Source organism: Heterodontus francisci, chromosome 8 (assembly GCF_036365525.1).
Source record: "Heterodontus francisci isolate sHetFra1 chromosome 8, sHetFra1.hap1, whole genome shotgun sequence".
Lineage (NCBI taxonomy): Eukaryota > Metazoa > Chordata > Chondrichthyes > Heterodontiformes > Heterodontidae > Heterodontus > Heterodontus francisci.
Window position 1 is genome coordinate 19,431,720 of NC_090378.1, and position 144,179 is coordinate 19,575,898.

Genomic DNA, 144,179 nt, shown 5'->3' on the forward strand with positions numbered 1-144,179 from the left:
CTGTTGTTTGAAATACAGCAGCCAATTTGCACACAGCAAGCTCCCACAAACAGCAATGATTAAGGGATAAATATTGGCCAGAACACTGGGGAGATCTCCCCTGCTTTGGGATAATGCTAGGGGATCTTTCACTTCCACCTGAGAGAGAGTTTAACATCACAGCCAATGAATAGCATCTCGCAACAGCGTACCACTGGAATAATAGACTAGATTTTTGTGTTCAAGTCTTGGCGTGGAACCCACAACCTTCTGACTCAGAGGCAAGAGTGCTGCCAACTGAGTCACAACTCTCAACAATAATAAATGAAATTAGTGTTTTACTTCCTGAAAGGGGCAGCTAACTGTTCTCAGCCAGGAATCAAATTGCTACAGCAACACAAGGGGCCTTGGGGTGAGCAGGGAGAGTAACATGACATCCAGAAAGAAGTGCAGAGATAGGAGCTACAATATTAATGGGACAAGGAATAAGGATGCTTCACACTTATCTCTACCAAAGCTACCTGTTCACACTTCTTCAGGCCAATTTCTACTCCTTTGTCTGCAGCATTTGACATGGTCGATCATTTTATAACATCACCTTTCTTTGTTGTCCAGTTCTGTACCCCTTGTAGTTCTATTTCCGAGCTGTTGTTCAGTTGGTAGCACTCTTGTGCTTGAGAAGGTGTATGTTCATGATCTCATGCCAGGACAGGAGTAGAAAATCTATGCTTACACTCCAGTGCTGCACTGTCAGAGGTGCTACTGACTTTCAGATGAGATGTCTGCTCTTTCAGGTGGATGTAAAAGATCCCATGGCACTATTTTGAAAAAGAGCAGGGGAGTTCTCACTGATGTCCTGGCCAATAATTATCCCTCAATCCACATCACAAAAAACAGATTATCTGTTCATTGTCACATTTCTGTTTGTGAGAGCTTGCTGAGGACAAATTGGCTGCTGTGTTAACTACATTACAACAGGGACTATAGCTTCAAAAGTACTTCATTGACTATAAAGCATTTTGGGATGTCCTGAGGTCATAAAAGGCGCAATATAAATGCAATTTTTTTTTTGTTTGATTACAGACATTGAAACTCCAGCAATAGCTTCTCATAGCCATCTCTGGAGTTCCTCAAGGATCTATGCTCAGCTCCCCCCTCTTCCTCATCTAAATACTGCCACTCAGTGACAACATCCACAAGCATAGCATCAACTTATATGTACGCTACTGATATTCAGCTTTATCTCTTTCCACTTCCCTGACCCCCATGACCACTTCCATACTGTCAGATTGCTGTCTAATATTGTTATGGGTGAGTCAAAATGTATTTCAGCAGAATACCTGGTACATAGAAACAGGACTAGGCTAGAATATAGAAGGTGAAGGGATGATTGAGGATTTTGAAACAAAAAGGTAGGGTAGATGAGGGACAGTAGCATAGTGGTAATGTTACTAGCATGGCAATCTGAACTAATGCTCTTGCAGCAAGAGTTTGAATCCGACCATGGTAGCTGAGGGAATTTAAATATAATAATGAATCTGGAATAAAACGCTAGTCTATTAATAATAATCATGAAACTACCATCAGCTTCAGTCATGTCCTTCGGGGGAGAAAATGTGCCATCCTCACCCAGTCTGGCCTACATGTGGCTGCATGTTGACTCTTGCCTACCCTCTGAAGTCTCCTAGCAAGCCACTCAGTTCAAGGGAAATTAGGGATGGGCAATAAATGCTGGCCTTGCCAGTGATGCTTACATCCCAAGAACAAATTTTTTAAAAGATAGAAACTTTTTCTGTTGGTGGGAAAGTCTAGGACAAGAGGACATAACCATAAAATCAGAGCCAGGCTATTCAGGAGTGAAGCTAGGAAACACTTTTTCTTGCAAAGGTTGGTAAAGTGTACCACTCTAACCCGCAAAAAGCAGTAGATGCTAGTCAATAATTTTAAATCTGAGATCGACTGAGTTTTGCTAGCAAAGGATATTAAGGAATTATGGAGCCAAGGCGAGAGGATGCAATTAGGATACAGATTAGCCATCATCCCATTGTAAGGCAGAATAGCCTCGAGGGGCGGAATGGCCAAATTCTGTTCCTGCTCTGTGGTCTTATCTAGCCCTTCAACGTCGTTCCAACATTCTATTAGATTATGGCTGATTGGTATCTCAACTCCAATTGGGAGCAAGGTGGAGATTTAAAATGACAAATGACTGGGAGCACTTGCAGACTAACGGAGGTGTTCCACAAAGTGTTTACCCAGTCTGCCTTTGGTCTCCCCAATGTAGAGGAGACCACATCATGAACAGTGAATACAGTATACTAAATTGAAAGAAGTACAATAAAATCGTTGTTTCACTTGAAAGAAGTGTCCGAGGCCTTGGATGGTGAGAAGGGAGGAGTCATGGAGTCATAGAGTTATACAGCACAGAAACAAGCCCTTCGACCCACTGTATCCGTCCCGGCCATCAAGCCTATCTATTCTAATCCCACTTTCCAGCACTTGACCCGTAGCCTTGTATTCTATGGCATTTCAAGTGCACATTTAAATACTTCTTAAATGTTGTAAGGGTTCCTGCCTCTACCACTCCTTCAGGCAGTGTGTTCCAGATTCCAACCACCCTCAGGGTGAAAAAATGTTTCCTCAAATCCCCTCCTGCTCGTTACCTTATATCTATGCCCCCTGGTTATTGACACCTCCGCTAAGGGAAAAAAGTATTTTTTCCTATCTACTCTATCTACGCCCCTCATAATTTTGTATACCTCAATCACGTCCCCCCTCAGCCTTCTCTGCTCTAAGGAAAACAACCCTAGCTTATCCAGTCTCTCTTCATAGCTGAAATGCTCCAGCCCAGGCAACATCCTGGTGAATCTCCTCTGCAATCACATCCTTCCTATAGTGTGGCACCAGAACTGTACACAGTACTCCTGCTGTGGCCTAACTAGCGTTTTATACAGCTCCATCATAACCTCCCTGCTCTTATGATTAGATTAGATTAGATTAGAGATACAGCACTGAAACAGGCCCTTCGGCCCACCGAGTCTGTGCCGAACATCAACCACCCATTTATACTAATCCTACACTAATCCCATATTCCTACCAAACATCCCCACCTGTCCCTATATTTCCCTACCACCTACCTATACCAGTGACAATTTATAATGGCCAATTTACCTATCAACCTGCAAGTCTTTTGGCTTGTGGGAGGAAACCGGAGCACCCGGAGAAAACCCACGCAGACACAGGGAGAACTTGCAAACTCCACACAGGCAGTACCTGGAATCGAACCCTGGTCCCTGGAGCTGTGAGGCTGCGGTGCTAACCACTGCGCCACTGTGCCTTGGCTAATAAAGGCAAGTATCCCATATGCCTTCCTAACCACCTTATCTACCTGTGCTTCTGCCTTCAGTGATCTATGGACAAGTACACCAAGGTCCCTCTGACCCTCTGTACTTCCTAGGGTCCTACCATCCATTGTATATTCCCTTACCTTGTTTGTCCTCCCAAAATGCATCACCTCACACTTCTCAGGATTAAATTCCATTTGCCACTGCTCTGCCCATCTTACCAGCCCATCTATATCAACCTGTAATCTAAGACTATCCTCCTCACTATCTACGACACCACCAATTTTCGTGTCATCTGCGAACTTACTGATCATACCTCCTATATTCACGTCTAAATCATTAATGTACACTACAAACAGCAAGGGTCCTAGCACCGATCCCTGCGGTACACCACTGGTCACAGACTTCCAATCGCAAAATCAACCCTCGACCATCACCCTCTGCCTCCTACCAGTAAACCAAGTTTGGATCCAATTTGCCAAATTGCCCTGGATCCCATGGGCTCTTACCTTCTTCACCAATCTCCCATGCGGGACCTTATCAAAAGCCTTACTGAAGTCCACATAGACTACATCAACTGCTTTACCATCATCCATACACCTAGTCACCTCCTCAAAAAATTCAATCAAATTTGTTAGACATGATCTCCCCCTGACAAAGCCACACTGACTATCCTTGATTAATCCCTACCACTTCAAGTGGAGATTAATCCTGTCCCTCAGAATTTTTTCCCTACCACTGATGTTAGACTCTGGCCTGTAATTACCTGGTTTATCCCTACTACCTTTCTTGAATAATGGTACCACATTCACTGTCCTCCAGTCCTCTGGCACTTCTCCTGTGGCCAGAGAGGCTACCTCACACCCCTAGGTAGCTGCGATCATAATATGATTGAATTTTACATTCAGTTTGAGGGAGAGAAGTGTGGGTCCAAGACTAGTATTTTAAACTTAAATAAGGGCAATTATGAAGGCATGAAAGCTGAGCTAGCTAAAGTGAACTGGCAAATTAGGTTAAGGGATAGGTCAATAGAGATGCAGTGGCAGACATTTAAGGGGAATTTTAGAATACACAGAATAGATACATTTCAACAAGAAAGAAAAATTCCAAGGGTGGGACCTGCCATCCGTGGTTAAATAAAACAGTTAAAGATAGTATCAAACTTAAAGAAAAAGCCTATAATTGCACAAAGATGGGAGGCAGGTCAGAAGATTGAACAGAATATAAAAAACAGCAAAGAAGGACTAAAAGATTGATAAGGAAGGTAAAATTAGAGTACGAGAGAAAACTAGCTAGACATATAAAGACAGATAATAAGAATTTCTATAGATATTTTAAAAAGAAAAGAGTTAACAAAGTAAGCGTTGGTCCTATAAAAAGTGAGTCTGGGGAATTAATAATGGTTGGAATCTGGAATGCACTGCCTGAAGAGGTGTTAGAGGCAGGAACCCTCACAACATTTAAGAGGTATTTAGATGAGCACTTGAAATGCCATAGCATACAAGGCTAGGGACTAAATGCTGGAAAATGGGATTACAATAGTTAGGTGCTTGATGGCCGGCACAGACACGATGGGCCGAAGGGTCTGTTTCTGTCCCGTATAACTCTATGACAGTATGATAGGTTAGAGTGAGTCAGGCAAGAATCAATGCTGGATCTTGTCATGGACCAGATCAGGTAGGAGAAGTAAGTGTAGGAGAGCATCTTAGTAGTAATGATCACAACATAGTAAGGTTCAAGATTAGCATCAAGAGTGGAATACGTAGGACAAAGACTAGGGTGATAGCTTAGAAAAGAGCAAATTATGAGGATCTAAAAAAAAGAAATACTAAAGGAGAGGACAAAAGAAAATATGAAGAGTTTGAGAGAAGTTATAAAAAGACCATCGGGAAGATAAAGAGAAATTACAATATAAAATTATCAAGGAATATAAAAAGGTAGAAATTCACGGCACAGAAGGAGACCATTAGGCCTATTGTGTCTGTGGCAGCTGAGAAAGAGCTATCCAGCCTAATCCCACTATCCGGCTATTGGTCCGTAGCCTTCTAGGTTATTGCACTTCAGGTGCATATCCAAGTATTTTTTAAATGCACTGCATGTTTCTGCCTCTACCACCCTTTCAGACAGTGAGTTCCAGACCCCCACCACCCTCTGGGTGAAAACAATTCTTCTCAACTCCATTCAGCTCCAAAGGTTGTAGGACTGGAGCAAGTTACAGAGCCAGGGAGAGGTGAGGCCATGAAGGGATTTAAAAGGATAAATTTGAGGCATTGGGTGAACAGGAAGCAATGTAGGTCTGTAAGGACGGGATGCTGGGTGAACGGGACTTGGTGCAGGATAGGCTATGGGCAGCAGAGTTTCAGATAGGTTGGTGTTTATGGAAGTTGGAAGATGGGAGGTCGGCCAGGAAAGCATTGGAATAGCAGAATAAGAAAGGGGTATTAATATATAAATGACTTCTATCACGTAGGAGCTCCCTTCTGTTGATTTTACATTTGTTGCTTCTGTAGTACATATTCCAGGTTAGGATCTTTATGGCAACTCCCTTTGAAATTTGAAAAACTGACTTTTTGTGGGTCTACGATTGCCATCACACTGAGGCCAGGAATTTAGACAGAATTTTAACATTTAGACCTGCTTGCAGGGGGGGGGGGGGGAAGCTGGCAGCAGTTCAGGAATCTGAAATTTGCTGGAGCAGGCTTTGTCATGGCTTTTGAACTAAGCCACGGTATTAGCATCCCACTTCCGGGTTTCCCAACCAATCGGAGAGGGTGGGCTTAATGATGGCCCACACCTGACAGTTAGAGGCTCTCTATTTAAAGGGACTCCTGCAGGGTTCAGAATGGAGAACTGTCAGTATAGAGAGAGCAAGCACAATGATGGAGGCTGAACATAGGAAGGCTGCCCCCCCACCCTCCACCTTCCCCACCCCCCGCGCACCCCCCCCCCCCCCCAGTTCTCTGAGGCATCCCTGGAGGTCACACTGCAGGGTGTATGGGCTTGCAGAGAAACACAGTTCCCAGTGGATGGGAGGAAGAGGCCAGTCTCTGAAGCCAAGCAGGCATGACCCTAAAGTGGCTCAGGAGGTCAGCAGCAGGTCACCTTGCACATGGATACATTGCTGAAAGGTTCAGTGACTTTGCTAGGGCAGGAAAGGTGAGTGGTATCCGATATTCAAATACCCCACACTCTGCCTTCCCTAGCCTTCTCCTGCACAGCAATCCTCAGACCAACACACTTTGCAGCTCCACCCATTCCTCTCTCTCAAGGCACCTCCTCACATCTCCATCTAAAGAGCCACCACTGGCACACACCTTCATCTTATTGCCATCTCACACCAATTCCTCACAGTCACCCTCCACAAATGTTATCCTTCCATCCTCTCAAAACAATCCTTTTCTAATTCTCATAATTCTCTGCTTTCTCTCCTTGCAGGAGAGGCAAGTGCAGAACTCCAGGGAGAGGCCGAAAACTGGGGAAGGGGCTGACCCTCCAGTAACTGTGGAAGTTGAGGCACTTGAAATCAGACTGTCGGAGTGCATGACCATTGGAAATGGAGACATGGGGTGTCTCCCAGATACCTGGTGACAGAATTAGATATCACACAGCCACATGGTACACAACACTCACTCATGTTGAACTGATGTCACCAGTAACTGAAATATGATCATCTGCACAATGATAACTTTGAACCCTTTACCCTTGACAGTTCTAATTCATGTCTTTCATCTCCCACAGGTCCTTCCAGCATAACTTGGGAGCTAGTGTGGGAGGAGGCTGAGGAGTCCTCAGAGGAGGTTGCACACTCTGAGGAGCACCATCACAAGACTCATTGTGCACCTTCCACCAACTCAGATACACACATGGTGCCATTCCCATCGCCTACCCCCCACCGCTGCCATTTTACCAGCAGTGGGGGAGGTTGAAAACGGCCCTCCCACCTCAGGCCAATTGAGACTCTTAAGTGGCTAATTAATTGCCACTTAAGGGCCTCCTCCTGCCACCACTGGTATCTTACCAGCGGCGGCGGGGCACTTCGCCACGTGGGGAGGCCATCCATAAGACCTGGCGGCCTCCTTGCGGGTTGGGTGGGACCCCTCCTGATCGGGCATCCTGTGCTCCACGGAGGGCACCCCATGGCACAAACTGCCCCCGCTGGAGCACCTCGCCCCGCTCTCCTAATCAACCCCCATCCCCCTCACTGGGGCCCAGCCGATTTTCCCTGGCGAGGCCCGAAACCCCATTCACCTTTCGGTGCCAGCGTCCATGGTCCTCGGTGCTGTCCCAGCAGTGGTCACCGCTCCCGCTGGCGCTGCTGGAGTGAGGAGCTGCCGGCCCTCTGATTGTCCAGCAGCTCTTTGAAGTGGGACGTCCACCCCTCTGAGGCAGGGGCCAATTAAGGCCTGGGCCACGCAAAATTGCTGCATGGCTTTCAGGCCCGGCAGCTGGTGGGCAGGGCCTCCGCCGCAACATAAAATTCTGGCTATTGAGTATGTTACATCAAAGTGCCTCTGAATTTAATATGAGCAATGTGCCTACCAACACTACCAAATTAAGGAATACTGTTTCTTTGTTTCTGTTTCTCATGGGAGCGCTAGCTGCCTAAATTACTGTCTGCCTGAAAATCATTCCTCTCGACATGGTGTAAACAAGTTGAAAATCAGCCCCACAGGATTTGATTCCCAAATTGACAGTTTCCTACTGAAGCTGTAAGTATTTTCCCATAAAGGGGAGGAGAGATCTTGACATTCAATCTGATCATGCTTTAGAAACTTTATAGCTTTCAGTTGCAAAGCTTGAAACACAATTTGTTTGCTTTGCCTTATAGAAGCATTTACAATATACATAAATGCTTCACAATTAATTATCCCCCAGCCAGTAGTGTGAGAACCTGCTAGAACATGTTCTCTTATTTCTAATTCATTGAATATGAATAAAGCCACATTTATTCGATAGTGAAAAGCTTCCCGAAACAGGATATGATAAAAGCAGAGAGTTGTACAGCTAAATTTAAAATGCTTCATTCATGTCTTCAAATCTCCTTATGACCTCCACCCACTCTACCACTGCAACATTCTTCAGCCCGACATTCCCTTTTTGCAGCCTTTGGTCTTCCAACTCTGGCTTTTTTGTACATCTCCTTTCCCCATTGTCCCACCATTGGTAGCAGAACCTTCCTCTTCAGCCTCTATGGCCGATTGTCCAGAGCTTCCTTCCTAAACATCTTGACCTCTCCAGCTTGAAAAATCATCTCAAAACCCATCTTTTCATTGAGTTCTAAGCCACCTCGCCTAATTCTCAAATCATGGTTTAGTGAAGGCTCCATTACTGCTTTTAACTATTCTTCTTCCGCATCCACCCATGTGGATATTTTATACATTAAAGGACCCTTTTAATTGTAACTTGTTACTATTGTACTGTGACAATCTTCTGTGACAAATTGGTACTGGTAGACATTTCAGTACAAGACATCTGTCACCCTCTTGGCTGTCCTATGCAAATGAGGCACAGAGATGCAATAGAATACAGAATTACTGAGGTTGGTCCTGTTATGGTTTCTGAACAAAAACAGTGAATGTCTGAAGTCCAATCTATCAGCGTCTTTCATAACTGAGGACACAACACAGAAACAGTGTGCTCTCATTCAGAAAAGTAAAACACAAAATCAGGAGTCAAGCACTTAAGTACCATTTCTCCGTGCAAGAACACCGTCAAGAAGTTGAGAAAGAAAATCTGCATTTTTTGTATACTGCCTCTCTGCTGCTTTCTTTGTTGAGGAGGTGTAAATAAAGTTCAACTATGGCTGCTCACTGTAAGACCTCATGTTAGACCTACTCTGTGAATACACAAAGAAAGATGGTGACGAGATCAGGTTGAAATTTTTTTTAACATTTCATTCGAGCGATTCCAGTCTGAAGAACATTGTGACACTTTTTGGAACTTCCAGAGTCGATTTTGAGGACTTTTAGGCGATTTGAAAGATTGCTGCAGGTGTGTCTGCACATCTTGTTTGAGTACAACTCTGTGAGTCAGCACACTACATTATTTTAAAATATGGCACTGAAGACATATTTTGGGCCAATGGGGGAATTCAACCCTAACAAAGAGGACTGGTGTAATTATGAATGAAGGTTACGTATTTGGCTGCAAGCTAATAAAATAGGGGATGAGGATAAAGTGAATGTTTTTCCTCATCATGATGGGGCCAGATGCTTTTGAGGTGGTGTTTAACCAACGTTGCCCATGAGACCCCAGTACTTTGGACTGTTCTGAAATTAATGAGATTCTGGACTCATATTATGGCATGACTAAGAATGAAATTGCACTACGAGTTGCATTCCCTTGGAAGTAAGCAGTTACCAAGTGAGTCTATTGCAGATTATATTCTTGAATTAAAGAAACTCTCTCATCACTGTGGGTATGGTGTGAACTTAGAAGTCAACCTTAGAGACACGTTCGTTGGAGGTCTAAAGAACAGTAAAATCCAGGCCAAGCTTTTGAGTAAGCTTTTTATGTTGAAGGAGGCCTGCGGTGAGGCCACAGACATGGAAATGGCAGGAAAAAATAGCTGCAGATTGCAAAGAAGTTTGTTTCCTTAGCCGGCAAGGGAGCTCCACTGGATTTCAGCGTGAAACAGGCCATGGCAGCCAGGTTCACAGACTCAGAGTCAGAAATTTAGATGCTACTGTTGCCAGGGTTGCCACCAACTATCTAAATGCTACGCCTGAGGAAAAGTCGGTCATATCCAGATGGCATGCAGAACCACAGTAAAGCTCCAGGTCGCAGAAATGCACAAGGTCATAATGGGTGGTTGATGGTCGGCGCAGACCTGGTGGGCCGAAGGGCCTGTTTCAGTGCTGTATCTCTCTATGCCTCTAGATCTAAAGCTAGTTCAGGAGCCTTGGAGTTCTCGAATGCGCACATGATAGATATGGAAACAGAAGTTGATGTTATCCAGCAGGAAGATCAAGAGTTGTACTCAGAGAGCAAGAGAAACAGCACATGGGAGATGAGAGTAAAAGGGCTGTAGATATAATTCCAGCACCCACAGTAAAAATGAAAGTTGAAGATTCACAACTTACTTTCATCGTTGATACAGCTGCAGCAGTGTCTGTTATTTCAAAAGGAGAGCACAAAGTGGTCTTTGAGCAAGGAGGAACAAATGATAAAATCAGGCATTACGAGGCTGAAGTCAAGATCAAGGACCATATACAGTCAACATTTTGCAAAGCTAGACCAGTGCCTGATGCACAGTTAGAAGCAGTAAGTAAAGAGCTGGATAGATTAGAAAGAACAGGAGCAATTAAAAAGGTGAAGAGCAGTGAACAGGCCACACCCATCGTGGTAGTTCAAAAAGCAGACAGATCTGTTCGGATTTGTGGAGATAATAAACAAACGGTAAATAAGATGATTGAAAATGATACTTACCCACTGCCTACTAGTAATGATTTGTTTTCTAATTTAGCAAACAGGAAGATAGATCTGTCAAATGCTTATTGCAATTAGAATTAACTGACAAGAGCAAGGAATTGCTTATCATTCGTGCGCACAAAGGGTTGTACCAGTACGAAAGGTCATGGATCAGGTACTAAGTAGGATAAAACGAGTATGCTGCTTCTTGGATGAAATTCTAATAAGCAGATAAGACAAAGGAAGAGCACATTGCATGGTTGAACAAAGTCCTAGATTGACTTCAAGAGTATGGCATCAAAGCTAAAAAGCACAAGTGTTGCTTCATGGTGTCAAGTGTAACATACCTAGGTCACCGAATAGATCGTGAAGGTATTCACCCAATGCAAGAGAAAGTTGAGGGGATTTTGAAAGCAAAGAGACCAGAGAACACAGAAGAACTTAGAACATTCATTGGAATTGCTGTGTATTATTTTAAGTTCACCCCAGACTTAGCTAATATATTTGCTCCATTGTATCACTTGCTCAAAGATGGAATAGATTGGGAGTGGTCTGTGGAGTGTCGGAAAGCATTTGAAGAAGTGAAAAAAGTACTGACTAGTGATGCTGTTTTGACCCACTATGATCTCAAGGAACAATTGGTTTTAGCGTGCGATGCCTCACCACAGGGGTTAGGTGTGGTGTTATTTCACATATGGAAGACGCTATGGAGAAGCCCGTAGCATATGCTTCACGTACTTTATCAAAGTCAGAGCAAAGCTACTCACAAGTTGAGAAAGTGGTCATATATGGTGTTATAAAGTTCCATAAATAATTGTATGGTTACTGTTAACTGACCACCAAACCCTTATGATCATATTTGGTTCAAAGAAGGGAATACCATCTCTAGCAGCAGCACGACTTCCAAGATGAGTGCTGATTTTGATGGCCCATCAGTACGATATTAAATATTGTAAGTCAGCAGATCATGCAAATGTGGATGTTCTTTCATGATTTCCCATGAAGACTGATTCATTTTTAGCAAGAGTTACCTGTGAATTACTTTACATACACAAATGACATGCCAGTGTCTGCCAGAGAAATTTCTGAAGAAAGTTGCAAGGATGTGGTGCTCAGTAAAGTACTCAATTATGTCATGAATGCTGGCCTAGACTGTGAGGATGAGAAATTGCAGGAGTATTTCACACATAGAAATGAACTGAGTGTAGATCAGGGCTGTCTCCTATGGGTTTTAAGAGTCATTATTCCACCAAGGTTTAGAGAGAGATTGTTAGAGGAACCTCATCAAGAGCACACAGGGATAGTCCATATGAAAGCAGTAGCAAGAAACTATTTTTGGTATCCAAAGGTCGATATAGATATTGAAGAGTTGGTGAAACATTGTGAAGTGTGTCTCAGAATGAGAAATGATCCAACCAAGGTTCCTTTCATTCCATGGTCAAACACAAGAAAACCATGGGAACAAGTACATGTGGATTTCTTTGCAGTGGAAGGTAAAGAGTATTTTGTTTTGGTCGATAGCTATAGCAAGTGGATAAATGTTGAGTTTATGCCCTATACCACAAGTGCCAAAACTATTGAGGTTTTGAGAAGTTGGTTTGCAATTTATGGGTCGCCAGAAGTGTTGTTGTCAGATTATGGTCCACAGATGACGTCAGAAGAGTTTGAAATATTTCTGAGTAAGAACAGAGTCAAACACACTCTAATACCATCATATCACCCAGCAACGAATGGTGTTGCAGAAGGAAGTGTACAAATTGTGAAGAGGTCTTTGCAGAGGTATTTGCTAGGTGACAAGCTAGGCAGTAATTTGCACATTTCCCTTCGACCCAGGCTAGACAATTTTCTGTTCTCTTACAGAATAAACCCCACAGTCTACAACAGGTTGCTTATCTTACGAGTTAGTGTTTAAAGACGCTGCTCGGACAAGGTTTAGTCAATAGAAAAGTAATACAAAAGCAAGACAGAGTGAAGATGAGTCATGATACTCAAGGCATGAAACTTAGAGAGTTCAGTGCTGGTCAGAAGGTCATGGTGAAAAACCACTGAGGTAATTAGGAGAAGTTCGGAGTTGTTGTAAAAAGACATTCACATATCTAGTGAAGATTTGAGAGAGACTCTGTCAGTGTCATGTAGATCATTTGCGTGAGAGGAAATCTGACAAAGGGAGAGCATGAGAAACTTCCTATAGTCCGAAATCATACAGTCCCAAGTGAAAATCAAAAAGAAAGTGCGAATCACAAAGAAACTGGAAGTTTGCCAGTATCACTGGTAGAGCAAAATGAGTCAAGATCTTTGATTAAGACTAAACAATCAATTTCACAGTCCCGACCATTAAGTGGAGTTGGTAGTCAAAGTCCGAGTTCTGGATTGGCACAGTCTGAGATGTTGGGAGAGCAGAGTCAAGTTAACGGAAATGGAAGAAGATACCCAGAGAGAGAAAGAAGCCAGATAAGTTAATTGAAAGTATGTAGGAAGGAAGAAATAAGTTGTTCTTTTCATTACTTTTTTGTCTAAATAATATTTTTGTTAAAGACATACTAGTGTTATGGAAAAACAATTTTTTTAACGTATAAATTAGTCTGAAAATATTGGTTATATATGTTTTAGTTGTGATTACAGTAAGAACAAGCATGCAACCCAACCAGTTAAATTTCAGGTATTTTTATTATATATTCTGGGAAATTATGTACATGTACCATTTTACATTTAATGTATAAGTTGTTTTATTAAGTGGGGAGGGAGTGTAGTGTATTGAAATAGCTGAGCATTTTGTATACTGCCTCTCTGCTGCCCTCTCTGTTGAGGAGGTGTAACTAAAGTTCAACAATGGCTGCTCACAGTAAGACCTCATGTTAGACTAAATCATTGAATACACAACAGTCAAGTAGTTACAAAATCCAAGATCATATTATATGCACTTTATTTCTCCTACCCAATGTCAGCCCTTCCCTCAGAATAAACATCTATATTGCCCCCTTAGTAATGCTGTAATTGTAAGATTGTCCTGGCCAATATTTCTGCCCCCCCCCCCTCCCCCACTCCACCAAAACCATCTAACAGAGATTATCTGGTCATTTATCTCATTGCTATTTTTGGGACCTTGTGTGTAGATTGGCTGCTGTGTTTTCATACATAACAACAGTGACTATACTTCAAAAGTCATTCATTGGCTGTGAAGCACTGTGGGACATTCTTGGAATGTGAAAGGTGCTATATAAATGCAAGTTCATTGTTTCTTCATTTCAGAGCAAGATGATATGGTCCAGCATGTAGATATTCAGAGACCCCATCAATTGCTCTTGGTTAGTCCACCAGAAACCATGCTTGAATGGAAGAGGAGTGATTCCTTCCTTAGTCAACATTTTTGGTTTTTCCCTGAGACATGGCTGAAGCAGACTACCTTGGTCCTTAACATAGGTTCAAACATCCATTAGTCTGGGGGTTTGAAATTGGGACTCTAATTGAGTGTGCAAAACCTCTGGAATTGTAGCTTTCTGCAGTATTTTCATAGTCCTACACAATTGTTTGCCATATTTTCTGATATTTTGCCTCATCTTCAAAAGAATGGCATCTCCAAAATGGCATAAGAGTCTGTAGTTTTTCTACAAAAATCATTTAGGAAGGCTTTACATAATTATGTAATCTGTTACAGACTTCATGTATCTTAGGAGGGTATTAAAACACTTGGCCTTGCCTGTAACATCCACTTAAGGCATATTATTGTGGGAGCTTGCTGTGCACAAATTAGCTGCCATATTTCCCTATGTTATAACAGTGACTATATCTTAAAAGTACTTCATGGACTCTAAATCACACAGGAATATACAGATGTCATGAAAGGTGCTATATAAATGTAAGTCTTTGTTTCTTGTAATATAACTTTCTATTTTGTTCATTCACAACAACAGGTTGTTACAGTCAACTGAGGAGGGGTCAAAGGGCTTCCCTCTTTTCCCTCTCCTTGTTTGACCACAACAGGTTTAATTCTTTCTTAAAGTGGATGTACTGGCCAATTCAGTAGGTATTTGATTATTTACTTGCTATGATCATAACAAGAACCAATGGGACAGGTTTTCTTGAGTTTAACAAAGAAGTTAACTTTATTGTACCTAAACCGAACTAATAAAAATAATAAACAACGCGCCAACTTTCACTCATACACAACTGGAGGTTCACACACACACAAATAGGTTACAGAGTGGGGAAAGGTAGAGCTAGAGTCCATTAAAAAAAAAGGGATACAGTCTGTGTTGTTTAGTGATTTGGCTGGCTTCTAGCTGAATTCGGTGGTCCTGAGGCTTTTCCTCCAATGGGGTATCTGATTGTAGCCGGAGTATGCAAAGGTGCTCAGTCAACAGGCAGGATTTGAAAGCTTTAAAGCTGGAATGGAGAGAGAGAGACCGCCCCCCCACTCGGGTCTGCAAGTGTCAGAGTCCAGTTGGTTCTCCTCTCTCTGCTGTAGAAAGTCACAAGTTTAAAACCACAGTTGGGGAGAGGCTTGTCACATGACAGTCAGTCAGTGATTCAAACATAGCAGTTAGCAGTATTTCTTTTTCTTGCTGAAAGGAAGTGAACCAACCGTTCCCTTAAACTTCCTGGGTCTTGGTTCTTGCTGGGGAATTAGCAGGCATTTCGTCTCCCTCCTCACAGCATTGCAATGTAGGATACAGTGTTGCAGACTAGGTGATCATCTTAAGCTGCAGCAAAGTCATCCTTCCAGCTGGCCTTGTTAAAAATGTCTTTTAAAAAATATATAAATTCAGATCTCCAGTCAGTAGATTAAAGAAAATTATCATTCAACAAAGTGTATTGGCTTAATACCTCCCAACTACGCAAAATGCAATGTGACGACAGGAACTTTTCATTATGAGGTCACAAATTAAAAAAGAAACTGTACACGCACACACATCAGTCTTACTGTCATAGCCATGCTCGGGTTTAATTTTTCTTTTATCCACGATGGTTCTGTGCTGAGCTAAACCCTAGATAAAGCGCCAGCTATCATTGTTTTTTCCCTGGAATGTGGATAGTCTTTTGATGATAAGGTTGCAGGCTCCAATGAAAAAGCCTTGCATTATGGGTTTTGAATTTCTCTATAAAGGTCAAAGGATTGTGGTCGGTATAAGCTACGGTCTCTCGATATCCATTTTGGACATATACCTCAACATTTTTGAGAGCCAGCAACAGTCCCAGGGCTTCCTTCTTCACAGTAGAGTATCTCCAATGATATTTGTTTAATTTTTTTGGAGAAGTACCCAACTGGTCTCTCACTGCCTTACTCATCACCTTGGAGCAGGCAAATATCCCTAGGTCACTAGCATCCACTGCCACTTTAAATGGTTTGTTAAAGTTTGGAGCTGCCAGCACCAGTTCATTGGTTAAGATGACTTTCAGCCTCTCAAGCAATTTGGCACCTCCCTGACAACACTTTGCTTCTTTCTGTAATAAGTCTGTCAGTGGGGCGGCTATAGTGCTGAAGTTTGCAACAAACTTGCGGTAAAACCCACACATCCCCAAACATCGCTTTATTTCCTGTTTGGTCGTAGGGAGGGGAAAATCTATCAGTGCCTGTACCTTTGCTTCTCTGGGCAACACAATATGCCCTAGGTAGGTTACTTGACCCACAATATGCCCTAGGTAGGTTACTTGACCCACAATATGCCCTAGGTAGGTTACTTGAGCTTTAGCAAACTCGCTCTTTGCAAGATTTACCACGAGGTCAGCTGACTGTAATCTTCAGAAGAGGGCTTCTAACTGGTCTAGGTGTTCCCTCCAGGTGTCACTGTACACTAACAGATCATCCAGGTACACTACACAGTTGGGCAGGCCAGCCGCTACCTGGTTCAGCAGTCTTTGGAAGGTGGCTGGGGCATTTCTTAATCCAAAGGGAATCACCCAGCACTGGAATAAGCCATCTGGGGTGACAAAAGCCGAGATCTCTTTAGCTCAGGGAGTTAAGGGAACCTGCCAGTACCCTTTTAACAAGTCTATTTTGGTTATGTAGGTGGCGTTTCCTACTCTAGCTATACAGTCTTCCAGGAAAGGAATTGGGTAGGAATCAGCTCTGGTCTCTGCATTAATCTTTCTGTAATCAATGCAGAGCCATCGGGTTTGGGCACCAGCACAACTGGGGAACTCCAACTGCACTGACTGGGCTCAATCAGCTTGTGCTCCAGCGTATACTGAATTTGGCTCAGTTTCCTGGGACCTAGGCGATAGGGATTTTGTTTTATGGGAGGAATCTCTCCTGCATCCACATCATGTAGGGTTAGGGTTGTGCACCCTGGTTTGTCCCTGCAGGTCCCTTTAAATGCTGTGAGCAGCCTTGTTAGGTCTCCTTTCTGTTCTGCGTTTAAATAGGAGAGTAAGTGTCTAATTTCCCTAACATTTCAGTGTTAACTAACTGGACGGTAGGGAGCTCGGTTTGGGAATCCTCCAGGCCTCCCTCTAACTCGTCCTCAGTGTTCCTTTCACTCTCCTCTTTCCCGACTGCCTGACAGACTTTGCTTGTTTGTCCCCTTCCTGGATGTGATACCATTTTAACATATTGATGTGGCACAGCCTTTGCTTTTTCCTATGATCTGGGGTGTCAATTATATAATTCACCTGGGCTAATTCTCTTTACTACTCTGTACGGGCCACTGAGCCGGGCTTTCAATGGTTCTCCCTGTATTGGTAATAGCACTAATACATGGTCTCCAGGCTGAAATGTTCTGGCCTTGTCATGTTTATCCGCCTGCCTTTTCATAGTTGTCTGGGAGGTTGTTAGGTGTTCCTGAGCCACTGCGCAGGCTCTCGTGAGCCATTCTCAGAACATGGAGATGTAGTCCAACATGGAAGATTCATCCCTGTGTCCCAAAAACCTCTCCTTGATTAGTTTTAGAGGACCTCTCACCTCATGTCCATAAACTAATTCAAAGAGACTAAAGCCAGTGGACTCATTGGGTGAGTCCCTGGTAGCAAACAGAAGAAATCCCAGCCCTTTGTCCCAGTCATGGGGGTACTCATAGCAGTATGCCCTGATCATTGACTTTAGGGTCTGGTGGTCCCTTGTGACTGTGGGTGGTAGGCTCAGCACTTTAGCTAGGTTATGCCCAGATTACCCAAGACCTTTTGAAAAATACTGGACATAAAATTTGTGCCCTGATCTGACTGGATCTCAGCAGGCAGCACATATCTGGGGAAGAATTGGATTAGCCCCTTCAACACTACCTTGGCAAAGACAGTAATTAGAGGGATAGCCTCTGGAAATCGAGTAGCCACATCCAAATGGTGAGAAGATACTGGTAGCCCCCTTTTGTTTTCAGCAGGGGTCCCACACAATCTACCAGCACTCTGCTGAAAGGTTCCCCAAAAGCCGGTGTGGGAATTAGGGGTGCAGGTTTTATTCCAGGTTGAGGATTCCCCACAACCTGGCACATGTGGCAAGTCTTACAGAACTCCACCACATCCTTGTGGAATTGTGGCCAGTGAAAATGCTGTCTTATGTGGGCTTGGGTTTTTCTGATACCGACATGTCCAGCCATTGGAATCTCGTGGGCTATTCTCAATATTTCCCTACGGTACCTCAGTGGCACCACTACCTGGTCAACCACTGACCACTTTTCATCTGCAGGTCTGTGAGGAGGTCCCCACTTCCTCATCAGCACCTCATCCTTTAAACAGTAGCAATCTGGAACTCCCTGTGCTTCAGCTTCAGTTTGGGCAGTGTCCTAGGCCCAACCATCTTCAGCTGCTTCATCAATGACCTTCCTTCAATCATAAGGTCAGAAGTGGGGATGTTTGCTGATGATTGCACAATGTTCAGCACCATTTGCAACTCCTCAAACACTGAAGCAGTCCGTGTAGAAATGCAGCAAGACCTGGACAATATCCAGGCTTGGGCTGATAAGTGGCAAGTAACATTTGCGCCACATGAGACAGGCAATGACCATATCCAACAAGAGAGAATCTAACCATCTCCCTTTGACATTCAATGGCATTACCATTGCTGAATCCCCCATTATCAACATCCTAGGGGCTACCATTGACCAGAAACTGAACTGCAGTAGCCATATGAATACCGTGGCTACAAGAGCAGGTCAGAGGCTAGGAATCCTGCAGTGAGTAACTCACCTCCTGACTCCCCAAAGCCTGTCCACCATCTACAAGGCACAAGTCAGGAGTGTGATGGAATACTCTCCACTTGCCTGGATGGGTGCAGCTCCAACAACACTCAAGAAGATCGACACCATCCAGGACAAAGCAGCCCACTTGATTGGCATCCCATTCACAAACATTCACTCCCTGCACCACCGACGTACAGTGGCTGCAGTGTGTACCATCTACAAGATGCACTGCAGCAACGCACCAAGGCTCCTTAGACAGCATCTTCCAATCCCGTGACCTCTACCACCTAAAAGGACAAGAGCAGCAGATGCATGGGAACATCACCGCCTGCAAGTTCCCATCCAAGTCACACACCATCCTGACTTGGAACTATATCGCCGTTCCTTCACTGTTGCTGGGTCAAAATCCTGGAACTCCCTTCCAAACAGCACTGTGGGTGTACCTACCTCACATGGACTGCAGCAGTTCAAGAAGGCAGCTCACCATCTTCTCAAGGGCAATTAGGTATGGGCAATAAATGCTGGCATAGCCAACGATGCCCACATCCCATAAATGAATAAAAAAAGTCTGTTAACTTTTTTAGCCTTGGGTTGGCTTGCTGAGCTTCAACCAAGACCTGTTTAACCAATCCTTTGGGTCTTCTAAATTCCCAAAGAAGGTTTCAGATAATCAGACAGTAGGGTCATCGGTTTGCAGTGCCAGTTCAGCCTCCTCTGCCAGAGCTTGTTTGGCCATGGACCGGATCACCACACAGTCAGGAAAAATGCCAAGGACCTTTTCCTGTAACTGCTCTGTCTCCATGACCTCTTTCGGGCTATCTAAAGCCACTGAGGAAGCAACCACCTTCGCCCCCAACAGATCATCACCCAGGATCAGGTCAACCCTGTCCACAGGTAAACTAGCGACAATCCCCACAGTTACCAGTCCAAAAACAAGGTTGCACTCCAGGTGCATCGGTATAAAGGTATGGGCATATATTTTCCTCTGATACTGTTTATTAACATTCTAGCATTCAATGCTCTCTCTGGGGGAAAGGTCATGCCTTTTCCCAGCAGAAGGGATTGGGGAGCCCCTGTATCCCTAAGTACTTACTCACCTCACTCGAGGGGTATGGGGTCACTTTTCCTCTGGACACAAAATCCTGGTAAATCTCAGGGATTTTGTTAAGTTTTCCCGCACTCTCAGCGGTGGGTTTACTGGGTTTTATTGCCGCAGTTAAAGCCACAGCCTGCTGGTCTGCTGTGCTTTCCATCAGGGCCTCTTTTCCTGCACCGGTCTGGCGTACCCTGACTAAACCTAGGGGTTTTGCCCATAACTTCCAGCAATCAGCTCGAAGGTGATCTGCCTTGTTACAATGATAACATATAGGGTTTCGAACATCACTCCTGCCCTCAGCACCATCCTTTCTGGCCTGAGGAGGGCCTGCATTATCTTCTCTCCCATGGCTGTTCGTCCTCCTATCACCCTCCCACCTTTATCCTTTTCAGGTTTTTGGAGGTGACTAGAGATGGGTTTCCCTTGGGGAATGGGCTTGTGAATAAGTGTATAATGTATCAGCCAGGATTGCTGCTTGTCTGGCTCTTGGAACCTTTTGTTCCTTATGGAAAGGAGAAGCGTATTTATAAACACCTCGTGGAGCATCACCTCTCTGAGGTTTTCATAGGTGGACTCTATCTTAAATGCCCATATCCATTGATCAAAAGCGAGTTACTTAACTCTTTCGAACTTGATGTAAGTTTGTTCCGGCTGCTTTTGGAGAGTACAGAACTTTTGGCAGTACGTCTCTGATGCTAGCTCGTATGCACTCAGGATAGCATTTTTAGTCATCTCATATTCTTATGAACTCTCATCGGGCAACAGTAAATAAGCCTCATGGGCTTTTCCTGTTAGTTTGCTTTGCGATAATAGTGTCCAGCTGTCTACTGGCCACTTCAACTGTTTTGCAAGATTTTTAAAAGAGATGCAACAGGCTTCCACATCTCCCTCACTGAACTTTTTATCAACTGGGAGAGCTTTAAGAGCTCAGCACCTGGTCCTGAGCTGGGGTAACTCCTTCACAAGTGGTGCCTTCACTGGTTGTATTGAGTCTTCCCTTAGGTAGTTTGAGCCACCTTAACTCCCTTTCCTCCTTCTCCTTTTGAAAAGCTCTTTCTTTTTCCCTTTCCTGGAAAGCTCTTTCTTTCCTGGAAAATTCTTTTTTTCTCACTTTTCTGAAATTCTAATTCTAGTCTCCTCTGTTCTAGCTGTATCTTAGCGAATGTTACTTTGTCTGTTTCAGATTCTATGCCTGTCTACGGATCTTCAGTGTCAATTTTAAAGTGGTTGGCCACAAGTTTTAGGATGTTGAGCTTCTAGCTTTTGGATGGATAGTAATCTCTAACTGCCTAGCTACATTCCTCAACTCTTCAACAGATAGGGCTTTTAACCTGGCCCAAGTTACTTCACTCTGCTCTAGGAAGGTACTGGCTTCGAATGTGGAAATTTTTAGTAATCTAGCACTGAAAACTACATGAAAACCTGTATTGAAGTTTTTAAAATTATTGCAAGGGATCAATTTGGTTTCCCACTTTCAATTTCCCATTTGTCTTTGGGTTTGATCCAGGATGAGCCGCCAAATTTCTGTTACAGTCAAGTGAGGAGGGGTCGAAGGATTTCCCTCTTTTCCTTCTCCTTGTTTGACCACAACAGGTTTAATTCTTTCTTGAAGTGGATGTACTGGCCAATTCAGTAGGTGTTTGATTACTTACTTGCGATGATCATAACAAGGACAGGTTTTCTGAGTTTAACAAAGAAAGAGGTTAACTTTATTGTACTTAAACTCTGATTCAAACATAGCAGTTAGCAGTATATCTCCTTCTTGCTAAAAGGAAGAGAACAAACAGTTCCCTTAAACTTCCTGTGTCTTGGTTCTTGCTGGGGAATTAGCAGACATTTCATCTCCCTCCTCACAGCATTGCAGTGCAGGATACAGTGTTGCAAACTCTGAAGCTGCCAGAAAAGTCATCCTTTTAGCTTGTCTTTTTAAAAATGTCTTTTAAATTATATAAATTCAGATCTCCAGTCAGTAGATTAAAGAAAATTATCATTCAACAAAGTGTATTGATGTTAGAAGGCAAAATCTAGTCTCTGCTCAGGGCTGGTTATGTGGGACAAAAAGACAACAGTGCCCATTAGATCAGTAGTGTTCTCTGCAGAATGGTTTTCTTTTAGTTTAGAAAGCAGCTATATTTATTTACCCCAATGAATGATATGACTTAACTTTTTAATGTTGTGATCTTACCGAATGTTCCGTCATCTATTCGGTTAGTGAATGAAAACCGCAGGCACTACACAACAGCACCATCTGCAGCCTAGAAAGATAAACACTGAGGTATCTTCCACTTCCACTTAATTTCCCTCACCTCTGTTGTATAACTACTTGTCTTTATCTTCAATCTCAATCTTTGGCCTCCTTGTCTCGAGAGACAATGGGTAAGCGCCTGGAGGTGGTCAGTGGTTTCTGAAGCAGTGCCTGGAGTGGCTATAAAGGCCAATTCTAGAGTGGTAGACTCTTCCACAGATGCTGCAGATAAAATTGGTTGACAGGGCTGTTACGCAGTTGGCTCTCCCCTTGTTCTTCTGACTTTTTTCCTGCCAACTGCTAAGTCTCTTTGACTCGCCACGCTTTAGCCCCGCCTTTATGGTTGCCCGCCAGTTCTGGCAATCGCTGGCAACTGACTCCCACGACTTGTGATCAATGTCACAGGACTTCATGTCGCGTTTGCAGACGTCTTTAAAGCGGAGACAAGGACGGCCAGTGGGTCTGATACCAGTGATGAGCTCGCTGTACAATGTGTCCTTGGGGATCCTGCCATCTTCCATGCGGCTCACATGGCCAAGCCATCTCAAGCACCTCTGGCTTAGTAGGGTGTATATGCTGGGGATGTTGGCCGCCTCGACGACTTCTGTGTTAGAGATACGGTCCTGCCAGCTAATGCCAAGGATTCTCCGGAGGCAGCGAAGATGGAATAAATTGAGACGTCGCTCTTGGCTGACGTACGTTGTCCAGGCCTTGCTGCCGTAGAGCAAGGTACTGAGGACACAGGCTTGATACACTTGGACTTTTGTGTTCTGTGTCAGTGCGCCATTTTCCCACACTCTCTTGGCCAGTCTGGACATAGCAGTGGAAGCCTTTCCCATGCGCTTGTTGATTTCTGCATCGAGAGACAGGTTACTGGTAATAGTTGAGCCTAGGTAGGTGAACTCTTGAACCACTTCCAGAGTGTGGTCGCCGATATTTATGGATGGGGCATTTGTGACGTCCTGTCCCATGATGTTCGTTTTCTTCAGGCTGATGGTTAGGCCAAATTCAGTGCAGGCAGCCACAAACCTGTCGATGAGTCTCTGCAGACACTCTTCAGTGTGAGATGTTAATGCAGCATCGTCAGCAAAGAGGAGTTCCCTGATGAGGACTTTCCGTACTTTGGTCTTCGCTCTTAGACGGACAAGGTTGAACAACCTGCCACCTGATCTTGTGTGGAGGAAAATTCCTTCTTCTGAAGACTTGAACGCATGAGAGAGCAGCAGGGAGAAGAAGATCCCAAATAGTGTAGGTGCGCGAACACAGCCCTGTTTCACGGCACTCAGGATAGGAAAGGGGTCTGATGAGGTGCCGCTATGCTGAATTGTGCCTTTCATACTGTCATGGAATGAGGTGATGATACTTAGTAGCTTTGGTGGGCATCCAATCTTTTCTGGTAGTCTGAAGAGACCACGTCTGCGGACGAGGTCAAAGGCTTTGGTGAGATCAATGAAAGCAACGTAGAGGGGCATCTGTTGTTCACGGCATTTCTCCTGTAGCTGTCGAAGGGAGAACAGCATGTCAATGGTGGATCTCTCTGCTCAAAAGCCACACTGTGCCTCAGGGTAGACACGCTCAGTCAGCTTCTGGAGCCTGTTTAAAGCGACTCGAGCGAAGACTTTCCCCACTATGCTGAGCAGGGAGATTCCACGGTAGTTGTTGCAGTCACCACGGTTACCCTGTTCTTGTAGAGGGTGATGATATTGGCATCGTGCATGTCCTGTGGTACTGCTCCCTCATCCCAGCACAGGCAAAGCAGTTCGTACAGTGCTGAAAGTATAGTAGGCTTGGCCCTCTTGATGATTTCAGGGGTAATGCCGTCCTTCCCAGGGGCTTTTCCGCTGGCTAGAGAATCAATGGCATTACTGAGTTCCGATTTTGTTGGCTGTACATCCAGCTCATCCATGACTGGCATAGACTGGGCTGCATTGAGGGCGGTCTCAGTGACACCATTTTCCCTGGAGTACAGTTCTAGGTAGTGTTCCACCAAGCGGTCCATTTGCTTGCGTTGGTCAGTGATTGTGTCCCCTGATTTAGATTTGAAAGGGGCAATCTTCATGATGGTTGGCCCAAAAGCCCTCTTAATGCCATCGTACATTCCTCTGATATTTCCGGTGTCAGAGGCCAGCTGAATATGACTGCATAGGTGTTGCCAGTAGTCATTTGCGTAGCGCCTGGCTGTTCTTTGTGCAGTGCTTCTGGCTGCTTTAAGTGCTACGGATGTTAACTTGCTGGGGGCTTTCTTGTAGTTCAGCAGTGCAATGCGCTTAGCGGCTATGGCAGGTTCCAGCTCTTCAACGTGAGATTGAAATGCTGCATTCCGCTTCACACGTTTGCCATAGGTGGTCATTGCTGAGTCATAGATGGCGTCTCTGATGTGGGCCCACTTGGTCTCTGCATCCCCTGTGGGAGTGTTTTGAAGGGCTTTTTCGAGTAAATTTAGAAACTTAGGTAACAGCTGTGGATGAGAAATTCTGCTAGTGTTGATGCGCGGGCGGCCCTTCTGATTGGAGTGATGCAGCTTCTTTGGTTTGAGGCTAACCTTGCTGCACACCAGGGAGTGGTCGGTGTCCACACTGTGGAAGCTGCGTGTGATTTGAACGTTGTTTAGAGAGGCTCGCCTTGTGACAATGAGGTCCAGCTGGTGCCAACAACGTGATCTTGGGTGCCTCCAAGAAACCTGGTGACAGGGTTTAGTGTGAAAGAATGAGTTGGTGTTGCAGAGGTTATGATAGGTACACAACTCAAGCAGTCTCTGACCATTCTCATTCATCCTATCAGTGCCATAGCGCCCAAGGCAGGAGGGCCATGAGTCATAGTTGGCCCCAACCCTGGCGTTAAAGTCCCCCAGCAGGAACAGGTGTTCGGTGTTGGGGACGGTACTAATGATATTATGGAGTTCCTCGTAGACCTGGTCTTTAGCTTCAGGTGGGGAGCAGAGTGTTGGAGCATAGATGCTGAGTAGGTGTACTGGACCAGAGGCAGTGAGCAGACGGATGGACAGTATGCGTTCCGAGCCATTTGAGGGTGGCTCTATCATGCTGAGCAAAGAGTTTCTGATGGCGAAGCCCACTCCATGCGGTCTTGGTTCTTCAGGATCCCTACCCTGCCAGAAGAAGGTGTAGTCTTGCTCTCTTCGAGATCTTCCCTTCGCACCCCCTTCCCCTGCACCCCTCTCCCCTACCCCCTGCAGCCCCCTTCCTGGCTCCCCCTCGCACCATCTTCCCCTCGCGCCCCCTTCACCTGCACCCCTCTCCCCTACCCCCTTCCCAGCTCCCCCCTCGCACCATCTTCTCTCCACCCCTTCCCACCGCACCCCTCCTCCTCGCACCCCCTCCCTCCCACCTCTTCCCACCTACCCCTGTGTAGGGGCCCTAACAACCCCACTGCCTTGTGGGCGTCTCAGGAGACACCAAGGCTAAGGGAGTAAACACTACAGAAAACCGCCCGCCTCAAACCGGGCAGCCCCCGGTCAATAAGGCTCTGTCCCGCCACAGTCCACCTGCTTCAATGGGTGCTTGGAGCTCAGGATCATTGCCCGACAAATGGACTGCAACACCACACCAAACAGCATGACCAAAAAAGGAAAGAAGGTACCAGCCCTTCGTTTTGCAAACTGGAACGTCAGAACTATGTTTCCTGGCCTGTCGGAAGACCTTACACAAATCAACAATTCTCGGAAGACCGCCATCGTTAACAACGAGCTCAGTAGACTCAATGTAGACATTGCAGCACTTCAGGAGACACGCCTCCCTTGTCTTTATATAGCACCTTTAATATAGTAAAAATGTCCCAAGGCACTTCACAGAAGTGATATCAAATAAATTTGACACTGAGACACATAAGGTGATACTACTGCAGATGACCAGAAGCTTAGTCAAAGAGTAGGTTTTAAGGATCAAGCATCTTAAAGGAGGAGAGAGAGGCAGAAAAGTTTAGAAAGGGAATGCCAGAGCTTAGAGCATAGGCAGCTGAAGGCACACCGGCCAATGGCAGAGTGATGAAAATCGGGATGGGCAAAAGATCATAATTGGAGCAGTGCAAAGATCTTGGAGGGTGATAGGGCTGGAGGAGGTTACAGAGATAGGAAAGGCTAAGGCCATGGAGGGATTTGCAAACAAAGATGATGCCTGTTATGGATCAGTGTGTTGTACTAACTAAAATTAAATTTCTGTAAAAAATGAACTGTATAGAAACAGGTCAGATTCCCATCGCAGTTCCAATCTATGTGCTTGTGAAACAAGGACACTACTGAAGCAGTGGACTCCAATAAGATTATAACAAGGACACAACTGACAGAAAAGGCAAACTATCAGCTATATGATGTGTATACTGGAGAAAAGGTTGCGTTGATATACCAAACTGCCGAAAAATAACAAAGGACTGCTGACAAGGCAAGCGATCTTAAGGATGGTTCATTAAGAAGATCAGGAAGAATAACTGGATGTCACAGGTCTGACCTTGTGGTCCAAGTATGATAAATAAGCCATGCAAACTCTGTCCTAGCAAGTGGGTTATAAAAAGCCTGAAGAGGATAGATGAAATAGCTATTGTCAAACAAGAGGTGTCAGTGGCACTCGAACAGTAGGACCAAGCCCTTGCACAGGCCTATGGATCCAGACTGTTTGGGAGGACTGAATGTCAAAGGTCATGTAGAGGTGTGTTATGAGAGGTGGCATAGTGTAATGTCACTGAAATAGTAATTCAGAGACCCAGGCTAATGTCCTGGGGACACAGGTTCAAATCCCACCATGGCAGTTGGTGGAATTTAAAATCAATTAATTACTAAAAAAAACCCTGAAATTGAACGCTATTCTCAGTAATTGTGCCATGAAACTATCATTGATTGTCGGAAAAACCCATCTGGTTCACTAATGTCCTTTAGGGAAGTAGATCTGCTGTCCTCACTGGGTCTGACCTATATGTGACTCCAGATCCACAGCAACGTGGTTGACTCTTAACTACCCTTTGAAATGGCCTAGCAAGCCACTCAGTTGTCAAGGGCAATTTGGGATGGGCAACAAATGCTGGCCTTGATGGCAATGCCCACATGCCGTGTAAAAATAAAAAAAGGACAAATTTTCGGAAAAAAAATTAAGTAAAGATTTACAGAAAATAAATCTGGCTCTCGACTCCTTCTGCTGCCCATCTGAATAAAATTAGTGATCATTGATATGAGTAACAGTTGCAATTGCTTCTGTACAAGGAAATCTTGGGCGATAGAGAAACACACCTCCCCAGATTTTAAGGGTAAGGTAAAAGGTCTCTATAGTCTTGGGGGTCCAGGTACATAGATCATTAACAAAAACAGAAAATGCTGAAAATACTCAGCAGGTCAGGCAGCGTCTGTGGAGAGAAAAGCAGAGTTAACATTTCAGGTCGATGACCTTTCATCAGAACATTAACTTGTCATGAATAGGTACAGAAAATAATCAAAAAGGCTAATGGAATGCTGGCCTTTATATCTAGAGGGCCAGAATGCAAGGGGGTAGAATTCATGCTTCAGCTATAAAAAACCCTAGTTAGACCATACCTGAAGTACTGTGAGCAGTTCTGGGCATCTCACACTACATTGGCCTTGGACAAAGTGCACTGTAGATTTATGAGAATGATGCCTAGACTCTAAGGATTAAATTATGAGGCGAGAGTACACAAACTAGGGTTGTATTCCCTGGAATTTAAAAGGTTAAGGGGTGATTAGATCAAAGTTTTCAAGATATTAAGGGAAACAGATAGGAGATCAGTAGATAGGAGAAATTATTTCTGCTGATTGGGGAGTCTAGGAGTAGGGGGCATTGTCTAAAAATTAGAGCCAGACCTTTTGGGAGTGAAATAAAAACAGAAAATGCTGAAAATATTCAGCAGGTCAGGCAGCATCTGTGGAGAGAGAAACAATGTTAATGGGGGGGATTTTCTGCTCTTCCCCGTGGCGGGTTTGGAGGCAGAGAGAGCAGAAAATCAGATGGGATGGTGGCTGGGGGAGGGGTTCCTGCCACCATCCCGCCTCCGGCAAAATTTAGTCTGGCGCGGGAGGGCCTGTGAATGGCCTTCCTGCCTCCCTCGCCAATTGAGGCCATGAACTGAGGAATTAACCCCCAATTAGCCGTGCGGTGGGCAGCCCTGTCGGTGCACGGGAAGCACGGCACGAAAAACTGCGCGGTCGGCTTCCCAGCTCTGGGGGCAAGGGCTCCCTCGTTAATAGGCACAGTACCTGAATGCGGGGCCCAGCATTGGGAAAGGGGGGGGCACTGAGGGCAACCCCCCCCTGCCCTTGCTGCTGACCCCCCTCCCCGCACCCCCCCACGACCCCTACCTGACGAGGCCCCTCCTGCCCTGATCTACCTGAGGCCTGGGACCAATGATGCTCCTTGGCCTCCAGTATGGTCACCTCCAGCAGCAGCCTCTGCCTCCGTGGTGGCGCTGCAGCTACCAGCCTCTGATTGGCCGGCAGCTCTCCAAGAGCAGGACTTCTGACAATGGGGTCCTAGATCCTATAGAAGTACTGTCCACGTAAGTGCCTGATTGGGCACTAAATTCGACAGGCCTTCCAGAAAAGAGGTGAAGCGGGGATCTCGGCATTGGTTTCTCCGGATGTCGAGAATCCCGCCTCCAGGAAAAAAGTTCTCCCAAATGTTTCAGGTCGATGACCTTTCATCAAAACTTGGAAAAGTTAGATATGTTATAGGTTTTAAGCAAGTGAAAGTGGGAGGAGGGTGAAAAAAGAACAAACGGAAGATGGGAGATATTAAATGACAAAAGAGTTGGTGCAGAGCCAAAGGGAGTGATAGCGGGTCAAGTAAAGAAACAAAAGATGTGTCTATAGGAGGTGTGAATGGCAGATTGATGAACAGCTGCTGTCCGAAAAAAAGGAGAAAAACAAGACTGATATCAAAACCCGCAAAGGAAAAGGAAACAAAATGGGGACTGAGATTACAGTTTGTCCTCGGCCTCTTGCAGTGTTCCAATGAAGCTTAATATAAGCTCAAGAAACTGCACCTCATCTTTCAATTAGGCATTTTACAGCCTTCCGGACTCAACATTGAGTTCAACAATTTCAGACCATAATCTCTGTCCCCATTTTGTTTCCTTTTCCTTTGCAGGTTTTGGTTTCAGTCTTGTTTTTCTCTTGTTTTTGGATGGCAGCTGTTCATCATTCTGCCATTCACATCCTACAGACACATCTTTTGTTTCTTTACTTATCCCATTACCACTCCTTTTGGTTCTGCACCACCAACTTTTTTGTCATTTAATCTCCCCTGTCTTCCACCAATCACAGACCTTCCCTTTTGCTCTTTTTCCTATGCTTACCCCTTTCACTTGCTTAAAACCTATTACATTTCTAACTTTTTCAAGTTCTGATGAAAGGTCATCACCCTGAAGGGTTAACTGTTTTTCTCTTCACAGACGCTGCCTGACCTGCTGAGTATTTCCAGCATCCACTGTAATTTGCTTTCTTTCAGGAATGAACTTTCGAAACAATCCTACACGCAAAGGGCAGTAGAAGTTTGGAACTCTCTTCCACAAATGGCAATTGGTGCTAGATCAATTGTTAATTTTAAATCTGAGATCAATGATTTTTTGTTATCTGAAGGTATTATGGTATATGGGGCAAAGGAGATATATGGAGTAAGGTCGCAGATCAACCATGGTCTTACTGAATGACTGAACAGGCACGAGAGGCTAGAGGGCCTACACCTGTTCCTATGTTCCTAAATCGATAACAATGGGACCTTGGAGTTATGACTTCTGTGATATGCAATGTGTGGAAACTATGATTAAGACCAAAATAAAAGGTTAACTAAAGGGTTAAAAAGTTCCAATGCCAGACGTAGAGGTTGAGTGTTGCATTGAGTTTTTGAGTTCAATGGTGGGAAGTTTGGAGATGCTTCCGATAGTTTTGGCAAGTTAGCCATAGCAAAAAATGAAGGACGTAGTCCTGTTAATAAAGTCACTGCAAATCAATCATTTTGCATAGGTTTTCTAAGTATCATGAAAAGCCTAAAATAATTGTTGGCCCACACTGTGCTAAAACATCTCAAACAGGTACCAGAAGCAGGGACACCCAGTCAAGTTTAGATATGACTGCAGTGTCAAACTGGTTTCTGTTTCTCTCTCCACAGATGCTGCCTGACTTGCTGAGTATTTTCCAGCATTTCTTGTTTCATTTCAGATTCTAGCATCAACAGTATTTTGCTTTTGTTCTCAAATGTGGGTTATGATCCAATGGAATAGTCAAGTCCAGTGTGTCTGGGTGTTATTCCCACCCACATACAATGGGTTGCAGGAACCCATAAAACCCTTTCACTGTTCTTTTCTTTTTTTTCTTTTGGGCCTCCTTATCTCGAGAGACAATGGATACGCGCCTGGAGGTGGTCAGTGGTTTGTGAAGCAGCGCCTGGAGTGGTTATAAAGGCCAATTCTAGAGTGACAGGCTCTTCCACAGGTGCTGCAGAGAAATTTGTTTGTCGGGGCTGTTGCACAGTTGGCTCTCCCTTTGCGCCTCTGTCTTTTTTCCTGCCAACTACTAAGTCTCTTCGACTTGCCACATTTTAGCCCTGTCTTTATGGCTGCCCGCCAGCTCTGGCGAACGCTGGCAACTGACTCCCACGACTTGTGATCAATGTCACAGGATTTCATGTCGCGTTTGCAGACGTCTTTAAAGCGGAGACGTGGACGGCCGGTGGGTCTGATACCAGTGGCGAGCTCGCTGTACAATGTGTCTTTGGGGATCCTGCCATGTTCCATGCGGCTCACATGGCCAAGCCATCTCAAGCGCCGCTGACTCAGTAGTGTGTACAAGCTGGGGATGTTGGCCGCCTCGAGGACTTCTGTGTTAGAGATACGGTCCTGCCACCTGATGCCAAGTATTCTCCAGAGGCAGCGAAGATGGAATGAATTGAGACGTCGCTCTTGGCTGGCATACGTTGTCCAGGCCTCGCTGCCATAGAGCAAGGTACTGAGGACACAGGCCTGATACACTCGGACTTTTGTGTTTTGTATAGGACGAATATCCCTATCAGCTGGTATAGAGACATTTTAGCTATGGAAGGAACGTCCACAAGCCAGCCTGTTGATGAGACTGCAAATCCTTCCACAAATTCATAGTATTCTCCAAGGGAAAAGTGTGAAAAGATGAAAAACAACTTGTAATATGGTGATGTGAATTGTATTATGTTGAATGTTGCTGAGACACAATATACAAGTGTTAAGTGAGTTTTTAATTTATTTGTTCATGGGATGTGGGCATCACTGGCAAGGCCAGCATTTATTGCCCATCCCTAATTGCCTTTGAGAAGATGGCAGTGAACCACTTTTTTGAACTGCTGCAATCCATGTTGTCCTGTGAGTCTCAGGATGAAGGAAGCACTATATATTTCTAAGTCAGGATGGTGTGTGACTTGGAGGGGATCTTGGGGATGATGGTGTTCCCATGCTCCTGCAGTCCTTGTCCTTTTGACAGTACAGGTCTCAAATTTTGGAAGTGCTGTTGAAGACGCCTTGGTGAATTGCTCCAGTGAATCTTGTAAATGGTATACAGTGTTGCCACTGTATGCTGATGGTGGAGGGAGTAAATGTTTAAGGTGCTGGATGGGATGGTCTGGATGGTGTACGGCTTCTTAAGTGTTGCTAGAGCTACATTCATCCAGACAAGTGTGGGTATTCCATCACACCCCTGCCTTGTGCCTTGTAGATGATGGAAAGGGTTTGGGGGGTCAGGTGAGACTCTCTGCAGAATTCCCAGCCTTTGACTGCTTTTGTAGCCACAGTATATATATATATATAAAATACAGCTGGTGCAGTTAAGTTTCTTGTCAATGGTGACCTAGGGTGTTGATGGTGGGGGAATTGGCAGTGGTAATGCTGTTGAATGTCATGGGGAGGTGCTTAGATTCTCTATTGTTGGAAATGGTGATTGTCTTACACTTATGTGGCGTGAATGTTACTTGCCAGCCTAAGCCTGAATGTTGTTCAGGTCTTGCTGAATGTGGGCACGGACTGCTTCATTATCTGAAGAGTTGCGAATGGAACTGAACACTGTGCAATCATCAGCAAACATCCCTACTTCTGACCTGATGATGGAGGGAACGTCATTGATGACGCAGCTGAAGATAGTTGGGCCCAGGACACTACCCGGAGGAACTCCTGCAGTGATGTTCTGGGGCTGAGATGATTGGCTGCCAACACCCACAACCATCTTCTTTTGTGCTAGGTATGACTGCAACCAGTAGGGAGTTTTTCCCTATTCCCATTGACTTCAATTTTGTTGGGGCCCCTTAATACCACACTCAATCAAATGCTGCCTTGATGTCAAGGGTAGTTAGTCGCACCTGCCCTCTCCTTTATCCATGTTTGGACCAAGGCTGTAATGAGCTCCGGAGCTGAGTGGTCTTGGCGGAACCCAGACTGAGCATCAGTGAGCAGGCTATTGGTGAGTCAGTGCCACTTGACAGGTATCGTCGACAACACCTTCCATCACTTTGCTGATGATTGAGAGTAGACCGATGGGGCAGTAATTGGCTGGATTGGATTTTTCCTGCTTTTTGCAGATAGGACAGAGCTGGGCAATTTTCCACATTGTCGGGTAGATGCCAGTGTTGTAGCTGGCTATGGCCGCAGCTGATTCCAGAGCACAAGTCTACAGCCAGATGTTGTCGGGGCCCATAGCCTTTGCTGTACCTAGTGCACTTAGCTATTTCTTGATATCATGTAGAGTGAATTGAATTGGCTGAATACTGGCTTCTATGATGGTGGCAGCCTCAGGAAGAGGCCAAGATGGATCATTGAGTCACCACTTCTGACTGCAGCTGGGTGAATGCCTCTGTCTTGTCTCTTGTACTCACATGTTCGGCCCTACCATCATTTGGATGGGGTATTCATGCACTAGATTGGTTCCTGGATGAGAGGGTTGTCGAATGATGACAGGCTGAAATTGAAATCAGGCCTATACTCTTTGGAGTTTAGAAGAATGAGAGGTGATCACATTGAAACATACAAGATTCTGAAGGGACTTGACAGAGTAGATATTTAGGGGGAGGCTGTGGTGTAGTGGTAGTGTCACTGGACTAGCAATCCAGACCCCCAGGCTAATGCTCTGGGGACATGGGTTCAAATCCCACCAAGGCAGATGGTGAAATTTGAACTCAATTAACAAATCTGGAGTTAAAAAGCATGTCTAATGGCATCCAAGAAACCATTGTCAATTGTTGTAAAAACCCATCTGGTTCACTAATGTCCTTCAGGGAAGGAAATCTGCCATCCTCACTTGGTCTGGCCTACATATGACTCCAGACTCACAGGAATGTTGTTGCCTCTTAAATGCCCTATGAAATGGCCTAGCAAGCCACTCAGTTCAAGGGCAATTAGGGATGGGTAACAAATGCTGTCCTAGCCAGCGATGCCCATGTCCCATGAATGAATAAAAAAAAAATTGAGAGGTTGTTTCCCCTGGCTGGGGAATCTAGAACAGGGGGGGCAGAACCTCAGAACTAGTGGTCACTCAATTCGGATTGAGATGAGCAGAAATTATTTTCAGAGGGTTATGAATCTTTGGAATTCTCTACCCCAGAGGGCAGTGGATGCTCCATTGTTGAGTATATTCAAGGCTGAGATAAGACAGGTTTTTGATCTCTCAGGGATATAGGAAGCGAGCGAAAAAGTGGAGTTAATGAAGGAAGTTAGCCATGATAGTACTCAATGGTGGAGCAGGCTCAATGGGCCATACAGTCTACTCCTGCTCTATTTCTTATGCTAGGTTCTTATGGAGCCTCCTCTTCCTGTTATTTATTTAATTGTCTACCACCATAATGACTGGATATGGGAGGACTGCAGAGCTTTGACCTGATCCATCAGTTGAATTTAACATGAGAGAAACAGTGCATCATTCATGTAGCATATTCCATTTAACACTACTGAATGCACTAAATTATAATGTATGCCCACCTTGTACACCACAACAATAACTTGTATTTATATAGTGCCTTTAACTTAGGAAAATGTCTCACGGTGCTTCACAGTTTTTTTTTAAACACCTTTTTGACATAGAGGATCTTAAAGGAGATGTCTGTGGAAAGGCAGAGGATTATAGGGAATGAATTCTAGAGCAAAGATACTAGGTGGCTGAAAATATAGCTGCCAATGGTGGATGAAAAGTGTGGGGGGGGGGGGGGGGGGGGGGGAACGAAGATGCATAAGAAGGCAAAGTCAGAGGAATGGTGAGTTCAGGGTAGTGGAGGGTTGCAGCATTAGAGGTTATAGAGATAGGGAGATGTGAGGGAGCCAACATATATCAGCAAGGACAGGATTGATGGCAAAGCAGGATTTGGTGTTAGATAAGACTCGAGCAGCCGAGTTTTGGATGAACTGATGAAGTCTATGGTGATTGGAGGATGCAAGGCTGACTTGAAGAGAAATGTAGTGTTTAGACATGCAGTTTAGACATGTCAATATATTCAAAACTGCATCATTGATAACTGGATACAATGACCAAGAAACCCAAGTTAATAGTCAAAGCCCACCTTTCATTTTCCCCATGTAGTGCATGCTACATTTTGAATATATTTGTCAGTAAAATCTTGCAAGCCAGGGTTTGATTTAAAACGAAAAATTCTGAAAAGTAATTTTTATAAATGAATGCCTGCAGCATTTAGAATCTTGAATTCTGGAGAATGAAATGTTTCTCACTGGTAACCAGAAAATGCAGTATCTCACCCAAAATGTTTGCAGCTCACGTGGAGTGAATAATTTTATCTTCAGTTCCTTGCTTTGCTGCTGCATTTTCAAGGAATATGCTCCAATGTGAGTAAAAACAAACATTATAGGGTAGATTTTCCAACTCCTTTGCTGTGGCGAGCAGTACTGTTGATTTGAACATCAAGTTCAGAGTGGCGGAAACACAATTTGATAAAGCATGTGAAGTACCTCACTCTGGATGAGAACTCGGGAAATCTACTTTTATTTTAACACTTTCCACTGCATGGAGACAAATCATGATGATTGCCAGGTATGTACGATATGGATTTCAGCACGGATATGTTCTACTGTACTGAGGAATCACACCAATCTCAAATCACTAACAGGTGAACATTCAAAGCCCAAATGATATTTAGCAGGGTGCCAGTTCCTATCATTTTTGACATGTTTATTCAGTGCTTTGAGGAAACAAAGAGTTGAAGACTACTTGTTTTACTCAAAAAGAAATCTGAGGCCAATACACATTGATAGAATATTGCTCCTTCAGTGAAGCAAGGGCTTTCATTTCCAGTTCCTTAGAATGGTCTCTGCTGAATCCAACGTACTGTCTTGCTGTTAAAAAAAAAGAGGGAACAGAAAGAATTTATATAATGCACAAACTGGAGATGTGCAAATACATGCTTTTAGTTTGTGCTTCATGAATTCTCAGCAGTGGGGTTGGTAAATAGGCCCTGCCACCACTCCAAATGTTTAAACCAGTAGACTAACCTTGATAAAGCAGAAGCGAATGTACTTCTCAAAGTGGCTCTTGGCCTGGTCACTGACAAATGAGGTCACAGGAATAGCTGCCAGTCGCTGAAAGAAAATGAAGGTTCTAACTTGCAAACTCTAGTGTAGTCTACAGGCATAAGCACAAATCAACGTTTAGTTTCAGGTAACTATTGTACATGATCACCACAGGTAAACAGTTTAATCAGCCCAAAAGCAACCTATTACAATGGTAAGGAAAAAAAACTATAATATATTTAAAATCTCAAGCCTGTGAGTATTTCCTATCAACTTTTCTTCCATTGTCTTTTTCTATGTCCGTATTACATGGAGTCTACAGCACAGAACAGGCTCTTCCACTTAACTGATCTATACTCGTGTTTATACCCTACACGAACCTCCTCCCATTCTAAATACCTTTCCCACTCTTCTCCCATACCTCCCTATTCCCTTCTTCCTTGTGTATGCATATTTATAAGAGTGCCTATGTAAACATGTCACATTGTAATTACACCTTTCCATTAGTGGTGGTGCTGTCACGTCCCGGTTTTGCATCTCCCAGTTCCTCTGCCTGTACTACAAAGAAACTCTTGCATTCAAACCAATTCTACAGTATTTTCATCGAAAGCATAAGCACTTATCTGCCTAATTTCAGCAAGGTTGAATAAACTGCTTTAGTTTGTAGCAAGAGAAGAACTTTGCAAAAAGATGCTTTTATGTGGATTCTTTTCTTGGTATAGTTAATAAATAATTTATTACACACAGTATATAGTCATTGAACTCAAATGCTCAGTTGCTCAGTAATGCGTCTCATATTGGGCTCAGCTTTCTAATATACCTTACCTCCTTCAGTCTGCAAGGCCATGGACATAAGTCTTCAAACTTTTTCTCTGTATTACTGGTCTACCTAGCTTCTTTTTTCCAAATACAAAATACCCTGAAGATACAACTCCATGTGCAATACAAAACGAGAACATGATTTATCTCAAAAACCTAATGCAGTCAAGATCAGCTGTAGAAAATAACATACACTCAGAAGATTTTAAGCGAGAAATTGCATGTCCAATCTTGGTGTTTGTGAGAAGAGAGTAAAAGAGAAATAAAAAGGGAAAGAGGGAAGGGAAAGTAAAAATCAAGGAAAAATGAGAGATGAAGGAAAGTGAAAGAAAGAATGAGGGGAGTGGCCTTGAGTAAATAAAAGGAAAGGGAAATGAAAGAGAGAGATATGAGAATGACACAAAAAAATTAAAGTGAGAAAAAAATCCTGATTTAAATTAAATAATTGGAAACAAGCATCAGTGTTGGATCAATATAGTGACATCACAAATCCCACACAGAACTGAGATATTTGATTAATTCCTGTGCCAATCACACCTAGAGACCGCAGTGCTGTAAGTGACTGGGATTGATTTTACGCACATAATTTGCATCATGTAACGGCCCTCTGTGCACTGTATTTTGCTGGAGAAATAAACCCGCTTTTAATTGGGAGACTGTGCTGCAGGTTCGGTCAGGAGTTATTTGTACTGTAGTTCATAGAGACTGTTTGAACAGATTTTGTTTGCTCTGAGTTTCACCTTGCCTCCAACTCATTTGCTGACAGTGGCGTCAATACTCGCTCAGTTTTTTTTTTAAAAGCCTTGATCACAGCTACGGGTTATCCACTGGGTATAACATTGTATTTGCAGTTCTTCTAGAGGGTCAGAGAAGCCATTCAAGGCAAAAGGTGTTTATACCTGAGATCATCTTTACTCAACGACATTTCTCATCGAACTGATTCCCAATGCCTAGAACGTTACTGATGACAAATCTGGCCATACATGTGCCTTATTCCCTATGCCACTCCAGTCATCAACAGAATCCAGGTCCACTCCATTACACTGCATGTTAATGCTTACTGCACAGGGAGCATGCCATGAAAGCCTTATTTTATGGCAATCGATGACGAGACTTCTTTCTGAGCCAGGTAGACTGGTAGTGAACCAGGGCTAAACATAGGAGCCTTGGCTCATGACTCTTTTGAAACATTCCTGGGCAAAATGGAGATATAATAAAGTGGAAACAGCTACTAGGGTCTTGATGAAACAAACCATCAGGATGTTTAAAGCAAATTCCAATCCATCAAAATAAAAGGGAAGAGGAATGTCTTGCAACACTACCCAAAGATATCCAACATTATTATAATCTCTAGTCTCGTAGTACTGGACTAGCAATCCAGACATTGGGGGACAGGATTTTCAGGCCCTGATGGAGGTGAACATGCAGGCAAGCGTTAAAATTGGCGCCACAAGCTGGCACGGTGGTTTGTCGGCACCATCCCACCTCCCCCACCACCACCCCCACTCCCACCCCCACCGCCACAGGCCTTTTTGGCAGAGGCAGGATCGGCGGCCATTGGTTGATACTTAATGGCCTATTAAGGTCTATTGTCAGAGGCCAACAGGAATTTTCCAGCCAGTCTCTAGGCCCCCCGAGGCATCGGGGACTAGGCCAGCTGCCTGGAGGCAGCCACCCAACCTGCCTGGTCTCAGCTGCGGCCACAGGCCGCCCTGTGGAGGGATTCCCCCTCCACAATGTTGGCCCGGCTGCTGAAGTCATTTATTTAATTTGGCCATCCAACTTTGAGGGCCCACCACCATCCTTAATTGGATGGTGAGCCTGTACTCTGGTGACTAATTGGCCAATTCAGGAAAAATCACTGCAAGGTGACAGTTTCCCCACACAGTGTGGGGTCGTGACCCACCTTGGACATCGACGCCAGGGTCCCAACCCAAAAGGTAAAATCCTGTCCATGGAGTTCAAATGCCACCATGGAAAATTGGGAAATTGAATTCAGTAAAATTTGGTAATTTGTGGGTTGTTAACCAGATAAATTAACATACTTGCATTTATATAGCACCTTTAATGTGGTAAAATATTATGAATGATTTGATAATAACAGGGTTAATAATGTGTTCTAGGCCCAACCATCTTCAGCTGCTTCATCAATGACCTTCCCTCCATCATAAGGTCAGAAGTGGGGTTATTCACTGATGATTGCACAATGTTCAGCGCCATGCGCGACTCCTCAGATACTGAAGCATCCTACAGATGCAGCAAGACCTGGACAACATCCAGGCTTGGCTGATAAGTGGCAAGTAACATTCGCGCCACACAAGTGGCAGGCAATGACCATCTCAAACAAGACAGAATCTAACTGTCTCCCCTTGATGTTCAATGGCAATACCATCACTGAATCCCCCGTATCACATCCTGGGGGTCACCATTGATCAGAAACTGAACTGGACCAGCCACATAAATGCCGTGGCTACAAGAGCAGGTCAGAGGCTGGGAACCTTGCGATGAGTAACTCACCTCCTGACTCCCCAATGCCTGTCCACCATCGACAAGGCACAAGTCAGGAGTGTGATGGAATACTCTCCACTTGCCTGGATGGGTGCAGCTCCAGCAACACTCAAGGAGCTCAACACCATCCTGGACAAAGCAGCCCACTTGATTGGCACCCCATTCACAAACATTCACTCCCTCCACCACTGACGCACAGTGGCAGCAGTGTGTACCATCGACAAGATGCACTGCAGCAACACACCAAAGCTCCTTAGACAGCACCTTCCAAACCCATGACCTCTACCACCTAGAAGGACAAGGGCAGCAGATGCATGGGAACACCACCACCTGCAAGCTGCCCTCCAAGCCACATACCATCCTGACTTGGAACTATATCACCGTTCCTTCACTGTTGCTGGGTCAAAATCCTGGAACTCCCTTCCTAACAGCACTGTTGGTGAACCTACACCCCAAGGACTGCAGCAGTTGAAGAAGGCAGCTCACTACTACCTTCTCAAGGGCAATTAGGGATGGGCAATAAATGCTGGCATAGCCAGTGATGCCCATATCCCCCAAACGAACAATAAAGGAAATTCTTTAGGGAGGGAAACCTACTACCCTACCCAACTCCAGTCCAACACTACATGATTAATGTCCTTAGAGCATCTAGGGATGGACAATAAATGTAGTCTTGCCAGCATCACCCACATCCCGCGAATGATATTAAAATAAATAGAAGACTTGCATTTCCAAAGTGCCTTTCATGATCTCAGGATGTCCCAAAGAGCTTTACAGCCAATTAAGTACTTCTGAAATGTAGTCATGGTTGCAATGTAGGAAATAATAATCTCCTGTGCCTTTAATAGTTGTGCATGCATAGGGACATTGCCATCGAGCAGGTCAAAGAACTTCAATAGCAGAATGGGGCCTTGAGCATGAGTAAGAACTGTTTGCAAAATCATTCACTCAACAAGGGTTTTAAAGGAGACACCAATAACAACTATTTACTTAAACATCAGCACCATGCAATGTAAAACAGTCATCTTCACATGTGCTCAATACATTGGCGAAAGATGGTGGGGCACAAAAGGAAAGTAAAAAATAAAACTACATTCTTGGGCCTCCTCTGACCATAGCTCCTCTTCCTGCTAGTTTGGCCAAGCAAGAAAGCCACAATGCCTTCACCACGCAAGGCTCTGGTTGAAATAGCAGCTGGGTCCCGATGACATCATTAGAGTCCTATATGCATATTCAAAGAAGGACCCCACTGGTTTCTCTGGGGTGTCTTTCCTACCTGTTCAGAAGAGTGAGTTAAAGTCCGAACCTGTGGGAACATCCCATGGGTGATCTTAACTGCCCGTCTGACCAATTTCTGTCGAGCAAGCCAGTTAAGATTGCCACCTAGAATGTTGTAAAGCTCATGATCTATACAGCCTCAGCATTTATTCTGAACTTAGGAAGGAGTCTTTGCTGTTGATGGTCCATGCTCTCTATGGTGGTGTGATGCTCAGTCTGATGGATGGGGACTGGGTGGAGGGAGGGAGGTCACATGGGTGTGGTTTTGTGGATGTTCATAAACTTTGAAAGCTGCTTAGCATTCTGATAATGACTGCATGAAATCCTTGCTAAGTCTTCAAACTACATGGGAACCTCGAAGCAGGGGAAGGCCATTCAGCCCGTCGAGCCTGCTCTGCCATCCAATTAGATCATGGCTGATCATCTACCTCAACGACACTTTCCCAAGTTATCCCCTTATCCCTTGATGTCATTAGTATCCAGATATCTATCGATTTCTGTCTTGACCATGCCCAATGATTGAGCTTCCACAGCCCTCTGGGGTAGAGAATTCCAAAGATTCACCACCGTCTGAGTGAAGAAATTCCTCCTCATCTCAATCTAAAATGGCCTACCCCTTATTCTGAGAGTATGTCCCCTGGTTCTAGACTCATCAGCCAGGAGTAGCATCCTATCTACATCCACCCTGTCACACCCTGTAAGAATTTTGTAAGTTTCAATGAGATCACCTCTCATTCTTTGAAATTCCAGAGAATACAGGTCAAGTTTCCTCAATCTCCCTCATAAGACAATCCTGCATTCCAGGGATTAGTCTAGTGAACCTCCATTGCACTGCCTATTTGGCAAATATATCCTTCCTTCGATGAGGAGACCAAAACTGTACACAATACTCCAGGTGTGATCTCACCAAGGCTCGATACAATTGCAGCAAAACTTCTTTACCCCTGCACTCAAAACCCCTTGTGATGAAGGCCAACATACCATTTGCCTTCCTAATTGCTTGCTGCACATGCATGATAGCTTTTAGTGATTCATGAACGAGGACACCCGGGTCCCTTTGGACATTAACCATTGAAGCTGAAGGAGCCCTTTAACAAGTCTTTCCAGCTCAAGGGGGGACGGTGGAAATATTAGATTTGGTCCCCACATCCAAATCATTTATATAGATTGTGAACAGCTATGGCCCCAGCACTGATCCTTGCGGTACCCCACTAGTAACCACCTGCCTTCCTGAGAATGACCCATATATTACTACTCTTTGTTTTCTGTCTGTTAACCAATTCTCAATCCATACCAGTATATTGTCGCCAACCCTCCAGGCCAATGAGGTCTGAATTTTTACACTTGGCAGCTGAAGGAGCCCTTTAACAGTCTTTCCAGCTCAAGGGGAGAAAGTGGCATAGCGGTAATTTCATTGAACTAGTAATCTAGAGGCCCAGGCTAATGCCCTGAGGGCATGGGTTCAAATCCCATCATGGCAGATGATGGAGTTTGAAATCAATTAATTCATTAAACAAATGTGGAATTGAAAGCTAGTGTCAATAATGGTGCCATCAAACAATCATAAATTGCCAAATAAACCCATCTGGTTCACTAATTTTCTTTAGGGAAGGAAATCTGCCGTCCTTACCTGGTCTGGCATCCATGTGATTCCAGACCCACAGCAATGTGGTTGACTCTTAACTGCCCTCAAGTCACTCAGTTGTCAAGGGCAATTAGCGATGGGTAACAAATGCTGGCCTTGCCAGTGACATCCATAAACCCTTCAAAGAATAAAAAAAAGCCAGCAGGCTGAATTTCGTGCAGTGCCACCTGTACCTCCACCTCCTCATTCATTCTTCATGGTGCAATTGAGTGGTCCGCTCTGACTCTCTAACTATCCCCAAGGCGAAGGTTGCTGTCCATATATGAGTGAGTGGTGCAGACTAGAGTGAGGCGCACAGCAGAGGATAAAGCCATCTCTTTGGCATCGAGAGGATCACAGAACACATTGTAAAAACCGAAAAGAAGGCATCCTTGAAACATAACTGACATAGGAAGATATTTTAGTGTGTTATGTGTGGGGGTGAGTGAACAGGGAGATAATGAGCAAAACACAAAGAACAGTACTAGCAGTACGATTAGAGGAGACATCTGGCTTTTTCAGAATGCCTTCTCCTGGTAGGGAGTCAAGTATCTTAGATTAGATATTCCCCCAAAGCTCCTCCCCCATACATACATTTACCGCCACCTGTTTATATACTGCCTTTTCCTGCAAGTTACATAGAAAAAAAAGACAAATGCTGAATTGAGAAGTAAGATGGAGATGTATGTTAAGTGTCTAACCTAGCAGTAATCTTAAAACTTCCTGAACATGAAGCAATCAGGTTGACAGCACACTTGGTATTTCCTACACTTAATGGACCACATGCTAAATGCATTGGTGTAGTGTGCCCTGCAAAGAAATGGGCACACCTTGTGCATTTGAAAAACAGGTTAACAGTTGCCTGAATGCTGTGAATTTCCCCTCCGATTCTCCACAAAGCTTACAGTATTACCTTGGTTAATATAGAAGCAAAATACTGCAGATGCTGGAAATCTGAAATAAACCTAGGTTGTCTTGCCTAGGACAGCAAATTTCTCCCACATCTGCTCCTTTTTAAAAATTTGTTCACAGGATGTGCATGTTGCTGGCAAGGCCAGCATTTATTGCCCATCCTTAATTGCCCTTGAGATATAGGATTGGTGCACGGAGTAGAAGGGATTCATTCTTTCAGCAAGCTCCATACAGATGTTGGTACATCACCGGTGGGCATACTTCTACTCCAAAAAAGAGCAAACCTCACTGCAGGACTTCCAAAGCAGCATCTTGAAATGTGGTTGGGGGTGTGGATTTCCTTCACTATCCTGCTCATCGCCATTTCTCTTCCTCAGTAGCAAGATGGTTTGAAGGGTGACCAACAAACTTTGAAGCACTGCTGGTGCCAAATAAACAGCCCCTTGACCCCAAAGCACTACCAGCATGTTATCAATTGTGCACTTCATCTTCTTCTTCTTTGGCCTTCTTGTCTCGGGAGACAATGGGTAAGCGCCTTCAGGTGGTCAGTGGTTTGTTCAGCAGCACCTGGAGTGGCTATAAAGGCCAATTCTAGAGTGACAGACTCTTCCACAGGTGCTGCAGATAAAATTGGTTGTCAGTGAAAGGTCAACTGACAACACGATAGACATCCATCCTACTACCATTGCTGGGATTACATTATCAGCCCAATAATTCCAAAAGCATAAGAATTGCATTGGAAAATGTATCTATAGCACAATAAGTTTGTGGTCTGAAGACCTGAAAGGTCGATATTAGATTGGTAAATGAGAAACTAGGTCCCTATCTCTGTTACCTCCTCCTTTCCTGTAACACTTGAGATCTCGGCACTTGTCCAATTCTGGCCTCTTGTGTACCCTCAATTTCCTATGCTTCACCATTGGTAGCTGTGCTTTCAGCTGCCTACACTGGAATTCCCTTCCTAAACCTTTCTGCGTTTCCACCTCTCGTCTTTTGTTGCTCCTTAAAACCTACATCTTCTTTGACTAAGTCCTGATATCTATGTGGTTCAGTATCAAATTTTGTTTCATAACACTCCTGTGAAGCACCTTGGTCATTTTACTGCGTTAAAGGTGCTATATAAATGCAAGCTGTTGTTGTTGGACTCTGGTTTGAAGCGGACAGTGTGAAAATCTCCTCCATCTGCTGGCTGTAAGGGACATGCTCCTCAATCTAGTTACTTAAGTACAAAACTAGTACGCTAATTTGACACTAAAATGACAATCTCATTCAGAGATAGATGGTGTGAGAATTGGTAAAGTGTCACATTATGCAATAAGTGTTCTTCTTTGGAGGTAGGGACTAAGATATATAGTCAACGGAGCTTTACTCTGTGTCTAACAATGATTTATGAGAGTGCCTGATAGAAATACACTAGAACTAACATCCTTCACATTCCTCATCTCGAGAGACAATATCTGTGCAGAAAAAAGGTCTTGGCGAGATAGTGGTTGACTACAGTTTCGGTAATTGTTATTTTAAGATGTAAATATTGAAAAGATACAGATGAACCTTTCCATACACACAGAGGTTGCACTTGTGAATAATATCATACTTGAGTGAAGGTGTGAGTCGTGATTTACTGTGTGTGAATAAACAAAGAGAAAGATTTGTTAAACACTTCTTGATACAGATGGTGCCCTTTAACATAAAGAAACAACTTGCATTTCTATAGCACCTTCAATGTTGAAATAAATTTCCAAAGTGCTTTACAAAAATGTGCGCTGAGCCAGAGAAGGAGCAATAAGGAGCGTGGCTAAAGAGTTGGGTTTCAAGGAAAGTTTTAGAAGGGAGAGGTGGAGGTGGAGAGGTTAAGGAAGAGAATTCCACAGCGTGGGTCCAAGGGGGCCAAAGGTACAGCTGGTCAATGGTGGGGCAAGGGGAGGGGAGGGGGGGATGCACAAGAGGCCAGAGTTAGAAGAATGGAGAATTTGGGGGATGGAGTGGTGAGAGGTCTAGAGGAGATTACAGAGATGGGGAAGAGGTGAGGCCGGTGAATGGATTTAAACACAAGGATTAGAATTTTAAATTTAAGCCATTGGGAGAATCAGGAGCCAATGGAGTGTGGACAAGGGTGATGGGCAAGTGAGACTTCTTGTGGGATAAGATATAGGCAGAGTTTTGGAGCACAAATGTAGTGCAGTGGAAACATTAACTCTGTTTTTCTCTCCACAGGTGCCGCCTAACCTGCAGAGTGTTTTCCAGCATTTACTGTTTTTATTTCAGGACTTCCAACATCCGCAGTATTTTGCTTTTTTCATATCTTTGCTCAGTAAGTAATATTATTAAAAATTGCATGCAGTAAACCCAATATTTGGAAAGCAGCTGCTTTCTTGATATGCAGGTTCTGTACATGAATTGGATTGAACAAATTCTCTCACTTCTTTAAATATGTACAAAATGGGAAAAAGCTGAAATCCTGTATTTTAAGGATTAGCCATGTATATAGAAGCTTCCTGTTTAAAAATGCACTGTCATTTCCTGAAAAAAAGTCATTTTCAGAAACCTTGGGTCCTGTCTGCACTTCCAGTCATCCCAGTTGAACTCAGACAAAAGTGAACTATATCAATAAATGGTCTTTCAACACAACTACAATAAGTATTGAGGTTTATTGGTCCTTCAATGTTTACGCACAGTTCATTACCGAAAACTTTGTCATTTCGACTGAACAGCTAGGCCGGAATTGTATGCCCCCCACCCCCCCATAAGCGGACTGAAGGCCGGGGGGTGGGTATTGTAAAATTGAGTGGCAGGCAAGGCTGCCATTCTCGTTGCGTTCCTGCCTCTGCTGCAATTTTACCAGTGGCGGTGGCAGCATGAAACAGCCCATCTGCCCCAAGCCAGTTAAGGCCCTTAAGTGGTCAATTAATTGCCACTTAAAGACCTCCTTCCGCTGCCGCTGATATATTACTAGTGGCAGGTTCAGGACCCCCAAGAGGCTGTCCAGTACAACCTGGCAGCCTCCTTACGGGTTGAGAGGGGCCCTCCTGTGCCCCACGGAGGGGCCTCCCCACCACGGCACAAGACGCTCCCACAAGCAGCACATTTTCACCACCCACCCCCCCCCCCCCCACCAACACCTCTACAGCCAAACCCCCGCATGCCTCGCCGGGGCCCGGCTGATTGTGTGGGGCTTCGCTGGGGACACTTACCTTGATTCCGGGGCCTCCTCCATTGCTACTGCTCTCCCTGGATGCAGTAGCCACCGCAGCCGGTGGCACTGCTGGGACTGAGAGCTGCCGGCCCGCTGATTGGCCAGCAACTCTTGGAGGCAGGACTTCCAGCCCCAGTGGGGCGGAAGTCCCGCCCGAGGCCAATTAAGGGCCTGGGCCACGTAAAATCTCTGCTTGACTCCCAGGCCCGGCGGAGGTGGGCACGCCCCCGACGTTTTGGCCAGTGGGCGGGCCTCCAGCCCAATGTAAAATTCCGGCCCTATAATCTTCAACCAGTGGTGCAGGACTCCCAATAAGGGCATATGGGCAGGTATGTTATTCATTCATTTAGATATATCTCCAGTGCTTAACTTGGCAAGAATGCTTTGCCAAAAAACTCACTGTTCCCCAAAACTTTGTTCTTTCTCCCATTCTGTTTTTTTAAAATATCAGTTACATCCTCAGCTCATCAGCTAACCCTATCCACTCTTTTACTGATGATGCCACACCAAGTTGATCAACTTTCTTCAGTTTACATACCCTTCTTATGCACATCCTCTATTCTTCCCATTGTGCAATGGCTGAAGCACTGCATCTCGATCCTTGCCCCGTCCTTTAATGTACCGTGAAATATTTTGTTTCTTTCAGCTTTTCAAAGACACTTTCTGTTTCCTTCCTCATACATTCTTCTGCTCCTAAACCTAAATCTGGTAATAATTAATCACTACCTCCAGATTTTTTTTTTTACTCTTTTCCAAACAGGTGACATCCTTTGCTGTGGATCTGGGTCCTTCACCTTAGTTTATCGATTTTAAATAATAAACTGTGGCTAAAGTAGTTCAATGTGGGGAGGTGGGAAGCAATCCACTATTGATCCAAGTAGATAAATCAGATTATGTTCTTAATAATGATAAACTGCGAACTCTGGAGGAGCATAAAGATTTGGGTGTCCATGTACATAAATCGCTTAAAGCTAGTGGACAAATACAAGAAGTAATCAGAAAGTCAATGAATGTTGGCCTTTATCTCAGAAGGACTAGAATACAAAAGGGGAAGAAAATATGCTTCAGATATACAGAGCCTTGGCCAGAACCCCTCTGGAGAACAGCATTCAGTTTTGCGCATTGCATTTCAGAAAGGATATATTGGCTTTAGAAGTGGTATGGTGCAGATTCACCAGAAGGATACTAGGGCCTAAAGGATCTATAATTAGAACAATTTCAGGAGTGAAATCAGGAACCACATTTTCCTCACAAAAGCTAGTGGGAATTTAGAACCCTCTCCCCCAAAAGGCTGTGGATGCTTGGGGTCAGTTGAAATGTTCAAGACTGAGATTGATAGATTTTTGTTAAGTAAGGGTATCAAGTGATATGGGCCAAAGGCAATTAATGAAGTACAAATCAGCCATGGCCTGACAATTACAGAACAGACTTGACAGGCTGAATGGCCTCCTGTTCATATGATCCATCGGACCCCATCCAGGCAGAGGAAGGGGAGCAACAATCGAAGTCAAATCATTCATCTCATTCCTATGGCTTGAATTTCCAAAGCTGAGGTGCAGTAAGAGGAATTTGCATTTATAGAGCATCTTCATGTCTTTAGGATATTCCAAGTGTTTCACAGTTAATTATGTATGTTTGAAATGTGGACACTGTGATAATAAAGCAAACATGACAGCCAATTTGTGCAAGATCTCACAAACAGCAATGACGAGATAACCTATTTTAGCGGTGTTGATTAAGGATTAAACATTGCCCAGGACACTAGGAGAACTCCCCTGTTCTTACGCCGTGGTGTCTTTTATGTGAGAAGGCTGACAGGGCTTCATTGTAATGTCCTACCCAAACGATGGCAACTCCAACAGTTGAGTGCTCCCTCAGTAAAGTTCACTGGAATGTGAGCCAAGATTTTATGCTAAAGTCTCATGAGTGGCATTAGAACCCACAACCTTCAGGCTCAGAACCACGGTACACATTGACATTAATCAATATGAAAACACTTTAGGCTGGAATTTCACGTTGGGCGGGAGGCCCAGCCCACTGGCCGAAAAGTTGGGGGCGAGCCCGCCACCGCCAGGCCTGGAGAGCCACATCGGGATTTTACACTCCCCAGATCCTTAATTTACCTTGGGCAGGACTTCCACCTCCTTGAGGCAGGAAGTCCCGCTTAATGGAGCTGCCAGCAATCAGCAGGCCGACAGCTCTCAGCCCCAGCAGCGCCACCAGACAGAAGCAAGAAGGACGATGGCTCTGGGACCAAGTTAGATTTTTGGGGCCTCACCAGGGACAATCAGCCGGGCCTCGGCGAGGTGTGGGGGGGGGGGGGGGGGGGGGAAGGTGTCAGTTAGGAGGTGGGAGGGAGTGTTGTGGAGTGGGGGCAGTTGGGCCTTAGGTGGGCCCTCGGTGGGGCACAGGGTGCCTGATCAGGAGGCCTCCTCCACCCTGGCCCTGGCAGCCCACAAGGAGGACCTGGCAGCGTTCTGGAGCCTAAGGCGCCCGTTAGCCGCTGGTGAGACGAGACCTTTAAGTGGTAGTTAATTGGCCACTTCAGGGCTTTGATTGGCCTGGGATGGGCAGGCCATTTCTCATCGCTGCCCCACAGTAAAATTGCAGCAGGCACGGGAAAGCGTTGGGAATGGCACTCCCTGCCTCCCACTCAATTCAATAGGACCCCCGCCACCCCCCTGGGTCATATGGGGGCGGTAAATTCCCAGCTTTAGTTTCAATAGCATGATAAAAACTAAGTTGACAGTACCTTGTTTTTAATCATCCACTTCACAAAGATGTTATCATAAGGCTCATTCCCTTCCATCTTGGAAAGATCCACATCTAGAGGCAGCGTTGTTCAAGGATTAGAAGAAATTGATCATATCATTAGCCACATTAGCTAGCTTAAGGATCAAGACCTTTCAAGTCTTTGTGACTCAATGTCACACAGAGCAATACATCCATTGACTGAACAATCCCTGAGCTCAAACACTCTAAATGAAAAACAAAAGTTGAGTATGTACTAAAAATAACCACTTCCTTCCTTCCTTCCTGCCTTTACTCTCCACAGCTGAGGGTGGTGACTTAACTGTAATACAGTTCTACACACTCTGAAGGTTCACCCGTGTGCTCATTCCTCACATGGTGACCCTTGGCAGCAAATGTCAGTAGGCTATTCAACCATGTGGGGGGCATCACTGCTGAGCCAGACACTGTACTTCTCCACCCAACAGCCACGTGTCCATCTTTCCAGTGCACAAAATGACAAGCATCAGGGGCAGGTATTATGACCTCTTTCCCTTGCTTAGAGATCAAAAGGTCATCCAACCACTGCCCCAGTTGAAATTTGCCAAGTCTGCCTGCACCAGGGATCTAACAAGAACCTTGCTGATTTATATGGGTGAATGTAGCATATTTAGTTTTTGACTGGAAAACTTGAAGTCTGGCAGTTTTTGTTTTAATGTCTTACAGCACTTGGCAACAGAAAAAGGTGTGGGTATTTCTTTCGCAATCTCACGACTGCTTCTGATCAATCCAATGGCAAAGCAAAGTAGCAGGCAACCGCCTGCTGACAAACTGTCATCAGCATGTACCCTTGGATCTCTTTCAAATCAGAACTGTGGACCCATTTATTCTGCCCTGAGTCTTTAATTTGTTGAGTCTAAAGTCAGATTTGAATATACGGTGGGACTAATCCAATTTTCCATTTATAACAAAACTCTTCTGTTACTTTAATACATCATTCAAGAAATGGAAGGAAATATTTCAAATCCAGCTACATGTCCCAGCTGGCACCAGCACAAGACCTAGGGACCTGACCAAAGCTCAACAATGATGTTGAGTTCAGTTTATAAATGATGAGCACTTTTTGGTGCTTAAAGTGGGGGAGGGTAAGAGGAGGAAAAGCACTTACTTAGATCAGAAATATTGGCAATCATGAAGTATCCGCCTTCAGGGATGATTGGCCTCATCCCGGCAGCGAGGAGAAACTTTGCCATGCGATTCCGCTTGACTTCCAGCTCACGGGATAGTGACAAGAAGTAGCATTCCTGCTCCTTCAGGCGGCCAAGCTCCTTCCGAATACCTTGGGCAACAGCTTCCTGTGCAATTGCGAAGACAACGGAGATCTTCAGTCGGTGTGCTTAGCAGATTTCCAAATAGGACCAGGTTTACAGATTCTAATTGCTCAAAAAAGATTTGGTGCAAAGATTATATAGAATTTACAGCACAGAAACAGGTCATTCGGCCCATTGGTCCATGCAGGCGTTTCTGCTCAAAATGAGCATCCTCCCACCCCTCATCATCTAACCCTATCAACACAACCTCCTACTCCTTTCTCCCTCACATACTTATCTAGCTTCCCATTAAATGCATATAAGCTACGCACCTTAACTACTCAATGTGTTAGCAAGTTCCACATTCCCACCACTCTCTGGGTAAAGAAGTTTGTCCTGAATTTCCAATTGGATTTATGAGTGACTACCCTATATTGTTAAAAATGATAAAGCTGATTGAACATTCAAACACAATGTAAATTAGGTAAAAATTATTTAAATATTTTGCTGTAGAACTGTTACAAAGCTTGGAGGTCAGTTACACTGGATTGCTGCATTATGGTGTGTGTCATTGTGTCATACAATGCAGAAAGATCCCAGGTTTGACCATGGCCTGGACTGAGTTAGCTAATCCCATCCAAGGAGGCAGCAGTAGTGCAACTATCTTGGTGTCGTGCAGGATTCCTGAGCCAAAGTTCCCTTTCTCTATTACTCTCCAACCCTCCCCATATGTGGCAAGGACAGGAGCAGACCGATGCACTTCCATGGCCAAAAGGCCTGCTTACAATACACTGTTTCATCTCTCACACAAAGAATAATCACGTGGACAAGGCAACACAGAGCTGCCGACATAGGTGGAGCTGTTCCCCAGTGCAAGCCACCTCCGTCAAGAAAGGAGGGGAGAAAGAAATCAAGGAAAGCTGAACAAACGGTAAATAATCTCCATTTAAATTTTCCATGGCCAAGTTGACGGTCAGAAAGAGAATACGGTGGTTGCTATTTTAACTCTGATCAGGTTTTGGACAGGCAGGTGGGTGGGGTGAGTTTCAAGCTTACCTCCTGTTGTAGAAATCAGCCTGGGCCTCAATTAATTCCTGCCAGCCAACTCCAGCTGATAATTCCCCATCCCAGAGGTCATCAGCTGGCACAGGGTAGCTGGCAGATAGGGTTCCAGAGCAGAAGAGGCTGAGCTTTCCTTGAGGGGCTTAGGAGGATCATATCTGCTCTTCCTGGCCCCACAAAAGGAAAGAAACACACATTTTCCAGTCTCACCTGGGGCTGATCCCCCTTTGTCCCAGATTAGACAGGTGGAAAAGCTGCAGCCACTTCCCTTCTCAGGCTAGAGTTAAAACTGCAGTTGGTACCACTGACATCATCAGAACCTGACATATATCTGTAAAGAAAGGACACCACCGACAGTGGGGAAGCAGGTTAAAATCACCAATCTATCGGCTCCAGGGTGGTTCTGTAACTCTGACAATTTTGACATTTTAGCAGGGATTAAAAATCACCTCTGATGTCTTTTAATACAGGTGGAGGGGGGTTACAGCATGTTTGAACCAATTAAGAACAACAAATGTTGTTGTAACATATCCCCCACCATAGCCCCTGCCCCAGCTCTAGCCACTTCCCTTTCATTGATCCTCAGAGAGCATCTCAGTGGGGAGAGGTGGTGGGCAGGTGGTGGAGGGTACCTTCCCTCTCATTGAGTTTCAGTTCTTCATAGGGCAGGGTAGAAACCTGGGACAGAATCCTGCTCCATGTGGAAGGGGGATGACCAGAGCCAACACTGCGGGTATGGAAAGCTATGGATGAAGGCCTCCAAGATGTACCAGATGCTTCAGAATACTCATTCCACTCAGGTAGAGGTGTCAGTGTTATCGATAGTTTGAGCACATGGTCGCCTCCGGAGATGATGTCAGCTATTGCAGTGTCAGGGAGGGAGTTGAGGACACAGTGTTGTGCAGGACAATGACACTTGATGGGGTCGGGATGATCCTGTGGAGTTTCAGGAGATGTGAGGGAATCTGGAGGCTGGTTTATAGAAGAGGAACTTTGAAGATGCAGGGATAAGAATAAACTGAAAATATTTTATAAACCAACATAATAGCTTAAACAATAGTTCAATGAAGCTTACTTTTTAACTTCTCTCAAAGCAGAAACCCATATGAAGGTCCCTGCACAAAGGAATAGATTGCAGGTTGCGCCAGAAAATGTCCAGCGCCTGCAATTGCAGCCTAGCTAAAAGCAGTGGGCTTTTGCCATTTCACCATATATACTCAGTTTAGAAATGCAATACAGAGAGTTAGGCAGTCATGGGATCTTAGTTCACAAACAGAATATTTCATTGTTGATCCTCATCACAGCAGCATTTACTGCCGTAACAGGTACTGCAGTGAAATGCTGATTTTTTAATAGTATATTTTGCCATAGCTAGAGCCTGATACAGGAAGCTTCAACGCATCTTGTATGGGAATGTTATGCCTCGCTGAACATTTTAGTGTATGGTGGATAGATAACTCAGGCTGTGAACTAAGGACTATTTTGCAGTAGTGTCCACTTCTCTGAATTTCAGGTTTGTGACTTACTTAATATTTGATAGAAAGCAAAGCATTATAAACAGCCTGAAATTAAGATGATGAAAGGTTTGTACTGAATGAAGCTTCTGGATAACTTAAGACAAAGATGGAGGCCAAGTCTGGGACAGACATGCACAGAAAATTACAAATTGTACACTTCTTCCAAAATGGAAGCTTCAGAATGATCTGAAGACCAGGACTTTCCATTTTCACATGGAATGAAGACCCATCAAGTTAAGAGCTGCAACATACATGCCAATCCAGGAAAATAGCAAAATCACGAGGAGTCCAAAGCATTGTTTCATCCCTCTGTTTAGCAGATGGTAGGAACAGGACAGGAATTTTAAAAAAGAATGCACACAATTGCACATTTGGTTGTGCCCATTGCACACTCAGGAAGGGCAAATATCAGTTTGGACAACAAGATCTCCAAGTTGATAGCTACCAGGTTGCTGCTCAGTTCTGCAAATATACAAACAGAACAATCACTTTTGCAGACTTTTGAGAGAAAAAAAGAGAAATATGAATAATTGAGAAGCCCACACTACACAATGTTTGTTCACCTCACAGCCTGGGTTTGAACCCAGTTGAAACAAGAGGTAAGACGTGCCCAGCCCCTGTTGGCTCCCAGTATTCAGCCTCACCAAGCTTCTAGTGCCATTTGTGAAATTATTCTGGGCAGAGAGTTGACCCAGACCCTATAAAAATGGAAGATGCCCACAAATCAGCAGTTTTACATACAGAGGCTATAAGGATGGCTAGTAAGGGGAAGAAAGAAAATCCATATTCCAACAAAGAGTGTCCTCTCATGCAATGGATCAATGTTCCTTCACTTGCATACAATTCATCAAAAATATAATTAAAAAAAAATCTATGAGTGCATTTTGAAAACTCCAAATGTCAGCGAATTAACAGTAACAGAATGGGATCAAAATAAGGAACTTAGCAAGCACTGGGGTCAGCTACATCTGGAGTCAGTTAAAAATGATATGCACCAATATTGCTGCAGTGGTGCTACTTTAACATCTCACACTGAAGAGTGCCTGCAGAGTCTCATCAACAGGTTTGCGGCTGCCTGCAATGAATTTGGCCTAACAATCAACCTCAAGAAAACGAACATCATGAGGCAGGACGTCAGAAATGCTCCATCCATTAATATTGGTGACCACGCTCTGGAAGTGGTTCAAGTGTTCACCTACCTAGGCTCAACTATCACCAGTAACCTGTCTCTAGATGCAGAAATCAACAAGCGCATGGGAAAGGCTTCCACTGCTATGTCCAGACTGGCCAAGAGAGTGTGGGAAAATGGCGCACTGACACGGAACACAAAAGTCCGAGTGTATCAAGCCTGTGTCCTCAGTACCTTGCTCTATGGCAGCGAGGCCTGGACAACGTATGTCAGCCAAGAGCGACGTCTTAATTCATTTCATCTTCGCTGCCTCCGGAGAATACTTGGCATCAGGTGGCAGGACCGTATCTCCAACACAGAAGTCGTCGAGGCGGCCAACATCCCCAGCTTATACACACTACTGAGTCAGCGGCGCTTGAGATGGCTTGGCCATGTGAGCCACATGGAAGATGGCAGGATCCCCAAAGACACATTGTACAGCGAGCTCGCCACTGGTATCAGACCCACCGGCCGTCCATGTCTCCGCTTTAAAGTCGTCTGCAAACGCGACATGAAGTCCTGTGACATTGATCACAAGTCGTGGGAGTCAGTTGCCAGCGTTCGCCAGAGCTGGCGGGCAGCCATAAAGACGGGGCTAAAGTGTGGCGAGTCGAAGAGACTTAGCAGTTGGCAGGAAAAAAGACAAAAGCCAACTGTGTAACATCCCCGACAAACAAATTTTTCTGCAGCACCTGTGGAAGAGCCTGTCACTCTAGAATTGGCCTTTATAGCCACTCCAGGCGCTGTTCCACACACCACTGACCACCTCCAGGCGCTTACCCATTGTCTCTCGAGATAAGGAGGCCAAAGAAAGGAAAGAAAGGTACAAACCATTCAAAAACAAATCAAACAAAACAAAAAACTGTTCAGCCCAGTAATAACAGGCAGTGGAAAAGGAGGAGATCACTTCGCAATCGGGGCTCCTGTTTCCCAAGGAAAACTCCTCAACTCAGCTGGATTATCAAAGGGAGGTGCCGAGCACCCATTTACAAAAGCTGCAATGGGCAAGGTCTGGAAGATAACAAGGCACTTGACTAACCTTTTAAAAGAAAACAAAGGAGAGACTTGGCAGTACTGCCAAGAAACAAGAAAATGGAACATAAAATATTTTAACGAAGACAGAATTTGGCTTCAGAGAAAAAAAGATGCCAAATATTTGTGGCTGTTTTCTCGGTTGATTGATATTGGAACTACCCTCCAACTAAACGGTATGTGGTTCCACTGTCTGTATAATATCACACATATTAAAGTGTTTTAGTCGCTAAAAGCTAAACATTCAAGCATAAATAAACAGATTCAATATTAACTTTGAAAAGGGAACTGGATAAATAATTAATGGAGGGCATATTGCAGGGCTATAAGGAACGAGTGAGGGAGTGGGACTAATTGGATAGCTCATTCAAAAAGCCGGATTCACAGGCACAAGGGCCACATGGCCTCCTTCTGTGCTGGAATATTCCAGGATTAACCAGTTTAAGCACTGACTACTGATTGTTTTCTGAGGTAGTTGTTAGTTAAAGGATTTAGAGTTGCACCTTCCTACCTGAATAGGAGTGCAGCAAGTATAAATGGTGTTCTGTTGAACAGTCTGAAGATGTTTTATCAGGTGCTCTGGACCAATAGACCAACCAAGCTGCCAGAGGGGAAAAAAAAAGTCACACTATAAATGACGATTCCACTGCATTCTGTCCAAACTGAATTTTAATTTTTTTTAAAAGATAAAAGACTTGCATTTATATAGTGCCTTTCACAATCTCAGAATATCCCAAAGTGCTTTACAGCCAATTAAGCACTTTTGAAGGGTAGTCACTGTTGCAGTGTAGGAAATGAGGCAGCCAATTTGTGCATAGCAAGGTCCCACAAACAGCAATGTGATAATGACCAGATAATCTGTTTTTGTGATGTTGATTGAGGGATAAATATTGGCCAGGACACCAGGGGGTATTCCCCTGCTCTTCTTCAAAATAACACCATGGGATCTTTTTCATCCACCTGAGACAGCAGACAAAGTCTTGGTTTCACGTCTCATTGAAAGACAGCACCTCCAACAGTGCAGCACTCTCTCAGTACTGCACAGGGATGTCAGCCTTGATTTTGTGATCAAGTCTCTGGAGTGGGCATTGAACCCAAAACATTCTAACTCAGCAGCGAGCATGTTCCCCACTGAGCTAAAGCTCAACGATCTGTGTAGTATATTGTATATAAGCTGTTGCTGGGCAAGTTATGTATATAGACCTTCAGCATCATCATAGGATGTGATGTCACAAGTCTGAGCCTCCTGTTGCTCAGTGTTCATGTAGATAATTTAGAGGTAAGACCCTGTAAATAAGCTCCTGTTATTTTGACCCAAAGTCCACTATCCTCATTAATACTAATACCACACTGACAATATAGTACAATCAGGAGCTTTATTTCTCCAGACACCAGCTGAAAGAGATTGTGCATGGCTTGTTACATAATGAGCTACTCACTTTTAGTTTAAAAAAATAATTTCTTAAAATACCCACCTTCCAGCCAGTCACACTAAACGTTTTTCCAGCACTTCCTATGGTAATAGTCCTCTCCCACATTCCTGGCAAAGTAGCTATGACGTTGGTGGGAAGAAAATATATCAGATGAAAGAACTGGCCACATGACACTGTTGGTGTTTAAGAGCTAAGCAACCCAGGGAAGCATGCATCAATATAGTGAACACACAATGGACTCAAAATAGGGCAAGTTGTCGAGATAGAGTATGCGTGAACGACAGGGAGTCCCTGCTCCTGATCACTAGCCAGTGGTCTGCATTTGAATGTTGGCTAAGGATCAGGCTTGGCCATCATGCGCGCCACCCCCCCCCCCCCCCCCCACCTTGGTGAAATGGCCCACTGATCTGGGCGTAGATTTTCAACCATTATCCCACCCAAAATCAGATGGCAGGAATCCTGCTGGGAACCTTCCATGAATGCTCAACGATATCCCACCCAAGAAAAGAGGCCTGGGTCAGGAGGCCAGCAAAAGTCTTTCCCCTACATTGTAAGGGCAGGAAGGGGGACATCAAGGCTTTGCTGTCTGGGCTAGTCATGAAAAACAACTGTTCGGATGAGGTACCAGATGATATCAGTACCCCTGGTAATGTAACCCACCAAGGAATCAAAGGCTTCAGGAGACAAAGCTGTGAGGAAAGATAAAAAGAGGAAGCCCACCCAAGAAAATGGTTTACACCCTTAATTGTAGTGTGTAATTTCGGAAAAGACCAGCAGAAGAGAACAAGATCATTAATGATTTTTGGTGAGGGCACTAGATTTGGTGCAATTTAGTTACAGAACTGCAAATGTAATAAAGATGCAGATTAAGTAATGCAGCACATGTTTTTCCATATCTCTCCACCAATGTATTTTATTTAAAATTCATCTATTTCATATTCATCATTTAACATAAGATTCATCCCCAATATGATCCAACCCTGCAAAAAGCTTAGCAGCAACTGCAATATTAAAAGCTCCACAGACTTTGCATTAATCGTGCCCCAAATATTAATCCCAATGTATTCTTGCAAATCTAGGTGTCAAATCAGAGCAGAACTGTGAAGGCCTAACAACAGGTCACAAATCTTCCCTCATAGTCAGCATTGATCCACGAGGCTGGGCAAAAACAGGAAATATTTCATAATGAAAAAGAAAACGGCAACCTAGTAGAAACTCACACCAGTGGGTTGCTCCAATGTAAAAGATCCATTTGGATAACATAAACTACACAATTACCATTCATCATTAAAGTGGGGACTGACAGCCTTGCTGGTGTTGGATGGAGACTGTGGCTCAAGGGCAGCCAGAACGTGAAATGTCATCCATCTAAACTACAGCCAGGAGACCCTAGGTAGTGAGTCTCGAGCAAGCTTGGATGAAAACACTTCATTATCTTCTCGGAGTATTCTTTACCTTAGTAAGTTTAAAGAAACTGCTTTTTATATTGGTTAGTAAAAGGTATGAATTCCTGCCCTCTCTCTCCAAACTTCTTGAAAATAACTAGTATTTATATAGTGCCTTTAATATAGGAAAATGTCCCAAAGCACTTCACAGAATTGCAATCAGACAAAAATTGACACTGGGCCAAAGGAGATGCTATTAGGACAGGTGATTAAAAGTTTGCTCAAAGAGGTAGGTTTTAAGGAGTGCCTTAAAAAGGCAAAAGAGAGTTAGAAAAGTTTAAGGAAGGAATTCCGGAGAGAAGGCCCTACCCGGCTGACTGAAACACCGCTTTCAGGATGTGTGCATGCAACAGTACAGGGCCACCGTCTCTGATGGCCTTCTCAATATGCAGACGTGTTCACTATTACCTATTTTTATGTGTTTATGACCACTGTACACGAGCCACTCATACACCTCATCACTGATGCAGAGAACATCATACTTGATGCACAGGTCTGCGATTACCTTCAGTTCTTCCAATTTAAATATCTAAAAGCATAAACACAGTGCAATACAATATGAAAGAGTTCTTTGGCCAAAACAGTATTTTTTTTTAAGATTAGGTTAATAAAAAAAAACTTTTATAGAATGGGCGGCGCAGTGGTTAGCACCGCAGCCTCACAGCTCCAGGGACCCGGGTTCGATTCTGGGTACTGCCTGTGCGGAGTTTGCAAGTTCTCCCTGTGTCTGCGTGGGTTTCCTCCGGGTGCTCCGGTTTCCTCCCACATGCCAAAGACTTGCAGGTTGATAGGTTAATTGGCCATTATAAATTGCCCCTAGTATAGGTAGGTGGTAGGGAAATATATAGGGACAGGTGGGGATGTGGTAGGAATATGGGATTAGTGTAGGATTAGTATAAATGGGTGGTTGATGGTCGGCACAGACTCGGTGGGCCGAAGGGGCCTGTTTCAGTGCTGTATCTCTAAACTAAACTAAACTAAAATGTTGCAAAAACCCAAAAGGGAGGGCAGTCAAATGGCACACAGCATTACAAGTTTCTAATCACAATGCTTATCTTAACTTATTAAAACAAATGGCTTACTGACAGCATTACAATTGGATATTCTGTGCCAATTTGTTTATCAATAAAGCCTTTGGCCTTGTATGATCATTTTTATTTTTAGGGGCAGTAACACACACCAAACCTCTTCCCTTTCTTTGATTTGAAGAAATACAGGAAAACTTGATAAGACAGCTGTAGCAGAAGCCATGACATTTTTCAGAAACCAGAAACACATGGTGTACATTAAGAAAACATAGTAAATGCCCAGGATTTAGAGAATCAGAAAAAAGTCATTCAGGCCTGGCATTCCGCAATGATTAGGTGTGTTATAGCCTTCAAAATATTCTGGGGTATCTGCTAATTCTCTGTGCGACTGAAATCATAGTCTAATAATAATTGACTTTCTATGGTTGAACTACTTCCCCTAAGTGCATGAGGGCATCTTCAGTTCTTGTTTTTGGTGCATAGCCCAGGCATGGTTTTAGGAGGTGCAGACTTGCCTAGCATCTGCACCACCACCACCCACCATCCCCCCTGCCACCCCGCCCGACCTCGTACGCTGATGTTCAGAAGAAAGACAAAAAACTATTCATCTGGGGCTTAATTGGTTGCAGGAGTTGCCGGAAGGTGCTAACATGAAGGAAATGAAGGAAACATCAACCGCTTAATGGGACTCCACTCCAGATTTTGTCAGGTTTACACCCTTAGCCATTAGCTCTGAACGTTTTTGTTAACGTTGAAAGCACCGACCAGCAGGGCTCAAGGTCACTGCTTCCCACCTCCAGGTTGCCACCTCCAACCCCTGAACCCTCCAGCTACTGCACCCTCAGGTGGTCAATCTTAGATGACTGTAGGTCGCTTAGGAGTGAACTCAGCGCAGGCGAGTGATTTTCTGGCCAGGAAGAGGCTGAAGTGGAAAAAACTGTTTTTGGTGCAGCTCATGCAGATCTTGTGATAACATTAAGGACAGTTCCCTTTGCACATCTGATAGCTTGATATTTGATGCCCAATTTTTCAAAAAGTCAAAGGTTAGATTTTGGAGCCTTACCTTGCCCAAAGGATTATTGGGTGTATTAATGATAATAGCTTTAGTCCGAGAATTAAATTTACTAGCAAGTTCTTCTGCATTGAGTTCCCAATCTCCGCTGTCGCTCATGCCCTGCTCAACGTTTTCTTGTATCTTAAAGACACAAACAGCATGTTTGAGCTTTCCACCAGACATCCTAGCATTTACAATAAAGAAATGGAGCAAAATATTTAAGAACATATGAAATAGGAACAGGAGTAGACCATATGCTCCTCGAGCCTGCTCAGGAATTCAATACGATCAGGCTGATCTTCTGCCTCAACTCCACTTTCCCACCTACTCCCATATCCCTTGATTCCCTAGATCAAAAATATCTCTATCACAGCCTTAAATATACTCAACAATGGCGCATCCACAACCATCCAAGTGAAGAAATTCCTCCTCATCTCAGTCCCCTTATCCTGAGTTTGTGTCCACCCGTTCTCTCAGTATCTACCCTGTGAAGTCCCTTCAGAATCTTGTATGTTTCAAGAAGATAACCTCTCATTCTTCTAAACTCCAGAGAGTATTTAGCTTTAGAGAAAATGACCAGGAATTACACCAAGGTCTAAGCAGTGAAATGGAAACAACTAATCTTTGAGGATTTAGTTTCAAATGGAGAGGGAGGGAAGGAGAAAATACAGAATAAAACTGGTTCACAAAATGCAATCATGGAGAATTTCAACTTGACTGGATTGTAAAACTGTAACGATGCATGGTCTATATTGGTTCATCGAGTATCTCAGTCCAAATTAAGGGGTTTTGGTCAGGGAATAAACAGCTAGTGCTGACCTCAGTTTATCCAGCTGGACTCATAATTTGGGTTCAAAAGGGGCCAATACTAATCAGAGTTCTCATCATTGGCACCAATGTCAGCAACAGTGGTAGCTCAGGATTGTCGTAGCTATTACAGAAGGGCTAAGATTCGATGGACCCTTTGTTGCTGGACCTCTACCTGATTTCCATTGTCATCACTGCTGAAGCCCTCATTCCTGTACCCCCAAACAATGCTACTTGCCTTGCCCTTTGTACCTGGCTTTGTATCTTCAGTTCTCATGAAAGTTATATACCTGGAATGCTGGCCTATCTTTTCTCTTTATGGACACTGACTGACCAGAATTTTCTGTTTTCTTTTCCTTGGCTTTGTTGCTCAAGAATCTTCCTAGAATTTACAGCTAGAGTAGCAACTGTATCTTTCTGAGGACTATTTATTCCAGACAGTAGGCCATTTGGCCCCTCATGCCTGTTCTGCCATTCACTGAGATCCTGGCTGATCATCAGGACAGACAAGTCATTCGGAGTATATTCTCCCAGGCGATTAAGTGATCTACTTCTCCACGGTTTAGCTAATAATGCACATTGGGCTAAAACTCTAGAACATCTTAAGGATTTTGGGGTAGTATTTCTGCCTGTCTCCAAGTGCCTGCTGCAATCTCGGAGAAACAGTGTAAATGGTCGATCGTACTATTTTCCTAGAGTTTCCACCAATCTTCTGCCAGAAGGTGGGAGATCAGAAGAACCCCGTGGAAATGCCAGGCATTTATCTTCTGACTGAAGCACTTTGGTTAGCTCCTTTTGGCTTGGCAATCCAAAGCATGCTGGAGAGATCTTAAATCTTACAGAATTGGGCAAAGGCGGTTTGACTGTGCCCATTCAACGTGGAATCATTTATTATTGCAGCTGGTGTCTTTTGTTTTCCAGATAAACAGTATTTAACATGTACAAAGATCTTCCCTGTGACTAACTGTCCCCAAGTGCAGTCATACTGACAACAGGTAAACAGAATGCGACAGGAATTTATATGATGTGAGAACTGACTGGGGACGTTCCAACTTAAAATGGCAGGTACAAGGAAACTAGTTTGCACAGTGGGTTAGCACCTTTGCCTTTTCAAAATTAGGGCTTTTGAATTTGTATCTATCCCAGACTGATGGGATAAAATTATTCTCCCAGCTGGCTTTAATGCTACTACGCAACTAATTTGAGTTTTAATCCAGCTCTTAGTGAAAACAGGCGAACAGGCTAAAGCTGCCAATCTCATCCAAGAGGTTATAAGAATGGCTGAAGTTGGAAGTTACATTTTTAAAAAACGGTATGGGGGGGGAATGCTCTTCTCAGATTTTATGGGCATTGTTGGGAAGATTACTCTGACCTGCGCTTGTAGCCACAGTTAAGTTTCTGGTGAATGGTAACCTCCAGGCTGTTGATGGTGGGGGATTTAGTGATAGTAATGCATTGATCGTCAAGAGGAGATGGTTAGATTCTGTCTCGTTGGAGATGGTCATTGTCTGGCACTTGCGTAGTGTGAATGTTGCCATTTTCAAGATAATCCACCACCACCTTCTCAGGTCAACTAGGGATGGGCAAGAAATGTTGGCTTTGTCAGTGACACCCATATTGCAAGAATTCATAGAATCATAGAATGGTTGCAGCATAGAAGGAGGTAGAGGCCCGCTTTAGGTTGGGAAAAAGAACCCGACCCGAACCACAGCGGACCAGAGCCAGACCAGGCCCGAGTCCCCCGATCTTGCCCCGAGCCCGACCCGACCCTGCCACGACCCGACCGTCCATTTACTTACCTTCCTGACACCAAACCTGCAAGAAGCTGCAACGCATGCGCGATGACGTCATAGTGATATCACTCGCTCACTGCACAGACTCAGTTTCATCCCAGACTCCCAGCTCAGGTAACTTTTTTATTTTTAATACTGACCAGCAGAGCACTTACCGTATGTGTCCAGCCTGACCAGACATAACTGGACCTGGACTCGGCCCGACCCGACCCAAGCCCAAAAACCGGCCCCGGAAGATGGGCCTGACCCAACCTGAACCCGACACATGTCGTTGGGTCCCGTCAGGTTCGGGTCAGAAGGCAGGCCTCTAGAAGGAGGCCATTTGGCCCATCATGTTCATGCCGGCTCTCTGCAAGAGCAACTCAGCTAGTCCCACTCCCCTGCCTTTTCCCCATAGCCCTGCATATTTGTTCTCTTCAGATAATTATCCAGTTCTCTTGTGAAGGCCTCGATTGAATCTGCCTCCACCACACTCTCAGGCAGTGCATTGCAGATCCTAACCACTCGCTGTGTAAGAAAGGTTTTCCTCATGTCGCCTTTGCCTCTTTTGCCAAACACCTTAAATCGGCATCCTCTGGTTCTTCATCCTTCCACCCACGGGAACAGTTTCTCCCTATCTACTCTGTCCAGACCCCTCATCGTTTTGAGTACCTCGATCAAATCTCCACAATCTTCTCTTCTCCAAGAAGGACAGACCCAGCTTCTCCAATCTATGCACATAACTGAAGTACTTCATTCCTGGGACCACTTTCATGAATCTTTTCTGCACCCTCTTTAATGCCTTCACAATTAATAACTTCTTTTTAAAAATTGCTTTTTAGAGGTTGCAGAGCCACCTTTGGAGAAAGGAAGGATTCCAGGCATTCTTCAGTTTTTTTCTTAAGCGGTTACAGTGTCTCAGCTGGAATAAGGATGACTATACTTTACCATTAATGAAGGGTTCAAATGAAGAGTGCAGGAGGGTATGCCAGGAGAAGCACCAGGCATACCTCAAAATGAGGTGCCAACCTGGTGAAGCTACAACGCAGGACTACTTGCATGCCAAACAGCGTAAGCAGCATGCGATAGACAGAGCTAAGCGATCCCACAACCAATGGATCAGATCTAAGCTCTGCAGTCCTGCCACATCCAGTCGTGAATGGTGGTGGACAATTAAACAAATAATAGGAAAAGGGTGCTCCACAAATATCCCCATCCTCAATGATGGGGGAGCCCAGCACATCAGTGTGAAAGATAATGCTGAAGCATTTGCAACAATCTTCAGCCAGAAGTGCCGGGTGGATGATCCATCTCGGCCCCTGCATCACAGATGCCAGTCTCCAGCCAATTTGATTCACTCCACATGATATCAAAAATAGACTGAAGACATTGGATACTGCAAAGGCTACAGGCCCCGACAACATTCCGGCAACAGTACTGAAAACCTGTGCTCCAGAACTTGCCGCGTCCCTAGCCAAGCTGTTCCAGTACAGCTACAACACTGACATCGACCCGGCAATTTGAAAAATTGCCCAGGTATGCCCTGCACATTAGAAGCAGGACAGATCCAACCTGGCCAATTACCACCCCATCAGTCTACTCTTGATCATCAGCAAAGTGATGGAAGGTGTCGTTGACAGTGCTATCAAGTGGCACTTGCTTAGCAATAACCTGCTCAGTGACGCTCAGTTTGGGTTCTGCCAGGGACACTCAGCTCCTGACCTCATTACAGCCTTGGTTCAAACATGGACAAAACAGCTGAACTCAAGAGGTGAGGTGAGAGTGACTGCCCTTGACATCAAGGCAGCATTTGACCAAGTATGGCATCAAGGAGCCCTAGCAAAACTGGAGTCAATGGGAATCGGGGGAAAACTCTCCGTAGGTTGGAAACGTACCTAGCGCAAAGGAAGATGGTTGTGGTTGTTAGAGGTCAATCATCTGAGCTCCAGGACATCACTGCAGGAGTTCTCGGGGTAGTGTCCTAGGTCCATCCATCTTCAGCTGCTTCATCAATGACCTTCCTTCAATCATAAGGTCAGAAGTGGGGATGTTCGCTGATGATTACACAATGTTCAGCACCATTCGTGACTCCTCAGATACTGAAGAAGGCCGTGTAGAAATGCAGCAAGACCTGCACAATATCCAGGCTTGGGCTGATACGTGGCAAATAACATTCGCACCACACAAGTGCCAAGTAATAATCATCTCCAAAAAGAGAGAATCTAACCATCTCCCTTTGACATTCAATGGCATTACCATTGCTAAAACCCCTACTATCAACATACTGGGGGTTACCATTGACCAGAAACTGAACTGGAGTAGCCAGTGGAAAGTGGAGTTGAGGCCGAGATGAGATCAGCCATGATCGTATTGAATGGTGGAGCAGGCTCGAGGGGCTGAATTGCCTACTCCTGCTCCTAGTTCTTGTATAAATACCGTGGCTATAAGAGCAGGTCAGAGGCTAGGAATCCTGCGGCGAGTAACTCACCTCCTGACTCCCCAAAGCCTGTCCACCATCTACAAGTCAAAAGTCAGGAGTGTGATGGAATACTCTCCACTTATCTGGATGGCTGCAGCTCCAACAACACTCAAGAAGCTCAACACCATCCAGGACAAAGCAGCCCACTTGATTGGCACCTCATCCATAAACATTCACTCCCTCCACCACCGACCACAGTAGCAGTAGTGTGTACCATCTACAAGCAACACACCAAAGCTACTCAGGCAGCACCTTCCAAACCCGCAACCTCTACCACCTAGAAGGACAAGAGCAGCAGATGCTTGGGAATGCCACCACCTGCAAGTTCCCCTCCAAGCCACACACAATCCTGACTTGGAACTATATCGCCGTTCCTTCACTGTTGCTGGGTCAAAATCCTGGAACTCCCTTCCTAACAACACTGTGGGTGTACCTATCCCACAAGGACTGCAGTGGTTCAAGAAGGCAGCTTACCACCACCTTTGCAAGGGCAATTAGAAATGGGTAATAAATGCTGGCCTGGCCAGCAATGCCCTCATACCATGAAACAAAAATAAAAATATTATAATTACCCATCGACTTCAATATACTGAGTTTGTGGCAACATAAATGATTAAAATACAATTTATGAGTTTAAAACAATAATTTTTTTCCATGTAAGTGCAAACTCCATTGACAAACCTTAATGGAAAACAGTAAGTTTTAGTGTTAAATTTCTCTTTTTGATTAAATACTCACAGGCCTTAATGAAATGAAGACTGGAATCCCTCCAGCCATTTTCACCATTGTCTCATAACAGTCAAAGAATGGCTCAATGATTATCACCTGAAATTTAAAAAAAAAAAATCAGTAAAATAGGTTCACTATCTAGAAAGAAAAAGCTTGTATTTTTAGAGTGCATTTCACATCCTCAGGATATTCCAATGCACTTCTCAGTCAAAGAACTATTACTGAATTGTCACTGTTGTAATGTTGGTAAAAATGGCAGCCAACTTGCACACAGTACACTCCCCAAAACAGCCAATCAAATAAAAGGAACAGATAATCTGTTTTAGTGATATTGGTTGAGGGAAAATGTTGGCCAAGAAACCAGAAGAACTCCCTGCTCTCTTCAAATAATACACTGGGGTCTTCTACATCTGCACGAGAGGGCAGCTGGGACCTCAGTTTAATATCTCATCCAAAAAACAGCACAAGTACTGCAATTGTTCTCCAAAACCCTTGGTTTGGGGAGGGAGAGAGAGAAAAAAAAATGCTTGCTTAAGCCAACCTAGAGGCAACAGAGTCTAATTGTAGCACCCTGCCTCCATTCTAGTTGGGTGAGATCAGTACAGAGCATTCACCAAACCTGGGATACGCCCGGTCATAGATCTCAGTCACTCACTGGACAAACTCAGGGAGTGATTGAGAACACCGCAGCATTCTCACTTTATTGTGTTGATGAGCACATATCCACACACAAAAAAAAACTAACTGCTTTCTAACCTCATCTCCCTCGTCGACCAGTCCTTGAATCGAATTCGAAAGAGAACCGTACCCTCCAACTGTTACCACAATCTCTTTATTTGGATCAATGGAATGCCCACATACATTTCCATATAATTCAGCAAGTGCCTTCACTAATGGAGGGTGACCCTTGTGTAAAAGGACAAAATATAGTAATGAGTGAGCAATACAAAAATTCATTCAGCAGTATGTTTATTCTGTGAAGGCAGCTTTATTTTTGGATAGTTATTATTGACTACTTAGATTTTGGATTGCCGCAGTACAATAGGGCACTGGACCCACCAATTTTGATCAAACTAAACTGCATCTGCAAGTAATTATTTTACTGGCCCAAAGCTCATAAGCAAAAGCCTTTTTCTTTTTAAAACAAAAACATATTTGGAGAAGTGGTCCAATGGTATTAACACCTGACTAGTTAATTTGAAGAATACTTTTGCTTTTAAAAAAACAAAACTATAATTAAACAATTTTTGAAACAGGATGAATTAACAAAATTAACTTGGAGCTGTCTTGAGATATCTAAGCACATTGGCCTGAAAATCCCACGTCCAATTCCGTCACAGAACTGGGAAGGAATTGCGGTATGCCAGTTGACTGGGAAATTGATCCCACCGGAGTTCCTGCAGGGTCAGACAGATTTAATAGATCAGGCCAACACCTAGCATATCCAAGGGTTTCAAGGAGAAAAGGGGAAACAAAATTTGGTGCTGAAAAGCCAAGTGAGTACTGAACTCACACTACTTCAAATACACTGTTAGTGTTGAGATTGTAGAGGTCCAACTGAAATTTGGCAGCCTTTAATCTTTGAGTGTTCCAGGTCATGATCCCAACATGAAACACTTCTGTGGCTCCCACTTCTGTCTCTCTACTGTACTGGATGTCTGTATCCTACCAGTGCCCACCACAGAGCAGAAAAGAGGTGGTGGGAACAGTGAGAGATGCTATCTCTCTGGCCCCATCTCATTCTTTAATGCTAGGCCTCCAAGTGGTGGATGGAACTTCCGCCCACCCCTGACCCCAATAGGAATTCATACTCAATCAGCTTCGCGATTACTAGGCCAATTTCCTGGCCCCAAGGAAATTATAACATAAGGGAGAGCAAAATTACAAGAACAAACCAAGTCAAATTGTGATGAAAGACTAGCTGGAAAGAGGGTGAGAAATGTGATGAGTGGAGGAAAAGTATCTAAAATGAAGTACTGCATGCTTATAAATTGATCATTCTTCCATTGTCCTACACATACCAAGGGTAATTTTCCTAAATTAGCATCTCCTCATAAAGGAGAAGACAGTGTCCAGGTGGGATCTAAGGCAGAGCTAGCACTCCTTCGACAACCTGCACATCTTTGTAGCCAAAGATAGATAACTGTAGAGGATCTGACAGAACACACTATAAACGAACCCATATTGGAGATATTACGTGATGGCCTTGAATTTTGGGCTTGTGAATCTCTTGCTGTCAATTAGTAGCAATGTCAGGTGAAGTCCACTAATGGCCAATCCTTTAATTGGTGACAGCTTCTCTTCTCTATAACAAGGTCAATAGACTTCCTGAGCCTTTTAGCTGCATCTATGGAGAGATAAGTACCTTGGGCCAGTTTGCTAACGTGTTCCCACCTTCAGCAGCTTTTCCCTGGGTGACAGCAGCAGGAAGCCAATTGAGGTGGATAATTAGGCAATTAACTGCAATCTTCCACAGATATTGCAATTTTCCCAGCATCGCAGGGGTCCCACGCTGTGTCAGCAACTCAGAGAAGATGGCTACACAGCAGGAGAGTTCAAGGCTTTCAAATGTTTAACGGCAAAAAAATAGCAAGGCCGATGTCTTCCACTGGCAGAGGCTTGCCATTGTGCGAGGAGCTCCTGGAGACTGATGTCTCTGATCGTGCTGGAGGTGACACAGTGGCAGCCACTCCCATCAGACTGATCACACCTCTGTTGGGTCTTGCCTGCTCCTGCTGCATTCCCCTCAGCAGCAGTCTGACTGCAGACACAGCAAAGGCTGCTGGCCACCATTGCAAGGAGGCATGCAGAATTGCCCTCCTGCCTCCTCAGGCCACCCGCCATCCCTATTTGGGTGGGGATCTTGGAAGCGGGTTCTTAATTGGGTGCCTTCCAAAAAGATTTGGACCATCACATAGAAGATTCTACATCTCCTTTTTGGGCAAATACTCAAAACTGTGGAATTATGTTTCAAACAAGAAATTTTTTAACAACCTGTCTTTGTATAGCGTCTTTAGCATATTAAAACATCCCAAGGCACTTCACAGGAGTGTTAATAGAACAAAATTTGACAATGAGTCACATAATGAAATATTAGGGGAGATGACCAGAAGATTGGTCAAACAGTTTCAAGGAGCATCTTAAAATGAAGTACAGGGGCAGAATTCCAAAGTTTAAAGCCTTGGCAGCTGAAGGCACTGCCACCAATGATGGAGCAATGAAAATCAGTGATGCTCAAGAGGCCAGAATTGGAGGTGCGCAGATATCTCAGAAGGTTGTAGGGCTGGAGGCGATTACAGAGATAGTGAGTGGCCAGGCCTTGGAGGGATTTGAAAATAAGGATGAGAATTTAAAATTTAAAAAAATTGAGGGTTGCTTAACGGGGAGCCAATACAGGTCAATGACCACAGGGACGATGGGTGAATGGGGCTTGGTGCGAGTTAGGGCACAGACAACAGAGTTTTGGATGAACTCAAGTTTATGGAGGGTAGCGTGTGGGAGGCCGAGCAGGAGTGCATTTGACTAGTCAAGTCTAGAGGTGACAAAGGCCGGATAAGGGTTTCAGCAACAAATAAGCTGAGGCAGGGTGGGAGTCAGATGATGTTACGGAGGTGGAAATAGGCAGTCTTAGGGTGCAGATATGTGGTTGGAAGCTCAATGAGGTCAAATATGACACCAAGGTTGTAAACAGTCTGGTTCAGCCTCAGACAGTTGCCAGGAAGAGGGAGAGATGGTGGCTAGGGAATGGGGTTTGAGAAGGGGACTAAAGAAAATGGCTTCAGTCTTGCAAATATTTATAAAGGGACTGGTTTCCTTTGACTTGCCCCACATTTCAGCCACGATACAAGCAGAAAATGAAGTTATAGTTTGATAAAATTCTGTTAAAAACAGAATAGAGCACAAAGTAGGCCAGATACCTCTATTTACTGTATTCATTAAATACAATGTCAAGAAAGGTACAGTGGTAATCCAGAGGGCTGAACTAATAGTCCAGGGAATGTTAATTCAGATCCCACCACAGCAGTTTGAGAACAAGCTTGTAGTAAAAACCCAACAGGTTCACTTGTGTCCTTTAGGGGAGGAAACCTGCTATTCTTTCCTGGTCTGGCCTAAATGCAAACAGTTCGACACTAATGAGGCTAATTCTTAATTGACTGCTGAAGTGGCTTACTGAAAATTCAGAGCAACCAGTCTTGCCAGAACCTCACCCTGCATTAATGAGTAATAAAAAAAACTTTCCAAATATACCATAAAGCACCATTCCAGTCCTCAACACTGTAGATTGGAAACTAGCTTGGGTACAATAAAGAGTCATGTGAAGAACTTACAAATACTCTAGTATACTGGTTCAGCATGAAACTTTCACCCACTGCAGCATCAGCCAAGGCTTCTCTTATGTGAAGAGGAGGAGGCAGGTCTGGGAATCCCTGACCAAGATTGACCACACCCGGCACAGCAGCCAGCTTGGAAAATTCAACCCTACAAAAAGAAGGCACACTTAGCAAACAGAGGAAGTGGTGAAATACACAATAGATCTGCGAAGAGAAAGACAGGTTAAGACGTTTCGGGTGTGAATCCTGCATTGGACCTGAAATGAGTGGGCGGAAAATCTTAAGGAATGTGTCAGACTTTGTTCCGTGTGCTCAGTGCAGGCTATTATTTAATGTTGATTGTAAAAGGAGAAAATCTACCCTGTATCCAGTGATTGACAGTTTCAAAAGCAAGGTTTTTTGATCAGTCCCTATGTACAGTCCTAAAGCTCCACAGTATGTACCTAAGAGGCTCACAAAGCCTAAAAGCCAAAAACCCTGGTACAGATTACTTGAAAACTATTCTACCCTTTTAATATTTGTTTTGTGGAAAATGCACCTTAGTGCAATAAGAGTTTGTGTCCAATATGCTAATTACACATTACATACTGCTACCAAAACTTTCATTTTGTGATATTATTTCAGAAGACAAAACATTTTTGTAATAAATCTGATTTTTAACACATTTGAATGGCGACTATACAAAGAAAAGTGAATTTAAGCTGCAAACACAATAACTGCAGTGTAATCTAGCAACATCTATGTCAAGTGCAGCTTCTGTATGCATTTCAAAGCAACAAGCTACAGCTGAGGGGAGGCAAAGAGAATTGGTTGAAATTAAACTGGGATACATTAGCTACTATTGCACAGTATGATATCATCCTCAAGTTTTAAAAGATATATACTGTAATGGGAGGAGGGTAGCATAATGCATTGGATTGGCAGTATGTAACACACAAAGCGATGGACAGTTTGGGGGCTTGTGGTACACCGTGTTGCATTTACATGTTGGCCAAGCTACCAGATTTTTTTTTTTTATTTGTTCATGGGATGTGGGCGTCGCTAGCTAGGCCAGCATTTATTGCCCATCCCTAGTGTAGGTACACCAAGTGTTGTCATAGAGTCATACAGCACAGAAACAGGCCCTTCGGCTCATCGTGTCTGTGCCGGCCATCATGCCCCTACCTATTCTAATCCCATTTTCCAGCACTTGGCCCATAGCCTTGTATGCTATGGCGTTTCAAGTGCTCATCTAAATACTTCTTAAATATTGTGATGGTTCCTGTCTCTATCACCTCTTCAGGCAGTGTGTTCCAGATTCCAACCACCCTCTGGGTGAACATTTTTTCCTCAAATCCCCTCTAAACCCTCCTGTCCCTTTCCTTAAATCTATGCTCCTGGTTATTGGCCCCACCGCTAAGGGAAAAAGTTTCTTCCTATCTAACCTATCAATACCCCTCATAATTTTGTATACCTCAATCACGTCCCCCCTCAACCTTCTCTGCTCAAAGGAAAACAACCCTAGCCTTTTCAGTCTCTCTTCATAGCTGAAATGCTCCAGCCCAGGCAATATCCTGGTGAATCTCCTCTGCATCCTCTCCAGTGCAATCACATCCTTCCTATACTGTGGTGCCCAGAACTGTACACAGTACTCCAGCTGTGGCCTAACTAGCATTTTATACAGTTCCATCATAACCTCCCTGCTCTTATATTCTATGCCTCGGCTAATAAAAGCAAGTATCCCATATGCCTTCCTAACCACCTTATCTACCTGTGCTGCTGCCTTCAGTGATCTATGGACAAGTACACCAAGGTCCCTCTGACCCTCTGTACTTCTTAGGGTCCTACCATCCATTGTATATTCCCTTGCCTTGTTAGTCCTCCCAAAATGCATCACCTCACACTTCTCAGGCTTAAATTCTATTTGCCACTGCTCCGCCCATCTTACCAGCCCATCTATATTGTCCTGTAATCTAAGGCTTTCCTCCTCACTATTTACGACACCACCAATTTTCGTGTCATTTGCGAACTTACTGATCATACCTCCTATATTCATGTCTAAATCATTAATGTACACTACAAACAGCAAGGGTCCCAGCACCAATTCCTGCGGTACACCACTGGTAACAGGCTTCCACTCGCAGAAATAACCCTCAACCATCACCCTCTGCCTCCTGCCACTAAGCCAATTTTGGATCTAATTTGCCAAATTCCCCTGGATCCCATGGGCTCTTACCTTCTTAACCAATCTCCCATGCGGGACCTTATCAAAAGCATTACTGAAGTCCATGTAGACTACATCAACTGCTTTACCCTCATCTACACATCTAGTCACCTCCTTGAAAAATTCAAAAAATTTGTTGTTGGGAAGGAGTTCCAGGATTTTGATCCAGCGACAGTGAAGGCACAGCAATATAGTTCCAAGTCAGCATGGTGTGTGGAGGGGAACATGCAGGTGGTTGTGTTTCCATGCATCTGCTGCCCTTGTCCTTCTAGGTGGTAGAGGTCACGGGTTTGCAAGGTAGACAAGATAGACCAGCACAGCAGAAGCTACGTGTCTCCCCACAGGAACTCTTGGAAACTACTGCCAGTCACCCTGGGTAAATTACTGGAATCAATTCTCAGACACAGGATAAACTGCCACTTAGAAAGGCAAGGATTAATCAAAGGCAGTCAGCATCGATTTGTTAAGGGAAGATCTTGTCTGACCAACTTGATCGAATTGTTTGAAGAAGTAACAAGGAAGATAGATGAGGGTAATGCAGTTGATATTGTCTACATTGATTTTAGCAAGGCTTTTGACAAGGTCCCACATGGCAGACTGGTGAAAAAAAATGAAATCCCATGGGATCCAGGGAAATGCAGCAAGGTGGATACAAAATTGGTTCAGTGGCAGGAAGCAAAGGGAAATTGTTGACGGGTGTTTTTGTGACAGGTGGGCTGTTTCCAGTGGCGTTCCGCAGGGCTCAGTACTGGGTTGCCAGTTTTTTGTGGTATATATTAATAATTTGGATGTAAATGTAGGGGGCATGATCAAGAAGTTTGCAAACGACACAAAGATTGGCCGTGTGGTAGATAGCGAGGAGGTTAGCTGTAGGCTGCAGGAAGATATTGATGGTCTGATCAGATGGGCAGAAAAGTGGCAAATGGATTCAACCCAGAGAGGTGTGTGGTAATGCATTTGGGGAGGTCAAACAAGGCAAAGGAATATACGATTAATGGGAAAATACTGAGAAGTGTAGAGGAAGTAAGGGACCTTGGAGTGAATGTCCACAGATCCCTGAAGGTAGCAGGACAGGTCGATAAGGTGGTTAAGAAGGCATTTGGAATCCTTTCCTTTATTAGCCGAGGTATAGAATATAAGAGCAGGGAGGTTATGCTGGAACTGTATAAATTATTGCTTAGGCCACAATGTGAGTACTGTGTTCAGATCTGGTCACCTCATTACAGAAAGGAAGTAATTGTACTAGAGAGGGTACAGAGGAGATTTACGAGGATGTTGCTGACTGGAAAAATGCAGCTATAAGGAAAGATTGGATCGGCTGGGGTTGTTCTCTTTGGAACAGAAGGCTGAGAGGAGACTTGATTGAATGTACAAAATTTTGAGGGGCCTGGATAGAATGGAGGTGACGGGCCTATTTACCTTAGCAGAGAGGTCAATGACGAGGGGGCATAGATTTAAAGTGATTGGTAGAAAGATTGGAGGGGAGATGAGGAAAATCCTTTTTACCCAGAGGGTGGTGGGGGTCTGGAACTCATTGCCTGAAAGGGTAGTTAAGGCAGAAACCCTCAACTCATTAAAAAGGCGTCTGGATACGCACCTCAAGTGCCGTAATCTGCAGGGCTACAAACCAAACTCTGGAAGGTCAGATTTGACTGGGTGGATTGTTTTTCGGCTGGCACAGAAACGATGGGCCAAGTGGCCCTTTTTCTGAGCCATAAACGTTCTATGATATGTTCTAACTCCCTTTACTTTAAGACCAGAAAGAAGTTGAAACAAACGGTATTGATGCATTTAAGGGCAAAGTTAGATGAACACTAGGGAGAAAGGAATAGAAGGACAGGACTGGATGAAGTAGAGTGGGAGGAGGCTTGTGTGGAGCATAAACAACTATACAGAACAGCTCTGCCAGTTGGCCTGTTTCTGTGCTGTATATTCTATGTAAAGCTACTTAGACACAACCAACTAAACTACAATCCAACCAGCATTTATAAGAATTCTAAGATTCAGTAATTTTGCGTTCCCTCTGCTATGAGCCTGAGGAAGCCAAAATATGTTAACAGTGAAAATCTTAAAAATAAAATGTAGTTTTGTACCAGCAGAGTTTAAATGTTGTTACTTACCATACATTCTTATCCAGGCCTTCAATCCTTTTTGCATTTTTGTGTCTGAATAAAGTCATCTACAAGTTGAAGCAAGAAAATTATTTAATTCATTTTTATATAATACACAGATCTTTATAAAATAACATTATGCTCAATCAAATAAAATGCAAGAAAAAGTCCCAACGTGTGATCCGGACGAAACTGAAGAGCACAGCTGTTGATATTTCAATCTCCGATCCTGCTGTCTTCACCGCCCAGAGTGTCTGCGGCCACGGCGTGCGGTAAGTCCATTGTGGTGAAGAAGGAGCAGCGGGACCCCAGGGAAGCCTTGAGAAAAGGTGCTCCAAACACCCAAAAAATCCATAAATGGCTCCTCGGCCGCAACTTCAAAGCGCCTGTGGGAGATGGCTTGGAGAGCATCTGCAGCGCACTGTCGGCAATACGGTATGCCTTTATTTAAACCACATCAAAAAACCCTTAGCAAATATAACAATCTTTGTAAGTCTGCCCAAAGATGGACCTCCCGAAGGACGCGGATGAGCTTTCCGGACGTCAATAGTGGGAACTGAGGAAATGGCTTATTACCTGCACCCGCTTTCCCCTCCCTTCCCTTTCCCCCCTTTCCACCCCCCCCTTCCCCTTCCCTGCTCCACCCTCTCAGCTCACCCCCTCACAACCCCATCCCAGCCCCCTCCTCGCACCTTCCCCCCCCACCCCACCCCCTTACAGCCCCCTTCCCAGCTCCCCCTCGCACCCCCCTCCCTCCACCCCCTTCCCCTGCACCCTCCCCAGCCCCTTACAGCCCCCTTCCCAGCTCCCCCTCCCTCCACCCCTCACCCTCGCATCCCCTCCTCCCACCGGCATCATCCTACACCTGTGTAGGGGCCCTAACAACCCCACTGCCTTGTGGGAGAGACCAAGGCTAAGGGAGCAAACCCAAACAGAAAATCCAGAGCGGAGCCCCGTAGGCGGTCATGTGTCACCTTTGGCATGTTTCTGGCAGTTCCTGCAGCCATACCGGTGCCAAACGTCGTGCTCTGCACTCCTTTGGACCCCACCCGAAAGGCCGAGAGGGGGGTTTTGACGACTGGGCAACTCTCAACCTGCATAAATTCGCCCAGGCATGCGCCATGGAGAGGTCACTCCATAGTTGCCTCACAGCGACTGAAACAACACAGAAGGCAACAGTTATGGGTTATAAGTCCAGATAAATTGGCGTAGAAACTGGGCGCCACGGGTTGCCTTTGTCGGTGGGAGAGGTCATCGCACCTCACTGGACAGCTACCGCCCGCCTCAAACCGAGCAGCCTGTGGTCAATAAGGTTCTGTCCCGCCACAGTCTACCTGCTTCAATGGGTGCTTGGAGCTCAGGGTCATTGCCCGAAAGGTGGACTGAAACACCGCACCAAACAACACGAAAAAAGGAAAGAAGGTATCAGCCCTTCGCTTTGCAAGCTGGAACGTCAGAACTATGTGTCCTGGCCTGTCGGAAGACCTTACACAAATCAACGATTCTCGGACGACCGCCATCATTAACAACGAGCTCAGTAGACTCAATGTAGACATTGCAGCACTTCAGGAGACACGCCTCCCCGTGAGTGGATCTCTAGCAGAGCAAGACTACACCTTCTTCTGCAGGGCAGGGATCCTGAAGAACCAAGACAGCATGGAGTGGGCTTCGCCATCAGAAATTCCTTGCTCAGCATGATAGAGCCTCCCTCAAATGGCTCGGAACGCATACTGTCCATCCGACTGCTCACCACCTCTGGTCCAGTACACCTACTCAGCATCTATGCTCCAACACTGCTCCCCACCTGAAGCTAAAGATCAGTTCTGCGAGGAACTCCATAACATCATTAGCAGCATCCCCAACACCGAACACCTGTTCCTGCTGGGGAACTTTAATGCCAGGGTTGGGGCCGACCATGACTCATGGCCCTCCTGCCTTGGGTGCTATGGCATTGGAAGGATGAATGAGCGGGCAGAGGCTGCTTGAGTTGTGTAGCTATCATAACCTCTGCATCACGAACTCGTTCTTTCACACAAAACCCTGTCACCAGGTTTCATGGAGGCACCCAAGATCGCGTCGTTGGCACCAGCTAGACCTCATTGTCACAAGGCGAGCCTCCTTAAACAGTGTCCAAATCACACGCAGCTTCCACAGTGCGGACTGCGACACTGACCACTCCCTGGTGTGCAGCAAGGTTAGACTCAGACCAAAGAAGTTGCATCATTCCAAGCAGAAGGGCGACCCGTGCATCAACACGAGCAGAATTTCTCACCCACAGCTGTTACAAAAATTTCTAAATTCCCTTGTGTCAGTCCTTCAAAACACTCCCACAGGGGATGCTGAGACCAAGTGGGCCCACATCAGAGACGCCATCTATGAGTCAGCTTTGACCACCTACGGCAAAGGTGCGAGGAGAAATGCAGACTGGTTTCAACCTCATAATGAAGAGCTGGAACCTGTCATAGCCGCTAAGCACATTGCACTTTTGAATTACAAGAAAGCCCCCAGCGAGTTAACATGCGCAGCACATAAAGCAGCCAGAAGCACTGCACAAAGAACAGCCAGGCGCTGCGCAAACAACTACTGGCAACACCTATGTAGTCATATTCAGCTGGCCTCAGACACCGGAAACATCAGAGGAATGTATGATGGCATTAAGAGAGCTCTTGGGCCAACCATCAAGAAGATCGCCCCCCTCAAATCTAAATCAGGGGACATAATCACTGACCAACGCAAACAAATGGACCGCTGGGTTGAGCACTACCTAGAACTGTACTCCAGGGAGAATGTTGTCACTGAGACTGCCCTCAATGCAGCCCAGCCTCTACCAGTCATGGATGAGCTGGACATACAGCCAACCAAATCGGAACTCAGTGATGCCATTGATTCTCTAGCCAGCGGAAAAGCCCCTGGGAAGGACAGCATTACCCCTGAAATAATCAAGAATGCCAAGCCTGTTATACTCTCAGCACTACATGAACTGCTATGCCTGTGCTGGGACGAGGGAGCAGTACCTCAGGAAATGCGCGATGCCAATATCATCACCCTCTATAAAAACAAAGGTGACCGAGGTGACTGCAACAACTCCTGTGGAATCTCCCTGCTCAGCATAGTGGGGAAAGTCTTTGCTCGAGTCGCTCTAAACAGGCTCCAGAAGCTGGCCGAGCGCGTCTACCCTGAGGTACAGTGTGGCTTTCGTGCAGAGAGATCGACCGTTGACGTGCTGTTCTCCCTTCGACAGATGCAGGAGAAATGCCGCGAACAACAGATGCCCCTCTACATTGCTTTCATTGATCTCACCAAAGCCTTTGACCTCGTCAGCAGACGTGGTCTCTTCAGACTACTAGAAAAGATTGGATGCCCTACTAAGTATCATCACCTCATTCCATGACAATATAAAAGGCACAATTCAACATGGTGGCTCCTCATCAGAGCCCTTTCCTATCCTGAGTGGCGTGAAACAGGGCTGTGTTCTCTCACCCACACTTTTTGAGATTTTCTTCTCCCTACTGCTTTCACATGCGTTCAAGTCCTCGGAAGAAGGAATTTTCCTCCACACAAGATCAGGGGGCAGGTTGTTCAACCTTGCCCGTCTAAGAGCGAAGTCCAAAGTACGGAAAGTCCTCATCAGGGAACTCCTCTTTGCTGACGATGCTGCCTTAACATCTCACACTGAAGAGTGCCTGCAGAGTCTCATCGACAGGTTTGCGGCTGCCTGCAATGAATTTGGCCTAACCATCAGCCTCAAGAAAACGAACATCATGGGGCAGGATGTCAGAAATGCTCCATCCATCAATATTGGCGACCACGCTCTGGAAGTGGTTCAAGAGTTCACCTACCTAGGCTCAACTATCACCAGTAACCTGTCTCTAGATGCAGAAATCAACAAGCGCATGGGAAAGGCTTCCACTGCTATGTCCAGACTGGCCAAGAGAGTGTGGGAAAATGGCGCACTGACACGGAACACAAAAGTCCGAGTGTATCAGGCCTGTCTCCTCAGTACCTTGCTCTATGGCAGCGAGGCCTGGACAACGTATGTCAGCCAAGAGCGACATCTCAATTCATTCCATCTTCGCTGCCTCCGGAGAATACTTGGCATCAGGTAGCAGGACCGTATCTCCAACACAGAAGTCCTCGAGGCGGCCAACATCCCCAGCTTGTACACACTACTGAGTCAGTGGCGCTTGAGATGGCTTGGCCATGTGAGCCGGATGGAAGATGGCAGGATCCCCAAAGACACATTGTACAGTGAGCTCGCCACTGGTATCAGACCCACCGGCCGTCCATGTCTCCGCTTTAAAGACGTCTGCAAACGCGACATGAAGTCCTGTGACATTGATCACAAGTCGTGGGAGTCAGTTGCCAGCGTTCGCCAGAGCTGGCGGACAGCCATAAAGGCGAGGCTAAAGTGTGGCGAGTCAAAGAGACTTTGCAGTTGGCAGGAAAAAAGACAGAGGCGCAAGGGGAGAGCCAACTGTGCAACAGCCCCGACAAACAAATTTCTCTGCAGCACCTGTGGAAGAGCCTGTCACTCTAGAATTGGCCTTTATAACCACTCCAGGCGCTGCTTCACAAACCACTCACCACCTCCAGGCGCTTACCCATTGTCTCTCGAGATAAGGAGGCCAAAGAAGATGCTCAATCAAATAAAATGCAAGAAAAAGTCCCAACGTGTGCATTTTAAAAGGTTGCAGGAACTTTAGTTTCAAAGGCAGCATTTCCACCAGCTAAAAACAGCAAGCATTCAGAATGTCAAATATAGCAATGCTTTAAAAAGTTACTAATTCTAATAGCCACTACCCCCACCCCCCCTCCCAAACGATGCACGCATATATACAAACTGTCTTTTTATATACAGCAGATTAGGTTTCAAATCCGTAACATTACTGTCCTCCCAACACCACTGACAAAAGGAAACTTGGATTAACAAGTTTGGTGAAACAGTTCAGTCTTTCCGTCGCCTGATTGATATTTTTCAAATTGTCTAAAGATTTTTCTCTTCATCATTCTGTGGTAATCTTGTTTCACCAAAATCCAGTGTATATCCTACATTTGTTTTGTTTACGGTTTTACTGTAACTTCCATGAACTTCTACTTCACCTAAATGTTGAACCTCTAAAATAAAAACAGAACATGCTGGAAATACACAGTAAGCCTGTGGAGAAATGTCTCTGGCCTTTCATTAGAACAGGCAAAGGTGATAAATGTAACAGGCTTTGAGCAAGTGAAAGGGGGTGAGGGGGAAGAAGAACAAAAGGGAAGGTTTGTGAGAGGGCGGCAGGCAGGAGAGTTTAAATGACAAAAACATCATAGAACAAAAGGCAAAGGGAGTAGTAATAGTGGCATTAAAAGACAGAGGCACAAGGGGAGAGCCAACTGTGTAACAGCCCCGACAAACAAATTTCTCTGCAGCACCTGTGGAAGAGCCTGTCACTCTAGAATTGGCCTTTATAGCCACTCCAGGCGCTGCTTCACACACCACTGACCACCTCCAGGCGCTTACCCATTGTCTCTCGAGATAAGGAGGTCAAAGAAAAGACAAAGTATTTGTCCAGAGTGTTAATGGCAGAATAATGAACGGCTCTGTCTGAAAGCAAAAACATGAAAAACAAGTTTAGGATTGGCACATGTTAAAAAAAAATTAAAAGTAGTACTCATTGTCTGAAGTTGTTGAACTCAGTGTTGAGCCCAGAGGGCTGTCGAGTGAAACGGAAGAGGAGGTGCTGTTCCCAGAGCTTGTGTTGAGCTCTAAAGTTGGGACAGTGAGAACTTTTAAAGCTGAAAATAAAAGACTGTATACTGTTATCACCAGGTGAGAAAGGGGTCTAAGGGCTCCCTCTCAGTCTTTGCCTGGTTTGGTTGTAAAGGGGTTTAACTTTTAAAACACAGTGTTTTTAGCTTCCCCTCACTGCTTTCCAATTGTAACTGCAAAGAAATCAACCAGACAGGTTTTCTTAGATTTAAAGAAGAAAGGTGTAAGTTTATTAACCTTAAAACTCTTAAATTCGGTTAAAACTACTAGAAATACACGACCACACTAGCATGCATACGCAATAAGCATACACGCAAATAGAGACAGAAAAAGAGAAAGAAGAAAGGGGAAAGGTTTGAAGCAATAGATGGAGTTTATTTCCTGTTTGTGAATTAGATGTACTGATTTTGATTGCAGTTAAATCTTGCAGTTCTCGTTGGGACCCAGTGCACACTTTCACTTGTGTAGCTCCAGGTGTCTTCTCTCTTGAGGTTTGAGTGGCTTCAGTGGATGCCTGGAAATTCGTGAGGGAGACAGGTGCTCTCTTCTTCAAGTTCAGTTGCAGTCTGTTTTCCAACCGTTCTGTGAGCACAATTCAAAACTGCAAGTTGGCCAGCAGGTTAGTCATGTGACTAACCCCGTATTTGGAACAACCGCTCCTGCAGTTTGTGGAGGGGTGTAGTGCTGTCTCTTACACAGACAAGATGCCCAGAGCAATCTCTGTTAATTGAATCAGTGAGCAGTTCCCATTATCTTTTTTTTCCAACTGTCTTCTAGAATGCAAAACAAGCAGTCATGTTTCAGTGGTCTTTTGAACCAAGCTATTTTTTTCAGTCCAGTAACAGCTTAAAATTAATGTTCCCTATGACAAAATTAATATGTTTCATTCTGCAGGTGCGGTTTTCGTGATAATACCAACAAAGAGCTCACTAATATTCCCACAGTAACAAATCATATCATGCAAGTCATTCTGAAGTGGAGCCCACTATGGTGACTTTTGATATACTTTGTTTCCACCTATTTGTACTGTCCAGTGCCCATCTTATTTCTCCACTGTCTTATTATTTCTCCTCTCATTCCATCTACCCCCCTTCCACATTCTGTTTCTCACACACTCAATCTCATTTTTCACTCCCTCCTCAATTCCCTATTTAATATTCCTGCTATTTCTTAATCTTATGGAGGGGAGAAGATAGAATGCTGGCCAGGAGACCACTGCAATAAATAAGCCTGGAGGTACAAATGTGTTGTAGAAAATGGAATTAGTCTAGCTAACTTCATCTATTCAGATTCTGTGCACTTTCAGTTGTCAAATTAGTAAAACTGGATAGTCTAAGAGCAGAAGAAATAGGAGCAGGAGTAGGCCATTTAGCCCCTTGAGACTGCTCCTCCATTCAATACGATCATGACTGATCTGACTGTGGCCTCAACTCCACTTTCCTGCCTATCCCCCATAACCCTCGACTTCCTCGTAGATCAAAAATCTGTCTCACCCAGCCTTGAATATATTCAATGACCTAGCCTCCACTCTGGGGAAGAGAATTCCAATGATTAACAACCCTCTGAGAAAAGAAATTCCTCCTCATCTCCAGCTTAAATGGAAAACCCCTTCTGTCAAGGTTTTGAAAATGTACAATTTTGAAAATGTACAATGTTAGTCACCAAGGCAAGGGAAAACAAAAGCCTCTCCACCTTTGGTTGAATCATTTACTCATGGTAAAAACATTCAGTACTGTCTCACATATTTGCAATATATGTTATGCACATTATTATTGAAAAACTGAGGTGAAGGGTCAAGGTCCATAGGACAGGACGTGACCACTATACTGCAAGTGGAATGAAAGTCATTAGCACAAAGAATATTCCAATTGTAGGAAGTGGATGAATGTAGGATAGAATCGCCAGTGAAAAATCAGATAGGGTTGGATGATGAGTGGATGAGATTAAAGCCTGCCTCGGGTATAAAATTAAAACCCGACCCGGGCCCCGAGTCCTTTAATTTTTTTAAATGCCCAACCTGACCCGAACCTGACAAATGTCGTCGGGTTTGGTCAATTAGCCAGGCTTTACTGCAGAGTGCGGAGTCCAGACTGCATGGTTCCCACCTTGACGTCCTGAATGTTCATTTGAAGATTACTTCCCAGAGAATGGCAGCACCGTCCACGTCCAGCCCAACCCGACCCGAGCCCGATTGCTGGACCCGGAAGAGAGACCCAACCTGAACCTGACATGTTGTCGGGTCTGGTTGGGTGCGGGTTGGGCAGCCACGCTTTAGATGAGATCAATGGCAGAAAGGACAGAGATTTGGGGAAACCTGGAGTTCATAGAGTCAGCGAATGAAGATTCAAATGCAGCACAGATAGAGCGATCGCAACCTTGACATCAATGTGTGAAGTGTTTCCAATTTGCAGTAACACTAAGCAGCAGTATTAAAAATTTAGATTTATATACCGTCTTTAATGTCCTCGGGACATCCCATAGTGCTTCCCAACCAATGAATTACTTTTGTATTTGCTGTTGTGTAGGTAAACACAGCAGTCAATTTATGCACAGAGAGATCCAGCAAATGAAATAAATGACAAGTTTATCTGTATTCATGGATTTCTGTGCAAGATGAAATGTTAGCCAGCACATTGGGAGAAATCTGTGCTTTTTTGAAAAGTGCCACGAGATCTTGACCACCAACCTAAACAGGTTTAGCATCTCATCCCAACATTGCTGAAGTGTCAGCCTAAATTCCGTGCTCAAGTCCTAGAGTTGAGTTGAAGCTCAGCAACTACTGAATCAAAGGCAAGAGACAGAAATGCCACTGTTATCCCAGGTGTGATTCCAGGAGTGGTGCAAGATCCCTGGAGGAGTATTAGGTTTATCATCCCATAAAGAAGTTGGCCTTCAGCATAGGTTAAAGGTCTCTTTAAATTCTGCAATGGACCAGCAGTTGTCTAAAAACAAAAGATGGCTTACCATTGAGCTAGAAAACTTTCGAGTGCTTGAAGAATGAAGAAGGTTCTTCGCGGTTTTGATAGCTTTCAGCAAACTAGTGAGGTGCATGCCTGCATAATGGAGTGTAAACATAAAAACACAATGTAACAGTGATTACACTTCAAAAAAGTAATTTGTTGGCTATAAAGCACTTTGGGAAGCCCTGGGGATGTGAAGGGAGGCTATGCCAATGGAAATTCATATCTTAAAAGCAAAATACTGCAGATGCTGGAAATCTGAAATAAAAACAAGAAATGCTGCAACCACTCAGCAGGTCTGGCAGCATCTGTGAAAAGAGAAGCAGAGTTAACATTTCGGGTCAGTGACCCTTCATATCTTCTTTCTTTTCCATGCAAGCACCAAAATCTTCACAAATATGCTGTATTCTGACTTGGCTTAAAGTGCTGCAAAACATCTAATTTTGATAGTGCATTTATAATTTGGCCATTGAATGTGAAAAGTCATTTGCAATATCCAGAACAAGATTATAATTCATGAAATAGCACAAGATTTGAAACATAAACAAGTGGAACTATGTTCAGGGTTTCTATTCTAACTACACATACAACATGGCAAGAGACGATTCTGAAAAGGGTTACACCCTAAACCCTTGGCTCATTGATAGCATTCTTTCCTCTTCAGCGAGAGGATTGTGATTCAAGCCTGAGCTTGTAACCTAGGTTCATACCCAAGTGCAATACTAAGAGAATATGGATTATGAAAGAGGCCATCTCTTGAATGAGAATCAAGAACACTGTCTGCCTTTTTAGGTGGATATAATAGATGCTAAAGCACTATTTGAACAAGAACAGGGGAATTCTCCCAGTGCCCTGACCAGCATTCAGCCCTTAGATGAGATATTTATTATTGCCTCCTGCTGTAGGACTTTGCCATGTGCAAAATGGCTGTTGTGCTTGTCCACGTAACAACTGTGACAGTACTTCAAAAAGTAACTAATTGACAGGTAAGCACTTTGGGGCATACAATGGATGTGAAAGGTGCTATATAATTGCAAATTCTTCTTCAAAACCTCAACTCATCTTTTCCCATTATGGATGATGACTTATCTATCTGTTTCCAGCATTTGCAGTTTTTTTTTTCTTTGTACAACAGAAGAGCACATTGATCAAGGAAATAAAAGCAAAATACTGCAGATGCTGGAAATCTGACATAAAAACAAGAAATGCTGGAAATACTCAGCAAGTTTGGCAGCATCTGTGGAGAGAAGCAGAGTTAACGTCTTGGGTCAGTGACCCTTCATCAGAACTGGCAAATATTAGAAATGTAATAGGTTTTAAGCAAGTAAAGGAGGGGTGGGGCAAGAGATAACCAATAGAGAAGGTGTTGATAGGACAAGGTTACAGAGAAAAACTGACCAGAAGGTCATGGAGCAAAAACAAACGGTATGTTAACGGTGTGCTGAAAGACAAAGCGTTAGTGCAGAGAGGGCGTTAATTGACAGAAAAATGAACAGCCTGGCCCCAAGCACAAACATGAAAAAAACAGTGGGTAGGCACAGTAGAAGCAAACTAAACAAACTAAAATAAAATAAACAAATAAAATAAACAAATAACTAAAAATGAAAAAGAGCCCATCATGCTCTGAAATTATTGAACTCAATGTTTAGTCCGACAGGCTGTAGTGTGCCTAATTGGTAAATGAACTGCTGTTCCTCGAGCTTGCGTTGATGTTCACTGGAACACTGCAGCAATCCCATGACAGATATGTGGGCATGAGAGCAGGGGGGTGAGTTGAAATGGCCAGCAACCAGAAGCTCGGGGTCATGCTTTCGGACTGAGCGGATGTGTTCCGCAATGCAGTTACCCAAACTGTGTTTGGTCTCCCCAATGTACAGGAGATCACATTACGAGCAGTGAATACAGTACACTAAATTGAAAGAAGTACAAGTCAATCGCTGCTTCACCTGAAAGGAGTGTTTGGGGCCTTGGATAGTGAGGAGAGAGGAGCTAAATGAGCAGGTATTACACCTCCTGCGATTGCAGAGGAAGGTGCCGTGCAAGGGGACAAGGTGGTGGGGTAATGGAGGAGTGGAACAGTGTGTTGCAGAGGGAACGATCCCTTCGGAATGCTGACGGGGGAGGGGAGGGGAAAATGCGTTTGGTAGTAACATCACGCTGGACGTGACAGAAATGGCGAAGGATGATTCTTTGGATGTGGAGGCTGGTGGGGTGGAAACTGAGGACAAGGGGAACCCTATCGTGGTTCTGGGAGGGAGGGGAAGGGGTGAGGGTAGAGGTGCGGGAAATGGGCCGGAAATGGTCAAAGGCTGTGTCAACCACAGTGGGGGGAATCCTCGGTTGAGAAAAAAGGAAGACATATCAGAAGCGCTGTCGTGGAACATAAGAAATAGGTGCAGGAGTAGGACATTCAGCCCCTCAAGTGTGCCCCGCCATTCAATAAGATCATGGCTGATCTGTGCCAGGCCTCAACTCCTCTTTCAGGCCTGCTCCGCATAACCCTCAACTCCCCAAGATTTCAAAACTCTATCTACCTTCTCCTTAAATACATTTAGTGACCTAGCCTCCACAATTCTCTAAGGTAGAGAATTCCAGAGATTCACTACCCTTGAGAGAAGAAATTCCTTTGCATCTCAGTTTTAAATATGTGCCCCCTTATTCTGTAACTAAGTTCCCTAGTTCGAGATTCCCTCACCAGTGGAAGCATATTCTCAACATCTACCCTGTCTAGCCCCCTTAAAATCTATATGTTTCACTAAGATCACCTCTCATTCTTCTAAACTCCAATTAATAAAGGCCTAACCTGTTTAGCCTTTCTTGATCAGACAACCCCTTCATCCCAGGAATCAGCCAAGTGAACCTTTTCTGAACTGGCTCCAATGCTAGTATATCCTTCCTTAAATACGGGGACCAAAACTGTACGCAGTACTCCAGGTGTGGCCTCACCAACACCCTGTACAATTGTAACAAGACTTTCCTATTTTTAAACTCTAACCCCCTTGCAATAAAGGCCAAAATTCCATTTGCCTTCCTAATTATTTGTTGTACCTGTATGCTAACTTTTTGTGTTTCATCTACAAGACACCAAGATCCCTCTGTACTGCAGTATTTTGTCATCTTTCTCCATCTAAATAATAATGTGCCTTTTTATTCTTCCTACCAAAGTCGATGACCTCACACTTTCCCACATTGAACTCCATCTGCCAAGTTTTTGCCCACTCACTTAACCTATCTATATCCCCTTGCAGATTCTTTGTATCCTCATCACAACATGCCTTCCCACCTACTTTTGCATCATCAGCAAATTTGGATACACTACACTCTTTCCCTTCCTCCAAGTCATTAATATAGACAGAAAGTAGTTGAGGCCCTCGGACTGATACTTGTGGCACCCCACTAGTTATGGCTTTCCAACCTGAAAAATATCCATAGATCCTGACTCTCTGCCTTCTGTGTGTTAGCCAATCCTCAATCCATACCAATACATTACCCCCAAAACCCTGAGCTCTTATTTTGTGCAATAACCTTTTATGTGGCATCGTATCGAACACATACTGAAAATCCGAATACACTACATCTACCGGTTCCCCTTTATCCATTCTGCTTGTTATATCCTCAAAGAACTCTAACAAATTTGTCAAATATAATTTCCCTTTCATAAAACCATGTTGACTCTGTTTTACTGCATTATGTTTTTCTAAATGTCCTGCTATTTCTTCCTTAATAATGGACTCTAGCATTTTCCCAATGACCGATGTTAAGCTAACTGGTCTATAGTTTCCTGCTTTCTGTCTCCCTCCTTTCTTGAATAGAGACATCACATTAGCGGTTTTCCAATCTGCAGGTACCCTACCGGAATCCAATGAGTTTTGGTATATTATGACCAATGCCTCCATTATCTCTGCAGCCACTTCTTTTAAAACCCTTGGTGTACTTATCCATAGATCATTGAAGGCAGCCGCACAGGTAGATAAGGTGGTTAGGAAGGCATATGGGATACTTGCCTTTTTTAGCCGAGGCATAGAATATAAGAGCAGGGAGGTTATGATGGAGCTGTATAAAACGCTAGTTAGGCCACAGCTGGAGTACTGTGTACAGTTCTGGGCACCACACTATAGGAAGAATGTGATTGCACTGGAGAGGGTGCAGAGGAGATTCACCAGGATGTTGCCTGGGCTGGAGCATTTCAGCTATGAAGAGAGACGGAAAAGGCTAGGATTGTTTTCTTTAGAGCAGAGAAGGCTGAGAGGGGACATGATTGAGGTAAATTATGAGGGGCATTGATAGGTTAGATAGGAAGAAACTTTTTCCCTTAGCGGAGGGGTCAATAACCAAGGGGCATAGATTTAAGGTAAGGGGCAGGAGTTTAGAGGGGATTTGAGGAAAATCTTTTTCACTCAGAGGGTGGTTGGAATCTGGAACGCATTGCCTGAAGAGGCAGGAACCCTCACAACATTTAAGAAGTATTTAGATGAGCACTTGAAACGCCATAGCAAACAGGGCTATGGGCCGAGTGCTGGAACATGGGATTAGAATAGTTTTAGGTGCTTGATGGCCGGCACAGACACGATGGGCCGAAGGGCCTGTTTCTGTGCTGTATAATTCTATGACTCTATAAAGGTGAGAGAAGGGTGGAAACTAGAAGCAAAGTTGATAAAGTTTTCCAGTTCGGGGCGGGAGCAGGAAATGGCACCGATGCAGTCATCAATGTACTGGAAAAAGAGTTAGGGGAGGGGGCCTGAGTAGAACTGGAACAAGGAATGTTCGACATATCCCACAAAAAGACAGGCATAACTAAGACCCATGCGGGTACCCTTGGAACACCTTTTACTTGAAGGAAGTGAGTGGAGTTGAAGGAGAAGTTGTTCAATGTGAGAACAAGTTCAGCCAGGCAGAGGAGGGTGGTGGTGGATGGGGACTGGTTGGGCCTCTGTTCATGGAAGAAGCGGAGAGCCCTCAAACCGTCCTGATGGGGGATGGAGGTGTAGAGCGATTGGACGTCCATAGTGAAGAGGAGGCGGTTGGGGCCAGGAAACTGGTAATTGTCAAAATGATGTAGGGTTTCAGAAGAGTCATGGATGTAGGTGGGAAGAGACTGGACCAGCGGAGAAAAGATAGAGTCAAGACAGGAAGAAATAAGTTCAGTGGGGCAGGAGCAGGCTGACACAATGGGTCTGCCGGAACAGTCCTGTTTGTGAATTTTGGGAAGGAGGTAGAAGCGGGCTGTCCGGGGTTACAGGACTATGAGTTTGGAAGCTGTACAGGGAAGATCTCCAGAGGAAATGAGGTCAGTGACAGTCCTGTGGACAGTAGCTTGATGTTCGGTGGTGGGGTCATGGTCCAGGGGGAGGTAGGAAGAAGTGTCTGACAGTTGTCACTGAGCCTCTACAAGGTAGAGGTCAGTACGCCATACAACAACAGCACCACCCTTGTCTGCAAGTTTGATGACAATGTTGGGTTAGACCTGAGACAACGGAATGCGGCAAGTTCAGAGGGGAACAGGTTAGAGTGAGTGAGGGGGGGAGGTTGAGAAATTGAGATGACCAATGTCTCGCCGACAGTTTTCAATGAAAAGATCAAGAGTGAGTAAGATTCCAGAGGGAGGTGATCAGGTAGAGGGAGAATGCTGGAGGCGGGTGAATGGGTCTGTTGGTTGGGACCAATGAAACAATGTTAACATATATATAGATTTTCACATGGTACTTGATAAGGTGCCGCATAATAGTCTGGTTGATAAAATTAAAATTAAACCAGATGGTATTAGAATAAGGACTACTAAGACTCCTATAGTGCTTCTAATGTAGCAAAACATCTAGGAATGTAATCAGACAAAAATTGACACTGAGCCAAAGAAGGAGACTTTAGGTAACCAAAAGCTTGCTTAAGTCAGTCAATTTATAGGAGGGCCGTAAAAGTAGAGAGGTGGAGAGATTTAGGGAGGGAATTCAAGACTTTAAGGCCTAGACAGCTGAAGACCCAGCCAGTAGGGCAAAGGAAGTGGGGAATGGACAAGAGGCCAGAGCCAGAGAATGCAGAGTTCAAAATGATGAAGGGTTTAATCGAGGGAGGGATAAAACTATTTCAACTGACTTAGTGACTTGAGTTGCCAAGGTCATGAATTGAAGATCATTGCCAGGAGAGCAAAGGGAGAAGTTAGAAGATTTTTTTTCATCTAGGAAATTTAGGATACATAATGCCCCATCAAAAAGAGTGGTGAAAGCAGAATTCCTAATAGATTATAGAAGGAAATAAACATGTTAAAAGGGTGCAGAGAAAAGGTAGGGGATTAGGACGACGTGTTTAAGACTTTCAGAGTTGCACAGGCTCAACCCGAATGACACACAATTTGTCCATAGTTCTGAATGTCCTACCTTGTGATAATTTGGATTAAATCCCAAAGGCTATCTGGACGGCTGGTGACACACTAGAGAACCATTCACTGGGTTAGCAGCGACACGCAGTCGCTGTACGGGAAGAAATAATTAATAGCAGAGGCAGGACTTCTCGTAGCAGCTGACTGCAACTCCCACAACAGTGCTGTCAGCGCGAGAGGCAACAGACAATCTGATTGTGTCAGTAACGTGTCAGTGCATGTTAGGCTTAAAGTTTCACTTTAGTTCGTAACGGGTTAATTTGGAGAAAATAATGCACTCACTATCAGGGGCTAGCCCGCTTGTGTTATAAATTAACCAGGCTGTTCCAAAACCTTCTGAACCAGCCATGTCTCTCCGGAACAAGCGAACACGAACCGTCCCTGCAATCGCTCACTGCCCTTCCCCCATCTCTAGCAGCACCGTGACTGATTAGTTGTTTAACTGGGAGAATTCTATCCTGAGTAAAATACATTTTGAGACTCTGTCAGACTTTCCATGATTCACTCTCTTCCCTCAATCCTTCTCACTCTTACAGATTCACTCTCTCCCCTTCAATCTCTCTTTAATTCACCCTCACTCACTTAGGCTCCCACTTTCACTGGTTAGCTCACTCTCTTCCCTGACTCTCATTCGCAATCTTACTGACTCATTTGCACTTCCAGCCACTGACTGTTTCGCTCTCTCTTTCCCTCTTCCTCGCTCACTTTCACTGATTCTCTCTCACTCACTCATGCTCTCATTTAGCTCCCTTTTGGTGACAGTGTGTCAGGGAGGGGAGGGGCGGGGTGGGGGGGGGGGGGGGGAGTTCCCCCCCAGTGTGTCAGGGAGGAGTGGGGTGGTGGGGGGGGGGGGGGTGTTTGTCAGGTTTCATCTCTGTGATTCTTTGAGCAGCGCCATCTTTAGTCCTGGCAGCTGCGACAGTCGCAAGCTGTGACGTTTTCGTGGCACATGCTGTATTTGCGCATGTGCCAAAACAGCGCCACCTACCGATCGCGTTGTCAACAATTGCGGTCTTTGGTGAATCCTTGTTTACTACTTTCCAATTATACGGCAAAGAAACCAGCACAAACATGTTTTCTGAGGTTTAAAGAAGTAAAGTTGACATTTATTAAACTTAAACTCGAATTTGGTTGATGCCTGGGGATACACGACACACCTATGTTGGCATGCATACGCAATACATGCAAATAGAGACAGAAAAGAAAAGTGAAAAGTTTGCGGCAATATCTGAAGAATTTTTGTTACGGTTCTTCAAGCTCACTATAGAGTCCTTGATTGTAGGTAGTTCTTGCTTTTCATTGGGGCCCAATATTCTTCTTAAACTTTGTTTGCTGTAGGAGACTTTATTTTTGGGAGTTCATGCGTTTTCAGTAGATTCAGAGGCTTGTGAGAAAGAGAAGGGAGCAGACAGGACAGATCTTCTCAGTTCAGGAGCAAACTGACTTTCTGAGTTCAAACTCTCTGTGGCCAGTTCAAAAGAAAACCTTGGAACAGCCAGTTACAAAGAACAAAGAACAGTACAGCACAGGAACAGGACATTCGGCCCTCCAAGCCTGCGCCGATCTTGATGCCTGCCTAAACTAAAACCTTCTGCACTTCCGGGGACCATATCCCTCTATTCCCATCCTATTCATGTATTTGTCAAGATGCCTCTTAAATGCCGCTATCGTACCTGCTTCCACCACCTCCCCCGGCAGCAAGTTCCAGGCACTCACCACCCTCTGTGTAAAGAACTTGCCTCGCACATCCCCTCTAAACTTTGCCCCTCTCACCTTAAACCTATGTCCCCTAGTACTGACTCTTCCACCCAGTCTATCATGTCACCCCTCCACCTCCGTCGTTCCAGTGAAAACAATCCGAATTTATCCAACCTCTCCTCATAGCTAATGCCCTCCAGACCAGGCAACATCCTGCTAAACCTCTTCTGTACCCTCTCCAAAGCCTCCACGTCCTTCTGGTAGTGTGGCAACCAGAATTTCACGCAATATTCTAAGTGTGGCCTAACTAAAGTTCTGAAGAGCTGCAGCATGATGTGCCAATTTTTATACTCATTGCCCCGACCGATGAAGGCAAGCATGCCGTATGCCTTCTTGACTACATTATCCACCTGCGTTGCCACTTTCAGTGACCTGTGGACCAGTACGCCCAGATCTCTCTGCCTGTCAATACTCCTAACAGTTCTGCCATTTACTGTATACTTCCCACCTGCATTAGACCTTCCAAAATGCATTACCTCAAATTTGTCTGGATTAAACTCCATCTGCCATTTCTCTGCCCAAGTCTCCAACCGATCTATATCCTGCTGTATCCTCTGACAATCCTCATCTCCACCAACCTTTGTGTCGTCCGCAAACTTACTAATCAGACCAGCTACATTTTCCTCCAAATCATTTACATGTACTACAAAGAGCAAAGGTCCCAGCACTGCTCCCTGCGGAACACCACTAGTCACATCCCTCCATTCAGAAAAGCACCCTTCCACTGCTACCCTCTGTCTTCTATGACTGAGCCAGTTCTGTATCCATCTTGCCAGCTCACCTCTGATCCCATGTGACTTCACCTTTTGTACCAGTCTGCCAGGAGGGACCTTGTCAAAGGCTTTACTAAAGTCCATATAGATAACATCCACTGCCCTTCCTTCATCAATCATCTTTGTCAATTCCTCAAAAAACTCAATCAAGTTTGTGAGACATGACCTCCCCTTCACAAAACCATGCTGCCTCTCGCTAATAAGTTCATTTGTGTCCAAATGGGAGTAAATCCTGTCCCGAAGAATCATCTCTAATAATTTCCCTACCACTGACGTAAGGCTCACCGGCCTATAATTTCCTGGATTATCCTTGCTACCCTTCTTAAACAAAGGAACAACATTGGCTATTCTCCAGTCCACCTGTAGCCAATGAGGATGCAAAGATTTCTGTCAAGGCCCCAACAATTTCTTCCCTTGCCTCCCTTAGTATTCTGGGGTAGATCCCATCAGGCCCTGGGGACTTATCTACCTTAATACTTTGCAAGACACCCAACATCTCCTCCTTTTTGAAAATGAGATGACTGAGACTATCTACACTCCCTTCCCTAGGCTCATCATCCACCAAGTCCTTCTCTTTGGTGAATACTGATGCAATGTATAAAAAGCCTTGGGATTATCCTTAATCCTGTTTGCCAATGACTTTTCATGACCCCTTTTAGCCCTCCTGACTCCTTGCTTAAGTTCCTTCCTACTGTCTTTATATTCTTCAAGGGATTCGTCTGTTCCCAGCCTTCCAGCCCTTACGAATGCTTCCTATTTCTTTTTGACTGGGCTCACAATATCCCGCATTATCCAAGGGTCCCAAAGCTTGCCAAACTTATCCTTCTTCCTCACAGGAACATACACCTGCCACACTGGATTCTAATCAACTGACATTTGAAAGACTCCCACATGTCAGATGTTGATTTACCCTCAAACAGCCGCCCCCAATCTAAATTCTTCAGTTCCTGCCTAATATTGTTATAATTAGCCTTCCCCCAATTTAGCACCTTCACCCGAGGACTACTCTTATCCTTATCCACAAGTACCTTAAAACTTATGGAATTTTGGTCACTGTTCCCGAAATGCTCCCCTACTGAAACATCGACCACCTGGCCGGGCTCATTCCCCAATACCAGGTCCAGTACAGCCCCATCCCCAGTTGGACTATCTACATATTGTTTCAAGAAACCCTCCTGGATGCTCCTTATAAATTCTGCCCCATCCAAGCCCCTAGCACTAAGTGAGTCCCAGTCAATATAGGGGAAGTTAAAATCACCCACCACTACAACCCTGTTACCTTTACATCTTTCCAAAATCTGTCTACATATCTGCTCCTCTACCTCCCACTGGCTGTTGGGAGGCCTGTAGAAAACCCCCCAACATTGTGACTACACCCTTCCTATTCCTGAGCTCCACCCATATTGCCTCGCTGCACGACCCCTCCGAGGTGTCCTCCCGCAGTACAGCTGTGATATTCTCCTTAACAAGTAATGCAACTCCCCCACCCCTTTTACATCCCCCTCTATCCTGCCTGAAGCTTCTAAATCCCGGAACATTTAGCTGCCAATCCTGTCCTTCCCTCAACCAAGTCTCTGGAATAGCAACAACATCATAGTTCCAAGTACTAATCCAAACTCTAAGTTCATCTGCCTTACCTGTTATACTTCTCGCATTGAAACAAATGCACTTCAGACCACCAGTCCCGCTGTTCGCCGCAACATCTCCCTGCCTGCTCTTCCTCTTAGTCTTACTGGCCTTATTTACGAGTTCCCCCTCATTTATTTCACTTGCTGTCCTACTGCTCTGGTTCCCACCCCACTGCCACACTAGTTTAAACCCTCCCGAGTGACGCTAGCAAACCTCTCAGCCAGGATATTTGTGCCCCTCCAGTTTAGATACAACCCGTCCTTCTTGTACAGGTCCCATCTGTCCCTGAAGAGATCCCAATGGTCCAGATATCTGAAACCCTCCCTTCTACACCAGCTGTTCAGCCACGTGTTTAGCTGCACTATCCTCCTGTTTCTAGCCTCACTGGCACGTGGCACAGGGAGTAATCCCGAGATTACAACCGTAGAGGTCCTGTCTTTTAACTTTCTACCTAACTCCCTAAACTCCCCCTGCAGGACCTCATCACTCTTCATGCCTATGTCGTTGGTACCGATGTGTACCACAACCTCTGGCTGTTCACCCTCCCCCTTCAGAATGCCCCCTGTCCGTTCAGAGACATCCTTGACCCTGGCACCAGGGAGGCAACATACCATCCTGGAGTCTCTTTCACGTCCACAGAAGCGCCTATCTGTGTCCCTGACTATAGAGTCCCCTATAACTATTGCTCTTCTGCGCTTTGTCCCCCCCTGCTGAACAACAGTGCCAGCCATGGTGCCACTGCTCTGGCTGCTGCTGTTTTCCCCTGGGAGGCCATCCCCCCCAACAGTATCCAAAACGTTATACTTGTTAGAGAGGGGGATAGCCACAGGGGATTCCTGCACTGACTGCCTGCCCCTTCTAGCGGTCACCCATTTATCTGCCTGCACCTCGGGTGTAACCACTACTCTAAAACTCCTGTCTATGATGCTCTCTGCCACCTGCATGCTCCTAAGTGCATCCAGTTGTCGCTCCAACCGATCCATGCGGTCTGTGAGGAGCTGCAACTGGGTACACTTCCTGCAGATGTAGTCGTCCGGAACGCTGGAAGCGTCACAGACCTCCCACATCTCACAGGTGAAGCACTTCACCCCTCTAACTGACATTTCTAGTACTAATTAATAAATTAATTTAAAATAAATAAATACTTATTAAATCCTTCCTAAATTGTTCGAACTATATGGTCCCTAGTGCTAGATTCCTACTATAAATATTAAATGCTAACTAAATACAGTAATCTCCTCCTTCTGGTTTAGTTACTCTACTTACTAATTAGTTAATTCGGGTTTTAATCAATTTTTATCAATGTTTTATTTTCAAATTCAGTAAAAAAAAATTCCCTGCCAGCCAATCAGGTCACAGCTTTCCTGTGAAGTCACTTTCAGTTTCTTTTTAACCAGAGGTACGTTTTTTACACTTACTGGTCTCGAAGTTAGTCATGTGACCAGCTGGTCTAACCAGTCCTGGCCCTTGTGGATTGTATCCTCCTTTGAAGGCCTTAGAAGGCTTCCTAACCTTCAATGTCTGTTAGTATGTAAATGTTTTTTTCCACCCACAGCTGACCTGTTTAACAAGTCATTTCCTTGCCCCAACAACAGTTAAAAATCAAAGTTCATGACAAAATTGATGTGCCTCATTCTTGGCAGGTGGGGGCCTAGCATGACACTATACTCTGCTTTTTATTAATTTTCTCACTCAATCTCCCACCAACTCATACTCATTCGCTTGTTCTCTCACTCAAACTCAATAACACACTCCCTTTATCCATGGGAAGAAAGCTTTGCACTTTGGTCCTAGGGTGAAAGTGGAATGACCTCAGGAGGCAAGGGGGTTGTACTCCTTTGCATTTTCTCACTCTCTCCCTCGCTGTCTTGATTCTACACTTTTCTTCTTCTAGGTTGTTTTTGACAATATGAAGCTGAGCTGCACATTTAACATAATATTACAGTGAAGCAGCAGAAAGATTAAATGATGTTCCTGATTGCTTCGTGCTGTATTGCCGGTTAATAGGTCCTAAGGAATGTGCATATCCTTTCATTGGATGTTCTTGGGTTTGGGTCCCTGACTGGTTCAAGATCTTGTGCAATTGTACGGGTTGCAGGGCTCTGGGACATCTTGAGATTGTGAAAGGCACAACATAAATTTTTCTCTATTCCTTCTTTAGTCACTGTTGTAATGTAGAGAACCCATGACAGCCAATTTGGCACAGCAAGGTCCTACAAATAGCAATGAGAAAATGATGAAACAATCTGTTTCAATCGGGATTGAGGGATCAGTGTTGGTCAGGACACTGGCAAAACTCCCCTGCTCTTTGTCAGAAAGTGGCGTGGGATATTTTACATCAGCTGATGGGCGGCACCTCCTACAGTGCAGCACTCCTTCAGTATTGCACTACAGTCTCAGCAAAGATTACAGGCTCAAGTCTCTGAACTGGGGCTTGAACTCACAACCTTCCAACGCGACTTTTCACTGTTGCTGTATGTTTCCAGCATCTTATGCTTTTATTAAAATTTACTTTGTCCCTGAGAAAAAAACTTACATCAGTTACATGTGTGCTTTCTCTGAGGTAGGAAGTAGAAGCGCATGACTCAGTTAGTAGTTTTCATGCCTCTGGGTTAAGATAACATTTTAGGAGTTAGAATTTAAAGAGAAGGCTTTTTGTGGGTTTGTTGCTTTATATTAAATCTCTTTTGTAGCATCCTTGTGCCACTGAAGTATTTCAAAGGTCTTTACACAGAAAATGCGATGTTAACATCACCAGCTGCAAGTTTCCGTCCAAGTCACACCATCCTGACTTGGAACTATATCGCCGTTCCTTCACCGTGGCTGGGTGAAAATCCTGGAACTCCCTTCCTAACAGCACTGTGGGTGTACCTACCTCACATGAACTGCAGTGGTTCAAGAAGGCAGCTCACCACCACCTTCACAAGGGCAATTAGGGATGGGCAATGAATGCTGGCATAGCCAGTGACGCCCACTTCCCATGAATGAATAAAAAAAAGCATATCAGCAACATCCATAAACAGCAATGAAATGAACAACCAGTTAATCTGTTACTCTGTTTTTCCTCTCCACAGATGCTGCCCGACTTGCTGAATATTTCCACCATTTTCTGTTTTTAACCAACTATAGAATCATAGAAGGCACAGAAGGAGGCCATTCAGCCCATTGTGCCTGTATCGGATCTTTGAAAGAGCTATCCAATTAATCCCACGCACCCCGGCTCTTTCCCATATCTCTGTAAATTTTACCTCTTCAAGTATTTCTCCAATTCCCCTTTTGAAATTTACTTTTGAATCTGCTTCCACCACCCTTTCAGGCAGCACATTCCAGATCACAACACCTCGCTGTGTAAAAAAATGTTTCCTTGAATTAATCTGTTCTTTCTTATGGTATTAATTGAAGCAGGAAAGTTGGCTAAGGCATACGGAGAACTTCGGACACTTTTAGCTGTCGAATAAAGCCGTAGGATCCTTAATATCGACCTGAACACTGAGCAAGACTGAGCGAATGTTTAGTGTCTTATCTCAAGGACACCACATTCAACAATGCATCACTATCTGCACTGGAACAACAATCCAGTTTAGGACAAGATCCCAACAGTTCTGATGGGTTCCCCTCCCTCTCCCCCACAGAAAGCAGAGGATTTTGGCTCCAGCTACCCAATGTAGGGGGTCATTTAAAAAATGATGGGCAGAAGTAACCCCACCATGATCTTCAGGAGTCCATACTCTGACCCTAGGCTGGATCCTCAGGTTGATCCCCTTCCACCCAATAATACCAGGAAAGCTACAACAGGACCTGACTGAGAACCCATTTCTTGTCCATCCCTAATTGCCCTTGACAACTGAGAGGCTTGCTAGGCCATTTCAGAGGGCAGTTAAGAGTCAACCACATTGCTGTGTGTCTGGAGTCACATGTAGGCCAGACCAGGTAAGGACGGCAGGTTTCCCTCCCTAAAGAACATTAGTGAACCAGATGGGTTTTTACAACAATCGATGATAGGTTCAGGGCACCATTACTGAGACTAGCTTTAAATTCCAGATTTTTATTAATCAATTGAATTTAAATTCCACCACCTGTGTCCCCAGGTATTAGGCTTGGCCTCTGATTTACTAGTTCAGTGAGTCCCAGCCCTCAGCCCCATCCAATCACAGAAACGGCTCTTTAGAGATGGGAAGCGGCTCTGTCCCTCTCCCTACTCCCCTGCATGTGATAGGACCTGGCTTATCTTACAACAGGACTTTTGAGTTCTAGTACTGGTGCAGGGTTTGAAACCATAAACGTCTGACCTTGCAAGAGGAATGTAACTTACTAATGTTACACATTAAAACAAATCCCCAAATAGTAAAGAGGGAATTGGAACCCAGCCTATCATTCGGGTTTTTTTTAAAAGCTTCTAACAGAATTCCATAGTTTTTAATGATCCATTGCTCTCTGTTTTAATGTCATCCCCATGAAGTTAATATATATAATATATATTATGTACATATAAATGACCTAGACTAAGGTGTACAGGGCAAAATTTCAAAATTTGCAGATGACACAAAAAAGGAAGTATTGTGAACTGTGAGGAGGATACTGATAGACTTCAAGAGGACAAAGACAAGTTGTTGGAATGGGCGGACAAGTTGCAGATGAAAATGCAGAAAAATGTGAAGTGAATCATTTTGGTCAGAAGAACAAGGTGAGGCAATATAAATTAAAGGGTACAATTCGAAAGGGTGTGCAGGGACCTGGGGGTATACGTGCACAAATCATTGAAGGTTGCAGGGCAGGTTGAGAATGCAGTTAATAAAGTATACGGAATCCTGGGCTTTAGAAATAATCGGGACATAGAGTACAAAAACAAGGAAGTTATGATAACCCTGTATAAAACACTGGTTCAGCTTCATTTGGAGTATTGTGTCCAATTCTGGGCACTACACTTTAGGAAGTATGTTATAGCATAAGAGAGGGTGCAGAAAAGATTCACGGGAATGGTTCCAGGGATGAGGAGCTTCAGTTATGTGGATAGATTGGAGAAGCTGCGGCTGTTCTCCTTGGAGAAGAGAAGATTAAGAGGAGATTTAATAGAGGTGTTCAAAATCATGAGTGATCTAGACAGAGTAGATAGGGAGAAACTATTCCCATTGGTGGCAGGATCCAGAACCAAAGGATACCGAATTAAGGTGATTTGCAAAAGAAGCAACAGCGATGTGAGGATAAACTTTTTTTATGCAGTGAGTGTTTAGGATCTGGAATGCACTGCCTGAGAGTACGGAGGAGGCAGATTGAATTGAAGCCTTCAAAAGAGAATTAGATACTTATCTGAAGAGAAAAAGTTTGCAGGGCTCTGGGGAAAAGGGGCGGGGAGCAAATGGGACTAGGTGAGCTGCTCCTGTAGAGAGCTGGCACAGACATGGCTGGAAGGCCTACTTCTGTGCTGTAACCATTCTATGATTCTATCAGTCAGAACACAGGAACAGAAGTATTCCATTCAGTCCTTCGAGAAGATTGGTCTAGCCAATCCAAAAATAGTTGGCACTGGTGTCTGTGACGTATCTAAAAGGGTCGGAAAGTGGGATTTAAACAAACACAACACATGCGACCTTATTTACACAACTCAAGTTCAATTCATGGTCATTCCTTCAAACAAAATTGTCATGCTAGGCCCCCACCTGCCAAGAATGAGGCACATTAATTTTGTCATGAACATTGATTTTAAACTGTTGCTGGAGCAAGGACATGACTTGTTAAACAGATCAACCGTGCCTGCAGAAAAACATTGGCATATTAACAGACAATGCTTGGAAGGACAAAGGACACATTCCTGACACATTCAACCCACAATGGACCTTGATCACCAGGTATTGTGTGTAAGAGGAGCATACCAGAGACTGCAAAGGTGATATAATCCAGGACTGGTTAGACCTAACTGGCTGTTTCAAGGTCTTCTGAACTAGCCACAGAGAGTTTGAACTAAGAAAGACTGTTTGCTCCTGGACTGAGATGATCTCTCTCCTGTCTGCTCCCATCTCTTTCTCACAAGCCTCTGAATCCACTGATGACGCATGAACCCCAAGAGAGAAAAGTCTCCTACAGCGAACAAGGTTTAAGAAGAATACTGGGCCCCAACAAAAAGCAAGATCTACCTACAATCAAGGACTCTACAGTGAGCTCGAAGGACCATAACAAAAACTCTTCAGATATTGCCTCAAACCTCTCCACTTTATTCTTTTCTTCAGCTCTTTTCTGTCTCTATGGACGCATTGTGTATCCATAGGTGTCAACCGAATTAGAATTTAAGTTTAATAAATTTCAACTTTTCTTCTTTAAACCTAAGAAAACCTGTTTGTGCTGGTTTCTTTGCCTCATAATTGGAAAGTGGTGAACAAGGATTCACCAAGGGGGAACTAAAAACACAGTGTGTTTAAAATTTAGCACTGTTACAGTAAGACCAGGCGAAGGCTGAGAGGGATCCCTACATACCTTTCCCACCTGGTTGTAGCAAAATAATGTACTGGAACTGTGATGTCTTGCCAGAAATATTGACATTTTCAAACCTAAGTAAGGTGGTGGATTAATCAGGACTAGTGTTTTAAGAAGATTCACAACAACATCTAACTGTTGAAACATGATAGCAACCTGCATTGACGTCCATTAACTGCTTTGTTCCTCACACCCAAAAACTTATTCCACAGTTTGGTACAATGTGAACAGACACTTTCTGCACGTCCCCATGTTTGTCAGTGAATCTCAGCTCACTCAAATCATGACATCCTAGGCCATGTGTTCTTGTTTTTTTGAGGCCACTTATGTTTAATAAATTCTTTACTGACTAAATTGCAGCCTTTCAGATTAGGAGATTTTTTCTTTTACAGAAAATTGTTAGACATTTGGAATGCCCTGGCAGGAAAAAAAAATTATTAATAGTTGTTACAAGGGAAGTGGGAAAAAGAACAGGGGAATGGGACAAAGTGGATAGCTTGTTCAGAAGCTGACACAGGTGTGACAGGCTAAATGATCAGTCTCCTTTTGCACTGTAAAAGTCTACAATTCAAGGTTAGCAGTTCAAAGCAGATGCTTTGCCAAGAAGCTGGTTTATTTTGATTTTTGTATGGCCAATTGTTGCCAATATCCAGGCTGTTAAAAAAATTCCCTCATCATTTTGCACTGGTTTTCACCCAAAGAAAGAAGACTTGCCAACAGGCTTGGCGCTGCACAAGTGCCAGGCAATGACCATCTCCAACAAGAGAGAATCTAACCATCTCCCCTTGACATTCAATGGCTTTAAGATCACTGAATCCCCCACTATCAACATCCTAGGGGTTACCATTGACCAGAAACTGAACTGGAGTAGCCAAACAAATACCATGGCTACAAGAGCAGGTCAGAAGCTAGGAACCCTACGGTGAGCAACTCACCTCCTGACTCCCCAATGCCTGTCCACCATCTACAAGGTACAATTCAGGAGTGTGATGGAACACTCTCCACTTGCCTGGATGAGCACAGCTCCAGCAACACTCAAGAAGCTCGACACCATCCAGGACAAAGCAGCCCGCTTGATTGGCACCCCATTCACAAACATTCACTCCCTCCACCGCTGATGCACAGTGTGCAGTGTGTATAATCTACAAGATGCACCGCAGCAATGCACCAAAGCTCCTTAAACAGCACATTCCAAACCCGCGACCTCTACCAACAAGAAGGACCAGAGCAGCAAATGCATGGGAACACCACCACCTGCAACTTCCCCTCCAAGTCACACACCCATCCTGACTAGGAACTATATCGCCGTTCCTTCATTGTCGCTGCGTCAAAATCCTGGAACTCCCTTCCGAACAGCACTGTGGGTGTACCTACCCCACATGGACTGCAGTGGTTCAAGGAGTCAGCTCACCACCACCTTCTCAAGGGCAATTAGGGATGGGCAATAAGTGCTGGCCTAGCCAGTGACGCCCACATCCCATGAATGAATTTAAAAAAAGACCTCCGCTCAGTAAAGTTCACATTTGGATGACTAATGTGACTGTACTACATTTCCATGTAGTTATTTTTACTTAACATTTTTACATAGACATTGTTATGTTTCATGCCCCAAGCATGAAGAAACTGGACTTACGATTTCTGTGTGTGTAGGCTTTATTCAGATGGCTTCTTTATTCAGAAGTGAGCAGACTTCCAAACACAGCGCAGAGCAATCAATCACTGAGCAATCAAACACAACAGGCATGGTTAATCATAGAATCATACAGCACAAAAGGAGGTCATTCAGTTCATTGTGTCAGCGCTGGCTCTTTGAAAGCACTATCCAATTAAGGCCCCACACTTTCCCCATAGCCCAGCAAATGTTTCCTTTTGAAGTATATATCCAATTTCTTTGAAAGAGAAATTTGTTATTAAAGCCTATTAATGCTTGCAGAGATATAGTATGCCTGGTTTAAGTATCCATACATGAATTTCACTGTATCCTGAGAATGTTTGGAACCAGGAAAAGGCTTTTAAGGTTTTGACTTCTGAGCACATTAAGGTAAGCAATATGAGATCACTTGTCATAGGTGGTCCATGATGTTTGAACTTTGAAAGTGCCCTGGGAACATCATAAACTTATTTTCAATTTTCTTAATACGAAGAGACCGAGACAATCCTGCTTGTTGTCTCTTAATGGTTAAAAATCAGCCCCTTCAGGGACATAAAAGCACATGTACACAGAGCCCCTTTATCAAGAAATTCAACACAAGGTGCAGTCGGCAGTATCACTTTGGTCTTCTAATAGGGCAACACAATCCACACTCATCTGAGGCTGAAGAGAACAAGGTGGCAAGAGCTAATTTTGCAGAGCTTTTTTTTGCTAACACTGAACTTGTTTGCAAGAGGTAACGTGGCACATTCTTTCCCTCCCTTTCCTCTCCCTCTCTCTATGGATTTAATGTTTCCTTCGTTTGAAAAAGTCTCACAAAAAGAAAATCTGATCAAAAGGAATCCTGTGAATGAATTATTTTCTAATCTGAATGCTCAGCGGACACCGGTGATAGTGTTAGCTGTCTGAAAGATTGATCTGCGCCAAGGCACAGTGGTAGTTTGACAAACAGCAACAGGTTCAAATGATACATTGGAAGAGAAAGCTAAAGTATACAATAGTCCCGGTACAGCTCCTCAAAGAAGATTTCACTTGTTATCACTATTTCCCTTCACTCTGAATCCTTGCTTGGTTCCAAATTACACCAGTCAACCATATCTTGTGAAATTATTTGATGGGTAATTGCTTACCAAGTATTAAAAATTCAAATCTTAATCAACACACAATGCCAGTGAGACCAAGTTCTTAAAGCTGAACAGTCGCTGAGCAGAACCACAACATATGGTACTACTTTGCTTGATGGATAATGAGTGAGGTCGAGCATTTAAAGGCTTTTGTAAGAGGATATTTAAGGAACGAGGATCTGTCTGAAATCATATGGTTAAGCAACAGACACCAGCAAGATAAGTTATAATATTAAGGTTAAATGTAACCAGACATTTGCTGCAGTGTTGACAGAAGCTTCCAGTGTACCATGCCTGTGCCACTTTATCTGATCTCAGCTGACGGAGTGAAAGTCTCAGCACTCCTGGATAAAGAAAGCAATCAGTCAGCTCTTCCACTTCAAACATTATCCAGCGTCCTTCACTAGGAAATGCTCTTGTCAATTATAAAGGTCAAAAATGTGCTGATCAAGGTAATTCTATGCTCCATGCTCCCAGAGGAGAGCTGCACTTGCCTCACCTCAATTATGAAGAATGGTCATTTTGATGAAATCTCAAAAGGTTACTGACTCTGGAAACTGCACCCCAGGGTGACAAATGAAACTTTACACTTCAAATTTTAAAACATTGTTTCATGTTTATTTGTCTAATGTGTCCTGACTGATCCACATGGCTATACTTTTATTTACCTGTCACTATAATATCTGAGAAGATATGAGAATTATGAGTCAGGTTGATGACCTGTGTATGTGAAGAGGAACTTTGTTATGGAAACAACCCAAAGCACTATCTGCTGGATGTAAACACAGTGGAAGAAATGGGTTGCCTCATGTGCCATTAAGGATGGAAGGGAAGAAGAAGAAAATGAAATCTGAGAGTGAACAGAAAATAACAATGGCACAGAAAGGGTTAAAATAAGAAGGGAATTTATGGAAGAAATTTGGTTTTATTCAAGTTTTGGAGGAGGGCTGTAGATAATCCTTTTGTGAGAGGATATTTAAGGAACGAGGATCTGTCTGGATGAATAAAAGTAAATATTTTAGCCACACAAGGCTGATTCCTGTGTCTAATTGTAAAGGGAATGACAGAGAAAGAGGCCTGTATAACAAAGAAACGTAGGCTGGGATTTTATCCCAGTGACAAGGGTCCTGGTTGCAGGCCAAAAGGTTGGGTAGACCCCGCCTTGGCCAACTTGAAAACACCCCATTTATCCCTACTGTTTGCTTCCAATTCATTAACTAATCCTCTATCCATGCTAATACATTACCCCCAATTCCATGAGCCCTTATCTTGCATACTAGCTTTTTGTGTGTCACCTTATCAAATATCGTTTGTAAATCCAAGTGTACTACATCTACTGGTTCCCCTTTATCTACCCTGCTGATTACATCCTCAAAAAACTCAAAAAACTTGTCAAACACGATTTCCCTTTCGTAAAACCATGTTGACTTTGATAATACTACGATTTTCTAAGTGCATAGTTAAGACTTCCTTAATAATAGATTCCAGCAATTTTCCAATAATTGATGTCAGGCTAACTGGCCTGTAGTTCCCCGTCTTCTCTCTCTCTCCATTCTTGAATCACCCATCATCAATATCCTGGGATTTACCATTGACCAGAAAATTAACTGGACTATCCATACAAATATTGAGGCTACAAGAGCAGGTCAGAGACTGGGAATTCTGTGGCGAGTAACCCAGCTCCTGATTCCCAAAAGCCTGCCCACCATCAAGGCACAAGTCATCCGCCTGCCTGGTTGAGTGCAGCTCCAACAATACTCAAGAAGCATGACACCATCCAAGACAAAGCAGCCCACTCGATTGGCACCCCATCCACCATCTTAAACATTCACTCCCTCCACTACTGGCATACAGTGGCACCAGTGTATACCATCTACACTGCACCAATTTGACAGCACCTTCCAAACCCATGACTTCCACCATCTAGGAGAACAAGGGCAGCAGACGCATGGGAACACCACCACCTACAAGTTCCAAGTCACACACCATCCTGACTGGGAACTGTATCGCCGTTCCTTCACTGTCACTGGGTCAAAATCCTGGAGTTCCCTCCCTAATAGCACTGTGGGTGTGTGTATATCACATGGACTGCAGTGGTTCAAGAAGGGGCTCATCACCACCTGCTCAAGGGCAATTAGGGATGGGCAATAAATGTTGGTCTTGCCAGCGATGTCCACATTCCACAAACAAATAAAATGAAAAATTTGGGCTTCTTTGTGTCATTTTTTTTCCCAACCCACAAATTATCAGATTTATTAAATTCACTTTCCCCATATGTCTTGGTGGGTTTTCAACTCATGGCCCCTGGGTTGGTAATCCAGTACCATAACCATTACATGATTGCACCACCATTTTTTGTGATTTAAGATCTACAAGCTAGATTTCAATCACTGTGCCCCACTGGTCTGAGATTGGCACTGCCAACAAAACTTGAAGTATACGGCAGGCTACATATTATGATTTGCCCTCCAGGAGACCTTACAAGCATCCAAAGATCTCCTGTACCCCGGGTACTTTTTATTTATTGTATTAGGGAAGCCTGTTTAAAACATGGACAAGAATTCCGATGGATCACTTCAACACTTTTTAAAGCTTGGCTTCATAAGGGATTGGAATGATACTCTATATGGTGAGATGACCTCTTGGAAGGGACTTGCACCACTAGGTTCTAGTATGGTAGAGTGTTAGGTGGGCAGCAGATGGTGGGGTTGTATTGCCATTTTTCATCACTATAGATCCACAACTGCTTTGCATAAATAAAACAATGATCCTCTGACCCTAGTGTTAGGCAGGGGTGTGGGTGGGAGGCTGAGTGTGCTGTGAGTGAATCCCAGAGAGTCTGTGAGGCCATCAGATTTGTGTTTACCTGCCATCATATTTTTTGCATTTTTCTATTTTTGTTGACACATAGCATATAATTCAAATGCAGCCTCAGATCATGAAAACAGGAAGAAAAAGAGGCCATTCAGTTGCTCAAGCCTGTTCCACCATTCAATTGGATCATGGCTGATCTACACAACAGCTCCATTTACCCGTCCTGGTTCCGTAACCCGTAATATACCTACGTAATAAAAATCTGAAGAGACAGAAAATAATAAATAAGCTATTAGATCAGATTATACAGGCCTAACAAAGGCTTGCTAACTTAATCAATGTTTTCAATAGTCTTTGCCTTCTAATGTCTTAAATACAATTCTCTTCAGAACATAGGTTTTTAAACTGATCTCCTTCGACTCTAAGGGTCCCAGCAGTTCATGGATCACCAGATTTCTGTCAATTTATCAGATTTTTGTATTTTTCCATTTTTGTTGACTTAAAACTCATAACTTCCATTGCCACTTACTGATAAAATATGCTCTCTGCAATGGGTGACACACTCTCTGAGAAATGGATATGTTGTATCAATAATTACATGGTTCATGATCACAATGAATCACTTACCAATCACTGCCTTAGAAGATGTTTAATTATTGATAGAGTCAAAGGGGTGAAGGACAGTATTCTGTGTCAATAAAGTACATAGTTTAAAAAACTGTGGCATTTAATCAAAGCACATAGGCATTTTACAAGGAGGGATTTACGTTGGTCAATCTCTGTAGTATATCTAGATAACATAAGAAGGTGGCGAGTGAAAAAAAATCTACTTATTCTGGAAATGGACTAATTTTGCTAATTGTTATTTATTTGGAACTTTGCTGATGTGCTTCCGACAATTCTACCAGTGCCACTTTTATATGTGAGAGCAATCAGAGGGGACTTGCTCTTTGATTTTTTTTTGCCCAGCAGTATTCACTCCACTGCAAGACCAAGCCAATTAATCAGAAGGACTGGCATATCAGCTGAAATGATTTCTTGCAATAGACTGTTTGGATCAGAAAATATGTTGCGGGTTTTTAGTTCTAAGCTGCAGACACATTTTAAATGAAAATGTACATGATTTTTGTTGCTTCTATTTCCTTCTTTTCTTAACCATTGGCACATTTTCTAGGTTGTAAGGATGGGATGGTATCCTGTTTACAGCTCTTTATTGATTGATTGCTGGGATGAGAAGGTTGTCCTGTGAAGAGAGATGGAGTAGCGTAGGCCTATATTCTTTGGAATTTAAAAGAATGAGAGGTGATCTCATTGAAACGTATAAAATCCTTTGAGGCTGTTTCTCTGGCTAGAGAGTCTAGAACTAGGAGTCATAGTGTAAGAATAAGGGGTCAGCCATTTAGGACTGAGATGAGGAATAATTTCTTCACAGAGGGAATTCACTACCCCAAAGTGATGTGGATGCTCAGTCAATGTATATATTCAAAACATTTGGGCACTAAAGGAATCAATGGATATGGAGATAGGGCAGGGAAGTGGAGTGGATGTGGAAGATCAGCCTTGATCTTATTGAATGGTGGAGCAAATACGATGGGCCGATTGGCATACTACTGCACCTATTTTTTATGTTCTTATAACACTACCTGTCATAGCCTGATAATTATAGACCAGTACCTTTACTCTAAATTGAAAGGGTGAGTTTTAAGAAACATTTTAAAGGATGAAGAGGGTGTGGAAGGACAGAGAAGTTCAGGGAGGGAATTCCAGAGTCTGGAGTCTATGCAGTTGAATGCAGGAGCAGAAGAAAGGGGCAGAAATAGGAGCAAGTATCCTGCCTTTTATAACCCTCTTCAAAATTTGTAAATTTAACTCCAGGACATCAGTTTTTTCTTCCATCTGATTTCCCTCAGGACCAAGGGGAGATATCCTAGTTTTCCATGTGGTTTCTCATCTCTGTCAGGAGATGAAGTAGGTTTAAGTGAGTGTAACTTCTACATGGATCAATTTAAAGATGAGGACAGATCAGCCTTCCTTATTCTGGACTTCATGATCTCATGTACTGGCACTTATGGGAACACTATTCCTGGAAAGATGTATTAGCCAAGTTGCATCTCTTTATGTCTGTTTCTGCTCTTAGTAATAAAATATACTGTGCAGCAAAGACATTGGGTCAAAGGTTTTACTATGGAATTGCGAAACAACAGACATTACTGATGATACATGAACTCTGAAGGCAAAATCATTTAAGAGGATTTTTGTGCATGAAATCAATATTGAATAGTAAAGCCTTTAGTGTATAATGCAAAGATAACGCCTGGTTTCTTTCCTCCAATGCAAACCATCTTCTTAAGCCCCTCTCCCCTGTCCTCACCTTCAACAAGTGTGAGGAGCTCACAGACTTCTTTGTCACAAAGATTGAGACCATCCAGTTAGCTGCCTCTGCTGCTTCCCTCCCTTCCCATAGCCCACCCAGACAAACTGATATTAACTGATATTGTTAGCGGTTCTCTCATCAGGTACTGCCCGCCACCCCTCTGCTTTAAATTTGGCGTCATCATCCCTCTCCTCAAAAAACATGCTTTAACCTCTCTGTCCTCGCAAACTACTGCCTCATCTCCAACCACCCCTTCCACTCAAGTCTTTGCACATATTATCACTTTCCAAAATCCATGCCCATCTTCCCCAGAACTCCATGTTTGAATCCCTCCAATCAGGTTTCCGACCCTGCCACAATACCGAAACTGCTCTTAACAATATCACATCCTATGTGACTGTGACAAAGGTAAACTAACCCTCCTCATCCTTCTTGATCTGTCTGTAGCCATCAACGCGGTTGACCACAGCATCCTCCTCCATCGCCTCTCCACTGTCATCCAGCTGGGTGGGACCGTTCTCACCCGGTTTCCTTTTTATCTATCTAGTTGTAGCCAGAGAATCATCTACATTGGCTTCTCTTCACACTCCCACACTCTTACCCCTGGTGTTCCCCAAGGATCTATTCCTTGCTCCGTCCTATTTTTCATCTACATGCTGCCCCTCAGTGACATCATTCGAAAACATGACATCAGTTTTCACATGTGCGCTGACGACATCCAGTTCTACCTCACCACCACCTTTCTCGATCCCTCCACTGTCTCTAAATTGTCAGACTGCTTGGGGCATTTTATTATATTGAAGGCGTATTTATAAATACAAATTGTTGTCATTGTTGGATGTCATTCAAGCATTCAAGTGAATATTTTTCATTACTGATCGATCCTCTTATCAGCTAGATTCCAATCAACAATACAAATCTGCACCATAGGTGGTAAGAGACGGAGAGACTCTCTCTTTGACCTCCTTGTCTCGAGAGACAATGGGTAAGCGCCTAGAGGTGGTCAGTGGTTAGTGCAGCAGCGCCTGGAATGGCTATAAAGGTCAATTCTAGAGTGACAGACTCTTCCACAGGTGCTGCAGATAAAATTGGTTGTCGGGGCTGTTACACAGTTGGCTCTCTCCTTGCGCTTCTGTCTTTTTTCCTGCCAACTGCTAAGTCTCTTCGACTCGCCACGCTTTAGCCGTGCCTTTATGGTTGCCCGCCAGCTCTGGCGATCGCTGGCAACTGACTCCCACAACTTGTGGTCAATATCTCAGGACTTCATGTCGCGTTTGCAGACGTCTTTAAAGCAGAGACATGGACGGCCGGTGGGTCTGATACCAGTGACGAGCTCGCTGTACAATGCGTCCTTGGGGATCCTGCCATTTTCCAAGCGGCTCACATGGCTAAGCCATCTCAAGCGCCGTTGGCTCAGTAGGATGTATATGCTGGGGTTGTTGGCCTCCTCGAGGACTTTAGTGTTGGAGATACGGTCCTGCCACCTGATGCCAAAGATTCTCCGGAGGCAGCAAAGATGGAATGAATTGAGACGTCGCTCTTGGCTGACAAACGTTGTCCAGGCCTCGCTGCCGTAGAGCAAGGTACTGAGGGCACAGGCTTGAAACACTTGGACATTTGTGTTCCATGTCAGTGTGCCATTTTCCCACACCCTCTTGGCCAGTCTGGACATAGCAGCGGACGCCTTTCCCATGCCCTTGTTGATTTCTGCATCTAGAGACAGGTTACTAGTGATAGTTGAGCCTAGGTAGGTGAACTCTTGAACCACTTCCAGAGCGTGGTCGCCAATATTGATGGATGGAGCATTTTTGACGTCCTGCCCCATGATGTTCATTTTCTTGAGGCTGATGGTTAGGCCAAATTCATTGCAGGCAGCCGCAATCCTGTCGATGAGTCTCTGCAGACAGTCTTCAGTGTGAGATGTTAATGCAGCATCGTCAGCAAAGAGGAGTTCCCTGATGAGGACTTTCCATACTTTGGTCTTCGCTCTAAGACGGGGTAGGTTGAACAACCTGCCCCCTGATCTTGTGTGGAGGAAAATTCCTTCTTCTGAAGACTTGAACACATGTGAGAGCAGCAGGGAGAAGAAGATCCCAAACAGTGTAGGTGCAAGAACACAGCCCTGTTTCACGCCATTCAGGTTAGGAAAGGGGTCTGATGAGGCACAGCTATGCTGAATTGTGCCTTTCCTATTGTCATGGAATGAGGTGATGATACTTAGTAGCTTTGGTGGGCATCCAATCTTTTCTAGTAGTCTGAAGAGACCACGTCTGCTGACGAGGTCAAAGGCTTTGGTGAGATCAATGAAAGCAATGTAGAGGGGCATCTGTTGTTCACGGCATTTCTCCTGTATCTGACGAAGGGAGAACAGCACGTCAACGGTCGATCTCTCTGCACTAAAGCCACACTGTGCCTCAGGGTAGACGCACTCGGCCAGCTTCTGGAGCCTGTTTAGAGCGACTCGAGCAAAGACTTTCCCCACTATGCTGAGCAGGGAGATTCCATGGTAGTTGTTGCGGTCACAGATCTCTGACCTGTATATATCCTATCCAGTGAGCATACAGCTCATGGAATTTGCCCATTAATAGATGACTGGTTTTTACAACACTCTTACAGCAGATGGCAGCACCCATCACTATCTGAATGGGAGCACTGTTAGCATAGTGAGTAGTAATTGTGTGCTGCATTGTGGTTGATTTTTTGAAAAAAGATTCTTACTCAAAGCTATTGATGCATCTGTGGGTGTGGATATGAATACAAATCCATCTTAGCTTGCAGAGCAAAGGCATTTTAGTTCCTGACGAAATGGAAAATTGGAAGAGAGAGGTTCAAATCAATAGGTCCGGTGAGCAATCTCTCGGTACAAGCACTAACTTCAGGATTTTCTGAGTACGCGTCACGTTAACAGTTTGATTGCATCCTGATGCTTTATAAATCGCTGTAGCCCGCGCATCAACACTAACAGAATTTCTTGTCCAATGCCGTTACATAAGTTTCTAAATTCACTTGTAAAAGCCCTTCAAAACACTCCTTCAGGGGATGCAGAGACGAAGAGGACCCACATCAGAGACACCATCTATGACTCAGCAATGACCACCTTTGGCAAATGTGAGATGCAGAATACAGACTGGTTTCAATCTCACTTTGAAGAGTTAGAACCTGTCATAGCCGCTAAGCGCATTGGACTGTTGAACTACAAGAAAGCCCCCAGCGAGTTAACATCCATAGCACTTAAAGTGCCCAGAAGCGCTGCACAAAGAACAACCAGGCACTGTGCAAATGACTACTGGCAACACATATGCAGTCGTATTCAGCTAGCCTGCGACACTGGAAACATCAGAGGAATGTGTGATGGCATTAAGAGAGCTTTTGGGCCAACCATCAAGAAGATTGCCCCCCTCAAGTCTAAATCAGGGGAAACGATCACTGACCAACGCAAGCAAATGGACCGCTGGGTGGAGCACTACCTAGAACTGTACTCCAGGGAAAATGTTGTCACTGATCCCGCCCTCAATGCAACCCAATCTCTGCCAGTCATGGATGAGCTGGACGAGTGAAACAGGGCTGTGTTCTCGCACCTACACTGTTTGGGATCTTCTTCTCCCTGCTGCTCTCACATGTGTTCAAGTCTTCAGAAGAAGGAATTTTCCTCCACACAAGATCAGGGGGCAGGTTGTTCAACCTACCCCGTCTTAGAGCGAAGACCAAAGTATGGAAAGTCCTCATCAGGGAACTCCTCTTTGCTGACGATGCTGCATTAACATCTCACACTGAAGACTGTCTGCAGAGACTCATCGACAGGATTGCGGCTGCCTGCAATGAATTTGGCCTAACCATCAGCCTCAAGAAAATGAACATCATGGGGCAGCACGTCAAAAATGCTCCATCCATCAATATTGGCGACCACGCTCTGGAAGTGGTTCAAGAGTTCACCTACCTAGGCTCAACTATCACTAGTAACCTGCCTCTAGATGCAGAAATCAACAAGGGCATGGGAAAGGCGTCCGCTGCTATGTCCAGACTGGCCAAGAGGGTGTGGGAAAATGGCACACTGACATGGAACACAAATGTCCAAGTGTTTCAAGCCTGTGCCCTCAGTACCTTGCTCTACAGCAGCGAGGCCTGGACAACGTTTGTCAGCCAAGAGCGACGTCTCAATTCATTCCATCTTTGCTGCCTCCGGAGAATCTTTGGCATCAGGTGGCAGGACCGTATCTCCAACACTAAAGTCCTCGAGGAGGCCAACAACCCCAGCATATACATCCTACTGAGCCAACGGCGCTTGAGATGGCTTAGCCATGTGAGCCGCTTGGAAAATGGCAGGATCCCCAAGGACGCATTGTACAGCGAGCTCGTCACTGGTATCAGACCCACCGGCCGTCCATGTCTCTGCTTTAAAGACGTCTGCAAACGCGACATGAAGTCCTGAGATATTGACCACAAGTTGTGGGAGTCAGTTGCCAGCGATCGCCAGAGCTGGCGGGCAACCATAAAGGCACGGCTAAAGCGTGGCGAGTCGAAGAGACTTAGCAGTTGGCAGGAAAAAAGACAGAAGCGCAAGGAGAGAGCCAACTGTGTAACAGCCCCGACAACCAATTTTATCTGCAGCACCTGTGGAAGAGTCTGTCACTCTAGAATTGACCTTTATAGCCATTCCAGGCGCTGCTGCACTAACCACTGACCACCTCTAGGCGCTTACCCATTGTCTCTCGAGACAAGGAGGTCAAAGAGAGAGTCTCTCCGTCTCTTACCACCTATGGTGCAGATTTGTATTGTTGATTGGAATCTAGCTGATAAGAGGATCGATCAGTAATGAAAAATATTCACTTGAATGCTTGAATGACATCCAACAATGACAACAATTTGTATTTATAAATACGCCTTCAATATAATAAAATGCCCCAAGCAGTCTGACAATTTAGAGACAGTGGAGGGATCGAGAAAGGTGGTGGTGAGGTAGAACTGGATGTCGTCAGCGCACATGTGAAAACTGATGTCATGTTTTCGAATGATGTCACTGAGGGGCAGCATGTAGATGAAAAATAGGACAGAGCAAGGAATAGATCCTTGGGGAACACCAGGGGTAAGAGTGTGGGAGTGTGAAGAGAAGCCAATGTAGATGATTCTCTGGCTACAACTAGATAGATAAAAAGGAAACCGGGTGAGAACGGTCCCACCCAGCTGGATGACAGTGGAGAGGCGATGGAGGAGGATGCTGTGGTCAACCGCGTTGATGGCTACAGACAGATCAAGAAGGATGAGGAGGGTTAGTTTACCTTTGTCACAGTCACATAGGATGTGATATTGTTAAGAGCAGTTTCGGTACTGTGGCAGGGTCGGAAACCTGATTGGAGGGATTCAAACATGGAGTTCTGGGGAAGATGGGCATGGATTTTGGAAAGTGATAATATGTGCAAAGACTTGAGTGGAAGGGGAGGTTGGAGATGAGGCAGTAGTTTGCGAGGACAGAGAGGTTAAATCACGTTTTTTGAGGAGAGGGATGATGACGCCAAATTTAAAGCAGAGGGGTGGCGGGCAGTACCTGATGAGAGAACCGCTAACAATATCAGTTAATATCAGTTTGTCTGGGTGGGCTATGGGAAGGGAGGGAAGCAGCAGAGGCAGCTAACTGGATGGTCTCAATCTTTGTGACAAAGAAGTCTGTGAGTTCCTCACACTTGTTGAAGGTGAGGACAGGGGAGAGGGGCTTAAGAAGATGGTTTGCATTGGAGGAAAGAAACCAGGCGTTATCTTTGCATTATACACTAAAGGCTTTACTATTCAATATTGATTTCATGCACAAAAATCCTCTTAAATGATTTTGCCTTCAGAGTTCATGTATCATCAGTAATGTCTGTTGTTTCGCAATTCCATAGTAAAACCTTTGACCCAATGTCTTTGCTGCACAGTATATTTTATTACTAAGAGCAGAAACAGACATAAAGAGATGCAGCTTGGCTAATACGTCTTTCCAGGAATAGTGTTCCCATAAGTGCCAGTACATGAGATCATGAAGTCCAGAATAAGGAAGGCTGATCTGTCCTCATCTTTAAATTGATCCATGTAGAAGTTACACTCACTTAAACCTACTTCATCTCCTGACAGAGATGAGAAACCACATGGAAAACTAGGATATCTCCCCTTGGTCCTGAGGGAAATCAGATGGAAGAAAAAACTGATGTCCTGGAGTTAAATTTACAAATTTTGAAGAGGGTTATAAAAGGCAGGATACTTGCTCCTATTTCTGCCCCTTTCTTCTGCTCCTGCATTCAACTGCATAGACTCCAGACTCTGGAATTCCCTCCCTGAACTTCTCTGTCCTTCCACACCCTCTTCATCCTTTAAAATGTTTCTTAAAACTCACCCTTTCTTTGACTCACGATTCATTTTTTGATGGAACCTCTTGAAGCATTTAGGACATTTTTAAATTAAATTTTGATATAAATATAAGTTGTATTGATAAGATGGTGAAACAGGCAAAAATGTGACAGTTGGAAGTCAATGTTTGTAAATGTTAGGTTGTACATTTTGGCTTAAAAGAGTAACAATTATGGTTTGAATAAGGAAAGGCTGATATATTTGTATAATACTTTACTTTTTAAAATATTTTGGGTATTTTTTCTTATTTTATATCACTCCTACGTGCCCTGTATGCCCTTTACTTCAAATTTAGTTTGTTTCTAACCTCTACTTGTCTACAGCATTCTGAAACTTGAAGTAATTTCTTTGTATTTTCAATGATATAAATTTATTCTGCAATTTTGCCATCTCCTTTTTAGAAATATCCTGTGGTGATCAATAGTCCCCAATACCAATTTCTCTTTCCACCTCACCTCAGCGTATTCATTCATCATCTTTCTAAAAAAAATCTACCTTGTTTTTATACCAACTGTTTCCCTGATGTGTCAACTTGTCTCCAGGCCCATCTCAAGTTCAGAAATCTTGAGCTTAAGTCAGTTGGAAATACTTCCTACAGACATGTTTGTATCTCCTGTTCAAAACTCCCACATCCTGCAGGAATCACACATTACTGTCCCTTCCTGTTCCCATTCTTACTATAAATGCTACTGAGTTGATAATTTTCAATTAAACTGCTCTGCACTAAATGCCCACTCTAGTAAAATTTATGCTGTTCTCACTCTGTTGCACTTTGTTCCCTTACCTGCTCATTCACTAGCCCACTCTCCACTCAACATCTATCTCTCTTCTCATACTCCTATGAAATCAGATCACAAACCAGTATTAGAGCTCAGCCAGCCCAACTATACAGCAGCTTAATTAACAAGCCAGTGACTAATAATCATTAGCTACCTGTTAACTGCTAATTAACTACAGTTGTAGCAATTTAAATTTAAAATCCAGTTAAAGAGGAATAAAACACGGTCACAAAACGTTCTGAACTATGAACTCATGATGTACCCCTAGTACCACTGAATTCCCACTTTAGTTAAATTTCCCTCAATCTGTGCTCTGTTATCAGCTCTCTCTGCAATGTGTTCCCAATTTCAGGAGCAGAGAGAGAATCTGCAGCAGTTAGATTTTTCCAAAATCTCTTCATGAGAAAAAAAAAATTCGAAGCAAAGGGTTAATTAAAAAAACTGAATTTTTGGTGCTAATGGAGGCCAATTGGAGGCCATTCATCTGAGCTCCAGGGCCTCACTGCAGGAGTTCCTCAGGGAAGTGTCCTTGACCCAACCATCTTCAGCTGCTTCATCAATGACCTTCCCTCCATCATAAGGTCAGAAGTGGGGATGTTCACTGATGATTGCACAGTGTTCAACACCATTCGCAACTCCTCAGATACAGAAGCAGTCTGTATCCGTAAATAGCAAGACCTCGACAACGTTCAGGCTCGGGCTGATAAGTGGCAAGTAACATAATCGCCACACAAGTGCCACGCAACGATAATCTCCAACAAGAGAGAATCTAACCATCTCCCCTTGACATTCAATAACATTACCATTGCTGAATCCCCCACTATCAACATACTGAGTGTTACCATAGATCAGAAACTGAACTGGAGCAGCCACATAAATATTGTGGCTACAAGAGCAGGTCAGAGACAGGGAATTCTGTAGCGAGTAACCCACCTCCTGAATCCCTAAAGCCTGTCCACCATCTACAAGGCACAAGTCAGGAGTGTGATGAAATACTCTCCACTTGCCTGGATCAGTGCAGCTCGAACAATACTCAGGAAGCTCGACACCATCCAGGACAAAGCATCCTGCTTGATCGGTATCCCATCTACACCTTCAACATTCACTCCCTCCACCACTGGTGCACTGTGGCAGCAGTGTGTACCATATACAAGATGCAGTGCAGCAACTCACCAAACCTCCTTCAACAGCACCTTCCAAATCTGTGATCTCTTGCACCTAGAAGGACAAGAGCAGCAGACGCATGAAAATACCACCACCTGCAAGTTCCCCTCCAAGCCATGCACCATTCTGACTTGGAATTATATCACAGTTCCTTCCTTGTCGCTAGGTTAAAATTCTGGAACTCCCTTTCTAACAGCACAGTGGGTCTACTTACCCCACATGGACTGCAGTGGCTCAAGAAGGCAGCTCACCACCACCTTCTCAAGAGCAATTAGGGATGGGCAACAAATGCTGGTCTTGCCAGCGATGCCCACCTCCCATAAAAGAATTTTAAAAATTGCAGGTTTCAGTTTTCAAGAGGAAATTTCAAGGCTATGGGCCAAGTGCTGGCAAATGGGATTAGGTAGACAGGTCAGGTGTCTTTAATGCATCGGTGCAGACTCAATGGGCTGAAGGGCCTCTTCTGCACTGTATTATTCTGTGATTCTGTAAAATTTCCAATCAGTGTGACACAGTTAAGAATTTACAAGGACCTTGTCTTGGGAAACATTGACATCCCTGTTGCTTCAACATTAAGCAGTGTAGGCAGTTGACTCTAAGGTTGCTGACTTGTGGAGCCAAGAGACACTAAAGATGCCATCATAAATGTCAAGACAGCCAGAAAAAGCCCCGTGACAATTGTCAAAGACTGAAAGGTTTCACCTAGATCTGCACTGTCTGCACTCATAGGAGGCAGTTCCATGTTGTGGAGCAACCCATTCCTCTAAATTAAGGGAGGAATGAGGGACACTGCAGTGCCTAAGTGTCTCTTTATCAACATGAGCAAATGTAATCCTCAGGTCTGCCTTATTATGTCCCTTCTCTAAGTGAGTGGGAGAAGTTCCGCTTGCAGCCAAAACATGTGACTGGTCAACTAAATGATTGCTCTACCCGTTGGTCCTTGCCAGCCTGAGGGCTGATCTAAATTCGGCATCTGGATAACATTTGGAATGGAACTGGTGAGCTGTAGGCGTTAAATGGGTTTTAACCATAAATGGGTTAAATGGTTGGGGACTGGACAAACTCCAGCCGGTTCTGAATGCGAGCCAGCCCACAGGTATTTTCTGCATGGGTTTGGAGGTTGGGGAGGAGCAGTGGTTGTTGGGGAGCAGAGAGTGGAGGGGATATGAAGCTGAGGGAAGTGCATCAACAGTTCAGTAACGGCCCGTTGTATTTTTGTGTCACCAGCAAGCGAACATCTGCTCCTTGTGGCTCCACAAATAATAACATTGGAAAGTTTAGAGATACAGCACTGAAACAGGCCCTTCGGCCCACCGAGTCTGTGCCGACCATCAGCCACCCATTTATACTAATCCTACACTAATCCCATATTCCTACCACATCCCCACCTGTCCCTATATTTCCCTACCACCTACCTATACTAGGGGCAATTTATAAAGGCCAATTTACCTATCAACCTGCAAGTCTTTGGCATGTGGGAGGAAACCGGAGCACCCGGAGGAAACCCACGCAGACACAGGGAGAACTTGCAAACTCCACACAGGCAGTACCCAGAATTGAACCCGGGTCACTGAAGCTGTGAGGCTGCGGTGCTAACCTTCTTTTTTTTCTTTCTTTTGGGCCTCCTTATCTCGAGAGACAATGGATACGAACCTGGAGGTGGTCAGTGGTTTGTGAAGCAGCGCCTGGAGTGGCTATAAAGGCCAATTCTGGAGTGACAGGCTCTTCCACAGGTGCTGCAGAGAAATTTGTTTGTCGGGGCTGTTGCACAGTTGGCTCTCCCCTTGCGCCTCTGTCTTTTTTCCTGCCAACTACTAAGTCTCTTCGACTCGCCACAATTTAGCCCTGTCTTTATGGCTAACCACTGCGCCTATATTTCATCACTCTTTAGTGGTTCCTCAATGGATCACTGCTTAGGCCAGTACAACCACCAGAGTTTGCCTGGCCCTACAACAAGTAAAGGAAGCTGATCTTCATAATAAAGAGGCTTCCGGCCTCTTTCAAGCTGGTGGGCTGCTTATCCTTTTACAGGCTAATTATGGTATTGGGTGGGCCGGGGTGACCAAGGTCACCTGTATATAATTCCAAGGAAGAGCATACAGGATGGTTGCCATGTCTTATAACTTTAGACTGTTTTACTATGGAAATGACTGAAGATGTTTTAAGTGTTGTGTTTTAAGTTTTATAAAGCCTCAAGCTGCAACTGCTGGGCCAAATGGTTAATTAAATGGTTAATTAGGACCTCCCAGGTCTATGTGAGTCAGCTGCTGGCTGGATAAACTTGCTAAGCCATCAGGGGAGTTTTTTTCTGTTTGCTTAGTGCAAGTAGGAATTTGAGTAGCAGGATGTTTATGACAAGTAATTAGTTTACTGTACGGCAGATTTTGGTTTGGCACAAGTTTCATAGTTTTTAGATTTCATCAGCCATAAATTTATAACCTCTCAAAGTTTGGTGCATCATAATGTAGTTTCCTTAGTAACATATTTGTTAAAATACACTTTCATTTCCTGAACATTGGGTCAGGATAAAGGGGAGGAGTGGAATTAGTGAATGCTATAGAACTTCTTCAGTGCTTTGGGGTCAGCTTGGCGACTGGACTCTTTATCACAATAATGAATTGCCCCCTGCCCCCTTCTCCACTGTTCACCCTGATAACAAGTCATGAATCCCTTAGCACCAAGTTTTCTCAATGCAGAGTATTGCAGTGGTTTTACGGTAACAAGAAGAATGTGGGAATATGAACAGAACTACAAACCAGATTCGCAATCGTAGACTAAGTTTGATCTTGCAATGCCAGTGTAAATAAGCTTCCAATATCCGAAACAAATTAGGGAGCAAAGTGCGCTCGGCTGACTTGGTGCAGTATGATTGCACACTTTAATTTCTTGGGGTTCTCTAAATTCTGTTAAAACTACAATTTAGTCAATGAATAGACGACTTTAAGCATTATAATCTGATTCTACTGCTTAATCGGAAAAGAAGAACTGTGCTTTAATGCAGAAGCTGAGCAACTTGGGCTTTCTACTGATTATTAGGCCAGAAAAATTCATTCAATAATTTGAGGATTGAGTTGGAAGGGTGAGTTTCCAGGCTCGCATTTCTTGCTGCTTTGCTGTGGGTGGTACTGGGACCTACAACACAGTCTATGGCAGCGTTGACCAACCTTTGAGCATGGGAGGCCACATTTCAATTTTTGTCTTACATAGGGGGCCAGTGAGACATTTTTGGAAAGATAAAGGCATTAAAAATTGATCATAATATTAATCAAAACAACAAATATACATTTTTATGAAAAAGCTTTAAATGATTAGACTAATTTATTGACTTACTATGATGCAAGCTCGAGGAACAGCATCTCATTTACCGATTAGGCACATTACAGCCTGCCGGACTGAACATTGGGTTCAATAATTTCAGAGCGTGACGGGCCCCCCATTTTAATTTTATTTTTAGTTATTTTTTTCTTTTTCCTTTAAAAACATTTTTTTTGGTATTTATTTTATTTTATTTCATCTTAGTTTGTTCAGTTTGCTTACCCACTTTTTTTCATGCTTGTACTTGCAGCTGTTCAATTTTCAGTCCGTTAACACCCTATCTGTACCAATGCTTTGTCTTTCAATACACCATTAACATATTGTTTGCCTTTGCACCACGACCTTCTGGTCAGCTATTCTGTGACCTTGTCCTATCTACACCTTCTCCTTTGTTATCTCTTGCCCCACCCCCACTTTACTTGCTTGTAACCTTTTACATTTCTAATATTTGCCAGTTCTGAAGAAGGGTCACTGACCTAAAACGTTAACTCTGCTTCTCTCCCCACAGATGCTGCCAGACCTGCTGAGTATTTCCAGCATTTCCTGTTGTCATTTATGACTTCACTATGTTGGACAGTGATTTAGTGAGAAACCTGACATTTTTTTGCTTGCACAAGTAGTCAGTGTTTGCCTGCACACTTGTTGTAGCGATGCAGAGTATCCCAGATAGATGTCTGTCCGTCAGGAGTGATCTTGATCACTCTCTCCCCCTCTCTCTTTCTCTCTGTCTATCTCCCTGTGTTCCCCCCTCTTATGTTCTTCCCCCCCCCCCCCCACCCAGTCATTCTCGCTCTCTGTGTCCACTCCGTGTTAATTGTGTGATTATATGTGTTAATTGTGTGATTATATGCGGGTGAAGGGAGTTAATTGGGGTTTTAGTTGAGCACTTAAAAGCAGATACTCACTGGGACTGGGAGAGGGATTTGTGTGAAGAGTTACATGTTTGTAATCCTTTTATTCTGCACAATAAATGTGAAACTGAGTAAATATAAGCTCCAGCCTTATTCTTCTATAATAAGCTTTCTGGAGTTCAACGTGGTAACAGAGGATGGTTGCCTAAAGCTGAAGGTTGGAACATAAGAATATGTTTTTGGATAGAAAACTAAAGTCTCAAGGGCCATTGTGAAAAAAAATAGCGGAAAGCAAGTGCAAATTGTCAGGGTATGATTACCCTCTGGTGTTTTCAGAGTGTGAACCATATGACCAGTAGAAGCATAAAGTCAATATGTAGACATGGGTAACATCTCTACCAAAGAGGAAACAAGGTATGCCTTTGGCATTGTCACTTCCTACCAAAAGTAAAATCAGAACTTAAATGTTTTCTGAACTGGATGCTCGTCAGTTGGATACTGATGAAGGGTTGGATCTTCTGTTAGAATTCTTGGATGAAATTTACAAGAAAGATGACCTATTGAATCCGTATGAGGCATGGTCAGACTTTGATAGATTTTGAAAAACAGATGGTTATTCAATGGAGGAATATATCATGGACTTTAACAGACTGTATAAAAGATTGAGGAAATTCAATTTGGAGATCCCTGGTTCAATGCTAGCTTTTAAATTGCTAGATTGTGCTAGGGTGTCGCATATGGACAGGCTCCTGGTTCTAACCGGGGTTCGGTTCTAGGACAAAGACTCCCTGTTGGACCAAATGTCTGTGGCTTTAAAAAACATTCCTGCGGAAACAGTCATTCCCGCAATTCTGGTAGAACAAGCAGGGCATTCTGTGGTGACACAAACAATGGAAGACTCAATGTTTACAAGATTTAGAAATAATCCAGGTACTGGAAGCAGGCCTAAGAACAATGGAAGAGTCAAAGAAAGGAGGAATGAGGATGAAAGCACCTTTAGCAAGTCCGAATATTACACTGGAAGACAGAATTGGAACAGCAATCAAAGGCGAATGAATCCCAGGAATGCAAAAGGTACAGTTAATAAGTGCTTCAGATGTGACTCAAAGTATTGTTATGCAATGAAGTGCGCTAAATGGAGAGGCAGAGTCTTCGAAATAATACTGATGCAGAAAATTCTGAGGCAGAAGAGGAAGCTACTGATGGATCTGAAGGAATTGTACTACTCACACGAGTTTTAGTCCTGTGATAAATGTGTTGGTTGCGGATTCGTTTAACTGTGCGGTACTGGAACCAATGACATAGGTAGAATGAGGGATGTGGTCCTGCAGTCAGAATTTAGGGAGCAAGCAGGACCTCAAAAGTAGTGATCTCCACATTACTCCCAGTGCCACACAAAAGTGAGTATAGAAATAGAAGGATAAGACAGATGAATGCGTGGCTGGAAAGATGGTGCAGGAGGGAGGGCTTTAGATTCCTGTGACATTGGGACCAGCCCTGGGGGAGATGGGACCTGCACAGGCAGGCTGGTTTGCACATGAACAGAGCCAGGGCTGAGTTCCTTATGGGACATTTTGCTAGTGCTGTTGGAGAAGGTTTAAACTAGCTTGGCAGGGGAATGGGGACCTGAGAGTAGACTCAGTTGGGACAAAATCAGAAATGAAAATGGAAGGCAGAAAATTAATGGATGAGTCTGGAAGACAGAGGCAACAAAGGTTAGAAAATAAAAAAGAGTTTGGCAGTGCTCAAGGTTATCTATTTCAATGCAAGGAGTATAGCAAATAAACAGATGAGCTGAGGGCACAGATAGACACATGGCAGTATGATATCATAGCTATTACAGAAACATGGCTGAAGGAGGGACAGGAATAGCAGCTCAATGTTCCTGGTTACAGGGTTTTCAAATGCGATAGGGAGGGGGGCAAGAAAGGAGGGTGAGTGGCAATTTTGGTCAAGGAAACTATTACAGCTGTGAGGAGGGATGATATGTTGGAAGGTTCATCAAATGAGGCCATATGGATTGAGCTAACGAACAAAAAAGGGGCAATCACACTTCTGGGAGTGTACTATAGACCCCCAAACAGTCAGAGGGAGATAGAAGAGCAGATATGGAGGCAAATCTCTGTGAAGTGCAAGAACAATAGGGCAGTAATAGTCAGGGATTTTAACTACCCCAATATTAACTGGGATAGTTTTGGTGTGAAAGGAAATGAGGGAGCAGAATTCTTGAGGTGCATTCAGGAGAACATTTTTGCCCAGTATGTAGCAAGTCCAACAAGAGAGGGTTCAGTTTTAGACTTAGTTTTAGGAAAGGAAGATGGGCAGGTGTGAAGTCATTTATCATTTTAACCCCTTATAGGGACTAAACCAAATGAGGAATGCATCCCTATAAATCTCATTTAATCAAGTTCAAACCAGACAAATTCTTAGACACTTCTTTGGGTCCAAAGAATTGTACTAGCTTTTCCTCAAAGAAAGAAAACCAACAGAGAATATTACCATCTTTCGGATAGTCTATTTTTAATATTTATGGTTAAGTCATAAATATCCCAGATATTATAAGGGTCTGGGAAACTCTCTTCAATACGTATCTTTCCACTTAAAGAAACACAGAGAGGGGGTTCTTGTAGTTGTATACAGAATACTACTTGAGACGATTTATTAACTTTTATATATTTATTAAAGAATTTAACATGTAATAAACTTCTTAAGTGGATAAGTATATCACAATATCAAATATTACTGAGAGATGTAACACATATTCTTATTTCTGACATAGAATCCAAAAGTTTAACCTTGCTAATGTTACAACAAAATTATCTTAGAATATCCAGAATATCCATCAAAATGTAAAGTAAACTTTTACCTTAAATCCCCCAAGCAAGGCATGGGATGAGAAGTGTTGTTTGAGGATACAATACCCCTAAACTTTGCTTTCAAAACCTCTCATTTTTATGCTATTTCTAAGGCGTCATCTGACTTCCAGCATTTATGAGACCTTCCTGTGTTCCTTTTAAAATCCATAAGTTTAATTACTATTTCCACTTAATATTTTACTGTAAACCACCTGTTTTCTGAAGTTGTAAGCCTTTATCTGGTCAAAATGTTTATAATTGTCTTTACTTGACCTCTTGATCCTGTGAGTCCATTTTCTATAATTGCCTTTTTTATGGTACCTTAAAGCAACCTCCGGACCCGATTTGTCTGCATCAACATCCCCATAAACTAATTAAGTTTATTGCTACAATAAAAGCAAAATACTGCAGATGCTGGAAATCTGAAACACAAACAAGAAATTCTGGAAATACTCAGCAGGTCTGGCAACATCTGTGGAGAGAGAAGCAGAGTTAATATTTCAGGTCAGTGACCTGAAGGATCACTGACTTGAAACATTAACTTTGTTTCTCTCTCCACAGATGCTGCCAGACCTGCTGACTATTTCCAGAATTTCTTGTTTGTGTTTAAGTTTATTGCTACCTCTTAATGAGGTCACACTGGATATTTCAATGTGTGTGTTTATCTTCCAATTCCCTGGCAACACATGTGGAAGGGGTGGCAGTGGGAGAGCATTTTGGTAGTAGTGATCATAATTCTGTCAGTTTTAACATAATTATGGAAAAGGACAAGAATAGAACAGGAGCTAGAGTTCTCAATTGGGGCAAGGCCAATTTTACTAAACTGAGGAGTGATTTAGCGGAAGTGGCCTGGAAACAGCTACTTGAAGACAAATCAGTGTCAGAACAGTGGGAGACATTCAAAGGGGAGATTCAGGGAGTTCAGCGTAAACATGTTCCCACAAAGAAAAAGGGTGAGACGTCCAAATCTAGAGCCCCATGGCTGTCAAGGAGTTTACAGGGTAAGATAAGGCAGAAAAGAAAAGCTTATGTCCGACACCGAGAACTCAATACTACAGAAAGCTGAGAGGAGTATAGAAAGTGGAGGGGTGGAATCAAAAAGGAAATTAGGAAAGCAAAGATAGGGCATGAAAGAATATTGGCAAGCAAAATCGAGGTGAACCCAAAGATGTTTTATCAATACATTTAGAGTAAGAGGATAACTAAGGAGAGAGGACAGCCCATAAAAAACCAAAAAAGTAACCAACGTGTAGGGGCAGAAGATGTCGGTATGGTTCTTAATGCGTCTGTCTTCACAAAAGATGGATCAATGCAGATATTGTGGTTAAGGAGGAGGAGTGTGAAGTATTGGATGTGAAAACAAAGGGAAAGAGGAAGTATTAATGGGATTAGCATCCTTGATAAATCACCAGGGTCAGATGAAATGTACCCTAGGCTGTTAAAAGAAGCAAGAGAGGAAATAGCAGAAGGTCTGACCATCATTTTCCAGTCCTCACTGGATACAGGTGTGGTGCCAGAGGATTGGAAAACTGCTAACGTTGTACTTCTGTTTAAAAAGGGAGCGAGGGATAGACCGAATAATTACAGGCCAGTCAGTCTAATCTCAGTAGTGGGCAAATTATTGGAATCTATTCTGAGAGACAGGATAAACTGTCACTTAGAAAGGCACAGGTTAATCAAGGATAGTCAGCATGGATTTGTTAAGGGAAGATTTTGTCTGACCAACTTGATCAAATTTTTTCAAGAAGTAACAAGGAAGATAGATGAGGGTGGTGCAGTTGATGCTGTCTACATGGATTTTAGCAAGGCTTTTGACAAGGTCCCATATGGCAGACTGGTTAAAAAAATAAAATCCCGTGGGATCCAGAGAAATGCAGCAAGGTGTATACAAAATTGGCTCAGTGGCAGGAAACAAAGGGTAATTGTTGACAGGGGTTTTAGTGACCGGAGGACTGTTTCCAGTGGCATTCCGCAGGGCTCAGTACTGGGTCCCCTGCATTGTGTGGTATACATTAATGATTTGGAAGTAAATGTAGGGGTGATGATCAAGAGGTTTGCAGACAACACTAAAATTGACCGTGTGGTAGATAATGAGGAGGATAGATGTAGGCTGCAGGAAGATATTGATGGTCAGATGGGCAAAAAAGTAGCAAATGGAATTCAACCCAGAGAAGTGTGAGGTGATGCATTTGGGGAAGTCAAACAAGGCGAAGGAATACACCATTAATGGGAAAATACTAAGAAGTGTAGAGGAAGTGAGGGACTTTGGAGTGAATGTCCACAGATCCCTGAAGGTAGCAGGACAAGTCGATAAGGTGGTTAAGAAGGCATTTGGAATCATTTATTAGCCGAGGTACAGAATACAAGAGCAGGGAGGTTATGCTGGAACTGTACAACTCATTGGTTAGGCCACAACTTGAGTACTATGTGCAGTTCTGGTCACCTCATTACAGAAAGGATGTAACTGCCAGGACAGGAAAAATGCAGCTATGAGGAAAGATTGGATAGGCTGGGGTTGTTCTCCTTGGAACAGAGGAGGCTGAGGGGAGATCTGATTAAAATGTACAAAATTTTGAGGGGCCTGGATAGAGTGGAGGTGAAGGGTCTATTCACCTTAGCAGAGAAGTCAGTGAAAAGGGGGCATAGATTTAAAGTGATTGGTAGAAAAATTAGAGGGGAGATGAGGAAAACCTTTTTCACCCAGAGGGTGGTGGGGGTCTGGAACTCACTGCCTGAAAGGGTAGTTGAGGCAGAGACCCTCAACTCATTCAAAAGGAGTCTGGATATGCACCTCAAGTGCTGTAATCAGCAGGGCCACGGACCAAATGCTGGAAGGTGGGATTAGAATAGATGAATCGTTTTTCAGCTGGCACAGACACGATGGGCCAATTGGCCTCTTTCTGTGCCTTAAACTTTCTACGATTCTATGGATAGTGCTTGTACATCGACAGTATGTGGAACTGATTGGTTACAGTGTTACCTGGATTCACTCAGTGGTGAGGAGCGACACAAGGTTAAGGAGTATAAAAGTACTACCAGCTTTAGGTTTGGTGATGACAACTGTCATGTAGACACGCACCTGCCAAGAATGAGGCATATTACTTTTGTCATATGAACATTGATTTTTAATTGTTGCTGGAGTGAAGAAATTACTTGTTTGAAGATTACCAGACACTGGGCTGGATGGATATTTGCATACTAAGAGATGCTGCTTGTGGAGACAAAGGACTATTCCCTGCACCAATTAGCCCAAATGGATTTTGATCACCAGAAATTGAAGGTGTAAGGAAGCGTATTCCAGAGACTGCCAAGGTACGATCCACAAACCTCACAGGAGAGACTGTTCCAAATAAGGAGCTAGTCACATGACTAACCCGCTGGGCAACCAGGGATTTTTGAATTGTGCAACAGAGAAAGAAACAGAAGGCTGTTTGAAACTGAAGCTAGAACAAGGAAGCCTCTCTCTCACTTTCTCCCAAACCACCAGACCCACAGAAGGCACGTAAACGTCAAGAGAAAAAAGACTCCTACATCGGAAGAAGTTGAAACGTGAACTGGGCCCCAACAAATTGCAAGACTTACCCAGCAACCAAAGACATTGAACTTAAAGGACTGTAACTACCAGATATTGCCTCAAACTTTTCATCTTTATTCCTTCTACTTTTTCTGTCTCTATCTGCGTGTGTGTTTATTGCATATGTATGCTAATGTGGTCGCGCCGCATATTCATAGTCGTTAACCAGATTAGAGTTTAAGATTAATAACTTATACCTTACTTGTTTAAATCTAAGGAAACCTGTCTGATTTCTTTGCCTTACAATTGGAGCAATGAAAAAGGAATCACTGAGAGGGAGTTAAAAACACAGTGTTTTGAAAATTAAACCCTGTTACAGTTAAACCAGGCAAAGGCTGAGAGGGAACCCCTAGACTCCTTCTCACCTGGTCGTAACACAACAAATTGAAGTCACTGAAGAGAGTAGTAATCCCATGTAAAATAGCTGGGATAAGCCACTTCATCAATACTGATGTAGTCTCCAGTGAGATACCTTTACTGTTGAGTAAGCTTTCAATGAAAAAGACACAGATGAAACTTGATATGGAGCATGATAAGGCAATTGTTTTTGGGAAGCCAGTGAATTTGCAATTTACCCAGTTAAGGCATTATTGTATCCCCTTCACAAACCCTGATATTTCTAGTCAGAGTGTTAGAGAAGTGTTGATGGTATCAGGTGTTACGAATCAGAGAGATAAAAGGCAAATTGTCTTAAAGTTACACAGGCAATTTTCTCACCCTTCTTGTCAGAGATTAAAAACCCTACTAAAAGATGCAGGTGTGATAGATGAAGAGTACACGAAGATAATAGAAGAGATTAATGAAAAGTATGAAATTTGTAAAAAAAGTATCGGAGGACACCATCATGTCCTATTGTCTGCCTTCCATTGGCACATGACTTTAATGAGGTAGTTGCCATGGATTCAAAGGTATGGGACAAAGAGAAGAATATTTTCATTCTACATTTTATAGACCTAGCAACTAGATTTAGTCTTTCTACAATAATAAATAGTAAGGACAGAAGGGTCATTATAGCCAAAATTATGGAGAAATGGATAGGGACTGGGCTTGGGGCACCAGCTAAGTTTCTGACTGATAATGGAGGGGAATTTGCCAATGACGAGTTCAGGGATATGTGTGAAAACATGAACATTATGGTTATGAATACTGCAGCTGAAAGTCCTTTCAGCAATGGGCTTTGTGAAAGGAATCATGCAGTGGTGGATGAATGTTACATAAAATCTTAGCAGACCAGCCAAACTGCAAGTTGACAACTGCAGGAGATTTGGTGTATTATAAAAGAGAGGGCCATAGGGAATGGAAGGGCGCTGGTAAGGTAATCGGTCAGGATGGTAAAACAATAGTTATCAAGCATGGAAATCAAACTGTCAAGGTTCATTCTTCATGATTAATCGTGGTTGACTGCAAAATCTCAGAATCTGAGCAGCTGATAGAGGGAACAGGTGCACCTTGTACCTCAAATACTCCTGTGTTTTGTGATGAAGGTCCTGAGGCATAGGTAGGTCAAGAGTTGGATAGTAATGAAACTGATCATGATGCTCAGGAAAGAGCTATCGCATCCAAAGGCCAATTGCCTCGGGTAGGTACTCGGGTGACATACATTCCCGAGGAAGGGTCACTGACCCGAAACGTTGACTCTGCTTCTCTTTCTACAGATGCTGCCAGACCTGCTGAGTGGTTTGCCACATTACCAAAAGGATGTAGATGCTTTGGAGAGGGTGCAGAGGAGGTTCACCAGGATGTTGCCTGGTACGGAGGGCACTAGCTATGAAGAGAGGTTGAGTAGATTAGGATTATTTTCATTAGAAAGACGGAGGTTGAGGGGGGACCTGATTGAGGTGTACAAAATCATGAGAGGTATAGACAGGGTGGATAGCAAGAAGCTTTTTCCCAGAGTGGGGGATTCAATTACTAGGGGTCACGAGTTCAAAGTGAGAGGGGAAAAGTTTAGGGGCGATATGCGTGGAAAGTTCTTTACGCAGAGGGTGGTGGGTACCTGGAATGTGTTGCCAGCGGAGGTGGTAGATGCGGGCACGATAGCGTCTTTTAAGATGTATCTAGACAGATACATGAATGGGCAGGAAGCAAAGAGATACAGACCATTAGAAAATAGGCAACAGGTTTAGATAGAGGATCTGGATCGGCGCAGGCTTGGAGGGTCGAAGGGCCTGTTCCTATGCTGTAATTTTCTTTGTTCTTTGTTCTTTGTTCCAGCATTTCTTGTTTTTATTTCGGATTTCCAGCATCCGCAGTATTTTGCTTTTATATTTCAGAGGGGTCTGATAAATGGAGGGATACGACAATTGTGGGGCGTACAGGAAAATCTACAGGCGTTTAAAAATTGGTTAAATGTTCAAGATGATGGCCAAGAAGCCAGAGCCATGGACTGGCAGAATGAGGTGAAAGAGTGGAGGGTAAGAAAGCACAGTGCAAGTTTTGATAGTGGGTCAGGAAGTGACTTTTACATAAGGAAGCGATCACGTACTGGAGAAAGAGCCTCCGATAATGTGTGAGGGAGATCTTCTAGCAGTAGTTCCGAAAGACATCAACGTGCTAATAGAGGCCGTAGTATGAACAGAGCACACAATGAAATGAAGGCTAGAGGGCAGTCTCGGAACAGAACTAGAAGCAAAAGTCCTCATGACTGTGAAGTTTTAGTGGTTGCCGATAAACTTGAGGATTAACTAATAAAAGAAGCAAAACATAAGGAATTAGAGAGTTGGAGAGAGTTTGGAGTCTATTCTGAGGTACCAGATAGGGGACAGCCAGCCTTGTCACATAGATGGATTTGTACTGAAAATGTCCTTCCTGATGGAACTTGCAAGGCTAAAGTGAGGTTACTTGGGAGGGGTTTTGAAGAGCGATTGGGGAATACCGATATTAGAGTGGACTCTCCTACAGCTGGAAAAATAATCTTGAAAATCTTTTTGCCTCTTTTGGCCACATTCATGAGAATGTAGATCCATTGACCTAAAAGCTGCATTTCTACAAGGTGATACTTTTCAGAGAGAAGTGTATCTGAAACCACCTAAAGAGGCAGCAGATGCAGAAGGAAAGTTATGTAAACTGAACAAATGCGTCTATGGCCTTAATGATGCTTTTCGGGTGTGGTCAATAAGGTTCTGTCCCGCCACAGTCTGCCTGCTTCAATGGGTGCTTGGAGCTCAGGGTCATTGCCCGAAAGGTGGACTGATACACCGCACCAAACAACATGAAAAAAGGAAAGAAGGTACCAGCCCTTCGCTTTGCAAGCTGGAACGTCAGAACTATGTGTCCTGGCCTGTCGGAAGACCTTACACAAATCAACGATTCTCGGAAGACCGCCATCATTAACAACGAGCTCAGTAGACTCAATGTGGACATTGCAGCACTTCAGGAGACTCGCCTCCCCGCGAGTGGCTCTCTAGCAGAGCAAGACTACACCTTCTTCTGGCAGGGCAGGGATCCTGAAGAACCAAGACAGCATGGAGTGGGCTTTGCCATCAGAAACTCCTTGCTCAGCATGATAGAGCCTCCCTCAAATGGCTCGGAACGCATACTGTCCATCCGACTGCTCACCACCTCTGGTCCAGTACACCTACTCAGCATCTATGCTCCAACACTCTGTTCCGCACCTGAAGCTAAAGACCAGTTCTATGAACAACTCCATAACATCATTAGCAGCATCCCCAACACCGAACACATATTCCTGCTGGGGGACTTTAATGCCAGGGTTGGGGCCGACCATGACTCATGGCCCTCCTGCCTTGGGCGCTATGGCGTTGGAAGGATGAATGAGAATGGGCAGAGACTGCTTGAGTTGTGTACCTATCATAACCTCTGCATCACCAACTCGTTCTTTCACACTAAACCCTGTCACCAGGTTTCATGGAGGCACCCAAGATCACATCGTTGGCACCAGCTAGACCTCATTGTCACAAGGCGAGCCGCCTTAAACAGTGTTCAAATCACACGCAGCTTCCACAGTGCGGACTGCGACACCGACCACTCCCTGGTGTGCAGCAAGGTTAGACTCAGACCAAAGAAGTTGCATCATTCCAAGCAGAAGGGCCACCCGCGCATCAACACGAGCAGAATTTCTCACCCACAGCTGTTACAAAAATTTCTAAATTCACTTGTAACAGCCCTTCAAAACACTCCCACAGGGGATGCTGAGACCAAGTGGGCCCACATCAGAGACACCATCTATGAGTCAGCTTTGACCACCTACGGCAAAAGTGCGAAGAGAAATGCAGACTGGTTTCAATCTCATAATGAAGAGCTGGAACCTGTCATAGCCGCTAAGCGCATTGCACTTTTGAACTACAAGAAAGCCCCCAGCGATTTAACATCCGCAGCACTTAAAGCAGCCAGAAGTACTGCACAAAGAACAGCTAGGCGTTGCGCAAACGACTACTGGCAACACCTATGCAGTCATATTCAGCTGGCCTCAGACACCGGAAACATCAGAGGAATGTATGATGGCATGAAGAGAGCTCTTGGGCCAACCATCAAGAAGATCACCCCCCTCAAATCTAAATCGGGGGACATAATCACTGACCAACGCAAACAGATGGACCGCTGGGTTGAGCACTACCTAGAACTGTACTCCAGGGAGAATGCTGTCACTGAGACTGCCCTCAATGCAGCCCAGCCTCTACCAGTCATGGATGAGCTGGACATACAGCCAACCAAATCGGAACTCAGTGATGCCATTGATTCCCTAGCCAGCGGTAAAGCCCCTGGGAAGGACAGCATTACCCCTGAAATAATCAAGAGTGCCAAGCCTGCTATACTCTCAGCACTACATGAACTGCTATGCCTGTGCTGGGACGAGGGAGCAGTACCCCAGGACATGCGCGATGCCAATATCATCACCCTCTATAAAAACAAAGGTGACCGCGGTGACTGCAACAACTACCGTGGAATCTCCCTGCTCAGCATAGTGGGGAAAGTCTTTGCTCGAGTCGCTCTGAACAGGCTCCAGAAGCTGGCCGAGCGCGTCTACCCTGAGGCACAGTGTGGCTTTCGTGCAGAGAGATCGACTATTGACATGCTGTTCTCCCTTCGTCAGATACAGGAGAAATGCCGTGAACAACAGATGCCCCTCTACATTGCTTTCATTGATCTCACCAAAGCCTTTGACCTCGTCAGCAGACGTGGTCTCTTCAGACTACTAGAAAAGATCGGATGTCCACCAAAGCTACTAAGTATCATCACCTCATTCCATGACAATATGAAAGGCACAATTCAACATGGTGGCTCCTCATCAGAGCCCTTTCCTATCCTGAGTGGTGTGAAACAGGGCTGTGTTCTCGCACCCACACTTTTTGGGATTTTCTTCTCCCTGCTGCTTTCACATGCGTTCAAATCCTCTGAAGAAGGAATTTTCCTCCACACAAGATCAGGGGGCAGGTTGTTCAACCTTGCCCGTCTAAGAGCGAAGTCCAAAGTACGGAAAGTCCTCATCAGAGAACTCCTCTTTGCTGACGATGCTGCTTTAACATCTCACACTGAAGAATGCCTGCAGAGTCTCATCGACAGGTTTGCGTCTGCCTGCAATGAATTTGGCCTAACCATCAGCCTCAAGAAAACGAACATCATGGGGCAGGATGTCAGAAATGCTCCATCCATCAATATTGGCGACCACGCTCTGGAAGTGGTTCAAGAGTTCACCTACCTAGGCTCAACTATCACCAGTAACCTGTCTCTAGATGCAGAAATCAACAAGCGCATGGGTAAGGCTTCCACTGCTATGTCCAGACTGGCCAAGAGAGTGTGGGAAAATGGCGCACTGACACGGAACACAAAAGTCCGAGTGTATCAGGCCTGTGTCCTCAGTACCTTGCTCTACGGCAGCGAGGCCTGGACAACGTATGCCAGCCAAGAGCGACGTCTCAATTCATTCCATCTTCGCTGCCTTCGGAGAATACTTGGCATCAGGTGGCAGGACTATATCTCCAACACAGAAGTCCTTGAAGCGGCCAACACCCCCAGCTTATACACACTACTGAGTCAGCGGCGCTTGAGATGGCTTGGCCATGTGAGCCGCATAGAAGATGGCAGGATCCCCAAAGACACATTGTACAGCGAGCTCGCCACTGGTATCAGACCCACCGGCCGTCCATGTCTCCGTTATAAAGACGTCTGCAAACGCGACATGAAATCGTGTGACATTGATCACAAGTCGTGGGAGTCAGTTGCCAGCATTCGCCAGAGCTGGCGGGCAGCCATAAAGACAGGGCTAAATTGTGGCGAGTCGAAGAGACTTAGTAGTTGGCGGGAAAAAAGACAGAGGCGCAAGGGGAGAGCCAACTGTGCAACAGCCCCAACAAACAAATTTCTCTGCAGCACCTGTGGAAGAGCCTGTCACTCCAGAATTGGCCTTTATAGCCACTCCAGGCGCTGCTTCACAAACCACTGACCACCTCCAGGCGCGTATCCATTGTCTCTCGAGATAAGGAGGCCCAAAAGAAGAAAAGAATTTCTCGGTGAGATCAGTTTTGTTGAAAATTGGTTCTGTTCAATTAAAAGCAGATCCTGCAATGTTTTATTGGCATCATAAAGGGAGACTTTCAGACACCTTCATGATGCATGTTGATGATTTCTTATGGGGTGGTACTGCGGATTTTGAGAAATATGTTATTAATAAGATTAAGGCAGAATTTAAGATTGGGATAAAATAAAAGAAAAATACTGCAGATGCAGGAAGTCTGAAATAAAAACAAGAAATGCTGGAAATCCTCAGCAGGTCTGGCAGCATCTGTGGAGAGAGAAGCAGAGTTAACTGATCAGAAGTGATGATCGGTCACTGTCCTGAAACGTTAACTCTGCTTCTCTCTCCACAGATGCTGCCAGACCTGCTGAGGATTTCCAGCATTTTTTGTTTTTATTTAAGATTGGGAGTCAGGCTTGTGGGGCCTTTAAATATATTGGTTTCGATATTAAGCAGACTAAGTCTGGAATAACTTTAAATCAACAATCCTATTTGGAGAGTGTAACTCCCATCCCAGTTAATCACAGAAAGATGATGATCTATCTAAAGCAGAGATTGAGCAATTGCGAAGCCTGCTGGGTCAATTAAACTGGTTGGGCTCTCAGACTAGGCCTGACGTTAGTTTTGATGTGCTGGGGTTAAGCAGGATGATGAAACATCCAAAAGTTGAGAATGTTTTAAGGGCAAATAAAACATTGAAAAAACGAAATCTGGAGAAATGTGTACTGACGTTCATATCCTTAAGTGACCCAAAGAACATGCTTCACATGCTAATCTTGCTGATGGGTATTCAAGTGCAGCTGGCTTCATATTCCTGATGGGTGAAAATGGGAAATGTTTTCTTTTAGCTTGGGAGGCTAAGAAAAGAAAGCACGTGAGCTGCGGAAACACTGGGCTAAATTTTACTCTGCCCCAACGTGTTGGATGGTGGGGTGGGGGCAGATGGGGGTGGTGTAAAATTGAGTAGGAGGCTCCCAGAGGCCTACCCACCCCACTTACGCCTCCAGTCAACTTTACGGCGGTCGGCGGGGGGAGGGGGGGAAAATGGCCCGTTCGTCCGAGGCCACTCAAGGCCTTTAAGTGACCACTTAAACGGCCACTTATGGCCTTTGCCTGCCTCCACGGGTATTTTACCCATAGTAAGCGGGCATGTTGGAGATATGAAAGGCCGCCCAGCGATAGCTGCCTGACTTTCCGCACACAGGGGTGGGGGGTGGGGGGGCCATGGCAGTCGGGCACATGATGCCCGATTGAGGCCCACCCCTGCCTCCCAACCCACCCTCGGGACCCAAGACACCCCCTTCCCCCCAAACAATCACTTCAGCCTCAACAGAGAAGAAGCGATCTCCCTGGTGAGGCATGCCCAACTTACCTTCACTCCTGGCTCCATCTGGTCGGCTGGGCTGCAGTCCCAGCCGTGGCCACTGCTCCCAGTGGTGCTGTTGGGACTAAGAGCTGCCCGATGATTGGCCAGCAGCTCACTGAGGTGGGACTTTCTCCCTCAAGTGGGTGGAAGTCCTGCCTCAGGACAATTAAAGCCCGGGGACCCGTAAAAATCAAGACGGATCTCCGGGCGAGGTGGCAGCGGATTCGCCACCGACTTTTATGTCGGTGGTGAATTCCCGCCTGCCTAAGGCAAAATCCAGCCCACTGGGTTTTGTGGAGGCAGTGGACATGAACTTCTATTTGTCAAATATTTTAGGTGAAATACTGAACAAGAGACATACTGAAGATAGGATGGCCATTGAATGTTATGTGGATAATTGTTCTTTGTAGGACACGCTACAAAACGTGTGAGTGAGAAAAGACTACGTATTGACCTTGCTGGATTGAAACAAATGCTGGAGGGAAAGGAAATCTCCAAACTCAAATGGGTAGATGGAAGTCATCAGTATTCGATTTTTTCACAAAGTAAAATGCGAGTGCAAAGCAATTGTTAGAGGTGCTGGATGAGGGGTGTCTCACAATGTAAAAAAAAACTTTGTGCCCAATATGGAATTTAATTTTGATTTATTTTGAAATATTCTTTGAGCATGTTAATCCAACAAGTATCTCTAACAAGTATACCATTTTGGATACTGTTGGGGGGGATGGCCGATCAGGGGAAAATAACAGCAGCCAGAGCAGTGGCACCACGGCTGACACTGTTGTTCAACAGGGAGGGCCAAAGTGCAGAAGAGCAATAGTTATAGGGGACTCTATAGTCAGGGGCACAGATAGGTGCTTCTGTGGACGTGAAAGAGACACCAGGATGGTATGTTGCCTCCCTGGTGCCATGGTCAAGGTTGTCTCTGAACGGACAGGGGGCATTCTGAAGGGGGAGGGTGAACAGCCAGAGGTTGTGGTACACATCGGTACCAATGACATAGGCAGGAAGAGTGACGAGGTCCTGCAGGGGGAGTTTAGGGAGTTAGGTAGAAAGTTAAAAGACAGGACCTATAGGGTTGTAATCTCGGGATTACTCCCTGTGCCACTTGCCAGTGAGGCTAGAAATAGGAAGATAGTGCAGCTAAACACGTGGCTGAACAGCTGGTGTAGGAGGGAGGGTTTCAGATAGCTAGATCATTGGGATCTCTTCAGGGACAGGTGGGACCTGTACAAGAAGGACGGGTTGTATCTAAACTGGAGGGGCACAAATATCCTGGCTGCGAGGTTTGCTAGCATCACTCGGGAGGGTTTAAACTAGTGTGGCAGTGGGGTGGGAACCAGAGCAGTAGGACAGCAGGTGAAATAAATGAGGGGAAACTAGTAAATAAGGCCAGTAAGACTAAGAGGAAGAGCAGGCAGGGAGATGTTGCGGAGAACAGTGGGACTGGTGGTCTGAAGTGCATTTGTTTCAATGCGAGAAGTATAACAGGTAAGGCAGATGAACTTAGAGCTTGGATTAGTACTTGGAACTATGATGTTGTTGCTATTCCAGAGACTTGGTTGAGGGAAGGACAGGATTGGCAGCTAAATGTTCTGGGATTTAGAAGCTTCAGGCGGGATAGAGGGGGATGTAAAAGGGGTGGGGGAGTTGCATTACTGGTTAAGGAGAATATCACAGCTGTACTGCGGGAGGACACCTCGGAGGGGTCGTGCAGCGAGGCAATATGGGTGGAGCTCAGGAATAGGAAGGGTGCAGTCACAATGTTGGGGGGTTACTACAGGCCTCCCAACAGCCAGCGGGAGGTAGAGGAGCAGAGAAGAGGGTAAAAGAGGGGGGGGTGTGGCATTGTTAATCAAGGAAAGTATTACAGCAGCAGAAAGGACGTTTGAGGACTCATCTACTGAGGTAGTAAGGGCCTAGGTTAGAAACAGGAGAGGAGAGGTCACCCTGTTGGGAGTTTTCTATAGATCTCCGAATAGTTCCAGAGATGTAGAGGAAAGGATAGCGAAGATGATTCTCAACAGGAGCGAGAGTAACAGGGTAGTGGTTATGGGGGACTTTAACTTTCCAAATATTGACTGGAAATACTATAGTTCGAGTACTTTAGATGGGTCTGTTTTTGTCCAGTGTGTGCAGGAGGGTTTTCTGACACAGTATGTTGACAGGCCAACCAGGGGCGATGCCACATTGGATTTGGTACTGGGTAATGAACCCGGCCAGGTGTTCGATTTAGATGTAGGTGAGCACTTTGGTGATAGTGATCACAATTCGGTTAGGTTTACCTTAGCGATGGGCAGGGACAGGTATATACCGCAGGGCAAGAATTATAGCTGGGGGAAAGGAAATTATGACGCGATTAGGCAAGATTTAGGATGTGTAGGATGGGGAAGGAAACTGCAGGGGATGGGCACAAACGAAATGTGGAGCTTATTCAGGGAGCAGCTACTGCGTGTCCTTGATAAGTATGTACCTGTCACGCAGGGAGGAAGTTGTCGAGCGAGGGAGCCGTGGTTTACTAAAGAAGTTGAAGCGCTTGTCAGGAGGAAGAAGGCGGCTTATGTTAGGATAAGACGTCAAGGCTCAGTTAGGGCGCTTGAGAGTTACAAGCTAGCCAGGAAGGATCTAAAGGGAGGGCTAAGAAGAGCAAGGAGAGGACACGAGAAGTCATTGGCGGATAGGATCAAAGAAAACCCTAAGGCTTTCTATAGGTATATCAGGAATAAAAGAATGACTGGAGTTAGAATAGGGTCAATCAAGGATAGTAGTGGGAAGTTGTGTGTGGAATCAGAGGAGATAGGGGAAGCGTTAAATGAATATTTTTCGTCAGTATTTACAGTAGAGAAAGAAAATGTTGTCGAGGAGATTACTGAGATACAGCCTACTAGGCTAGATGGGATTGAGATTCACAAGGAGGAGGTGTTAGCAATTTTGGAAAGTGTGAAAATAGATAAGTGCCCTGGGCCAGATGGGATTTATCCTAGGATTCTCTGGGAAGCCAGGGAGGAGATTGCAGAGCCGTTGTTGTTGATCTTTTTGTCGTCATTGTCGACAGGAGTAGTGCCGGAAGACTGGAGGATAGCAAATGTTGTCCCCTTGTTCAAGAAGGGGGTTAGAGACAGCCCTGGTAATTATAGACCTGTGAGCCTTACTTCGGTTGTGGGTAAAATGTTGGAAAAGGTTATAAGAGATAGGATTTATAATCATCTTGAAAAGAATAAGTTCATTTGCGATAGTCAGCACTGTTTTGTGAAAGGTAGGTCATGCCTCACAAACCTTATTGAGTTTTTCGAGAAGGTGACCAAACAGGTGGATGAGGGTAAAGCAGTGGATGTGGTGTATATGGATTTCAGTAAGGCGTTTGATAAGGTTCCCCACGGTAGGCTATTGCAGAAAATACGGAAGTATGGGGTTGAAGGTGATTTAGAGCTTTGGATCAGAAATTGGCTAGCTGAAAGAAGACAGAGGGTGGTGGTTGATGGCAAATGTTCATCCTGGAGTTTAGTTACTAGTGGTGTACTGCAAGGATCTGTTTTGGGGCCACTGCTGTTTGTCATTTTTATAAATGACCTGGATGAGGGTGTAGAAGGGTGGGTTAGTAAATTTGCGGATGACACGAAGGTCGGTGGAGTTGTGGATAGTGTCGAAGGGTGTTGTAGGGTACAGAGGGACATAGATAGGCTGCAGAGCTGGGCTGAGAGATGGCAAATGGAGTTTAATGCGGAGAAGTGTGAGGTGATTCACTTTGGAAGGAGTAACAGCAATGCAGAGTACTGGGCTAATGGGAAGATTCTTGGTAGTGTAGATGAGCAGAGAGATCTTGGTGTCCAGGTGCATAAATCCCTGAAAGTTGCTACCCAGGTTAATAGGGCTGTTAAGAAGGCATATGGTGTGTTAGCTTTTATTAGTAGGGGGATCGAGTTTCGGAGCCACGAGGTCATGCTGCAGCTGTACAAAACTCTGGTGAGGCCGCACCTTGAGTATTGCGTGCAGTTCTGGTCACCGCATTATAGGAAGAATGTGGAAGCTTTGGAAAGGGTGCAGAGGAGATTTACTAGGATGTTGCCTGGTATGGAGGGAAGGTCTTACGAGGAAAGGCTGAGGGACTTGGGGTTGTTTTCGTTAGAAAGAAGGAGGAGGAGAGGTGACTTAATAGAGACATACAAGATAATCAGAGGGTTAGATAGGGTGGATAGTGAGAGTCTTTTTCCTCGGATGATGATGGCAAACACGAGGGGACATAGCTTTAAGTTGAGGGGTGAAAGATATAGGACAGATGTCAGAGGTAGTTTCTTTACGCAGAGAGTAGTAGGGGCATGGAACGCCCTGCCTGCAACAGTAGTAGACTCGCCAACTTTAAGGGCATTTAAGTGGTCATTGGATAGACATATGGATGAAAATGGAATAGTGTAGGTCAGATGGTTTCACAGGTCGGCGCAACATCGAGGGCCAAAGGGCCTGTACTGCGCTGTAATGTTCTAATTTCTAATATGTAGACAGATTTTGGAAAGATGTAAAGGTAACAGGGTTGTAGTGGTGGGTGATTTTAACTTCCCCTATATTGACTGGGACTCACTTAGTGCTCGGGGCTTGGATGGGGCAGAATTTGTGAGGAGCATCCAGGAGGGCTTCTTGAAACAATATGTAGATAGTCCAACTAGGGATGGGGCCGTACTGGACCTGGTATTGGGGAATGAGCCCGGCCAGGTAGTCGCAGTTTCAGTAGGGGAGCATTTCGGGAACAGTGACCATAATTCCGTAAGTTTTAAGGTACTTGTGGATAAGGATAAGAGTAGTCCTGGGGTGAAGGTGCTAAATTGGGGGAAGGCTAATTATAACAATATTAGGCAGGAACTGAAAAATTTAGATTGGGGGCGACTGTTTGAGGATAAATCAACATCTGACATGTGGGAGTCTTTCAAACGTCAGTTGATTAGAATCCAGGACCAGCATGTTCCTGTGAGGAAGAAGGGTAAGTTTGGCAAATTTCGCGAACCTTGGATAACGAGGGATATTGTGAGCCTAGTCAAAAAGAAAAAGGAAACATTTGTGAGGGCTGGAAGGCTGGGAACAGACGAAGCCCTTGAGGAAGAGAAAGACAGTAGGAAGGAACTTAAGCAAGGAGTCAGGAGGGCTAAAAGGGGTCATGAAAAGTCATTGGCAAACAGGATTAAGGAGAATCCCAAGGCTTTTTATACGTATATAAAGAGCAAGAGGGTAACTCGGGAAAGGGATGGCCCACTCAAGGACAGAGGAGGGAATTTATGTGTGGAGCCAGAGGAAATGGGTGAGGTACTAAATGAGTACTTTGCATCAGTATTCACCAAAGAGAAGGACTTGGTGGATGATGAGTCTAGGGAAGGGAGTGTAGATAATCTGGGTCATGTCGTTATCAAAAAGGAGGAGATGTTGGGCGTCTTGCAAAGCATTAAGGTAGATAAGTCCCCAGGGCCTGATGGGAACTTTCCCAGAATACTGAGGGAGGCAAGGGAAGAAGTTGCTGGGGCCTTGACAGAAATCTTTGTATCCTCATTGGCTACAGGTGAGGTCCCAGAGGACTGGAGAATAGCCAATGTTGTTCCTTTGTTTAAGAAGGGTAGCAAGGATAATCCAGGAAATTATAGGCCGGTGAGCCTTACGTCAGTGGTAGGGAAATTATTAGAGAGGATTCTTCGGGACAGGATTTACTCCCATTTGGAAACAAATGAACTTATTAGCGAGAGGCAGCATGGTTTTGTGAAGGGGAGGTCATGTCTCACAAACTTGATTGAGTTTTTTGAGGAATTGACAAAGATGATTGATGAAGGAAGGACAGTGGATGTTGTCTATATGGACTTCAGTAAAGCCTTTGACAAGGTCCCTCTTGGCAGACTGGTACAAAAGGTGAAGGCACACGGGATCAGAGGTGAGCTGGCAAGATGGATACAGAACTGGCTCGGTCATAGAAGACAGTAGGTAGCACTGGAAGGGTGCTTTTCTGAATGGAGGGCTGTCACTAGTGGTGTTCCGCAGGGATCAGTGCTGGGAGCTTTGCTGTTTGTTGTATATATAAATGATTTGGAGGAAAATGTAGCTGGTCTGATTAGTAAGTTTGCGGACGACACAAAGGTTGGTGGAGTTGCGGATAGTGATGAGGATTGTCAGAGGATACAGCAGGATATAGATCATTTGGAGACTTGGGCGGAGAAATGGCAGATGGAGTTTAATCCGGACAAATGTGAGGTAATGCATTTTGGAAGATCTAATACAGGTGGGAGGTATACAGTAAATGGTAGAACCCTTAGGAGTATTGACAGACAGAGAGATCTGGACGTACAGGTCCACAGGTCACTGAAAGTGGCAACGCAGGTGGATAAGGTAGTCAAGAAGGCATATGGCATGCTTGCCTTCATCGGTCAGGGCATAGAGTTAAAAATTGGCAAGTCATGCTGCAGCTGTACAGAACCTTAGTTAGAATATTACGTGCAATTCTGGTTGCCACACTACCAGAAGAATGTGGAGGCTTTGGAGAGGGTACAGAAGAGGTTTACCAGGATGTTGTCTGGTCTGGAGGGCATTAGCTATGAAGAGAGTTTGGATAAACTCGGATTGTTTTCACTGGAACGACGGAGGTGGAGGGGCGACATGATAGAGGTTTACAAAGTTATGAGCGGCATGGATAGAGTGGATAGTCAGAAGCTTTTTCCCACGGTGGAAGAGTCAGTTACTAGGGGACATAGGTTTAAGGTGCGAGGGGCAAAGTTTAGAGGGGATGTGCGAGGCAAGTTCTTTACACAGAGTGTGGTGAGTGCCTGGCACTTGCTGCCGGTGGAGGTGGTGGAAGCAGGTACGATAGCGACGTTTAAGAGGCATCTTGACAAATACATGAATAGGATGGGAATAGAGGGATACGGTCCCCAGAAGTGCAGAAGGTTTTAGTTTAGACAGGCATCAAGATCGGCGTGGGCTTGGAGGGCCAAATGGCCTGTTCCTGTGCTGTACTGTTCTTTGTTCTTTGTTATATTGTAAAAGAAAGAAGGGAATCTGTTAATTGTGTGATTATTAGCAAGTGAAGGGAGTTAATTGGGTTTTTAGTTGAGCACTTAAAAGCAGACACACACTGGGACTGGGAGAGGGATTTGTGTGAGAAGCTACATGTTTGTAATCCTTTTATTTTGCACAATAAATGTGAAACTGAGTAAATATAGGCTCCAGCATTATCCTTCTATAACAAGCTTTCTGGAGTTCAACACCCCGTCCCCCCTCTTTCTCTCTGTCCCCCTCGTTCTTTGTCACTTCTCTCTCTCTCTCTGTCCCCTTCTCTCTCTGTCCCCTTCTCTCTCTCTGTCCCCTTCTCTCTCTTCCTCTCTCTCTCTCTGTCCCCTTCTCTCTCTCCCTCTCTCTCTGTGTCCCCTTCTCTTTCTCCCTCTATCTCTCTCCCCTTCTCTCTCTCCCTCTCTCTCTCTCTCTCTGTCTGTCCGCTTCTCTCTCCCTCTCTCTCTCTGTCCCCTTCTCTCTCTCTCTGCCCCCTCTCTCTCTGCCCCCCTCTCTCTCTCTGCCCCCTCACTCTCTCTCTCTCTGCCCCCCTGATCCCCCTGTCTTTCTGACCTGCCTTGCTCTCTCTCTCTCTCTCTCTGCCACCCTCTCTCTCTGCCCCCCTGCTCTCTCTCTCTCGCTCCCTCTCTCTGCCCCCCTCTCTCTCTCTCACCCCCGCCCCCTCTCTCTCTCTGTCCCCTTCTCTCTCTCTCTCTCTCTCTGCCCCCACTCTCTCTCTCTGCTGTAACAGGAAATTTCTCGTCTCTAGTCACCTAGCGAGGATGAGGAACGGCACGGGTACAGTTTACACCCGCGGGCCAGATGGAAACCTTTGGCAGGCCAGATCCTGGCCTGCAGGCTGTATGTTGGAGAACCCTGGTCTAAGGGATCCTCCCTTTCATTATATGCTGCTTTTTACTTGTCTCATTAAAGATCTGCCCAAATTAATTAGCAGGCACTCCAATTGCACTGATAAACATTTGAAAAGCTCACATAAACACTGCATTTCCAAGTGGTCTACACATTAAAACTCTGAAGCCTCACCCTTCCCAAAGGGATCTCTTCCTGCACCAAGAGGAAAAGATTAGGAAAGTAGGATTTCAGCCTAATTATGAATGTTGGAAGATAGTGCTTTAATTGGTGGAAGGTTCATGTTTGTAATGCTGTAAGCTTGACGTTATTACAGTTCCTAATTAGTGTTAGCATAGTTTTCACAAGAGATGGAATGAGTGGATGCTATCTGAATGGTGATCTGTGTTAACGTGTTTAAGTGGTACATTAAGTGTTGACCCGAGAGGGGCCTGCACTGCTGGCTGCCTGTGCACTTAGCAGGGGACCAAGCAGCGTGTGCTGATAGCACGTGGTCAGCCTGCCTGCTCCTCTTAAAGGCAGTCTTCCCCTCTCAAAGTGGAGCTGCACTCAGTGGAAGAGAGCTTCCTGACACTGCTTGCATGTAGGAGCTGCACAAATGAAGCACCAGGGAAGAGAGAGGGCTCCTAGGTTTAGGGATGCAGCGCTGGAGGCCATTGTCATGGAAGCTGGACAGGGAGACAGAGGTTTTGTTTCAGCAGGAGGTGAGGAGGCCCTCAAGGACCACCCTCCGAAGGGTATAGGAGCAGGAGGCCGGGTACCGGGGAGGTAAATGAACATAGGAATAGGAGTCGGCTATTTAGCTACTCAGTGGGATCACGGCTGCTCCGCAACCTAACTCTACAAACCTGCCTTTTCCCCATATCCCTCAATACCTTTGAATAACAAAAATCTATCACCCTTAGTTCCTAAATTAACAATTGATGTAGCATCAATTGCGGATCAGAGTTCCAAACTTCTACCACCCTTTGCATGATGATGTGTTTCCTAATTCCACTCAGGAAGGGTCTGGATCTAATTTTTAGATTATGTCCCCATAAGTCCTAGAGTCCCCAACTAGCAGAAATAGTTACCCCCAACCTACCCCATCAGTTCCCCCTAATATCACAAAAACATTGATCAAATCTTCAAATCTTAACCTTCTAAATTCCAGGGAATACAACCTTATTTTGTGTAATCTTTCCTTGTAATTTAACCCTTGGAGTGCAGGTATAATTCTAGTAAATCTACACTGCATCTCCTCCAAGGCTAACATATCCTTCCTGTTACGACCAAGTGAGAAAGGTATCTAGGGGTCTTTTGCAGTCTTCACCTGGTCTTATTGTAACAGGGTTTTAATTTTTAAACGCACTGTATTTTGAGCTCCCCCTTGGTGAATCCTTGTTCACCGCTTTCCAACTATAAGGCAAAGAAATGAGCACAAACAGGTCTCCTTAGGTTTAAAGAAAAGTGAAATGTATTAAAACTTAAACTATAACTTGGTTAACGACTACAGATACACGCTTGTGCCCCACGCTAGCATACAAAGAAGACAGAAAAGAGAAGAAAAATAAAGTGGAGAGGTTTGAGGCAATATCAGAAGAGTTTCTTGTTACTGTGCTTCGAGCTCACTGTAGGTAGTTCTTGCTTGTAGGTAATTCTTGCTTTGCATTGGGGCCC

General features: G+C 44.4%; 1 protein-coding gene across 1 annotated transcript; it reads right to left on the reverse strand.

Moving 5' to 3' along the window:
* Positions 1-35,305: 35,305 nt before the first annotated feature.
* kyat3.1 (kynurenine aminotransferase 3, tandem duplicate 1) lies at positions 35,306-89,454 on the reverse strand. Its single transcript, XM_068036720.1, has 14 exons — positions 89,287-89,454; positions 82,920-83,008; positions 74,213-74,271; positions 69,887-70,037; positions 66,315-66,464; positions 65,568-65,654; positions 59,781-59,912; positions 58,098-58,218; positions 56,287-56,363; positions 55,323-55,412; positions 49,891-50,077; positions 48,745-48,818; positions 35,641-35,727; positions 35,306-35,484 (listed from the first exon to the last, which is right to left on the reverse strand). The coding sequence occupies exons 2-14, from the start codon at positions 83,004-83,006 to the stop codon at positions 35,434-35,436; spliced, it is 1,353 nt and encodes a 450-aa protein (XP_067892821.1). The 5' UTR covers positions 83,007-83,008; positions 89,287-89,454; the 3' UTR covers positions 35,306-35,433.
* Positions 89,455-144,179: the final 54,725 nt, after the last annotated feature.

Bases quoted from the DNA above. Each gene is read 5' to 3' on its own strand.
- kyat3.1 (XM_068036720.1), bottom strand. From the start codon at position 83,006: ATGCACCTCACTAGTTTGCTGAAAGCTATCAAAACCGCGAAGAACCTT. The intron at 70,038-74,212 runs GTAAGTAACAAC...TTCTTTTTGTAG, and splicing joins GGCCTGGATAAGAATGTATG to GGTTGAATTTTCCAAGCTGG. The intron at 59,913-65,567 runs GTGAGTATTTAA...TGTGTCTTTAAG, and splicing joins TCTTCATTTCATTAAGGCCT to ATACAAGAAAACGTTGAGCA.